General features: G+C 39.6%; 1 protein-coding gene and 1 pseudogene across 1 annotated transcript; one reads left to right on the top strand and one right to left on the bottom strand.

Moving 5' to 3' along the window:
- Positions 1-30,023: 30,023 nt before the first annotated feature.
- Positions 30,024-118,576, top strand: LRRC8C (leucine rich repeat containing 8 VRAC subunit C). The gene is made up of 3 exons (XM_003260030.3): positions 30,024-30,232; positions 85,367-85,508; positions 111,736-118,576. The coding sequence occupies exons 2-3, from the start codon at positions 85,371-85,373 to the stop codon at positions 114,007-114,009; spliced, it is 2,412 nt and encodes an 803-aa protein (XP_003260078.1). The 5' UTR covers positions 30,024-30,232; positions 85,367-85,370; the 3' UTR covers positions 114,010-118,576.
- Positions 61,235-61,483, bottom strand: LOC115837661 (annotated as a pseudogene).
- Positions 118,577-131,671: the final 13,095 nt, after the last annotated feature.

Here is a 131,671-nt window from a genome sequence, read left to right as displayed (position 1 = left end):
CTTGGATGCTCGCTAGCCGGCCTTCCAACTCCAATATTCTGATCTACATAAAATGCTGAGTGAGTGGGAAGTGTTGATCATGTTTAATACTGAGTAATTTTCTTAAGAACTTGAGTATGTCATACATTTCTTTTTTCAGCTTTGGAAATGATTCACTTTTATGACACATGAATAAGACTTTTATTCACTAAAGAACCTCAAGCATAATAGCAAGTAAAGGAGGTTGGAATTATCTTAAAGGGCTGTTCTGCAGCGCCTCCCCATCAGGAGAGCCAAGTAGACAGTGAAGAGAAGCTATTTAGGGCAGGACAGATAGAAACATTCCCAGCAGGGCCTTCACAATGCTCAGGTTACAATTCCCAGTTAAGAGAAATGTCCTGAGGTTGCACAGGTATAAAGGTGACCTGTGAGGTACTTGGCTATCTTGGGCTTTAATACCAAAATTTGAAAGCTGAGGCTGACCCTTTACCACTGGCTTTCCTCCCAGAGGCTGACCTGGGGCAAACAGATGCCTGACAGTTTTAAGTTCTCCAGTTTCTGTTCAACTGAGACCTGAGTGTCAGGTCAGCTAACAGGCTCCCCATTGGAGAAACATGGCTCAAGGTTTCAGTGCACTGAGAGATGTTAACTTCTGCCTGGTCTTAGGGTACAGCCCCACCTGGGTGCCAGCTCCAAGGGCAGACTATGTGCTCACCAGGCTCATCTGATATGCAGTGGGCAGACATAGCTATGTGCTGTTCACCTGCTCTGTGCCCTCATGCCCAGTCTAAGACTGTCCAAGGCCCGGCCTAGTCTCTGCTTTATCTGGAAGAAGACAAGACCATTGTCCTGGACTGACAGCCCAGAAGGTACTCATCTCCAGCCTGGGTCAGAGCCCTATTTTCACCAGTAACTCTTGAGTCATCTTGTATCTCTGAGCCTCAGCTTCCTCGTCTGTAAAATGTAAGCTTTATTCTATAAATATTGAGTGTCTGCTACTTACCCAGATGCTGCCTAAGGTATTGTGAATACAGTGGGGGACAGCAGGGACAAATAAGACCCACTCCTCATAGAAACAAACCTCATAAGATCTTAAGAGGATTCCATGAGATAATGTGTGTAAAATGTTAGCATCTCGTCTGACCCTAGTGGGTGCTTTCTATGTTAGCTTTAATGAGTTTTCCTCCAAAGATGATAGAAAATATTTCAAAGCATGGCCTTTCCTGCCTTGGTCTGTGCACATGCATTTCTGCCAAAAAGGCTCTTCCTTAATTCCTATGCCTAGCTAACTCCTGTTTATGCAGTTCTCAGTATAAATGGTCACTTCTTCAAGGTGGCACTTTTCTGACCAGTCCATCCTTAGATCTCCCTGTTGTTTGTTCCCAGGGCAACTGGTACTATACTTTGAGGTATGCATCCTCTTGATAACTGTGACTTGTTTAGTGTCTGTTTCCCTGACTAGACTGTAAAGCTAGTGTAAACAGCATCCATGTTCACCAGAAATCTTGATGCCGAGCTTTGAGATTCTGCATAAACATCTGACCATCTTGCTGATATTTGAAGGGAATGTTCCCCTTTGCATGAGAAAATTACATTGGACCAGAAAAGAAGAATCTGGCCCACCAGGAGCACATGGGTCCTTTCTTCCCTCTTTTCTCTCTCCTACCATGAAGAGGAGGGACGGCCAAGAAATGGCTGAAGAAAGGCCATTCCCAGGGCTTTACCCACATCTCCTAGAAGCAGCAGGTAGTCAGGGAACATAGGATGGAGAGTTGGGTTCTGCATTGTTCACAGGAACTTACCCAGCACCCATTCAAGGACCTACTGGGAATGGGGCAGTAAGGGTCTTCTTTGATACCATCTGCCACAGCCACACCCTTGTCCGTTCTCACCACAGCCAGGCAGCATGACTTAAAGGAGGTCTTGTTTCTTGTAACTATAGATCGTAGAAGCTTGATAAAATGAAATCTAAGGGCATAAGACTGGAATGGTGTCAGCCGCAGAAATGTCTCTGTCACCTTGTGTGAAAGATGCCCCCAGCCTCAGTACCTCTTGGAAGAGACCTTGGCAAAAATACAGCCATTTACATGTGACTCACCAGAAATGTGAATGTTCTTGCCCTTTTGTGCCCTGTGGGATTTAACAAAGCAGCAATGTGACCTGACCCCAGTGGTTTTCTTTTGACCAGAATCCAAGTCCTCCAGGCAGTGCTGGACTTCCCACATGCATTCCTGCCAGCCCACTATATGGAACTACAGGGCAGTCCTCTCTGCCAAGGCTTTCTAACCTCTATGCCTTTGTCCAGGCTGTTCCCTCAACCAGAAGTTCCTTTTTTCCATACATACACATATGAATAAATCTCAATTCATTCTTCAAGACTAAGATGATATCACTCTATAATTCCTATGACCACCCTCTTTCCCCAAATTGGAGTTAGTTATTCTGAACCCTTATACCAATGTAGTGAGGTTATTTATGGATTTCCCGCTCAGTCATCTGAAGGCAGAAACCATATCTTGTTCATATTTGTGTCCCCTTCCACTAATATAGTATCTGCACCTATAATTTGTTATAGTATTCTACACTGTAGGTGCATAATGAATAAATAGCTGAAAGCCGGGCATTTGCAAGGTGTGTGCTGGCCAGTGGGTCAGCCAGGATGCCTAAGGGCAAAGGCACGTGCCAGAAACCACTAGTGGAGACTTTTGTGGACAAATTGTTGAAACAGTGAGAAGTTGTTAAATCCTTGTGGGTAAGGAAATGGCATAAGGAAGTAGTACTTTGGATACACTCTTTGAGGGCATGGGTACAATGATGTTAAAGGAAGAAAACTTACATTTATTCTATAGATGGGGGAACTGAGGCTTGGGGAAGTTAAGTAATTTGCCAAAGGACACACAGCTACTAAGCAAAGGAAACTGGTTTAGAATCTAGATCTGGTTTCAAAGTTTGTGTTCTTAAACAGCATGCGAAAACTCAACCACATCTGCGTACACTACCTTGAACTAGTGTCCTTTAGGTCGTCAGGGTATTCCCCTCCCGACTGTGTTAAGTTTGATGCCAGCATATCATTAGCCCTCATGGGGCCTCAGTTTCCTCTTCAGTAAATGAATAGAGTTGGGCTAAGTGACTCTAAGGCCACTTTTAGGCTCTGAGATGCTATGATTCTCTGTAGAATACAAATGTACTTTCTAACCTGGAAGTCAGCTTGGCCAAAACATAAGCGTACTTGTGTATTGGGCCTGAAAATCCTTCTCAGGTGTTGCAGTCATGATTCCAATACACACAAAAAGCTGTGAACCATTATCTTAGAGGTCTAATCATTCGTCCCAAATGAGTATTCAAAATACACCCAGGCATCTAAGTTTTCTGAACTCATAGAAAGTTCCTGTTTATCCGAAGTGTACTTAAGTCACAGCAAAGTTTCCACTCATTCTCCTGGCTTTCCATGTTATTCCAAATCACACTGAAATAAAGTTCAGTATTGCATTACCCACACCTGTGGCACCCAACCACCAGGCCCTCGCCACCTCACTCAATCACACAAGTCTCAATCAAGCATACATGCACTTCTCTGACATTAGGCTAAATTTTAGGGTGGAACACATCTGAAAATGTCTGTGTGGTTCAGAATGAACTCTGAAAAAGTTTCCACCCATACCATTGAATAACATCCTGTTGTTTTGGCTTTTTTTTTTTCTATCAAATCTGTGCAATAATGCCTTTGATTTGGCTTTCATTTGAAATGATCTGCCTGATACCATTTTTCTGAAACATTCAGAACCAGATACAATCTTATTGTAGCCAGCTACATAAAGTGGACCTTTCAGAGCATAAAGAAACATCTGTCCTCCATCTGTCTTGCCTGAAAAATAGGACTTTCAATACAGCGCTTTGTAGGACACTAGGGCTTTTAATGGGCAAGAAATCCATTTCTGACTAAAATCTCAATAAATATATCTAAAAGAATATTTTCATCTTACAAACTGTCTTTTAAAGAGCACTTCAAAGGCCACTCTAGCAAAGTGGCGTATTAAGAACATCGCCTCTAGACTCAGCCAAACCTGGTTCAAATACTTGCTCTGTGGATATACTGGCTGTGTGATCTTGGAAAGTTATTTAACCCTGATAATTTTAAGTTTTCTCGGGGATGTAAAATAGAATGCTAGCATCTACCCTGAGAGATAATATTTTTAAAGAGACTGGCACATGGTACAGCACCAAATAAACATCAGCTGCTGTTCCTGTTTTGTTATTGCTGCTGTTAATACTAGGAGCGGAATGGCCTGATTCCTGATGCAGCTGAATGAACACGGGATTTGGAATCAGAAAACCTGATTTTGCACTCTACCATTGCCAATGACTAGTCAGATGACCCTGGGGAAATCACTGAATGCTTCTCAACTTAGCTTCCTCATCTGTAAAACAGGGAAAATAAAAATAGCTATCTCACAGATAACAACTGTGAGGTTCAAATAAGGTGATTTATGTGAATTTCCTTTGCCAACTTCTAAACTCTGTACATGTGAGTTCTTTGGTGATTGTTAGTGTTATGGGCTGAATGTTTGTGTCTTCCCCCAGAAGTTATACATTGAATCTCTAACCCACAATGTGATGGTATTAGCAGGTGGGGTTTTGAGGGGTAGTTAGGTTTAGATGAGGTCACGAGGGTGGAGCCCCATGTTAGAATTAGTATCCTTACAAGAAGTGACTAACAGCTCGCTCTTTGTCTGTGTGTGTCGTGTGAGGACACAGCAAAAAGTCAGCCGCCTACAAGCCAGGAAGAGGGCCCCCACCAAGAACTGAATCTGCCAACACCTTGATCTTGGACTTCCTAGCCTCTAGAACTGTGAGAAACAAAGTGTCTGTTGCTTAAGGCACCCAGTCTAGGATACTTGTTATCACAGCTCGAACTGACTAAGACCATTAGTAACAACACCAGAACTGAAGAATGTATCAGATTTTCTTATTCAGAAATTTTTATTTACAAAAACCTTAGTGACGAGCTCAAGTAATTGTAGCTGCTTTCCACTTAGTCACGTAAGTGAGGACTCTGCATGGACTAAGCATCAGGTGCAGAACGTCTGGCTTTCCCAACAAAACTTTGTCATCACTGTGTACTCACCTTAGACCTGGTCTCTGTGAATGTTTAAAATGTGTCCTTTCTGTTGGTGATGGGTCAGGAAAAAATAAGAAATTAAGAGAAAAATTTTAAAAACGTGTCCTGGTCAATTGCCAATGTATCTGAAGAGGTAGTGTTACGGAATCTTTGGGGTGTCACTTTTCTGGCCAGAAACCTCTGTGGCTGGTAGTGCCTTTGTCTGAGTTTTGCTCGGCCCGCTAGGCTTGTTCCACCCACTCAGCCTGGCAGGCTGCACTCAGCTCGCAATACCGGTCTGGATGCCATGCCTCTAAGGGAGACTGCGAGTCAGGCGTGGAGTGGCAAGGGGTGTGTAAGCGAGCGTGGGGTCTGGCCACTGCGCACGCAGTCAGACATGCCGGCTGCTACCACAGGGCGGGCAGCTCCACGTGCCAGCACAGGCACTGGTTCTCTGTGAGGTTGCAGCTGGACCAGGCGCACCACAAGCAGCTTTCTCGGCTGGCACCAGGGAATGTAGCGGCACCCAGAAACTTGGAAACATCATGAACCGCAGAGCCCCAAAGAGGGAGTGAAAGCCCTGGCTCTGGGAGCTCCCAGATCTGGGCTTCCCGAAGGGCCACAGCTCTTCTCTCCTTTTCACCCACAACGTGGCGAGCAAGGGGCATGTTTCAGCCCTCTTTGGGTTATAGATCTTTCAGCTTCGCCATTTGGCAGGCCCTGAGTTCTTGACCTGCGATCAGGAAGAATGAGGTGCACAGACAAGTGGAGGGTGAGCAAGACAAAGAGGAGCTTTTTTGAGCGATAGAACAGCTCAGAGGAGACCTGCAGTGGGCATCTCAGCCAGTGCTCAGCTCCCATCAGAGAGGGTAGCTCCTCTCTGCTAGGCAGGTCATCCTGATGAGTATCTAGCTGTCAGCAGAGAGGGTAGTTCCTCTCTGCAGGTGGCCATCCCATCCTCTTCTCAGCTCTCAGCAGATGAGAGACCCTGAGGTGGGCAGCTCCTCTCTGTAGCAGGTCATCCCACCATTTCCCTGTCCTCTCTCTATCCTCTCTCTGTCCTCTGCTGGAGTCTGGCTGAATCCAGGGTTTTTATGGGCCTCAGAGGGGAGGGAGTGTGTGCTGATTGGTCCATGGGTGGCCATGGGCGGGCCCAGGAAAAGCACTACGAGTCCTCCCTCTGGTCCTTGGGACTGGCAGCCCAGCCCTCAGGCTTCGAGTCCTCCCTGGTTTGAGGGTGGGGCTTCCCTAGGGACCAGTCCCCTTCCACCCAGGAGCCAGTCGGCCTCCTGCTACTGTTCATGACACCCAGGCTGTTCATGCCAAGGGACACCTGCAGGCCAGCACCGGGCTGTGCTCAGCACCCCCCTCGGCATCCCTCCCCACTGTGCTTGTCAGTGCCCAAAGTCCAGAGGGGGCTAAGGCGGCAGGGGCCTGGCACGTCAGCACTGCCCCGTGTGTGTACATCCAGCCGGGCTGTGACAGTGACCACACTTGGCCTCAACGCCACTCTGTGATTGGAGCCAACAGCAGGGAGAGGCCAGGCAGTGGGAGCAGACACCTTCAAGCCTACGGGGGCTAACAGTGGGGATTCCCAGGTCCCCTGAGAGTGCAGAGATGCCCAGGTCTGCAGCTGCAACCTGGGCTGCGGTAGAGGCGCCTGGGAGGGTGGGGCTCCTGCCTGCTCCTTGCTCCTGCCGGCTCCGTGGAACACTGCACCACTCCTGGCCCAGCTACACCTTGGGGCTCCTTTCTCCATGCCCTTCTGTGCCCAACCATGCTGCCCCCACACCAGGGGGCAATTCAGCCTGGCCCCATCGTGGAGGCTCCCAGGGCAGCAGGCTCCAGGGGGCTCCCAGGGGCAGGCTCCTCCGGGAACTATCCACCTCCTCCCCACACCTCCCCACAGCAGCGGTAGGCAAGAGCTATGACATGGGGCCAGGGTACAGAGTGGCAGAGGCTCTGGGCCTGGGAGTGGGTCCCGCCTGGCTGCAGCCAGTGCAATGGCAGCGGCTGCTCTGGATGGCCCACCACTGCCATCAGCGGTAAGATAGAAAAGGGCTGTCAGCTTGCCTACTGGGTGTTGTTTTGATGTGGTAAATGTGAGTTTTTCAGATTGTATCTCCCTTCCCTTCCTAGTGCATTCAAAACAACTAGCAATTCAGCTACTTTCTGCCCTTCTGGGTACCTGATCTCTTTTGTCCATTTTGTAGTATACAAGTCACTGGGCTGGAGTTTTTTTTTTTTTTTTTTTGAGACGGAGTCTCACTCTGTCGCCCAGGCTGGAGTGCAGTGGCGCAATCTCGGCTCACTGCAAGCTCCGCCTCCCGGGTTCAAGCCATTCTCCTGCCTCAGCCTCTCCGAGTAGCTGGGACTACAGGCGCCCGCCACCACACCCGGCTAATTTTTTGTATTTTTAGTAGAGACGGGGTTTCACTGTGTTAGCCAGGATGGTCTCGATCTCCTGACCTCGTCATCCACCCGCCTCGGCCTCCCAAAGTGCTGGGATTACAGGCGTGAGCCACCGTGCCCGGCCTGGGCTGGAGTTTTTGATACCAGTCAGACCTGCCTCCTCAACTTCCCAGCTGTGTTATCTTAGACAAGTCAGGCAACCTTTCTACAGCTCAGTTTTCTCATCTGCAAAATGGGGAAGAATAATAACCATGTTTCAAGGTGATTAAGAAAATTGAAACAACATATATAAAATTCTTAGTCATATCTGACACCCAATAGGTACCTATCACCTTATCTTCCTTCCCTTGAATCTTCTTACCCACTTCTCACTCCCTATGCCTAATTATTGAGCCCTCTCTGGGGCCCTTGGTGAGAGGATCACTAACAGAATCAATGGCTAATGGAGCCTGTAAGAAAGTGTCCCTGGGGAAACAATATTTCTAAACTAAAATTCTTGTTCCAGGTCTTATAAACACTTGGGGTTTTTGGGATATTTCAGTAAAAACAATAGACTCCTACTAGATATATTTGCTAATTTAATATCTTAAGGTGCGTGTATGTGAGCTTGGATAGTCACAGAAAGTCTCCAGTAGATGCACAAAAACAAACAAACAAACAAAAAAAACACCTGGTAACACCGTGTATATTTTCTCTGCATATCTTTTTGTATTTTTTCGAATTCTGTACCATGTGCATGTATTCCTATTCAAAATTCAATTACTTTAAAAATGCTAGTGATGTTGGAGTACGTTTTTGCTAGGCACTGTAGTGGGAGCTCCCTAATGACCTGGAACCTGTTGATATAGGCTCCAAAACTTTCTAGTATACAGAGAAGAAAAGTTGTAGTTCTTCAAGCTGAAAACCACTGTCTGAGCTAGGAGAGGAGATTCTTACTTCGTGGCTTCCTTGCCATAGAATGTTTGTAACCTCTTCCCTCAAGATTTGCTGAGTAAATCTTGTTATTTGTCATCAATAGCAGTAGTGATCTATACTGAGAGCTTACTGTGTGTCAAGCACTGTTCTGTGTAGCTTCACAATTACCTCAAGTTAATTATCACACCAGCCTTGTGAGGTGAGTTGTATTTTTATTCTATATTTTATATTTTTAAACGTTGAGTCTCAGAGAGTCTCCTAACTGGCAGGTGACAGAGCTGAGATTAAGAGCTGTTACTGTATAGGTTTGTTATAACAGACATGGGCTGTTATTAAAGCTAAATAAATTCGTATCTATGAAGTGCTTAGAAAAGCATTGGCTGTGGTGCCCTCCCTATTAAGGGCCAGCATTAACATTTCTGGAGTCAGGGAGGGACTTTGTAAATTAGAAACATAATTGAGTCAGTGAAAGTACCAAGAGGTAATTTTAATCAACTAAAATGTAAATTAAGGTTCCATGTATTCTGTGATAAAGGCTAGACATTTTTCAAGACAGTTTTCTCCTTGTTTGTATTTTCTATGTGTGCTATTTCCTAGAAGACATCCTGCCACCAATTCCAAGTTGTCTGTGTCCTACTCTCAGCTTTTTTATGCTTTTTCATCACAGAGAGATTTTTAACACAAAAATCAGAGAAAGATAACATTTTTGGCCAGGTGCGGTGGCTCACGGCCTGTAATCCTACCACTTTGGGAGGCCAAGACGGGTGGATCATGAGGTCAGGAGTTCAAAACCAGCCTGGCCAAGATGCTGAAACCCTGTCTCTACTAAAAATACAAAAATTAGCTGGGCGTGGTGGCACACCCCTGTAATCCCAGCTACTCAGGAGGCTGAGGCAGGAGAATCACTTGAACCCGGGCAGCAGAAGTTCCAGTGAGCCAAGATCACACCACTGCAAGCCAGCCTGAGCAACAGAGCAAGACTCCATCTCAGAAAAAAAAATAAAATAAAATGACATTTTTAAATGTAGCCATTAGAATGACTACCCATTCAAGCAAACGTTTGTAGGTACAATATTGTTGGTATTATTAAATCTTTCATTGGTGGTTTTTACTGAGCGATGTTTCTACCTGTGGGAGGTAAGAGCAAGTGAAGCTCGAAAAAAGTTTTTGATCCTCTGTCTCCAACATGCTCAGGACTAGTAGCCACAGAATGGCTCGCTATATACAGCAAAAGAACAAGTAATATCTGAACCTGATTGACAGAAAACACACCACGTGTCAGCAGTCAAATATCAGACTCAAAAATATAAAGCAAGAAAGAAAAATACCCCCCAGCTGCCTGTAGAACTGCCCTGTCCAATGTGATCACCGCTAGCCACATGTGGCTATTCAGGTCTTGGAATGTGGTTTGTTTGAATGAAGATGTTCTATAAGCAGAAAATACACACTAGACTTCAAAAACTGGTTAAAAACAAAATAAAATAGATCAATATTTTTATTTTGATTACATGTTAAAAGGATAGTTTGGCTATATTAGGTTAAATAATATATATTATTAAAATTAATTTCATTGATTTCTTTTTACTTTTTAAAACATGGATAGTAAAAAATTTTAAATTACCTCTGTGGCTTGCATCTTATTTCTACCAGGCAGTACTGCTCTAGAAGAAAGTCTAAACTTTACCTTGACCTGACCCTTAAGTCTTCAGTACCTTAGAAATATTAAGACATAAAGTCACTAAATTCAAGTCTGGAAATAGGGACATTTATTATGTACCTACTAAGAGTACAAAGATTAATAATGCAGAGTTCTTGTCTTTAAGAAAAAGAAAGTGAACTGCGATTCATTGAACTCTACTTTGAGCCAGGATCTGAGCATCGCTGCAGGTTAATATGATAATTTCCATACAACTCACCTCTAGCCTTCAATGCCTCCTCCATTCAGGACCCAGCAATCTTCCTGAAACTGATATGAGCATAAGCATTCTCTTCCCCATTACCCCTTTTCCAACTCCAGCCTGTAACTACCGTAAAAAAAAAAAAAAAAAAAAAAAAAAAAAAAGTGGGACAAGGGGTGAGGGATGTGTACTTTCTATATTATTCATTCCAGTGCCAGGACTTTTTTTTATCTTTAAATTTAAATTTGTGAACCTTTGAAATTCCATTAAATTGACTGCAAGGAAATAATAGTGTCCATGCTAGAAAAGCACAGAAACTGAGTTATTTACTTCTCAATCAGCTCAGCTTCTCACCATAAAGCATCAGGAGAGATTACTTTTATTTTTCTCGAAGACAAAAGCAGAGTCTCACTCCTGTCACCCAGGCTGTAGTGGCATGATCACAGCTCACTCCAGCCTCAGCTTCCCAGGCTCAGGTGATTCTCCCACCTCAGCCCCTGGGACTACAGGCATGTGCCACCACACCTGGCTAATTTTTCGTATATTTAGGAAAGGCAGGGTCTTGCCATGTTGCCCCGCTGCTCTCCAACTCCTGAGCTCAAGCATTCCGCCTGCCTCGGCCTCCCAAAGTGTTGGGATCACAGGCATGAGCCATTGCACCCAGTCTGGATTTCTAACTGGCACCTCAAACTTAACATGTTCAAAGCAGAATTCCAGATTTTCCATCCCTTCCACCTGTCCCTCTTAAACTATTTTGCATCTCAGAAAATTAACATTCCTTTCTTCCCAGTAACCAGGCTAAAAGCTTTGGAGTTATTTCTGACTCCTCTCCCTCTCTTAACCCACATTCAATCTGTCACATATTCTTAAAGCTCTACTTTCAAAAGAATATGTTGACCAGAATTCGGCCACTTCTCACCACCTGACATCAATTACCCTGGTGCAAACCATTATGGAGTCTCCCTTTGATGACTTATAACATCCTAACTTTATCCCATGCAGTCTGCTCTCACCACAGCAGCCAGAGTAACCCTGACACAACTTAGATCACGTCACCTCTGCTCAAAACTTTCCAGCATGAGAGTGACAGTGACTACAGCCAAATTCTCTTTGGTGTTGCCCAAAGCTCTGCACTCATTGACTCCAGCCATACCGGACTCCTTGCTGTTCCTCAAAAACAGGAGGGAGTCTCCCAACCTTAGGGCCTCTCCCAAAATGTTCTTTCTCCAGTAGCCACAGGCCCACCCTCACACCTCCTTCAGGTCTTTCTTCGACTGCCTCTTCACAGTGAGGACACTTCCCTGCTCAGCCTTTTAAAAATTTGTCATTGCCTTGTCCAAATACTCCCTTTCTCTGCATTATTATTCTTTATAGCACTTATCACGAGCTGACATATTATGTCTTCTACTCATTTTTTATTATTTGTGTCCTCTGAAATAGAATATAAACCCCACAAAGGTGAGGATTTTATTTATTTATTGCTGTCTTTCTGGTTCCTAAAATAGTACCTGGCCCAAAATATATGCTCAATAAATATTTGTTAAATGAATGAATGAAATTTTCAGATGAGGAAAAATGGGCAGGGCCTGGTGGCTTATGCCTGTAATCCCAGCACTTTGGGAGACCAAGGTGGGCAGATCACTTGAGATTAGGAGTTCGAGACCAGCCTGGCCAACACAGGAAAACCTTGTCTCTACTAAAAATACAAATATTAGCCAGGCATGATGGCATGCACCTGTAATCCCAGCTACTCAAGAGGCTGAGGCAGGAGAATCGTTTGAACCCGGGAGGCGGAGGTTGCAGTGAGCTGAGATCACGACACTGAACTCCAGCCTGGGTGACAGAGTGAGACCCTGTCTCAAAAAAAAAAAAAAAATGACATAGGGAAGTTCAGTTTTAGCCCAACACCAATGGACTAGTAAGGTCAGATTGACTCCTGAGGATTAGAACTCAGGTCTGACTGACTCCTGAGCCTGTGCTCATTCCAACTCTCTGTCTGGTTCAGGAGATAATGGGGGGCTCCAATATCCAACTACGAGAGCTGACAGGCTGTAAAGGGCCATGGGGGAAGCACACACCAAGCTTCAAGTGTAAATCCTGCTAGAAATACTGAGCTAAAACAGAACAACACTTTTGGCAGCGTTGTTGACAGTCCCTGAGATGAAGGAAAGTAATTTGAGGGCATCTGCTGAAACTTTCCAGTTTTAAGACTGGCTTTCACTATTTTTCTTTCAGCTGTAGCTTTCTCAGATAATGAATGTACCATATGTCTCTATCTCCAGGTTCCCATACAAATTAGGAAACTAAAAATGCCAGATGATTAAAACAGATTTCTGCTTGTTTCCATGGGAAATCAACTGCTGGGAGCCCTCAGGAAATGAGAGGAAGAGTGTGTTCAGCTGAAGGTGTTTGCTAGCGAGAACATGCACTCTGCTTGCAACCCAGGTACCAGTCCACAGACTGTTCAAAATTTTGGCCCAGGTGAGACACCATCCTGAGCTGCCCGCCCTGCTGGTGGCCAAGTGAGACTGTGGAGATCATTGTGCCCTGTCCTACTCCCTTGTGCCTCCACCACCAGGGGGCTGGGCACTATACGCCAGGTCCTTCATGTTAGGTCCCAGCCAGTGGTGCCAGGAAGATTTACTAATGACAAATAGACAGTAATGCAGGGGCCCCAGCCTCAACAACCCAGTGTGAGTTCAGCATATTTTGAGCCCTCTAGCAGGTCTTCTGGAAGACAGGGGGGATGTACTATCAAGGATTCTTGCTAGAAGGGTCACTTCTGGCCATCTACAACTACACAGAGTTAATTCAGGGGCGTGGGAACAGCGTTCTGTAAAACACAGCCAAGTGTGCCCCAGGCAACTGTGCCAAGGATATCTCTAGGAGGCTTTGATGATTACTTGTTCCTGCTTGCCCCAGGATTAGCTCCAGTTTGCCTGAAAACATTGAGGGAGGAGGTTGCAAAGAGATTTCATTATTGTCTTGACAGTGAAAATCTCTGATTTGTCTGGGGAAAATTGGTTCAGGAGCTGACTCTAGTCTAACTTGAGTGTCGATCAATCTCATCCCACCTCTTGCAAATTTAGGGGGAAAAGACAACCTTTCTTGGCTTTATTAAACCAGAGTGTGACTTGGGCATGCCATAAGGAGGCTCAAAGATGGAAACTAGGCAGTAAAGGAGAGCATAAAGTTTAAATTTGGATTCAGACAACCCTGAATGCTAATGCTTGTTCTTTAACTTACTATGAGATCTCAGGGAATTCTGGGCCACTATGAGTGCCTACAAAGTGAGGATATGAATACCTACTCCTCAGGGAGGCTATGTCTTCATAACTTGTGTTATATGTGTCTTCATAAGTTTATGTTAAATAAGCTAACATAAGTAAAAGCATTAGTTCTGAGCCTGCTAGGCAGTGGATACTCAATGCCTTGTGCCTTCTCTTTTCTTTCCCTCTGTTGCTATGTTTTACTGCCAAAATTGGAAACAGATAGCTTAGTGAGCAATAAATAGGCAGGGCCCTCCCTCTCCCATACACCACTATCACCAGTACCAGCAACTTGATTTTTCTCAGAATTACTATCTAGGATATAGACAGAGCAGAGAAATCCAAATCTTCACACATAACATACCCACTTACTTATAACTTATCATCTAGGCTTGGGTTTTTTTGGCTAGGTAGAATATTTTTCAGAGAAACTAAGTGATGAAGGACACTCATGTTGTCTTCTGCCTAAATAAACCATTAGCAGGACCCTGTGAAATTAAAAGCATGGTTCACAATTCAGTCCAAATGCCTTGCCCTAAGCTAGTCAAAAATACGTTGACTCTTCCTGTCTTCAGATGATTCATGGGCATGATTCCTTAGCATGAGGCTATCCTAACATGTTCTAGGTACGCCAGATTACAGGAAGCAGTTTAATCATTCTGTGGTCCTGGGCAGGCCATTAGTAAATCAGTTTTTCCATTGCAGCTATGCTATACAATCATGCTCCAGTGGCTTGATCTACTTCTATGGATTCCAGTAATAGCTATTTAATACTGTCTGTGTTCTGTTTCCACCTCAACTGAATTCTGACACTAACTACCAGAATTGGCACAGATTAAGGGGCAGTGTCCTTCATGAGACTGCCCTCACTTAGGATGCCAGTCATGAGTCTCAGGAGGTCCCAAAGCCACTCACACTTCTGCCCAACTGGATTCAAATTTAGTGACTCCTATGACCCTCTCAGCTTCAGTCACTCACTAGAACAACTCACAGAACTCAAGAAAGCACAGATTTGATTACAGACTTTTTATAAAGACTATATCTCAAGAGGAGCCAAATGAAGACATACATAGGCAAGGTCAGGGAGAGACCATACAGCTTCCACACTCTCACCCCATGGACTCAACACACACACTCTCTTGGTGTAACTATATGTTCACCAATCAGAAAGCTCCCCTGAGCCTTAGAGTCCACAGTTTTTATTGGGCTTTCATTATATATATATGACTGATTAAATTATTGGTCAAATGATTAAACTCAGTCTCCAGCCCCCTTCCCCTCCTGACTAGTTGAGTTTTTAACTCAGGTTAGGCTGGCCCAAAGTTTGAGCACGCTAATCCCGTGGTTTGTCTTTCTGGTAACCAGCCTCCGTCCTGAAACTACATAGGAGGCTATGGTCAGCCACTTCATTTGCATAACAAAGAGACCTCTATCACTTAGGGAATGCAGAGGGTTTTAAAAGCTCTGGAGCAGGAACCAGGGAAAAAGACCAGTATAATCTTTATTATACTACAGTCTCCTACTGAGATTTACAAGCCATGCAGGATTCGAATTTAAGTTTTTCCCTTTGGACAGTGGGGAGTTACTTAAAGCAAAGGGAAATTGTTACTGAGCTGCTACTCTGGGCCAGCCATTCATTATATATGTGTTGAAAGCAGCACTTTGGGAAGATAAATCAGATGATTTCATGGAGATTGAGCTGGATAAAACTAAAATGGGAAGACTGGGAAGGAGACAGTGCCCACTAGGTAGGCATAAAGTGATGAAAGCAAAACTAGAGGAGAGACGTGGAAATGCAAAGGGAGGAAAGGAAGGGTTTGAGAGGTATTTTGAAGTAAGATTTCATCTTATCTAAAGTTTTGTCACCATTACAAAATACTACACAATGGTTAGAGTAGTTAAAACTTCTTGAAGAGTTAAAACTACTTTCTAAAGATAGCCAAGTAATATAGATAAAATGGCTCCTCTGTGATTTACGAGACCTTAGTATTTTATCTCTTGAACAAACTTCAGGACCTGTGTCTTAATTTTTTGTGGCATACTCCCATTGGTTTCTGGACAGAAATATTGACACCTCTTGTTTTCAAATGGCTGAACTGTTTCTGTTTTAAAATTAATATTGCCCAATTTTACATTTCAAACAGCCTTTTGAAGTTTGTTTGCTTTAGAGTACGAGACCCTCCTCCCTACTCTGTAGATCACAAATTTATGAGGGATTTGAAGAGATCTTGAGATGTATCCCTGTATAGATCATGTGAAAAAGAACACATAACACTGGTGTGTTAAAACCAGCTATTTCTTCCTGCATGCGATTTCAGTAAACAATGAAAGTCTTTTTTCAAAATTATTGGTGTGTAGCCATTTTTCTATATCAGTAACTAGGACATTGACTCATTCATATCCACAGAAGTTCTACAATATGACAGATACTTTAGATAAGAATTTCTCAAAAACACAATTTCCTGTGTTTAAATTTGGGGTGGGGGAAAGAAATGATGATTTTAGTGGATCGTGGATGATATATTAAATTGAAATAAAAATGTAGAAACATTTTAAGTTATATTAGTTTTATATTTATATAAAATTTATCAATTTTAATAAATAAAAATAACTATTTACATAAATGAATACAAATTTAAATAATCAAATAAAATTTTTATATAATAAATATACAATTATATGTATATTATATATAATATTAGTTCAGGTAATAAGTATTCATTATGTTTACTTTTTAAACATTTTATTATAATTAAGCTGACTTACAAGAAAACTGTCAATTAGTAACTCTTTACAATATAATTAAAAATTTGAAGAAAGATTCCCTTTGGCATTATACTATACATAATTAAATCAAATCAACAAATTTTAACCTCTACCATGTGGAAAATAGAAAAAAATGGAAAACTTTAAAATAAGGATGCAATTAGCTGTTAAATATTAATAAAAATTAATGTTTGTCACATGCTTACAATGTGTCAGGCTCTGTTCTAATATTTTATATGTATTAAATAATCTAACCCTCACAACCAGACCATAAAGTAGACACTATAATTACCCCCATTTATTTCTCGGGAAACTAAGGCTCAGAGAAGTTAAGCAACTTATTTAAGTTCTCATAGGTATGGAAGGTAAGAGTGATGACTAATGACTATAGACTGTTTTAGTCCCTTTGGACTGCTGTGAAAAAATATCTTAGACTGAATAATTTATAAACATTTATTGCTCATAGTTTTGGAGGCTGAGAAGTTTGGGTCAAGTCGCCAGCAGATTTGGTGGCTGGTAAGGGCTTATTCTCTGCTTTATAGATGGTACCTTTTTGCTGTCTCTTTGCTGCATCTTCATATGGCAAAAGGGATAAGCTCCCTAAAGCCTCTATCACGAGGGCATTAATCCCATTCATGACGCTGGAAATCTCATAGCCTAATCACTTCCCAAAGGCCCCACTTCTTAATACTATCACACTGGGAATTAGGTTTCAACATATGAATTTTGAGGGGACACAAACATTCAAACCATAGGAAAGCATTTACAGAAAAGAAAGTGAGAGAAAAACTTTATGAAGATAGAATTTGAAGTGAACATTTAAAGACCGATGGAATTTGGAGAGAAAGAGAGTATAGTGATAAGGAGAAAAAGGAAGTAAGAAATTAGAAGGCGGTATAAAGACACATGCAAAATCAGGGAGGCAGTAAAGAACTATAAACCCACCAGAGCCATGTGCAAATTTGATTAAAGAACTGCAAAGTTCAGGAAGATGATTTTTCAAAAAGAAAAAAATAGGCTATTTCTTACTGGGTCTACAGAAATTCAGTCATCATATATGTTATAAAAAATGCCAATGCAGGTTTAAATCCAGGTAAATTTAAATACTTCCAGTTAAAAAATGTCAATACTTCCTTTTACCTACTTGAGATTTCACAAGATCAGGAGATTCATACTTGCTTCTCTTAAACTTCTTAATTTGCTCTAGATAACAGAAAGTAAGTTCCACTCAACTCTGTTCTTCAGGGTCTTAACAGAAAGACAGAAAAATATCCACCAATCTTCACAAAAGTTTTTCAGCAAAGACCATGACAACTCCTCATTTTCTTGTGAAAATGGTAGCATGGCATGCTAGAAGTGAAACTTGCTTTTGCATCTGAAATGTGTATCATACTATTTGTCTTCAGTAGCCAGGACACTGAGTAGATCTAATGGTGCAGAGAATTTTGCATGAAGCCTTTTTATTGCTATTTTTTAGAAATCATTTTGGAGTTTGAGAGGCTAGGCAGCAATCTATAAAGGTTGCATATTAAATCAGTTCCTCATCATCCTAAGAAATAATCATACAAGAGTTTAAAAATTCCTTTCAGCCAGGCACAGTGGCTCACGCCTGTAATCCCAGCACTTTGGGAGGCCAAGGAAGGCAGATCATGAGGTCAGGAGATCGAGACCATCCTGGCTAACACAGTGAAACCCCGTCTCTACTTAAAAAAAAAAAAAAAGAAAAAAATTAGCCAGGTGTGGTGGCGGGCACCTGTAGTCCCAGCTACTCAGGAGGCTGAGGCAGGAGAATGGTGTGAACCCAGGAGGCGGAGCTGAAAGTGAGCCGAGATCACGCCACTGCACTCCAGCCTGGGCAACAGAGCAAGACTCTGTCTCAAAAAAAAAAAAAAAAAAGCAAAACAAAAAAAATTCCTTTCCCCTTAAAGCACTCAGAAGTCTTGCACCACTCCCCACCTCACCCTTCTTGGGAAACTGGAGAGGCTGAGCTGCCAGTCTGATCTGAGGAAAAGTATTGTGATGTGACTTATAGCCTAGGCAGCATCACAATGTGCCCATCTGGGGAACCTGGAAATTGGGCAATTTGGGGCTGGCAGTAATAGCCTTTATAATCATGAAAAATGGAAACATCTCCAGGTAGAGAATTAGTAACTTGTAAAATATTGTTGCTCTTTCCTCCCTCTTTGGATATAGACTTAAAGACACTCAACATCTCTTGGTATTTGTTTTAGGTTACTAAATGATTTTTCAAATGCATCTACGTTAGGAGTCGGGGATACACCAAAACCTTATGTGAAACATTTCCAAGTGGCATAACTAGAATGTCTCCCTACTCAAAATGTGCTATACAGTATCTTTTTTTCTCAGTCAACATGGGCTGATGCATACCAATTCACCCTTAATTATCCTGAAATATATTCACTGTAGAGAAATGAAGATCAAAAACATTGTATATGTGAAGACAATTAGGTATGAAACTCCAGATAAGCAAGATTGTTTATTTTTGTTTAGCACTCTAGGGGGAAAAATGACATTTTCCAGCAGTTTAAAATACTGTGATGTTTTAAGATTAAGAGTGTGGGCTTTCAAGTCAAGCTGTTTGGATTATACTCCTGGCTGTGCCACTTACTAGCAGCAAGAGGCTGGGCAAGTGACATTACCTGTATGTGCCTCAGACTCCCTATCTGTGAAATGGGAATAGTAAGATTACCTCTGTTATCCTGTTGTTACATGGATGAAATGAAATCATACATGTAAAATCTTTTTTTTTCTTTTTTTTTTTTTTTGAGATGGAGTCTCGCTCTGTCGCCCAGGCTGGAGTGCAGTGGTGCTATCTCGGCTTGCTGCAAGCTCTGCCCCCTGGGTTCACGCCATTCTCCTGCCTCAGCCTCCCCAGTAGCTGGGACTACAGGCGTCCGCCACCACGCCCGGCTAATTTTTTGTATTTTTAGTAGAGACGGGGTTTCACCATGTTAGCCAGGATAGTCTTGATCTCCTGACCTTGCGATCCGCCAGCCTCGGCCTCCCAAAGTGCTGGGATTACAGGCGTGAGCCACCGTGCCTGGCCTACATGTAAAATCTTTAACATCATGCCTGACATAGAGTAAATCCTCAACAAATGTTAATCAGCTACCTTGTCTGTATCATTCAAATCACTGCAGCAAGTTGTCAGCCTACCTCTTACAAATGTGCAGACCTGGTTGCTCTCAAATCAATACTGTTATACTTTAAAGTCTCTGACAATTTTTCAATCAGAAAGTGTTTGTTTCAAAGCAAATGATCAGATATATTATAGAAGGTATAATTTTGAATTTTGGTTATGCCAATAAAATGAACAATTAATATAAAATGATATCAGATCAGATGTAAATAGCTATTATCTGGAGCATTTTACAAGCTAAAGAATATTTGAGACACTTAAGAGATCAGAGATGTTTTCAGTCTCCTAAATGAGACCATAAGCTGTTTTCACGTTGTGGTTAAATGCTCCTCCTTTTGGTCACTGGAAGCAGTTCATCTTATCTGAACCCTAGTGTTTTCGTCTATTTTTCTTTTGGAAGCTATCAATGCAACTAACTCAGACACACACACACACACACATGCACACACACACACACACATTCTTTAATGTAACATGGTAATTCCTTTTCACTGAGAAATTGATTTTTAAATAATTTTTCAAAATAAAATAGAATATAAAATATTGTCTCATCATTGTAATGAAATATTATCATGCTGGACTTTAAATTAATGGTGCCTTTTCTTTGAAATTCCTTAATCAGAGTATATCACTTCTAATAGCTCTCTATTGAATCTTCCTCAGAAACAAGGATGGAAGGCTATCACAAATGCCACAAGAGAGGCCGGGCACAGTGGCTCATGCCTGTAATCCCAGCACTTTGGGAGGCTGAAGCAGGCAGATCACAAGGTCAGGAGATCGAGACCATCCTGGCTAACACGGTGAAACCCCATCTCTACTAAAAATACAAAAAATTAGCCGGGCATGGTGGCATGTGCCTGTAGTCCCAGCTACCGGGAAGGCTGAGGCAAGAGAATTGCTTGAACCTAGGAGGCAGAGGTTACAGTGAGCCAAGATCGTGCCACTGCACTCCTGCCTGGGCAACAGAGCTAGACTCCATCTCGAAAAAAAAAAAAAAATGCCACAATAGGCCTAGAAAAGCATTCATAGGAGAGAATATTCATTAGGCCAGGAATGATTCAGAGAGGGAGGGCAGATAAGTAAATCAAGTTATCCCATCAATTTCCACCTGGTAGAGAGGAACAAGCTAGTTGTTGTAAAGAAATGTGGAGGGTCTGAAATTTTCTTATCCTTGGAAACTAAAATATTAGCCTGCTACACTGTCTTGGATGGTGGCATAAGACATGAAAAGTCCTGGGTCAGAGACAAAAGAAAGTTTACTACTCACTTCAATAGCAGTATCCAAAGTATCAGCATTTTTATATCAGTTCCCCTTCCCACAGGGAGATGCAAAAAGAGTGAGAAAGCACCTAACTCCACAGTGGATTGTGTTATAGAAGAGAAATCCTGAGCTTAGGGAATATCAACCTTTTATGAGCAGTAAGTATGCTTCCCATTTGCTTTGGAGAAAAACATTATCTTTATTATACTGGACAGTAAACATGTCTGGCTTTTGCTCCAGAGAAGGACATTATCTCTATCTTTCAAGGCTGTTCACTGTACAAATATCCTTGAACATTTATTTTGGAAGAAAGAGTACAAAAACACTACAGACCCATAGAGAACTGTCTTCCAACAGTCACCAATAATAGACTATTCTGTGTCATGTTTTTTGTGCTCAGAATATGTGCGTGTTCTATATCAGTTTCAGCTATCACTGAAAGGATGTCATGGAACCCAGAGGCTAACAAGAGTATGTAACAGCCAGAGAACTATTCCTCAGTGTAAAGGAACAAAGCTGCACTATTACCAATGAGAATGGATACTCTTTGTCCTATTAAAGATGACAGGCACTCTATTATGGCTGATGTTTGTAAGGAAAATAGCTGAAGAAAACATCTACCAAGAGGGCTTATCTTGACAGATATTCATTAAATGAGTTATAGAGCCCACAATTCTCTTCTCTTTCCAACAAGAAAAGTCTTATGAAGGCTCTGCAGTCTTTAACTCAAAAATAACAAAATATTCTATTCTAAGGAATTTTATTCTTTTGGAATGTTGATAGGTGTAATAAAGGAAATAGCTCCATGGCCAAGTGAAGTTAAAGAAATGCTAGGTTCAGCAAAGTTTAACAAGAATTTTTAATACAGGACTTCTCAGAGCCCTAAGCACATTAATATGCATTGTGAATCTTCAAGGAGGATATACTACTTTCCAAACAAATTTGACCGTAGATTCCTATTTCTCAGGATATCTCAAGGGGTAGAGTTCAATGGACAGCTGCTTAGAAATGCCTCACTAGAGGAACGGCTCTCTCAGTGGGAATGGATGGTGGAAGACCAAGGTACTTTAGGAAGATACTAACTGACTGGTCTGCCCTGCCTGTAGACAGAATTCCTGTAGATAGCAGCTAGCAGTGATGGATCACTTCCGGCTTCCTTGATTAAACGCTGGTGGTAATATCCATTACTGACTGAAATCTAAGGAGGATAAACATGTATAATTTTAATATCTATGTATAAAATTCTCACACCAAACAAGCCCTAAGAAGACATCTTTCCTAATCCTCTCATTTTCAGATGAGGACTGAGGATGCAAAGATATTAAGAGATTTGTCCCAAGTCACAAAGTTAGTCAATGACAGAAATATGACTGGAATCCAGGTCTCATCAATTCTAGCTTATGTTCTTTTCACTAACAGCAAAAGTGCCATTAATACTATCACTGACACTGAGAAGGGAAATCAGGCTTTGTTGTTGCTGATGTTGTTTCCTAAAGAGACAAAAATATGAGTGGATTCAGGAAACTAAGAAATAAGCTCCAAAAACGCTAAAAAAAAAAAATGCATCATACCTCAGGATGGGTGGTGGCTTTCACGGAGAGAGCATGTGGGCATGGCTACAGCATTTCCTAAACATACAAAGCACCGTCTACAATAATTTTCCAAAGAGAGAATCATGTTTATGTGAGTAACAAGAGCATCTTCAATTTCACTACCGTGATAATGTTTCCTCAGCCATGGATCTTCATGCCTCAAAGAGAGGACAGCTTCTCATTCAAAACAAAGCAACAATTGCCTAGGCTTAAAATTAGATGCTTTGTCAGGGCTGATGCCACTGAAATTTGAGGCAATTCAATGTTAAGTTGTGATCTGACAGGCTCTGTGGCATATTGTGTATGCATAATAAAATATGGTGTTATGAAAAGACTGAAAAATTAAGCCCTGGAAAAAAAATCAGTCACATTCTTTAGGAGATATTATTAATGTATTTTTAATCAAAAAATTTCTAAGCCATTTAAATGTTCCATTGTCTTTAGAATAACTCACTTCATGGGTACAGCCAGTCATTTGTAGATTTAATTAGTAGGTTAACACATGCAAACTTTTTAGAACAGTAGCTGCAGGTGCCGAATACATAAAAGCAAGCAACTATTCCTTAGTAACACATTTATAGCAGTGATATTTAGGTGCAAAGAAGTCACTCCTGACAATACAAAACTTTTTACTTTAAACTTACGCTACATACGTATATAGGAAAAAACTCCTATATGCTACTACTCACATCAATACTTTTAGCCACCAAATGTGTGGGGTTTTCCTCACAATAATTCAGTTCTCCAGTGGACACTGACTGACTGGTATCCTATAATTTTTTTTTTTTTTTTTTTTTTTTTGAGACGGAGTCTCGCTCTTTCACCCAGGCTGGAGTGCAGTGGCGCGATCTCGGCTCACTGCAAGCTCTCCGCCTCCCGGGTTCACGCCATTCTCCTGCCTCAGCCTCTCCGAGTAGCTCAGTTCTGATATTACCTGAAGATAGCATTAGACCCCACAGGCTAAGGGCTCAGTCCCACAAGACTGCTTCCCCATCCCCCAATTTCACACACCAATCATAAGTGGCAGGTTCCCATGTTATATTAGGATATATACCACTTCTGTCCAACTTGTCTACAAATCAAAGGTTCCCATAACTCCTCCTCAAGTTTAATCATTTACTAGAATGGCCTACAGAGCTCAGGAAAAGTTTACTTTCTAGATTACTAGTTTATTACAAAGGATATATTAAAAGATGCAAATAAATAGCCAGATGAAGAGATACATAGGGTAAGATCCAGAAGGGTCTTGAGTATAGAAGCTTCCGTATCAGTGGAGTTTTGGGGTACACCCACCCCTACAGCAGGTGAATGTGTTCTTGTTCATCAACCTGGAAGGTCTCTGAACTCCATCCTTTTGGGTTTCTATAAAGGCATCATTACATAGGCCTGATTGATTAAATCATCAGCATTGGTAATTAAGTCAGTTTCCAGTTCCTCTCCACTCCCAAAAGGTCAAAGGTTCAGGTGGGGCTGAAACTTCCAACCCTCTAGTCTAGACACACATACACATACACACACACACACACACACACACACACACACACACACGTTTAAGTTTCCATAGCAACCAGCTCCCATCCTGCAGTTATCTAGGGGCTTTCCAAAAATTGCTTCATTAACATAAACCCAGGTGTGGTTGAAGGAGACATCTTATGAGTAACAAAAGACACTTTTTTCACTTTTATCTGGAGCTATTTCAGGAACTAAGGACGAAACCCAAATATAATCAGAAATGATCCTATAGCTCTAATCACTGAGGAAATTACAAGAGTTTTAGAAGCTGTAAGCCAGGAACCATAATGACCAATATATATATTTCTTATTATATCACAATATAATAATATTTCTCATGTCAAAGTTACTTATCTATCCTTGACCCATCTGAACAATAATTCTAAGAATGAGACTCTCTGTCTGGTTATAATTCATGTTGCCTTAACTCGGAGCCACGGACACATTATGATCTTTCATTAAGAAGCTTGCTTTCAGTCATAAAGTGCTTTTCAATTAAAGAGTAAGCTGTAAAACCAGCTCATGAAGGCACATATGGGATATGAGTACACTAGTGGAAAAAGCACAAATGAATGCAATTTTGAAATACTGAAAAAGTACATTATTAACCTTACTGAAATAACTGATGGGTTCCATTTAAAAATAAATACTCCTTTCCTATAGGATTAAGTAGTGAGTAAGCATGACAACCCTGAAATAGACTTGCCTAGGCCCAAATCCCAACTCTTCTACTCACTGATTATGTGACCTTTGGCTAGCTACTGGATTACAATGGGCCTCTGTTTTCTCATCTGTCAATATGAGAAAATAATACTGCCTATGTAATGGATAGCTATGGTGAATAAATGAGACCATGCATATAAAGCTATTACATATTGAGTATCCCAAATCTGAGGTGCTCCAAATTTTCTGAACACTGACATGAGGCTTATAGGAAATTCTCATTGGAGCATTTTAGACTTTTGAATTTGGTATGCTCAACTGGTAAGTAAGTGTAGTGCAAATATTCAAAATCTGAAATCCAGAATACTTCTGGTCCCAAGCATTTTCGATAACCGATATTCAACCTGCATTTAGCACACAGTGTGTACCTCATAAGTGTTTATTCTTTACTATTTCCAAAGAAAATTTCACAAGTTAGTGGGAGCAAACAATTCTGTCTTGGGATGGTAAAATAAATAAGGTTGGTTTTAGAAGAATCTGATTCAAAGTTTTATAGAATCCTATTTTTAGGTCCTTGGTGCTGTAGGGAGCAAAAAGGGGTGATTCCTTTCCTTCCTATCATAAGAGTAACAGCTGACACCTCTCTAACAAAGGCAAATTAACAAGAGAAAAGCATAACAAATTTATTTGATCATAGTTTTATGTGACACAGGAGACTTCAGAATGAAGACCCCAAGACATAGGGGCAACTATTCCTTTATTATTATTTTTATTTTTGATTTAGGGTCTCACTCTGTAGCTCAGGCTGGAGTGCAATGTCCTGATCATAACTCACTGTAACCTGTAACTTCTGGGCTCAAGTGATGTTCCACCTTGGCCTCCCAAAATGCTGAGGTTATAGGTATGAGCCACCTGCTCTTGGCCCATTTTTATGCTTGGATTCAATGAAGTATGGAAAGCTGTATAGAAATATGATTGGACAAAAGGGGTATGATCCAGTGCTAATAGGCTGAATGGGGAAACCCAGCAAGGCCTGTCTGTTCACATTTCTTCTTGGCCTTTCGGGATGACATTCCTTCCTCCCAGGTATGGGGTAGGACCCCACTGGAATGAGAGTCTTAATTTCTTTATTGCCAGCAGTTAGCAAGAAAGAGAAAGGGAAGAGAAGGGGAAGATTAGAGTGAAATTTTTAGGCTTTAAGGCTGGTTTTGGGGAAAAGGTTCTGGTTTACATGACCCACCTCGAGGAAGAAGGATTCCAGTTTCTATGGCTTGCTTCAAGGGAGAATAAGAGAGTGAGAGACAAGAGGGCAGGAGAAAACTAGACAGAGACTTTGCTTCTGAGGTTGCTTTTTATTCCTTCACTTTGGGGTATCAGTTTTAGCCCCAATAGACCACCATTTCCTCTGGTACAAATTCAACTGCCATTTTGGGATCAAGTCCACATTTGACATTACCTCCAGGCAACTTTCTGGGCAAAAGAATTTTCTAGGGAAGGTTTTATTTTTCCCTGTCTTAGCATTTTTAATGGCATAGAGTCAAGGATTTCAAAGCTGTTGCTAAAGGTGGCATTTATCTTGCAGGTATTAATTCAGAAAGTGCTAATAGTTGCAACAGTGTAAACATGAAACTTAAAACAACAACGTTTTCTTTTAGCTCAGCCTCTTCCCACAAAGCTGAGAAATGGTCTGGGGAGCAGATGTGCACAGGGTGGATAGAGAATGCAGTGTAAAATCCTGCTGATGATTTTGGTTTAGAATGTAGATTTTACTTGCACTCTTACCAGGCAAGATCAACTGAAATCAAATGTAAAACAAAACAAGAATAGCAGGTTGGTCTGAAAGAACAATCCCAGCATTGACATCATCAAGGTTTAAGCAGATACATATACATAATACATAAATTTAGTAGGAATTATTTATGAGCTAAAGGGTTCAGGTTTTAGAGCCTGTAGTATAATGAGTTATACTGAAAGTCAGAACCAATACAAGAAATTGAAACATTTAAAAACTCATTATTTCAATATTTAGTATCAGGTCCTGTGCAGGGTGTTGATAATGGACATAAGAGTGAATCAAGATACAGCCCTGCCCTGGAGAGGCTCCCAGACTGTAGTGAAGAGGCATGTAAAGAGACAAATGAGAGCACACCATGGTAAGTGCTGTGGTCACACAAGGAAGGAAGAGTTACACTTGCCTAGAACCTATGGAGGCTTCATAGAGAAGGTGACTTTTAAATTATGCCTTCAGGCCAGGCATGGTGGCTCATGCCTATAATCCCAGCACCTTGGGAGGCCAAGGTGGGTGGATCACCTGAGGTCAGGAGTTTGACACCAGCCTGGCCAAAATGGTGAAAACCCATCTCTACTAAAAAAATAATACAAAAATTAGCTAGGCATAGTGGCGGGCGCCTATAATCCCAGCTAGTCAGGAGGATGAGGCAAGGAGAATTGCTTGAACCTGGAAGGCGGAGGTTATAGTCAGCGGAGATCACACAGAGTGAGACTCCGTCTCAGAAACAATTAATTAATTATGCCTTCAAGGAACAACTTAGCCCAGCCTGAGTTTTCTTACAGCTAACAACAAAACAACAATGTAACATAATTGCTGTTACCATACAACCCACTAGAGGGGTTACAGATATTCTAAGTCTCACCATAATCATAAAAGGTAGCTATATTCCAATAGACGGATGAGGAAACTGAAGTTCATAGCTAGAGATACAAGATTTAAGCCCAGACCTATTTCATTCCAAATCCCTTACCACAGCCCTGCACAGCCCAGAAATATCTACTTCTGCTTCTATCACCAACCTGTACATGGCTAACGTGTAATTACGTAGTCTTTAGTGTGGGAACTACTAACTCTGGAAGTCCAATTAGAATGTCAAAATTTAGCCTAAGGAATTGGGCATAAAGTGGAAGGTCAAGATGGAGACTGTGCACCCAGTTCATCTAGCTCACAGTACCGTCTCCTTTCTGGAGATGTGCTGAACCTCAAGCACATTTGCTTCACAATGGTTTATTCTGGTTTGTGTGTATGCATGATTCCCTCTCCCATGAACTATGAACACCCTGAAGTCGGAAAATAAGCCTTGTACTTCTCTAAGACCCTCATTCAAGTTGACTGATTGCTAATTCTACCAGTCCTTTACAGAGAGCTTGCTAAGTGTGGATGTTAATGTGAATTAGGTGGACTGAGGTGAGATCACTAGATTTAAGTTTTCCGTGCTACAAAATAAGAAAAGGTGAACTAAGCAGTGTAGCATAGTTTTTAGACTAGTGGCTTTCAAGCATTAATGTGCATGTGAGCCACCTGCCTACACGTGAAGAACTACCCAGTTGATCCAATTAGAAGGCAGACACAGAGTAGCCAAAAGTATTGCACTAAAGCAACTTGGGGTGGACTCAACTTGCAGGGGATTCAGATCCCAGGTTTCCAAACCTTTTTGCTATTCCTGGTTCTTTTGCTTTCAATGAAGAGTAGTTAAGTACAATAGTAGCTCTCATTTACTGACTACTTACAAAGTGATTGGCACTGTTCTTGGTGCTTTGAGCATATTAGCTAATTCTCACAGCACCCTGTAGTGCTATACCTATAGGGATGATAAGGGGATGTGGGTGGTGGGGGACGGGGCAGATTAAAAAGAACAGCAAATTTCCTAAGTTTACGCTGGAAGAGTAGGGATTTAATCCTGGTTCACCTGAGTACAAAGTCTAAGGTTCAATGGTTCCTTGACACTGGGTAGCAAGGGAGCATTTCAGGGATGCCTAAGCTTGTGGTCAGGTGCCAACGGTACAAAGATAGAAGAGTATCAGAGAGCCCGTGCAAAATAAGATCCTCCACAGGAGGGCTGTGACCTTGGTACTTGCCTCACTGTGTTTAAATTCAGGTAAGGTAAGAGAATTGAAGAGGTAAAAGCTACCTTAGAGAGTATTGCTGCATCTACCCTGTGGTGACTTACAAGGTACTTGAATTTTTTTTTTTTTTCTTTAGCAAACTGCTAAAGTTAGCCTTTACCTTTTTCCCAGAGACTCTCTAGGAATTTTTCCTATCTGCTGACTAGGAGGTAAGCCCCGACATAAATTTTTGTCTTCTTGCAGGTTAATTAAGACTGGTGTTAGATTCAGCTCCTAAGGCCTAAGAGAATTTAAGGTTGTCTTCTGGGAAGGACACCCAACAGCAGCACTGGAATTGGAAAAAAGTGTAGGATTTTGCTGAGTGAGCAGGGGGAAAGCAATGTAAAGCCCAAGAGAATATCTTTTGAACAAACGTCCTTTTCATTTTGGTTTAGAAATAGAAACGTGGTAAAAGGAGGCGACTGCTTTCTGAAGGCTTGTAGTATGAAAACAGGCCAACTGGCCAGCGACTAGTTGTCTATCAGTTTCTCTACTCACATATATCTGTCTTTTCCAGACTGCCAGCGCGGAGCACTAGTTTGACTTTGAGTGCTCTTCAAATAGCTGGCATTGATAAGGCATTCCCAGAAGACTGTGTTACTTAGTAATCTTGTCGGTACATTTTTTCACTGGGCAGAGATTTCCCATACAGAGAGCTGCCAGCTTTCAAGGCGTCAGAGTTTGCTTTTTCATCCTGAAATTGGGTGGGAAAACGGGGAGAAGAAACGCCCGGTTCAGATCAGTCAATGAGGGAGAACCCCTCCCCCCATACTCGTTAAACAACAGGTGGTTTTACTGTGCACCGTCAACTCCTTTATGCGGGAGCTGTAGGCGGGGCATTCCAACCGAGTCTCCCTGGAATCTGCCGCTTAGCCCGTCTTGCAGGGGCGGTGTGTAGTTGGGGATTCCGGCCCGAAAGGAGACTTGGTTGTCAAGGGGCTCAAGGGCTTCATGATCCAAGGATATTGGGTTTTGCTTTTCTCCTTCTCCATCTTCCTTATTGTATCCCGCCGTCCCCTCCCCACCCTTCTCTTAGGACGCCTTCGCTTCTCCTGTGGAGGGGTTATCTTCATCCTGACCCCGGCCTTCGGAGGAGTTCCCAGAAGGGCTATTTTTAGTGGTGGCTGCTCCCCTCTAACTTACCCAGGGGAGGAGCTGCGGTGGCTGAACCGACGCTGCGCGCACAGCTGCCTGTGGTTTTCCGCGCATTGTGAGGGATGAGGGGTGGAGGTGGTATTAGAAGCAGCCGAATCTCCCCCGCAGAGCCCGCCAGGTGGGCGTCTCAGGGGTGGGAGTGGCCGCGTCGTGAAGCGGAGAGAGGATTTCTCTCCTGGTCCTGGAGAAAGCCCCCGGCGGCCAGCGGCATCCCTCGCTGGCGAGTCTCGGGAGCGAGGTGGTCTCTGCAGGGGAGGAAGTTCCCGGGCAGCGCGGCCTGCGTCACAGCGGGGCTGGCATCGCGGAGCCGACTCGGCGGGCGGTGGCGACCCCGGGGCCGGGCGCTGGGCGGCGCTGGCTGCCGCTGGCCGGGCTGCGCGCGGGGCGGCGCTGGAGGCGGCTCCGTCCGCGGCCGGGGAGGCGGAGGGGAGGAGGGCTTGCGGGGCTGGGGCGTTAGCTGCGTCCCGGCTGGAAGCCCGCGAAGAGAACGAGGAGGAGGGCGCCGCCGTGGCCGCGGCCGCAGTGCTCGGGCGCGACAAGCCATGAGCAGCGACCTCGCGGGCGACCCCGCCGTCCCTGGCAGCCGCTGAGCCCGACCCCCAGGCAGCTCGCCGCTCCCTAGCACCTTCTCCAGTCGACACCCTCGCGCCCGGAGGTAAGGGCGGGGGATCCGCGGAGGGATGGAGAGGGGCAGCCCGAAAAGGGCCACCCGCTCGGTCCGCTGGGCGCGCCGGACCGGGACTCGCCCCGCCTCACTCGCGTCCCTGCCTCCCCCAGGCTCTCACACAGGCAGAATGTGGTTGCCCGCCCGGCGTGTGGTGCCGGGAACCTTCCGCTACTGCGGCTCAGGAGCCCGCCAACCCCTACCCCACCCAATCCACGCTAGCCCCGGCGGCCGCGCGAGGACCTCAGCCTGGCGCCCAACGCCGCGCGGCCGCGGCAGGTCCTGCGGACGGGGCGCGGGGGTGGGGGTGGGGGGCGGTCCGCGAGGGAAAATGCGTCCGTGGCTGGGGCGATCGTTGTTCTTTCCTACCTCGAAAATCCCTGAGACCCCGGGGCCTGTCCTTTCCGGTCTATCACCCCTCTGCCACCTCCGAACCCTTGAAGTTAGCACTTTTGGGGCGGGAGAGGAATTGGAAGGTTTCTCGAAGAAACGTGAGAGCACCGTGTGCTCACCTGCAGGACCGGAGGGGAGGGGGTTCAGCTTGATCGGGCGGGTCCCAGAAGCCAGGTGTCTAGGCCAGCGGTTGAGGCCAAAACCGCTGCCTTCATCCCACGCCGAGGCTCGCTGATCTTTCCATTTCCAGCTGGTTCCCAATAACGAGATGATTAGGGATGGAGTTAGCAACTCAGGAGCCTTAGGATGTGTTCTGTGGACACGAATGCCTTTCTTTTCTTCCTCAGCTGGTTCTTCCCTCCCCAACCCCCACGCCTGCCCGGTATACAGCAAAGTCCAAACAGTTTCTTCCAAACCTCGCATCCTCCGTAGTTTTGCAATAGCCGGACACCTAGCCCGCATCCTAATGCGGATATTTCAGTGTTACGGCCAAACTTCCCTTGGTTTCAAATTCCTTGAGCATGTTAAAGCTTCAGCAAACGTTAGGAAACATTTTCAGGTTCCCATCCTCCTTAAAGTAAAAAATAAGAACCAATCCATCTTTGTGGGAATGCCGGCGTTTGGCACGGGGAGGCTTGAATTACCTCCATTTAAAGCAGCCTTTGAGGGAAGGAATAGGTAAAGGAAATCGCAGCCCTATTTAAGTCACATACTTCTTTCGCGGTAGTGTGAGAAATGTAGCCTTAACCAACAGTCACATTTCCCGACAGGTATGTGATGGTTTCCCAAAGCATGGATCAGGCTTCAGCGTGGGCAGGTCATTAAGATGCCATTTAGACGAAAAAGGAGTAAAAGTGGAGTAGTCCTCTTGGTTAGCACAACGCTGCAAAATCGCCAGAGCCAATCATTTTTATACATTTATACATTCTGTTTATTTTTAAATAATTTGTTGAAAACCCAAAACGTAATCTGAGCTGCACTAAACTCGCTCAATTCATAAACAATGTGTCGAGTGTGTAAACAAACATTAAATGTATACAGCTCTAGTCTAGGATATTTGTATTTCTTGTGACTTGCTTTAATAGGGAAGGCCAAGGCTATAATTGGTTTGCTTTACTATGGAGTGATTAACTTAAAGTCTGTCTTGGGGTCAGTTTGTTTCCTTTGAGGGGGATGTAGGGCAGTTTTGCAAAGATGGGTATTTGCCGTGGTTCACGTAATAGACTGGCCACAGACGGGACCCATCAACCCAACAATTGTATCAGAGATACCAAGCATATTTAACAATTTTCTTATTAATAAAATCAAGACTTTATTAATAGTACTAATCTATTATTTCTCAGATTAAGCACTTTAATGAAATGTGTTTTTAAAAGGGAATGCTTTTAGTGAAAATAATGCATTAGGAGCTGTAAGATAAATGAATGAAAATGTTGCACTTTATTTCCTTGAAGTTTATCTTTTAAAAAATAATACAACCTTAGAAATATGTTTAATTCCCAAGTGTTCAATTTTTACCAAATTGTTATGATTTTTTAATACTCACTATAGTATTATTAAGTTATAGTCACCTATGACATTATAATAGAGCGAGCCTAAGTTTAAAATGAAATGAGGCGGAAACTATATTTATTTTGCCAAGAATTGTGTTAATGATCTAATATGGTACATTTCTATAACATAATCTAGCTGCATGCTAGATACCTAATACACATTATCTCAGGTTCTTACAATGAACCCCTAAGGTAGATGGTGCCATCCACATTTTACATAAGAAGGAAGATCAGAGTTGCTGACTTGGCCAAAGACTATACAGCTAAGTTAGTGCCTGAATGAAGCCAAGCCTCCTTAGTCTTAATGATATACTTTTTTTAATTATCCAAAGCTGCTTATTTATTTTTTCTATATAAATTTGTTGTTAACTCACCATAATGACTATATGAGGAAACAGAGATTATAAAGTTTTCTGCCCAGCGTTTTCCATATAACAGAATTCCAATTTTGAATCAAGGCCATCTGTTTCTAAAACCCATGTTCTTGCCACTGATTTCTCTTAAACGACTGATCCAGAGCTTAACCTTATGGACAATTTACTCCTGCCCATCAGTTATTATCACTGACATGACAATGATGGTCTCATGGGCTGTAACACACTCCCAAGATTTTATACTTCATTTCTGGAGTGTTGGCTGTATCTCCAGTTCCAGATCACTCATGAAAGCATATTACAACTGATGAGGGTTACATAACCATGGAGGTATCCTTGAATCTACTTGATTCCTTTTGAACTATAAATCATTCTGGTTTGGCATGGGGTAAAGAGAATGGCCTCCAGAAAAAGCTGCTGTCAAATTCGGACTCTACTGCACAGTAGGAGTGCAAATGAGCTCAGATTATTCAACTTCTTTGAACCCTGGTTTCCTCTTGTATAATGGGGTTAATAAAGCCTCCCTAGCTGTATCACTGTGCAGATTACTTGTAATAGTGCGTGTAAAGGACAGCTCTTGTCACCTAGTAGGTGCTCAGTAAGGATTAACACCAGTGTATCCTAGCACTGGTAGAAATTTCTGCTGTATTTCACTTTATGTATATTTTACATGCAAGTAGTGATTAGTCATTGCTATCAGTGATTCACTCTTTATGTAATTATACAAAGGTCTAATCTGATTCTTAGCATCTTTAACTTTTGAATCACATCCTTTTTTGTTGTCTTGAGTCAGAAACATGTACTCACATTCTATAGTTTTTCCTTTGCTCTTACTCTTTTATTTTATTTTATTTTTACTTTACTAACAATATGTCGATGGATCAGAATTTGTATTATTTGGCAAACATACTTTCCTGTTTTCTGCCTCTCCTGATCTCTTAGCCTTGTATATCACTCAGGGTACCATGACAATGCCAGTCTCTCCCCACCACACACCTCACCCTTGACCAAGCCTCCGCCAGCTGAAATTCTGCATCTCCTACAAGGCTCAGCATAAAAGCTACCTCCTTCATGAGCCTGCCTGTTTCCCTCCAGATCTTTGTCAGTTCACTTATAATTCAGACAACACGTACCCCTCCAAAAGTGCTGGGATTACAGGCGTGAGCCATAGCACCCGGCCCACTCCTAATGCTATTTTAAAATTTTTAAAAAAATTGTTATTTTTCCAGGTAATATATTTGAAAGACTATAAACTCTTTGATGTCAGGGATTTTTTAAAAATTTCTTTATATTTTTGCTTGGGATAATACACAGATGGTTTCTATTTCCTGAATGAGAGACAAATCGGATATTCTGAGATCCTTACAATAATTAGGAAAGACACCCAAATTGTTGGTGGCACCTTCTTTGTTATCTTGAGACTTGTTCAACCCAGGCTTCTCCACTAGTTTAACTGGTATTGCCTTTGCTGGAAAGCTATCATTCTTAAACAAAGCCTTGGACATTAGGTACCATGTAAGATAGCTATGTTTCATTAATAAATTGCTTCCATGGTGATATAATAACCTCATTAGGTTGCAAATATACCGAGCATGTCAACTGTATTTGAGTAGTTTGGTAGTTTAGATGGGTAATGGTCCAAATGTATTTCTTTAAGAATAGAATTTACTTGAGAGGAATGAACATCTACCTCAGAGAAGAGGTCGAGATAATGAGCAAGGAGGATTTCAGACCGCTTTCATTGAAAATGAAACTCATCATGGCACAGTGTGGAGGCTACAACCAGAAGTGGCCTTCAGAGACAGAATTAGCACAAGCAGAAGACCCACTATAAATATGACTCACTACAAATGTAAGGGGTAGAAAAATAAAGTGGAAGAGGTAAAATAAAGGAAGCATAACTATAATACTTTATGACTGAGGCCTGCTAGATATTGGTCATTCTTGGACTGTAAAAGTAGGAAAGAGACTCTGGGGTCAATATGGGCAAGAAAGAGAAACTAATGTCACCTTGGACATCTAGCACAGCAATAGACTCCCACTTGCTCCAGGGTCAGCACAGAGCGACAAGAGTGTAATCTCAGAACTTTGTTTGAAATACATAGTTCGGCAGGAATATATTGAAAATTTCTTAATGATTACAAGATAGAGAATGTCTAAGCTCTTTTCCAATATCAGGCATAAAACAAACAAAACCTTAGACTATCTACTTAGGAGTGTAACATACCATCACAAATTTGAGGAGTGAATTTAGGATCATTTTCTGGTATTGGATGGGTGTTCTTTTAAAATATGGTTCTAAGTCTAAGTCTAACATTCGGTGTATCTAACCGAATGTTAATTGATAGAGACAAGGTGATATGGGTTCAGAAAATAGAATTCAGAAAAGAAAACGAAGAATTGGCAAAATTCAAAAATCAATTTTAAGAAAAATATGTTAAAGCTTAGGGAAGTAACTGAAAATGTTCCAGATGACCAAAGTATTTTGAGTCAAAGAAATCCAGGAGAGCTATATGTTCTTTAAAGAACCTTTCCAAGGACTCAGAAGAATAAAAGCTCTTTCCACACCAGAAGAGGTTGTGAAGGTAAAACAAGAAGGAAATTAGTTTGTGTAAAACAAAAATCCATCCAAAGGCCGGAAACACTAGAGAGAACATAGTGGAGCTAATTTCATTTCTCAGCCTTTTTTTGATTATTAACGTCAGTCTGTGAACCTTTTTTCCATAAGTTGTAATAACACGGATACACTGTGTATCTGTTCGTGTACTGTGACTCTTCAGTGGATCACAAACCATTATTTAAGGTTTTGTTACCCTGCCTTCACCTCAATCAATTTTTCCTAGGGGCAAGATTGTCCCCTGCATTGAGAACACATGGTGTAGCATGATTCTATATCATGTTTAAAATCACAAAAGAGCCATATAAAACTTAAAGACATGAAAAATAGTCAACATATCTATATATTTTTGTATGAATATATACAATACCTTAATTTACACATCCTCTGGAATTAGATTACTTTTTTTGCAAATAAAGCATACTTTATTGACCCTTCAACTGCAATTTATATGTAAAAATGAAAGGTTTCTAGTCCCAATTTTACATTGACAAAATTATTAAATTCATAAAGTTGTCTCTCAAAGCCTCCCCTACCTGCATCCTTTTATTTCCTGGAAGGGAAGCCCTCCCCAGACTTCAGACATTCAACATCCTTTATATATTTCTGTTATGCTGGAATGCTGTGGTATTATTCATTCTTTTCACTAATCAATTGTATGAGTATAAATTGGTTTGTCTCTATTAGAGAATTTATGTTTTAAACTATAATTTTTTTATTTTACTTATTATTATTTTTATTTATTTATTTATTTATTTATTTATTTATTTATTTATTTATTTATTTATTTTTTGAGACAGAGTCTTACTCTGTCTCTGTCTCCAGGCTGGAGTCTAGTGACGCGATCTTGGCTCACTGCAACCTCTGCCTCCTGGGTCCAAGCGATTCTCCTGTCTCAGCCTCCAGAGTAGCTGGGACTACAGGCACGCGCCACCACGTGTGGTTAATTTTTTTGTCTTTTTAGTAGAGATAGGGTTTCACCATGTTGGCCAGGATGGTCTCGATCTCTTGACATCATGATCCGCCTGCCTCAGCCTCCCAAAGTGCTGGGATTACGGGCGTGAGCCACCGCGCCTGGCCTACTTATTTATAATTATGAAACACTGTGTTCCGTAACTAAGAGATTTCAGTTCACAACAAGTAGATCTCGGGGGAGGAGAGGGCCTCTGAAGAAATTCTTGGCTTTCTCATGTTTAGTGCCTTGCTCAGATTCTTTAGGTAGCATGAGCCTATCATCATGGCAGCTGTGAGGACTAGAGGAGCTTGTCTCCTTTATATATTGGCTGCTTTCAGCATCTGGAGCCTGGCATGCCCCCTTCCCCCAAAACAACTCATCCCTCATCTCCTCCAGCTTTTATTTAAACCATATTCTTTTCCTTTACCCTCAAACCTCCAGAAATATATATTTGTTTTTCCACATATTTTCTCTGTTTGATTTTTGGAGCTACACTGAAACTGCCACAAGGGCAGAGGCCATATCTGTCTTGTTCACTGCCGTATCTACAGCACTTGCAAAGTGTCTGGGGCATAGCTGCTCAATAAATAATCATGTTATAAATATTTAATGACATAATTTACAGTAACATCTCTTACCTATTTGGAGTATATCCATTGTCTTTTCTACTATTTTAGATTCTGATGATGAAATTTGAAAGTATACTTAGAAGTCATACTTCTTAATAGGAACATTAAGAGACATGTAAATATTTCTGTCTGTGATTGAAAAGCAGGAGAAAGTATATAAATAATTATAAATTAGGAGTAAGCATATAAAACATGAGTTAAGACATCAAAGTAAATCCTAGGTAACAGTCACTAAATAAACTAAAAATATGAAAACTCATGCATCTTTTCAGTTCTCCTTATGTTTTTGTTTTTTTTTTTTGAGATGGAATCTTGCTCTGTTTCCCAGGCTAAAGTGCAGTGGCGCAATCTTAGCTCACTGCAACCTCTGCCTCCTGGGTTCAAGTGATTCTCCTGCCTCAGCCTCCTGAGCAGCTGGGATTACAGGTGCCTGCCACCACACCCAGCCAATTTTTGTATTTTTAGTAGAGACACGGTTTCACCATCTTGGCCAGGCTGATCTTGAACTCCTGACCCCGTGATCCACCCACCTCAGCTTCCCAAAGTGCTGAGATTACAGGCATGAGCCACCGCACCCAGCCTCTCCTTATGTATTTTAAAAACTTATCAAAATCAACAAAAATTACTAACTAGTCTTTTTCAGATATCTTAGAAATTTATGAAAACTAGAAACTGGCTCAAATATCTTTTTAATATGAAGGATATACCCTATAAATCTAACTTCTGGGAAAATACTGTAGAGAAATTACTATGAGAATGGTTTCATTAGCAAAACATTGTCAGGCTAATTTATGTTATCTCTTGATATTAGCAAGGTTCAGTATAATATGCTTATCAGTAAAGTTAGGAGATACTGTCCAGCACACATGACTTCCTAGTTAGTGCACTGCTATGTGGATAGCTGTGACCAGAAAGTGATAATCAACTGAGGAAGTAGCAGCTGGAGGTATGTCCAGGGTTTGGATCTGAGTTGGGTGTTTTCGAATTTTATTTGAGGATCTGGATGGCATAATAGAAAACATGCAGGTGATATTTATATAAGTGACTTTGTGGTGTATAGAGTGCCTTGATTTTGAAGCAAGAATTTGAAATGAGTTTGGCAAAATAAAATATGTAAAATTAAAGTGAAAGGAAATAATCGAAGATAAGCAACTAAATTCATTTAAGGAAAGTACAGGGTGGTACACTGAATAAAACCAAGCAAATGACGTAAATATACTACATTTGTATTTGTTTTGTTAAATTTGTTACTGTAGTTTCCAGTATTTAGGATAGTGTATGACATGAAGCAAACGTTTTATAAATATTTGCTGAATAAATATATGAATAAAATATAAGATGGAGGAAGACAATGTGCGATTAGAGCAAAATTAAGATTATTCCTAAGGGGATGGAAATGCGTAACTACTAAACTGTTAGAAAAACTTTTTGGACAAATAATTTCTGAGCGTGTGTTAAAATTTTATTTGTCTTATATGTAAAATGTTTCTGGTAGATGGATTCAAAAATTCATTCTTAGGGACATTTGATAAGAAAAGTGAATGGTCAGATATAGCTAACCTAGATAAAAAAAATGTGGGTTCAAGGTCACTAGACTTTTCACTGACACCTAACAATTTAACTGGATGGCTAGGTAGCTGGTTTCTAAGAACAAGTGTTTCCCTATTAAACTTAATCAGAAAATTGCTTAATTATTAGGAATATGTGTTTTTTCATAGAAGGAGATTGTGAATTCTACTTCACAAATAGGTTCTGTTCCTGATCAAGTTAGAAACTTTTTTTTTCATAGTCTCTCAATTTAGACAGTCTTTGCAGGTCTGTCTTAGTCAAGGAAAAGTCTATCCATCTCATTGCATTTTTGCATTAGGGTCATTGAATTTGTTACCTACTCATTAACTTTTAGGTTTCTTTATTTACACTTTACATCCAGAGTCACAGTTACAAGCACTATTTATAGAAACACTGATAATACTTTGAACTGGTTTTCTATACCAGGGAAGATTTTCAAAGCATAATCTAAACTAACGTAGTTTCAGTGTTATCTACTTTATATAATTTATGGTCCTGGGCTTCTGTATTTCTGTGTTCTGTTCTACTTAGCATGCTTTGTTTTAAAAGGTACCACAAGAGGAGCTTATTAATCCGTTTAAACGATCTTTTTGTGTGATCAAGGCATTCGCTGCCATATGATATTACACAACCAGTAAGGCCAATGAGTTAACATCTTTGTGGAAGCTTTGTGAAATCCTTGAAGCTATTATTTTTATTGCTTCTTTCACACTAGAAGTAATTTTTATAGTACTTTCCTCTCAGCTTGTCTACTCCAAGGCCAGAACTCAGAGAGTATCTAATTTATCTCCATCAGATTTTGCCTCTAGTACTTGTAACTGTGGTAACCCTATTTTCTTGAGGACGCTTTTTTCCCTCCTCAGATTCTTATCCTGCTAGATAGTTATATTCCGTACTGCCTAAAAAGTTGAGATTCTTTTGACCATAGAGTAGATACCAGACTAGTATCCAGGGAGGATGTTCTGTGCATTGCTACAATTTATGTAGTGTAGCATTAGTACCTTAATAGGATTTTCATGTCAAACTAAATTTATCTCTAAATGTGACACTTTGGGCACAGCATGTTAGAAATTAGGTTTATTGATGGCTGGGTGCAGTGGCTTCTGCCTGTAATCCCAGCACTTTGGGAGGCCTAGGCAAGCAGATCACCTGAGGTCAGGAGTTCGAGACCAGCCTGGCCAACATGGTGAAATCCCACCTCTACTAAAAATACAAAAATTGGCCTGGCACAGTGGCTCACACCTGTAATCCCAGCACTTTGAGAGGCTGAGGTGGGTGGATCACGAGGTCAGGAGTTCAAGACCAGCCGGGCCAAGATAGTGAAACCCCATCTCTACTAAAAATACAAAAATTAGCCAGGCATAGTGGCACACACCTGTAACCCCAGCTACGCGGTAGGCTGAGGCAGAGAATTGCTTAAACCCGGGAGGTGGAGGTTGCAGTGAGCTGAGATCGCGCCACTGCACTCCAGCCTGGATGACAGAGCAAGACTCCATCTCAAAAAAAAAAAAAAAATTAACTGAGTGTGTTGGTGTGCGCCTGTAATCTCAGCTACTCAGGAGGCTGAGACATGAAAATCACTTGAACCCGGGAGGTGGAGGTTGCAGTGAGCCGAGATCACGCCACTGCACTCTAACCTGGGTAACAGAGTGAGACTCTGTCTCAAAAAAAAAAAAAAAAAAAAGGTTTATTCAATTATATGCCAGTAGGAAGGAGGATATATTCTATTCTTTTTTGTTGTTTGTTTGTTTTTGAGACAGGGCCTTGCTCTGTCATCCTGGCCAGAGTGCAATGGCACAATCTTGGCTCACTACAACCTCCACCTCTAAGACTCAAGCCATCCTTTTACCCCACCATCCAGAGTAGCTGGGAGCACAGGCACACACCACCACACCTAGCTATTTTTTGTGGAGACAGGGTTTCTTCATGTTGCCCAAGCTGTTCTCAAACTCCGGAGCTCAAGTGATCCACCTGCCCTGCCTCACAAAGTGCTGGAGTTACAGGCATAAGCCGCCATGTCCAGCTGGGAGGACATATTCTTAATGAACCTATACAAATAGCTACATTACCAGGAGCAGTAAAGTGTCCCAATGTGTATAGTAATGACTGCCATTCTGCATAGTTTTGTGGACTAGGCAAACCTATTTATGTCGCATTTTATAGAGAATTGTAGATTCCATGATAGTGGAGTTATATACAAAAATTGTGTTGCTTTTAAGTATGGTAAGAATAAGTAAAGTTTATGTAAATGATCATTAACAAAAATGAGTTGTGTTTTTATAAGTTTACCTCTTTAAAATTCAATTTTGAAAGGATTTTTAGGTTCTCCTGGGTATTCACTAGTTTATTGTCACAGCTTTTCCTGTTATTTCATACAGGATGTTTTCCTTCATAGTGACAGAATACTAGAAATTTTGTGAGTTCCGGAATTCTAAAGCATGTGCTCATGCTGCGTAGTATTCTGAGGAATATAGTCCCTCACCCTCTAAAACTGGGCTTCTGACATATATGGTACTATTTGATAACATACAAATCAAACATTTGAATTTTGATATAGCTGTAGACATAACCAATAATCAGAGATGTTTAAGTTACAATTTTTTTGTTGCAAGTTTTTAAAAAAGATAACCTACAAATGCACTGAAATAACCTACTAAATTAAGGGTTAGAGATAATAATCTAAGAAGAAAAACAGGGGCTTATCAAATACCTTTCAAAAAATAAAACATCAATGGTAGGATAGCTTTGTATCAATTAACTCTTGAGTTTATAACAATTATAAACTGACCAAAATATAAAACCCCACTATTTTTTTTTCTTTTATTTGTGAAGTATCCTAATTGTTCGAATCACTTTGATCTGGATAGACTATTAGTTTAACAGTTTTTTTTTCTTTTTTTTTTTATTATACTTTAGGTTTTAGGGTACATGTGCACAATGTGCAGGTTTGTTACATATGTATCCATGTGCCATGTTGATTTCCTGCACCCATTAACTCGTCATTTAGCATTAGGTATATCTCCTAATGCTGTCCCTCCCCCCTCCCCCCACCCCACAACAGTCCCCGGAGTGTGATGTTCCCCTTCCTGTGTCCACGAGTTCTCATTGTTCAGTTCCCACCTATGGGTGAGAACATGCGGTGTTTGAAAACCCCACTGTTTTTTATTTAGTTTATTTATTTAGTTGAGACAGGGTCTCGCTCTATTGCCCAGGCTGGAGTGCAGGAGCACCATCTCGGCCCACTGCAACCTTCACCTCCCAGGCTCAGGCAGTTCTCCCACCTCAGCTTCCTGAGCAGCTGGGACTACAGGCACGTGCCACCGCACCTGGCTAATGTTTGTATATTTAGTAGAGACAGGGTTTTACCATGTTGCCTACACCTGCTGCCTGCTATGGCCTCTCAAAGTGCTGAGATTACAGGCGTCAGCCACAGTGCCCAGACAAAACCCCACTATTTAAAGGCATGGGAATGCAACCAAATCAAGTAGAAATGGAGGGGAACTGATTCCTTGACAGAAAGAGACTCCAATGGGTGAGATTTGAATTCTGACTTTTCTCCTGAAATCAGTACCCAGTCCATTTGGTCTACAGCTACTAACTGTCATACCTGACACTGCAGTCATACTGACTTGAAAAGTCCGAAGGTGGAGTTTGAGCCTTGCTCTGTGGTTGGAAAGTGAAGGGGAAATCCTAGGGGGAAAAAAGTCACATAAAAGAGATTGCCCCCAAATCTGCATATAAACTCTTACCAAATCTTTACCTGACCCCAGAAGTGCTCGAGAGGAGTTAGGCTCCATGTAAGTCTAAACCCCTGAGCAGCAGGAAGCCTAAAATGCTTGAGCAGACATTTTAGCTGCTGACCACTTTAGAGAAGACAGTTTAGTTTCAGTATAACCGAGTCAATGGCCTGCTAAAGCTAAAAATCAGTACTTTTCAAAGGGAAATAATAGACTACAGAGCTTCCATACCATGTCATCCAGAATATCCAGGATAAAATCAGACTAGTAGGCATGAAAATGCACAGGAAATATAACTCATTATCAAGACAAAATACAGTCAATAGAAATTAACTCCAAGATGATCCAAATGTTAAAGTTAGCAAATAATAAATTTTAAAACTATTATAGTATTGTGAAAAGAAAATATAGTCATAACGAATTAACAGATGAGAACTCTCAGCAAAGAAATGGAAATTATAAAAAACAGTAAAATAGAAATTCCAGAATGAAAAATCCACTGGATGAGCTTAACAGCAATTGGAGGTAGCGAAGTAAGGAGTAGAGAATTTAAACATGTATCGATAGAAATAATATAATCTGAACAATAGAGAGAAAATGATTGAAAAAATTGCACAGAGCCATAATGGCATGTGGGGAAAATGTCAAGATAAGAATGTCCTGGAAAGAGAAGAGAAGAAAAAATGGAGGAAAAAAAGAGAGAAAAAAAGGGAAGAAAGAATGGCCGTACACTTTGCAATTGTGGTGAAAACACATCAACTTACCAATCTGAAAAGCACATTATACCACAAGCAGGTTAAGTACAACAATACCATTCCTGGGTATATTACCACAGTCTAACTACTGAAAACCAAAGATAAGGAGAAAACTATAGAAGCACCTAGAGAAAATTAAAATACATATCATACAGTATAACAATGTGGATGATGAGTGAGTTTTTTTCTCAAAAAAGGACAAAACATTATTATTGAAATGTGAGAGTGTTTTCTCTGAACCCAATAGAATTAAATTAGGAAATAGGAACAATAAGATGTTTAGAAGAGCCTCAAATATTTGTAAATAAAATAAGAAACTTCTACATATCTTATGGGCCAAAGAAAAATTCAAAAAGGTTAAAAATATTTCAAACTGAATGATAAAAATATAACATTGAAATTAATGGGAAAAAATAATGAGACATAGCTAAAGCAGGGCATAGGTAGTTTGGTAGGAAGATGATTAGATAGATAGATAGATAGATAGATAGATAGATAGATAGATAGTTAGATAGATAGATATGGTTACTTAGAACTTGATATTCTGTATTACGAAACATTTAATATCAATCATCTTAATTTCCACCACAAGAAGCTGGATTAAATTCCCAAAAACATAGAAAGAAATACTAGATTTAAGAACAGAATAAATGAAATCGAAATCAGATGAGTGACAGAAAAATATTAAATAAGACAAATGTTAGTACTTTGAAAAAGATTAATGAATCTAGCCAAACCATTAAAGAGGTGAGGGGGGAGTGGGAGATGGAGAACCCAGATTACCAATATCAGGAATGAAAGGGGGGTATCACTACAGACCCTACTGACATTAAAAGGATAGCAAGGAAATGTGAAAACTATATGCCAGTACATTTGTCAACTTAAATGGGAAAGTTTCTTGAAAAGTACAATTACAAAGCCTGACAGAAATTTTATTTATAACCAAAAACTTTCCCATAAGGAAAACTTCAAAGGGGATTTAATCCCAAGAATGCAAGGTTGGTTTAACATTCAAAAATCAATCACTATAATTCATCATATTAAATGATCATATGGTTTTTCTCCTTTATTATTTCAGTAGTTGCATTCAATATTTTCAGCATCTATTAATGATAAAGATTTTCAAAGATTTTCTATCAATCTCATACACATTTTATTTTAAAATAACCTATAGCTAGCATCGTACTTAATGGTGAAGTTTTGAATGCCTTCCCCTTGAGATCAGAACTAAGCAATTATATCTTCTCTCATCACTTCCATTCAGCATTATACAGGAGGCTGGCCAGTGCGATAAGGATGAAAAAAATTAAAGATTAAAAGAAAGAAGTAAAACTACCTTTCTTTATAAGCTTTGTGGTTAGAAATTGGGATTCCATATTCTAAGGAATCTACAAAGCAACAACTAAAAATAGTAAGTGCCACACTAACTTGTAATCGACATGCAGATATGTAAAATTTACCAAAAAATCTTACCAGTAAATCTGTTGACAATCACCATGTCAGTCAGCCCTTGTATGTGAACATGAATATGATTTTACTTACTCTGAAAGGGTATTTAATAACATGATAACATTAATAATATTTTACCTGTTAATTTATCTTTACCTGACAGCTTTCCCCATAATGTGAGTGCAATAAACAGAACTGCCTACTGTTGACCTAATTAAGGATTAAGGAACAAATCAATTAAAACTGATTATTTCTGGCCTCTCTTTCTTGTAAGTACCATATGCTGGATTATAGGAGACAAAGCAAATCTTTGGTGCTACCTAGATGCTATTATGTATCAAACATGGATTGGGGTATCAAAGCGTCTCCTCCTTTTTATATAGTTCCAAATTAGGAACATGATCTTAAAGGAAGGCAGCATTTTAAAACATTGTCAGATAAGAATGCAGATGCCCAGGGAATTGAGAAGGTCATGGTGTTGCCTAACTTATTTACTAATAACTATATCAGAAAGTACATAAGAAATGTTAGAATTTTAATTTCTCTAGAGGTCAGGAATCTTTATTATTCTTGTTTCATTTCGGTATTTTGAAATACTAAAAAGCAGCACAAAAGCATGAAATCGACTTGCCGCTTCTGAAAGAACACATTTGGGTTGGGTGAGAAAAAATATATAACTTTTACTCTCTGGGTACAATATACGGTAAGTAAATAACTTCACAGATTTATTTCTAGAAAAGGCCATCTCGAAAATAATTTTTCTTTTTGAGTTATCAGTTATCTATCCTACTTAGCTACTTCAAAAAAATTAATTTTATCTCAAGATGTGTTATTTTTCATACAAATCACACAGGCCAAACAATGGTGTGTGACAATTTTTAGTGTTAAATGTTAGTTTTTAAAATAAAATTACTAAAGTGGGAGGATCACTTGAGCCCAGGAGTTCAAAACCAGCCTGGGCAACATGGTGAGACCCATCTCTACAAAAAATAAAAATTAAAAAAATTAGCCGGGCATGGTGGCTCATGCCTGTGGTTCCAGCTACTCTGGAAGTTGAGGCAGGAGGATGGCTTGAGCCCAGGAGACTGAGGCTGCGGTGAACTGTTTGCAACACTGCACTCCAACCTGGGTGACAGAGCAAGACCCTGTCTCAAAAATAAAATTAATTTTATAAAGCATGTTATGAAATAAGATTACAGTCTTATTTGAATATTATGAACAAAATATGTTTGTAGATCTAATACATAGGTTAAAACTATTGTATAAGTATTTTGCCAAAGATTATTCATTGAATTCCTAATTTTAATATTAGCCCCTGTCTTAAAATTATCTTAAATTATAATTTAAATTACCATTTAAAATAATACAATTACTGTTCATATTCAAAGCCTGTAAGAGAAATACAACATCCCATGATTTAACATTACTGCCACATTGCCTAAAATTTACAACCATTAAAGAACAGACACTAGTTATAATTCATTGTTGTTGGGTACATCTACAGTCTTAAATTTTTAGTATAAATAATAACCAACCATCTGACCTATGAGACAAATATAAGGAAGTTAATGTCTTGTAGTTTAATACACATTGTATCAGAGAACAGACAGGGTGAACCAAAATACATGAATGAATTGCACAATCTAAAATACATTTTTAACAGCTTTATTGAGATATAATATACAAACCACGTATTTGTTTACAGTATGCAATTCAATAGCTTTTAGCATAATTATAGAATTGTGTAACTATCACCATAATCTAATTTTAAAACATTTTTATCACGCCAAAAAGTAACATCTATGCATTAGCTATTACCCCTGCTCCCCATCCTCTACATCTCCCAACCTCTAAACAGCCATTACTGTGTTTTTGTCACAATAGAATTTGCCTGTTCTGGACAGCTCACGTAAGTGATATCAAAAATACGTGTTTTTTGTGACTAGCTTCTTTCACTTAGCATATATTTAAGGTTCATTAATGTTGTGGCATATATCAATGCCCCACTGCTTTGTCAAATAATATTTCATAGTCTCAACATACCACATTTTGTTTATCCATCCATCAGTTAATGGGCATTTTGGTTGTTTTCACCTTTTAGCTTTTGTAAATCATTCTTTTATGAACGTTCATGTATATATATTTGAGTACCTGTTTTAAATTCCTGTGGATATTCCCCTAGGAATAGAATTTCTGGTAATATGATAAGTCTGTGTTTGACATTGTGATGTAAATGAGGTATAATTTTTGCCTCCTATCCCTAACTAAAATAAAATCGATGCTAAGGCATTTAACTGTCTTTTTAATGACGTTTAACAAACTAATTTGTCTAAGCATTAATCACTACTGGAATATCAATTGAACTTCAAATTTTATATAGTTCATAGTTGTTTGCAAAGTACTATTAAAGCACTAGTAAATCTCTTTACATTTTGGATTAAAAGTTCTAGTTAAATATAGAAAGAGCTGCTGAAAGCTGACAGGGTAGCTAGTTGCATTTTTGTTGTTCTTGTTCCTTATCCTTAGTGACCTGTACACCATCCATTAACTCCAAACATTCCTTCTGTGCATTTTTCCCCTCTTTTTGTTGTGTGTCCAGGAAAGTATTTTTTTAAGATTTTCTTATTCTAGATATAAATAACTGCTATTAGTTTCTGTCTAGAAAATGTGAACTCCATCTATTTGAAAAACTTGACACAGTCATGCTAATTTCTCTCTGAAAGGAAGTAAAGTTATTTTACCTCCTGGAGGTAAATAAAACACCTTTCCTTGAAACATTCTTTCAGGCACTACTCTTTTTTTTTATTATTATTATACTTTAAGTTTTAGGGTACATGTGCACAATGTGCTGGTTTGTTACATATGTATCCATGTGCCATGTTGGTGTGCTGCACCCATTAACTCGTCATTTAGCATTAGGTGTATCTCCTAATGCTGTCCCTCCCCCCTCCCCCAACCCCACAACAGTCCCCGGAGTGTGATGTTCCCCTTCCTGTGTCCATGTGTTCTCATTGTTCAATTCCTACCTATGAGTGAGAACATGCGGTGTTTGGTTTTTTGTCCTTGCGATAGTTTACTGAGAATGATGCTTTCCAGTTTCATCCATGTCCCTACAAAGGACATGAACTCATCATTTTTTTATGGCTGCATAGTATTCCATGGTGTATATGTGCCACATTTTCTTAATCCAGTCTATCGTTGTTGGACATTTGGATTGGTTCCAAGTCTTTGCTATTGTGAATAGTGCCGCAATAAACATACATGTGCATGTGTCTTTATAGCAACATGATTTATAGTCCTTTGGGTATATACCCAGTAATGGGATGGCTGGATCAAATGGTATTTCTAGTTCTAGATCCCTGAGGAATCGCCACACTGACTTCCACAATGGTTGAACTAGTTTACAGTCCCACCAACAGTGTAAAAGTGTTCCTATTTCTCCACATCCTCTCCAGCACCTGTTGTTTCCTGACTTTTTAATGATCACCATTCTAACTGGTGTGAGATGGTGTCTCATTGTGGTTTTGATTTGCATTTCTCTGATGGCCAGTGATGATGAGCATTTTTTCATGTGTTTTTTGGCTGCATAAATGTCTTCTTTTGAGAAGTGTCTGTTCATGTCCTTCACCCACTTTTTGATGGGGTTGTTTGTTTTTTTTCTTGTAAATTTGTTTGAGTTCATTGTAGATTCTGGATATTAGCCCTTTGTCAGATGAGTAGGTTGCGAAAATTTTCTCCCATTTTGTAGGTTGCCTGTTCGCTCCGATGGTAGTTTCTTTTGCTGTGCAGAAGCTCTTTAATTTAATTAGATTCCATTTGTCAATTTTGGCTTTTGTTGCCATTGCTTTTGGTGTTTTAGACATGAAGTCCTTGCCCATGCCTATGTCCTGAATGGTATTGCCTAGGTTTTCTTCTAGGGTTTTTATGGTTTTAGGTCTAACATGTAAGTCTTTAATCCATCTTGAATTAATTTTTGTATAAGGTGTAAGGAAGGGATCCAGTTTCAGCTTTCTACATATGGCTAGCCAGTTTTCCCAGCACCATTTATTAAATAGGGAATCCTTTTCCCATTTCTTGTTTTTGTCAGGTTTGTCAAAGATCAGATAGTTGTAGATATGCGGCATTATTTCTGAGGGCTCTGTTCTGATCCACTGATCTATGTCTCTGTTGTGGTACCAGTACCATGCTGTTTTGGTTACTGTAGCCTTGTAGTATAGTTTGAAGTCAGGTAGCGTGATGCCTCCAGCTTTGTTCTTTTGGCTTAGGATTGACTTGGCGATGCGGGCTCTTTTTTGGTTCCATATGAACTTTAAAGTAGTTTTTTCCAATTCTGTGAAGAAAGTCATTGGTAGCTTGATGGGGATGGCATTGAATCTATAAATTACCTTGGGCAGTATGGCCATTTTCATGATATTGATTCTTCCAACCCATGAGCATGGAATGTTCTTCCATTTGTTTGTATCCTCTTTTATTTCATTGAGCAGTGGTTTGTAGTTCTCCTTGAAGAGGTCCTTCACATCCCTTGTAAGTTGGATTCCTAGGTATTTTATTCTCTTTGAAGGAATTGTGAATGGGAGTTCACTCATGATTTGGCTCTCTGTTTGTCTGTGATTGGTGTACAAGAATGCTTGTGATTTTTGTACATTGATTTTGTATCCTGAGACTTTGCTGAAGTTGCTTCCCTGAATAGACCAATAACAGGCTCTGAAATTGTGGCAATAATCAATAGCTTACCAACCAAAAAGAGTCCAGGACCTGATGGATTCACAGCCGAATTCTACCAGAGGTACAAAGAGGAACTGGTACTGTTCCTTCTGAAACTATTCCAGTCGACAGAAAAGGAGGGAATCCTCCCTAACACATTTTATGAGGCCAGCATCATCCTGATACCAAAGCCTGGCAGAGACACAACCAAAAAAGAGAATTTCAGACCAATATCCTTGATGAACATTGATGCAAAAGTCCTCAATAAAATACTGGCAAACCGAATCCAGCAGCACATCAAAAAGCTTATCCACCATGATCAAGTGGGCTTCATCCCTGGGATGCAAGGCTGGTTCAACATACGCAAATCAATAAATGTAATCCAGCATATAAACAGAACCAAAGACAAAAACCACATGATTATGTCAATAGATGCAGAAAAGGCCTTTGACAAAATTCAACAACCCTTCATGCTAAAAACTCTCAATAAATTAGGTATTGATGGGATGTATCTCAAAATCATAAGAGCTATCTATGACAAGCCCACAGCCAGTATCATACTGAATGGGCAAAAACTGGAAGCATTCCCTTTGAAAACTGGCACAAGACAGGGATGCCCTCTCTCACCACTCCTATTCAACATAGTGTTGGAAGTTCTGGCCAGGGCAATCAGGCAGGAGAAGGAAATAAAGGGTATTCAATTAGGAAAAGAGGAAGTCAAATTGTCCCTGTTTGCAGATGACATGATTGTTTATCTAGAAAACTCCATTGTCTCAGCCCAGAATCTCCTTAAGCTGATAAGGGACTTCAGGCACTACTCTTTTGCCCAGGGTGGTGGAGGAACTATCTTGACAGGCTGTAGATTCTATCTGTTTTGGTCTATTTAGAGATGTTCTTTTAATTCACTGTCACCCAGACTTGGCAGAAATTTCCTTTAACTCTTTCTTGTCACACACCTGTGAAATCCCCCAGGCAGATTTCCCCTCCTCTCTTTGTTTCAAAGTGAATTCATTTGTTTAATGAGATGTTCTTCAAAACACAGGACAAACTTTTGTGACCCCTTTAACTTTCATTCTTAAAGGCATTCTAAGCAAATGAGAAGCTCGCATTCTAGTAGTTGAGTCCTAGGTACTCAAAGGACTCACTGACCAAAAATACAGAACACTATAAATAACTGTTTTCAGACACAGGGAATTGTGCAGGAAACCTCTGAACCCATTCCTGTAGGATATAATTTTAACTGTTTGACAAATGTAAATACTGATACAAATATATACAAAAACCCACTGCAGGCAAAACACAAAATAACTTAAGATTTCTGTGAATGTTGTCATAGGATAATTTTCAAAAAGTTAAACATGACTCTTAAATATAGAATGAACAGTCAAAGATTTATTTAACTCGTAAATGAGGGAGCCAGCAGGATGGCAAAACTGGTACAAAGAGTGTTCAAGGAATTATTTTTGAAAGGAATGTTAGAATAACATTGCTAGATATAAAACAAGTAATGTCCTTCAGGGAAATAAAACCCATAATGTTTGGAGTTTTCTTTTCTACCAGCCAAAAATCTATAAGACTGGAATTTAATCAGTAGAAATTAGCAAGTAAAAAAAAAAAAAAGGTATATTTCCCCAAGTAATCCATGGGTGGGCCAATTAAATAATTATTCAGTATTACATTGAAAGGATATATTGCTTTACCTTTCCCTCATTTCCAACTTTTGAATACTTTTTGAAACAATGTACACTTGCTCATCCTAAATGTTCTTTTTAAGGGCTTTGGTTGTTTCTTAGTAATATAATAAACATTAAGCCATGGAATGTGTCAAATAGAAAACACTGGTGGTGGAAATCTTCAAACTTAGAACATGGGTTCTAGGAACAGAAGTTTTGGGTTCTACACTTCCACACTTACATCCCTCCAATATCAAATACTGCTCTGATTTCACCCTGGGGAAGGAGTCCTGTTTTAACTCCAACCCCAAGTTCAACCACTTCTTAGACCTCAAACAGCTCTCCAAGCTCTCAACTTAGATGGCAAGTCATTTTAAGCCCAGTAGAATGGGAGTGCTTTCAGATGGCCATTAGACATTGACATTCAAGTGCTCAAATTGCCATATGAAAAAAAATCCAGCGATCAAGAAGCATAACACAATGGGTAACAATAGCATATATGCCATGAAGTACCTTGATCCAGAGGCTGACAATAACTCTGTTTCTCTTGAGGTGAACAGGTCTCCAAGGGAGTTCTGAGAACCATTGCAACAGGAATTGACAAGCTGTGGCCCATGCAGTTTGAGTTCGTGCAACCTGTTTTGATATGGCCCACTCGCTGAGATTGGCTTTTCTATTTTTAAAGGATTGTTTAAAATTTTTAAAAAGAATATGCAACATAGGCCAGGCCTAGTGGCTCATGCCTGTAATCCCAACACTTTGGGAGGCCGAGGTGGGCAGATCATGAGGTCAGGAGATCGAGACCATCCTGGCTAAAACGGTGAAACCCTGTCTCTGCTGAAAGTACAAAAAATTAGCCGAGCATGGTGGTGGGCGCCTCTAGTCCCAGCTACTAGGGAGGCTGAGGCAGGAGAATGGCATGAACCCGGGAGGTGGAGCTTGCAGTGAGCTGAGATCGCGCCACTGCACTCCAGTCTGGGTGACAGAGTGAGACTCTGTCTCAAAAAAAAAAAAAAAAAGCAACGTAGACCACATATGATTTATAAACCCTAAGTATTTGCTTTCCCTCCCTTTATAGGAAAAAGTTTATGGATCCTTGCATTTTAAAAAAAATTGACAATTTACTTGTTAGTGTGTGTTAAAGCTTTATAATAAACTTGCTGTAAGGGAGGAGTTTGTTAGTAGGCTAATTCAGAGATTTGCTCTTGATAGGGACATTTTGTAGCAAAAGAGGATGGTTAGAAAAATTACTAGATTTGACATCAAAATAAAACAATATTTTGTTAAAGGTCACTAAATTCTTGGTTGACAGCTGGTCAACTGCATGGGTCATATCTAATTTCCTAAAATAAGTCCTAGTGTCATTAAAGTTCATGAGAATCAATTACAGAAGCATTTTGTCAGGAACACTCATTTCTTTCTGAGAGGAGGTTGTAAGCAATATCACACAAACAGGTTTGGGACTATTTTTCTTTTTCAAGGCAATGTGGTATATTTTTAAAAGCATACACTGGAGTGCTGGGGTGCAGTAAAAGAAAAGTAAAACTGTAGGAATCTTTTGATGCCACACTAACTCATACCTTGTTGGAATTTAGATACACAATGAAATATGAAGATAAAACACTGGGAGAAGAATCAGAAGACCATCACAGAGTGGGTTATAGCATTGAAAACAGGATCTATGTGGGAAAGATGAAAGGAATTGAGATACTGCTGCTAAGATGGGGTCCAGGAAAAAGTTAGTAATTGTTTCCAGGGGTATGAAAAGGTCTCTGAATCTGAGGAGAAATTTTGCATCTCTTCTGAAAAGAGATAAGAGTTTAACCTGCTGCACAAAGATTTTGGTGGTTAAGAATAATAATTTTCAAGCTTCAAGTAATCAGCCTTTTCACAAATTTTCATAGTGGCTGGGTCTCTGGAATATCTTAAAAATAGAACAGAGTTGGGGCTCTCTGTCATGGGTTTAGTGTGGTCTTGCCTGAAGGTTTAGTCAGATAACCCCTTATGATCAGTCTTGCATTATCATTTAAGACCACACTAGGTACAAGGCTCTCAGCAGTGGATCAAAGGGAAAATAAAAGAGGACCACACTGGGTGCAGATCACCAGATCCACTGGCTTTCTAGGGGATTAAAAAGAAAGCCACCATCCCAGAGGACTTACTGTATGACAGAAGGATAGGGTAAACAAATATATAAGTGGCAAGTTATGGGGTCGCAGTATCACAGGAGAAGGGGGAAGTCGTTGCAATATATAAACATCTGAAAAGGGACACAATTAAAAATACAGCTCATAAGGCAAAGATCTGGAGGAGGTGGGGAGACACAGATATCTGCAGAGGAGAGGTCTGAGAAGAGGGGACAGCAAATATAAATATATTCTCCTGGCATGATGGAGGAACAGCAAGAAGGCCAGTGTGGGTGCACAGCTCTGAGCAATGGGGAGAGTGTTCGTTAAGAGAGGGTGCTGTAGGCTCATGAAGTGTCTTGTCCACCTCTACTCTGAATGAGATGAGGAACCATTAGAGAGTTCTTAATCTGACTTGAGTTTTCAAAGGATCACTCTGGCTGTGGTATAGAGCAATCATTAGCCAACCTTTTGGTCTCAGGGCATTTGTACTCAAATTATTGAAAATTCCAAAGAGCTCTAACCCCTCAGAGCTCAGAAATGTAAATCTGATTATTTATTTATTTATTTATTTTAAAATAACAATAATGCCACTGAATGTTAACACAAGTAACATATGTTTTGAAATTATATTTTCCAAAACAAAAGAACAAAAAGATGTCAGCGTTTAAGTTTTTGCAAATGCCTTTAATGTCTGGCATTCAGTCTGTTCACTGTCGTGTATCATGTAGCCTCTAGAAAGCTTCACTGTGCATTCACAAGACAATGAATTTAAAAGGCCAATAATGTTTAGTATTCTTGTGAAAATAGTTTTGACCTCACTGATTCCCCAAAAAGGCACACTGTGAGAAACAGTGGTAAAGAGTAGACTAACTGTAAGAGACAAGGATGGAACCTATTGTAATAAACCAAATGAGACATGCTGGTGCCTTGGATTATAGCAGGAGAGGTAGGGAGAACTGGTTAGATTCTAGATAGATTTTAAAGATTGAGCCTACAGGTTTTGCTAACAGAATAGACCTGAATGTAAGAGAAAAAAAATTAAAAATTGACTCCAAGGTTTTGACCCAGAGGAACTGCAAAGATGAATTTCCTATGTACTGAAATATGGATGGTTGTGGAAATAGCAGATTTGGGGTGAAATGAAGAATTATTTTGGGCTCGTTAATTTCAATCCAGCAGTAACACTACTAGGTATCTACCCAAAGGAAAATAAATCATTATATCAAAAAGCTACCTGCACTTGTATGTTTATCGCAGCATCATTCATAACAGCAAAGATATGGAATCAATCTAAGTGTCCATCAATGGATGACTGGATAAAGAAAATGTGGTATATATACACAATGGAATATTATTCAGCCATAGAAAAGGATGAAATCATGTCTTTTGATGGATAGACATGATAGAACATGGATAAAACTGGAGGCCATTTTCTTAAGTGAAACAACTCAGAAACAAATAGTGCATGTTTTCATTGAGAAGTAGGAGCTAAATAATGTGAACACATGGACATAGAGTGGAATAATAGACATCGGAGACTTGGAAGGATAGAAGTGAGGAGGCAGGTAAGGGATGAGAAATTACTTAATCAGCACAATGAACATTATTCAGGTGATGGTTATGCTAAAATCCCAGACTTCACCACTACCCAGTATAGCCATGTAGCAAAATTGCACTTGTACCTTTAAATTTATACAAAAAAAGAGAAATGTCTACTAAACATCCAGTTGGAAATGTCAAGTCAGCAGCTGGATATTTAAGTCTCAATTCAGGGGATGGATGTCTTACTCCCTTTATATTCCTCAATACTTTTTAAGGAGAGAATACATAAAAATAAATTTTCTGTGTCCTTCTATGTCTGAAATACACTATTTATTCTACTCTCAAATTTGAAAGTTAGTTTGGTTGGGTACTAAACTCTACATTGACAACCACTTTCACTAAGAATTTGAAGGCTTTTTACAACTATTTTCTGGCATACAATATTGTTGGTGAAAAGTGTAATACTGATCTGATTTTTGTTTCTTTGTATGCACGCTTTTACCCTCTCTATTTGCTGCCTCCTCCAAGCTTTTAGGATCTTCTCATTATCCCCAATGTTCATGACAGTATGGGTCTTTATTAATTCATTGTGTGCTAGCACTTTAGTAAGCCTTTTTTTTTTTTTTTTTTGAGACAAGGTCTTGCTATGTTGCCCAGACTGGATTTGAACTCCTAGGCCCAAGTGATCCTCCTTCCTCAGCCTTTCGAGTAGCTGCGATTACAGGCATGAGCCACCATGCCCAGCTAGTCAGCCTTTTTAATATGAAGTCTCATGTCCTACAGTTTGGGAAAATTTTCTTGCACTCTCTTCTTGATACCTCTGTGTCATTTTCTCCTTTCACTCTTTAGTTAATTTCCATTATTCAAACATTGAATCTGATGTGTGTATATTATTTTTCCCCATCTGTTTTTTCTACTTTAAGATGAATTTCATCAACATTATCTAACCTTATGCTGATTTTTTCATTATCTTATTTTTAATTTCGAAGTTTTTTCAGTGTGTTTATAAATACAATATCTCCTGCTAGCTCTCTGAGAATATTAATTATAGTTAGGAAGTTTTTAAATGTGAACTCCTGCTCTCTGCTTTACTTTTGGTTTTAATGTGTCTTTATTTGTTCCTTTGATTGTGTATTTGTCTTATTTATATCTGTCTTTCAGTTGGAGGCATTCCTCAAATGACTGATGATCTGTATCTGTATCTTCAAATGTCTTAGTTTGTTTTGTGCTGCTATAACAGAATACCAAGACTGGATAATTTATAATGAATATAAAATTTTGGGCTTACAGTTCTGAAGGCTGGGATCCCAATATCAAGGTGCAGGCATCTGGTGAGGGCCTTCTTGTAGCATTATCATATGGCAGAAGGCATCACATGGTGGAATGGCAAAGAGCTAAAGAGAGCAAGAGCCAGAGGGGGCAAATCCACTCCCAAGATAACACTAATGCATGCATGAGGGCAGAGCCCTCATGACCTAAACAACTCTTAAAGATCTCCTTACTACCCTTGCCAACATGTATCTCTTACTTGTCTGTTGAAGATGATTAGTACTAAGCCTGCATCCCATCTCAGAGGTGGGGAGGAAGGTATATGGAGGGCTCCTTTAAGGACACAACTCCAAGTTGAGTTCATCTTTTCTGTTTATATGCCATTGGCTAGGACTAAGTCCCACACCATACCTGCCTTCAAGGGGGCTGGAACATGTACTTTATTATTATGTAAAAAGGAGAGGCTAAATACTGGAAAACAAGCAGCTGTGTCTCTGACTGTGATGCTGCCATCTTACAGCTAGAGGTACAAAGAGCACAGGGACATTGTAGTAGCTCACAACAAAGATTCAACATGAGGGCTTTTGCAGTGACCTTTCCTGAATATTGTATGACTCACCTTCCAAGAACTCTCCCTTGAGGGGACATGTTGATCCCACAGATTGCAGCTAGTTTCCTCAGCCTCAGCTGCTAACCATCCTGTAGACCCTATAAAGGCAGCTGTGTTTCTGGATGGCAGTGGTCAGAGGAACAGCCCTTCCATAAGCCGGCGATCTCCACATCATCGGGTCTAACTGCCTGTCAGGTGTGGGGTGGGGATGGGCCCTTGCTCTTAAGCACCTGTTCATTAACTTTATCATTATTGGTCTTAGCTATCGAGGCTCTCTTAAAACTTTGGGTCATGCTCCAGAGATGCTAGATACTGAGTAAGCTCAAAGAGTCACATAGTCAGTGGGGAATCTAGTAGAAATGCACATTTGAGACCTCTGGGTTTCCAGGCATGTAATTCAAGAATTGGGGCAGGTTGGCATTTCACAGAGTTACCATGCAACAAGCATAGGTAACACATGGAGTTAGAGATAATTGATTGGGAGGAATTGGCCTGTCTTGAGGCAATGGAAAAAATAGCAAATGTTTTCAAGAGGACACCACAATTTGGGGGTCCTGTTCGGCACTTTCCGTGAACAGCAGATATAGTGGAACATACAGTAAATTGGATTTTTTAGAATCCAGAAGATTCCCAAGAGAGAAGCCTAGCTAATTTTTTATTCAAAGTTTATTAAACAATACAACATTGTTCTAAAAAGCAAGAAGTCAGGAAATATTTTCTTAATTAAATAATGTAGTTGACAGTTTTCACATTTACTGCCAGCTACTTATCCAAGTGTGCATGATTCAAAGGGGTTAAATAACCTGCTCAAAATCACTAACTAATAGCCATAGAGCTAGATTTCCAACCTAGGTCTTTCTGGCTATAAAACATACATTGTAACTATTTCATTATATTATACTAAATGGTGAGTAGAGATGGCTTCCTTTTATTTTTATTTTTTAGATTAATGTGGCCGCTTATGACTAAACTCAGAATTCTGAAAATGCAGATGTCCAATGAGGTAGTAGTATATACATCTAAGGCAATAACAGTAGTCTTTTTTGTTTGTTTTACTGTTGACATATATTGCCTTGGACTAAGGATCTCATATCCTAAGTGTACAAAACTGTAATCAGTTCACAGGAAAAGAATTTGTACAAAATTAAAATTTTGTATTAAAGTGCTATTACTATATTGTTGGTATCCTAAACAGGAACATATCCTGTCTTTATGAATGGTTTGCCTAACGTGGTAGTGAGCCCAGGAAGTAGTGACCATTGTGGTTTAGAAGATGCTTAGTATGGCTGGGCATGGTGTCTCACACCTGTATACCCAACACTTTGGGAGGCCGAGGCAGGCGGATCACGAGGTCAGGAGTTCGAGACCAGCCTGGCCAATATGGTGAAACCCCGTCTCTACTAAAAATACAAAAATTATCTGGGCATGGTAGTGCACGCCTGTAGTCCCAGCTACTTGGGAGACTGAGGCAAGGGGATCGCTTGAACCCGGGAGGCAGAGGTTGCAGTGAGCTCAGATCGCGCCACTTACTCCAGCCTGGGTGACAGAGTGAGACTTCGTGTCAAAAAAAAAAAAAAAAAGATGATGCTTAGTATAATGAAAAATTACTAAGAATTTCTGAAAAATTTTCAGGGGACCTATTCTTCAAAAGAAGGGAAAAAATTTTAAACCTGAACTGGAGTCGTGTACATATTAGAATATTTTGTAAACAAAAACATAGTTGATCAGATGTGTCATTAATGTTAAGCAGCAGATTGACTTCCAGAGGATCTCAGGAATGAAGTGTATGACTGTGTGTAACTTTGCATTTACTCAGCTGGACTAAGATTTTTTTTTAATTGAAATATACCATGCTTTCAAAAAGCCCCCTTGTGTCACATCCAAGAGCAGAATAGGTTCCTTATGTAAGGAAACCACAAATCTTGAAAACAGCAGTTTTCCTTGATGTTCTTTGGCCACACTACTGTTTGGTTTAACTAGCGTTTCTGGTATTGGAGTTGTTTGAGTCTCAGAATGACTTTGCTTAGAATTTTTATATTTCTGCCTGACCTCTTCCTGTTGACATATTTGAACTGAATCAAAATTATTTGAGTGATCATCATAAGCATTGTTAAATATAGCATTTGAAAACAGTCTAAGCATCTGAAATATTAACCTGTTCGGGTGTGTTTGCTTGGAAACCTGGAATGAAGACTGAAAATATATTTGTTTTTAGAATATAATCTGAAAAAGGCTTTAAAGATTCTGAGGCTCAGTAAAGTTTTAAAATAGTAATTATTCATATCTCAACATCTCAGATGCCAAGGCATTTTATGTAGTGGAAATGGGGAAGGTGGTAGAATCACTACATTTTAAAAATATGCAGCTATGTCCTCATTTTAAGGAAGATTATACCTAAATACTATTTCTATTTTTATATCAGGATCACCTATGAACAGGATTAAGGAAATCCTCATTATCTTTCCAAAACTATACAATTGATATAAAACTTAACATTTGTGTCATTATTTTTCATTCTGAGTGATAAATTATAAAATGTTTCTTGAAAATATGTATGTACCATATGCTGAAAACAGGCACATTTCTGACAGGGAATTGAACTACCTGTACTCTCATTTAGCTATTGGGTGAAGTGTAGATTCCACTGTTTAAATTCTTTAAAGTTTATAAGTGCCTGACCAAGAGGCTATAGAGCTAAAAGATTTATAGCCAAAGAATTAGGAGCCACTGCTAATGGAAAAGCAAATAAATTTAAAAGAAAACGTATCTGAGTATGTGTATATTACACTCTAAGTATGATAGATATTTAAAAGTGTCTCTGATATTATAATGAGAGTTAATAGGAAATTTTAGGTTGTGTCTTCTCCAGTTTCTGTGTGTGTGTGTGTGTGTGTGTGTGTGTGTGTGTGTGTGTGTCTCTGATGAAGTCTTACTATGTTGCCCAGGCTGGTCTCAAACTCTGGGGCTCAAGCAGTCCTCCCGCCTTAGCCTCCCAAGTAGCTAGACTGTGTCAGCCCAGCTATCCCAGTTTTTATGAAACACTTCTGTAAAGGAAAATACCCTTTCCTGTTAACTAATTTCTATATTCACTCAAGAAGGAATTCAACTCAGTTTTCAATTGTTTTGTTCTGTTGTCTGCAGAATCTTAGGTTTAGTGACTTAGATTAACCAACCCTAAAAACAGATTACCTGGGTTGTACGCAGGCCCCTCTGCTTACTGCTCTGTAACCCCAGGCAAGATATTGACCTTCCTAAGCCTCCATTTCTTGAGTAAGAGTAGGCTTATAGTACCTGGAGCCCAGAGATATTTGGGTGTTAAGTAATGTGATATGTATGATGCGCCTGACACTTCTAAGTACACAGTAAACCTTAGCTCGTGTTATGATGGAGGTGGGCTTTTCCTTTATACATAAAGAGAACTTCATTTTACAGTAACAGTAATTAACTTACTGTTAATAAAACTGTCAATAAAATGGTAATGAACTGTTACTCTAAAATAAAACACTTACAAACATGGACCCCATCAGAACTACAGTTTTAATGTTCAAAGCATCATCTACATTGAGAAACTGTTTTGAGAGGTAAATCATTGCTGTACATGTGGACTAGCTCTGTGTCATGCAAAAGTGTTACTGCTCAGACAACTAGGTCAGGGGCTGGGCATGCCAAAATGAGCAACCTGGTCTCTGCCCTTACAGAATTTACAGTGTGGGAGTGGAGATAGTTGAGAATATAAATAACCCAGGGGAGTGAAGGGGTGAACAGAGCAAGTAGGAAAGTGTTGATCTTGGACTGCTTATGAAAATACTCAGCCACGGGCTTCCAAAATAGGACACTGCAGCTGTGGTCTGAGACCCCTTCAAATATTATCCAAGCAGCGTGCTCTTCTTGAGAGAGGGTGGACTGTATGGGGAAGCCTGACAGTCCTGATCTGGGAATGGGTGGTGTCCAGGTAAGTATTAACCAAAGATGTGATATTAAAATATAAATTCATGGAGTACTGAAATCATTTTAAGTGAGTAAACCCTGCCTTTGGTAGGCCCAGATAAAGCTCTGGTTTTTCCCTAAGACCTCACTTAGTGCGTAGCTGTACTTTTTATCACAAACAGAAGAAACAGATGTTTTGGGGAGAATAGGTCTCAACCTCACCTACACGTTGGAATCACTTGAGGACCTTTAAAACAAAACAAAACAAAACAAAACAAAACAAAACAAAAACCTCATGCCTGGTCCCCACCCCAGGGATTCTGATTTAACTGCACCCAGGCATCAGTGTTTTTAAAACTCTCCAGATGATTCCAATGTGCAGCCAAGGTTGAGAGCCACTCTTCCTCCCTATCCTAGGTTTTATTTCCCCCCAGATGTTCCCTAATAAATTTCAGGAGACTAGCTCAGCCAAATTCTGTCAACAAGTTTTCCAATCAGAAGTTGTTAATTTAATCCCAGTCCATGTATTTTCCCTTTGAAAACGTGCACTTTCTGCATTTCAGTAAGTAATGTTGGCTCCTGGAGAAATACTCATCTTAAGCTCCTAGTGGAGCAAAAGAACCTTTCTCACCCAGCACCCTGCCTCCAGACAGCAAGCTCACCATCAAAACATGATTCACTGTCCTATTTTTCACATCTCCTTGGCATGACCAACCCTCAGATTTCGTCCTGTAACCGTTTATTTGGTCATTTAACAATGGGTTGTTTCTTCCTAAATCTCTCATGCAGCAGTTTAAAGCCTGTAATGTGCAACGTTGAAGCATTTTGTATTTGGCACTGAAGTCTATCCATGGACATCCAGGCTCTGGACTCCTCTGGTAGCCTTTTGTATTCCTATACTTGTCTCAATTTACGTAGTGTTTCTTTTTGTTTTGTTTTGTTTTGTTTTCCAAGTTTCAGTTATTTACTAATCAGCGTAATCGCCAATAGATTACATCAACATGATTTCATGCCTTTAGAGGAGAAGTATTTCCTGGTTAAGTGGAAAATTGTGTGGATGGCTTCTGGAAGACCTTCATTCTAAAGCAGCTTTATAGTGAAACATTTGTTAGAAATCTAGACCTTCTTTCTTCAGTTTGCTGTAATCCACCTTTACTGAGTAGAACTTGTATTGATCATTGGGAGCCAGTTTGTTCCAGAGCTCTGGATTATTCTTTCTGTCCCAACTAACATCTGGATTGAACAATGCCAGACACAAGAGATACAGTGCTGCTCCAGTACCTCCAGCTCCAATGAATACAAAGAGGGAGATCAAGCTTAGATGCTTCTTGGACTGAGTGATGATCTGGTGGAGCATGTTTGCTGAAGAGGCCTCCGATTGGAAAGGAGAGAACCAGCCTAGCCACCAGGCTCTGGGCTAAGTAGTATCTCCACAGTGTTTCTTTATAGGTTCTGTTTCTACCACTTCACTGTTTTAATTAACAGATATCTAGTGAATGACAAATATGGGCCAGACACTCTTCTGGGCGTTAGGGACAAAACATTTTGCAAATTGGGCAAAAATTTCTGCCCTCCTGGGACTTGCATTCAAGTGGGAGGAGAGAGAAAAGGAAATGCATAATTAGCTAAAATATATATAGTATGTTCAAAGGTGTTAAGTGCTATGGAGAAAAATAAGGCAGGGCAGGAGGAAAGGGAGTGTTATGGCTGAGGTATGGTGTGATATTAAATCGACTTTGCAGTATTATCTAAACAAGAGGAGGGTAAAGGCTTGGACCAGAGGAGTAGTGATAGAAATGGTGAAAAGCGGTTGCAATCTGGGTAAGTTTCAGCAAGACCTAAAGAAGGTGAAGGATTGAGCCCTGCAGATACCAGGAAGATGAGAATTCCAGACAGAGCTGTTGCAAATGCAAAAGCAGGCGTGAACCTGGGGTGCCAAGAAACCACTATAACAGGGGCATCCGATCTTTTGGCCTCCTTGGGACACATTGGAAGAAGAAGAATTGTCTTGGGCCACACATAAAATACACTAATGATAGCTGATGAGCTAAAAGAAAAAAAAAATCACAAAATCTCATAATGTTTTAGGAAAGCTTGCAAAGTTCTGTTGGGTCATATTCAAAGCCATCCTGGACCACAAGTGGTCTGCAGGCCACAGATTGCACAAGCTTGTGCTAGAAGGCCCAGTGTGGCCGGAGCAAAGCGAGTGTGCAGGAGAGGGCTATGAGACTGGTGTGGGGTGGGAGTGAGATTGCAGAGGGCCTTTTAAGACTTTTGTAAAGATTTTGGCTTTTTCACTGAGTGAGATGGAGAATTATTAGAGGATTTTGAATGGAGAAGAAACCCAGGATCATTCTGGCTGCTCACTTGAGACAACTCTCTAGGGGTCATTGGTAGAAGTGGAGAGACTAATCAGGAAGATATTGCAAGACTCTAATTGAGAGATAATGGTGGCTTGGATCGGAGTAGTAGCTAAGATGGGTCAGAAATCGTTGGAATCTGAATATATTTTTGTAGGTAAAATTTTTTGCCCTCATGTCTATGTAATATTTTTCGATATTCTTCTTAAAATAGAGCCCTAAACTCCAGTAAGGGACCTGAATAATGCTAGTTATAGTAAAAGGTTAACTGTCTGACTCTTGAATGCCACAAATTTAGTGTTGTGTTTTCTGCCCCTGTCATGGGGTAGATATTATTTTCCTATGTTTCTTTTTTTTATTATTATACTTTAAGTTCTGGGATACATGTGCAGAACCTGCAGGTTTGTTACATAGGTATACGTGTGCCATGGTGGTTTGCTGTGCCCATCAACCCGTCGTCTACATTAGGTATTTCTCCTAATGCTATCCCTCCCCCAGCCTCTCACCCCCCGACAGGCCCCAGTGTGTGATGTTCCCCTCCCTGTGTCCATGTGTTCTCATTGTTCAACTCCCACTTATGAGTGAGAACATGCAGTGTTTGGTTTTCTGTTCTTGTGTTAGTTTGCTGAGAATTATGGTTTCTAGCTTCATCCATGTCCCTGCAAAGGACATGAACTCATCCTTTTTTATGGCTACATAGTATTCCATGGTGTATATGTGCCACATTTTCTTTATCCAGTCTATCATTAATGGGCATTTGGGTTGGTTCTAAGTCTTCGCTATTGTGAAGAGTGCTGCAATAAACATACATGTGCATGTGTCTTTATAGGAGAATGATTTATAAGCCTTTGGGCATAGACCCAGTAATGGGATTGCTGGGTCTAATGGTGTTTCCGGTTCTAGATCCTTGAGGAATTGCCACACTGTCTTCCACAATGGTTGAACCAATTTACACTCCCACCAACAGTGTAAAAGCGTTCCTATTTCTCCACATCCTCTCCAGCATCTGTTGTTTCCTGACTTTTTAATGATTGCCATTCTAGCTGGTGTGAGATGGTATCTCATTGTGGTTTTTATTTGCATTTCTCTGATGACCAGTGATGATGAGCTTTTTTTCATGTTTGTTGGCTGCATAAATGTCTTCTTTTGAGAAGCGTCTGTTCATATCCTTTGCCCACTTTTTGATGGTGTTGATTTTTTTCTTGTAAACTTGTTTAAGTTCTTTGTGGATTCTGGATATTAGCCCTTTGTCAGATGAATAGATTGCAAAAAATTTCTCCCATTCTGTAGGTTGCCTGTTCACCCTGATAACGGTTTTTTGTTTGTTTGTTTGTTTGTTTGTTGCTGTGCAAAAGCTCTTTAGTTTAATTAGGTCCCATTTGTCAATTTTGGCTTTTGTTGCCATCACTTGTGGTGTTTTAATCATGAAGTCTTTGCCCATGCCTATGTCCTGAATGGTATTGTCTAGATTTTCTTCTAGGGTTTTTATAGTTTTAGGTCTCACATTTAAGTCTTTAATCCATCTTGAGTTAATTTTTGTATAAGGTTTAAGGAAGGGGTGCAGTTTCAGTTTTCTACATATGGCTAGCCAGTTTTCCCAACACCATCTACTAAATAGGGAACCCTTTCCCCATTTCTTGTTTTTGTCAGGTTTGTCAAAGATCAGATGGTTGTAGAGGTGTGGTGGTATTTCTGAGGCCTCTGTTCTGTTCCATTGGTCTATATATCTGTTTTGGTACCAGTACCATGCTGTTTTGATTACTGTAGCCTTGTATTATAGTTTGAAGTCAGGTAGCGTGATGCCTCCAGCTTTGTTCTTTTTGCTTAGGATTGTCTTGGCTATGTGAGCTCTTTTTTGGCTCCTTATGAAATTTAAAGTAGTTTTTTCTAATTCTGTGAAGAAAGTCAATGGTAGCTTGATGGTGATAGCATTGAATCTATAAATTACTTTGGGCAGTATGGCCATTTTCACGATATTGATTCTTTCTATTCATGAGCATGGAATGTTTTTCCATTTGTTTGTGTTCTCTCTTATTTCCTTGAGCAGTGGTTTGTAGTTCTCCTTGAAGAGGTCCTTCACATCCCTTGCAAGTTGTGTTCCTAGGTATTTTATTCTCTTTGTAGTAATTGTGAATGGGAGTTCACTCATGATTTGGCTGTTTGTCTATTATTGCTGTATAGGAATGCTTGTGATTTTTACACATTGATTTTGTATCCTGAGACTTTGCTGAAGTTGCTTATCAGCTTAAGGAGATGACGATGGGGTTTTCTAAATATGCAATCATGTCATCTGCAAACAGAGACAATTTGACTTCCTTTCTTCCTATTTGAATATCCTTTATTTCTTTCTCTTGCCTGATTGCCCTGGCCAGAACTTCCAATACCACGTTGAATAGGAGTGGTGAGAGAGGGCATCCTTGTCTTGTGCTGGTTTTCAAAGGGAATGCGTCCAGCTTTTGCCCATTCATTATGATATTGGCTGTGGGTTTGTCATAAATAGCTCTTATTATTTTGAGATACATTCCATTAATACCTCGTTTATTGAGAGTTTTTCGCATGAAAGGGTGTTGAATTTTGTTGAAGGCCTTTTCTGCATCTATTGAGATAATCGTGGTTTTTGTCATTGGTTCTGTTTATGTGATGGATTATGTTTATTGATTTGTGTATGTGTAGGCCTAGGTTAATATACCTGTTGGTGTCTTCGTTTTTAGTTAAAAAGTTTAAAAAGCAAAATATAATAATTTAATAGCAAAAAACTTATTGAATAAGGAATAAAATATATTTTTGCGCAGCTATAAAATGTGTTTGTGTTTTAAGCCAAATGTTATGAAAGTGTCAAAAAGTTAAAAAGAATATTTAAAGTTTAAAAAGTAAAAGAGTTGCAGTAACCTACAGCTTATTGTTGAAGAAAGAAAAATATTTTTTTATAAATTTAGTGTAGCCTAGGTTTACAGTGTTCATTATAAAGTCTACAGCAGTGCAAAGTAACATCCTAGACCCTCACATTCACTCACCACTCACTTGCTGACCCATCCAGAGCAACTTCCAGTCCTGCAAACTCCATTCACGGTAAGTACCCTATACAGGTGTACTATTTTTAATCTTTTATACATTTTTTATTGTACCTTTCCTATGTTTCGATACACAAATACTTACTATTGTGTTACAGTTACCTACAGGATTCAGTACAGGAAAATGCTGTACAGATTTATAGCCTAGGAGCAAGAGGCCAAACCCTATAGCCAAAGTGTGTAGTAGGCTACACCGTCTAGGATTGTATAAGTACACTCTATGACATCCACACAACACAATTGCCTAATGATGCGTTTCTCAGAACGTATCCCTGTTGTTAAGCAACATATGACTGCATTTTGACCCAAATGATCAATGATTGCTATTGCACTGCTGTTGCTTAATAAACATGTACATTCCCTTCTTGCAGTCTTTACCTTATTCCATGGTAGTTCCCTGGAAGTTGACAGAGGCCGGCAATGTGAGTAGAGGAAAAAACATGATACTGTTAATAATATAAAGGAGATGAGTTAACGGGTGCAGCACACCAACGTAGCACACGTATACATATGGAACAAACCTGCACGTTGTGCACATGGACCCTAGAACTTTCAGTATAACAAAAATATATATATATAAAGAAGCCCATGATTCAAAACAAATGAGGCCCAGGACAGTTCTTGTCCCACTCCTCTCCTTTGTTCCTTCTCCCAACTCTCTAACTAAGATAGAATTGTCCTTTTCCAGCTCCATGCAGATCTCTCAGGTGGCCTCTTAGGACTTCTTTGCTTCCTCTTTGCCCCTAAACAGGGTGCAGGTATCATGAGAAAATGCAGAGTAGTACAAAAGAAATCTGGTGTTCTCTTCCCCAAAACCAAGTGCACCTTACTCTAATTTCTGGTAGTCACATAAACATTTCTGTTATTCATTTTAATAACTGGAAGAATTTCAGATTAAGTAGATGCTCATTTCTCATTTCATTGGTTCAGCAATTACTTATTGAGTACTTTTTATGTGCCAGATACTGTTCTAGGCTCTGGGAGACAGGAGTGAACAAAACAAAGTCCCCATTTCTTAGGGAGCTTACCTTATGATGCAGCAGAGAGACAGAAGTACAACTAAATGAGTAATACCTGTATAGTACATCTGATAAAGATAATGCTATTGAGGAAAGCAACTTAGGGAATGAAAAAGGGAGTGCTGGGATGGCATGCTCTTGCTTTTGGTGAGTTGGTATTAATCTTTTCAATAGGGTAGCCCGAAAAGGTGTCTCCAATAATGATGTGTGTGCAGAGACCCTAAGGAAGTGAGAAAACAACATTCATGCCAATATCTGGTGGCAGAACGCTCCTTGCTGCAGGAAGTCCTTAGATAGTTTTCCCCTCTCCATATGCTCCTAGGTGGTTTCATCCTATCACTTTTTATAACCCTAATGACTCCCAAACTTCTGTCTCTATCCCAGATCTTTCCTATCTCTAGTCCAGTGTATCCAGCTGTTTGTGGAGCCCCTCCACTTGGGTGTCTAGTAGACATCTCAGATTTCAGATGTCTCTATCCAAACTCCTTATTCACCACTGCCTAAACCTACTTTCTGTAGCCTCTCACTCCCTTTATAAAATGGCAACTCCATTATTTCAGCTTCTCAACTTAAAAATATTGGACTCATAATGATTCTTCTCTCTCAGACCTCACGCCCAATCCATCAGCTAGAGCATGAGTTACTTATATTGGGAAAAACTAAAAAAGGAGTAAACCTGGGGCAGTGGGAGGAAGAAATTAAGGTAAAATACAAAGCAGAGCAGTAATAGAGCTACTTGCTGGGCAGTGTTTGATGGGATGAGGAAAATCTAAGCTGAGGGCATTTGAGCCTTGGAACTCAGGTTGCTGGGAAATCACATCCTAAGCCACATTCCCTTAAAAGAGCTAAAACTTTAAAGTGGTGTGCTATGTTTTGATATGTCTTAACATCAAGAGTGAGTTAGTTGGCAAAACTCAAGCTGTCAACCCATGGGTTAGAAAGAGACTTTAGGTACCCATGAGAATATTCTACATAAAGTTTACCTAAAGTGTTTTCCATTTCCTGCTTCTGGAAACATTGTGGGACCTGAATGGAGAAGCCAGAAGTGCAAAGTCATAATAATAATTTTAAAAAACAGTGAGCATTTGAACCAGTCGTAGAAAAATGAACGTTCTTTGTTGGCATATCTACAATAAAGCAAAACACTTAGCTGAAACATCAGGGAAGGGAAATGATAAATTTCATGGGGTAAAAGATGGTTAAATACTTAAGTATCTTGATTATATTAATTTGAACAATGAAAAGGAAGTAAGTAGTCACTGTCCTTCTGTTTTGATTTGGTATACATTTCCCAGTATTCAAATTCTCCGCACAGAAAGTTCTTGCTGTTTTGCTGCACGAAGTTCTTGGAAATCACATACAGATCCCCCTACAGGAGATTGGAACAATGCAATATTTGGGGACTGCATTCTCCACCCAAGGATTTAGCATCAAATGAAAAACAGGTATAACCAAGAGCATAACACAAAAGAGCTTCAGTGGCTCTGGTAAAATTTTATTTTTTTAGCTATGTATTATAGAAGGGTAAGTTTCACCCTAGTGACTCCTTCATGGACAGAAGCGGAATCCTTTATAACTTCTAAAAAGATCATTCCTCAGACTGGATTTCTCTCAGTGTCAGATTTTAGGTTACAGTGTTCAAGTCACAAATATGACTGCCCTGAATGCAATCCTAAAAGAGGTGAATTCCCAAATAGGTCCTTTTGCCAATGGATATCAAGTCTGAATTTCCCGTAAAGGAGATTGTTAGAGACTAAAATAATTTCCCTCTTTAAATGAAATGAGCTTGGACATTGGAATCTGAAAGCCCTGAGTTGGAATTTTTGCTATGCCCTTCACATGCTTTCCAATCTTGGAGAAATTATTTAATCTCTCTTTGTATGTTTCCTCTTCTGTACAGCAAAGATAATACCTACCTTGTGGATTTAATATGGAGGTTCAACAGATAACATTTTTAATGTCTGGCAATTAGTAAGCATGACAACATTATATGTCAATTATATACCTTTTGTTTCCTATTTAACCAACACAATTTTTTAAGTTTGTTTCTTCTGTTTTTATAAATAATTCTATTTTAGTGTGGTACCTCAAATTAGGACAGAAGTCTCCAAACACCGATAAATTCTTATTCTCAGAAGTAAACTTCATTATTCACAATAACCAAGATGTAAAAATAACCAAAATGTCCATTGGCAGATGAATAGAAAAAGAAAATGTAGTATATACCCACAATGGAATACTACTCAGCCTTTAAAAAACAGGAAATTCTGCAATATGTGACAACATGGATGAATGAGGACGTTCTGATAAGCGAAATAAGCCAGTCACAGAAAGATATATGATTCCATATATGAAGTATCTAAAATAGTCAAATTAATAAAATCAAAGAGAACACGGGTGGTTGCCAGGGGCTGGGGGGAGGGGGAAATGGGGAGCTATTAATACTAATCAATGGGCATAAAGTTTCTGTTTGCAACATGAGTAAGCTTTAAAGATCTGCTGTACAACATTGTACCTATAGTTACCCAAACTGTATGGTATGCTTAAAATTTTAAGCGGGTAGATCTTATGTTGTGCTTTTACCAAAATAACATGCTTAAAAATCATGAAGTCATTATCATAATTATCAAATTTGATTGTCATCTCTATTGCTAATATTAGTAGCTGTCATCCATTGAGTGCTAATTCCTGCCCAGTACCATGATTAGTGTTTGCCACTCTTACATGCTTCCCCAGCAATCCTGTGAAGCAAGATGCTATTCTTTTCCCCATTCTCAAGATGAGAAAACAGAGGGATTAAGTAAGTTTCTTGTGGTCACCCAGCTTACAAGTGACAGAGCCAGGATACAGACTCAGGCACCCTGACTTCAGTGCCATGCTCCCAACCGCTATGATTCTAAAGTATTATTTTTATATTCTAGTACTATATTAATATGATTGTCTGCCCTTGAGCGGAGTCGTTTATTGCCTTAATAACCAATGACAAATCTCTTCCAAAAAAGCAGAGATTGGACATGGAAAATGTAACCTAGGAGGATGTTTCTATTTCTTATGTTTGTTTCTTTTTTCTTTTCCCTTTTCCTATAATAAAACCAGATCTTTGAGTGGAGATTCTATGTCATTTGCAGAAAAGTGAGTGGGTGGAAATAATCCATAATGTTTAACTTTTTTAATTATTTAAGATTATATATCACTGAAGAAAATCTCATTTGATCCCTGCAAACTCTTTCCCATTCCCCTTATTTAATTCTGTGAGTCAAAGAAAAGAAAGGTCCAGAATAGTTATTAGATCAGCTTAGTTCTTATTATTAATACCATGCTTTCACTCCCTTGGATATTTTCTGTATTTAATCCGTTTGCATGTTTTTTGCATGTTGCCATGGTAAAGCTCATTCCATGATGTGAGGGACCCTAGTGCTGAAGAAGGTTTTCTTAGCGTTAAACCTCGCATTTTCATTTCTGCATTTTATCTTGGTGTTACCAGGGCAACCCAAATAATTTCATTTTCTCTTCGAAGTTGATGCCCTTAGCCTGTTATACCCTCATGCTGACTCATTCGTGTTCTTGCCGTTTTTTTTCTAGTGTAATTCTGGTAACTACTTTCTTTACAACATATGTTTTCTGCTTTTCTTTCTATAATCATAACAGCTAATGCATTGTTGGTGTAGTGGTTAAATATTTGGAGGGATTACAAATCCCACTGAAGATTGGAAAAGAGCTGTGGACTTTCTCTTCAGAAAAATGTCAGTTTAAAAAATAATGAATGAAAATATTGAATATATAGAAGTTTATTCAAGTGTCTCTTTACAAATCTATTTGGTTCTTAGCTTTTGAATAGCAAGTTGCAAGAGTTTATACAGCAAGGAATTTATCAAAAAATTCTATCTGAATCTATTCCATCTTTAAATTTAGATTGTGAAAGTAAAGGTACCTGTTTATTTCTGTTTTCATATCTTCATTCCAGGGCAGTCCCATACTTGGTTTTATACCCTGTTTGGCATGTATCTTGGCAAACCACCTGCAGGAGTTAAAAAGCTAGTTGGTATGCATCTTTTCCAGTGCTGGCCTGGCTTATGCAAGCCCCTTGGGTTTGAATCATTATAAAGAGCTGAGGAGCAAAGAAAGGGGATAATACATTTTTTGGTTTCCTTGTTTATAGATCTGTTACTCACATATGCTCTTTTTTTTCTTTCTTTTTATTTTTTTGAGATGGGATCTGGCTCTGTCACCCAGGCTGGAGTGCAGTGGCTATTCATGGGTACCATCATAGCTCACCGCATCCTTAAACTCCTGGTCTCAAATGATTCTCCTACCTCAGCCACCCCAGTAGTCACATATTCTACTACAGCTTTTTATTTACCTTCTATCCCCAGTGCTTGGCACTTAGTAGTTAGGTAAAATGTGTTGAAAAAGTTTAGGGAGGGAAGAAGGTTAGAGAGGAGGAAGGGAGAAAAGGAAAGAGGAAGGGTATACTCAAGGAAGGGAAGAAAAAGAGAAAAGTAAAAAACAGATCGAAGGAGACTATCCTCTGAGCAAAGACAATCTCTGTGTATAGCTCAGAAGTCAGCTCCTAAGGAGGAATTCTAGGTAGATTTCGAGTGAGGGGCCTTCATGGCAGGCTGGCACACATTTGGATAAATGCAGGAGAGTAAAGACATGGTTGACCCACCTGTTGCTGCGTGTGTTCAGTCTCAGGAGATTGTTGAGCAGCCCATAACTGGTGATGACCAGTCCACTGAGATTCTAACAGCCTTCAGTGCCTGACATGAGAATTTTGTGAACTTGGTACAAACATGGGCTACTGAGCCAGATTTTAACATGGAATTGATGTTTACACTGAATTAATGTTGACGCATTGTGTGGAGGATGACCAAGTACAGGTCAGAGTCAGTTTGCATGTTCTGGAAGGCAGTTTTCTCCATTTAACAGCCAGATGCAAGGTGAAGCTGTGAAGCTTTACATGAATCTACAGAAAGCATGGGTAGATTTTCACACATACCATACAAAACAACTTTTGGTAAATGAGTCTTGTGACTTTTTGCCAGTTCCATCTAAGAGCATGTCATGTGTTGCGCTTCTTGTCTCAGATCATCTGGACTGGCTCAGGCTACCCCTATCCTTATGTCTCTACAGATAGAAAATGACAGGGTCCAACCTTATTCAAAATAAACAGAAACAAAACATTTATGAGTAATGGATAGCAAAATGAAACATTTTAAGAGGGGAAAAACAAACAACAAAAAAAGCCATTACATTGCAGGCCCTTCACTCTGTCTGCAATGTTCTCCTGGCCCTGGCCTCCAATTTTACCTAGCTAACTGTTACTACTTATACTATACTTCATACTTCCATGCAAGCATCACTTCCTAAACCCCCAGTAGTTCAGGTCCTAATGTATACTGTCAGAGTGTCCTACACTTCTACTTCATCATGCTTGTCACAATTGTGATTAAATGGTTGTGTGTCATTGTTTACTGTCTGTCTTTCCACCATAATGCATGGTTCATGAAGACAGGGATTGTGTCTGCCTTACTCATCACTTTATTCACATTAATGAGCTCAATACCTTGCAGATAGAGCTATTCTAATACTTATAGAAAGAATAAATAAAGTTCCAGGCATTGTGGTAAGTGCTAGGAATACAAAGCTTTCAAAGACACTGCATCTGTCCTTTGGAAACTTTGTACTCCAGTAGCTATCTCCACTGATAATCTATTCAGCCTCTAGAAACAGAAAGACCAAGGATACATTAAGATCCTAGAACTTTCTCCACCCCCATTCCCCAACATCCCATGTCTTTCTCACAATAATCCCAAGACTGGCCGTGCTTGTATCCAAGGATGTTGAATAGAAATGAACCAACTTATCTTTCCACCAATTTCCATTTCTCTGTTGACTGGATATTTATTTATTTATTTATTTATTTTTGTAGAAACAATTTTAATTTATGTCTCTGTTACCTAATGTTTTAGGTTTCTAAAACATTAGGCTGTGTTAAGTTTTTAAGATGGGTCATTGGAAAAGAAGATCAAACATTGCAAGAGCAAGTAAACATCCCCACAGTTGTTTCATAAACCCTGTCCTTTCCCTTGGCCCTAAGCCTACTTTCCACTGCCCAAAACATCATCTACTTCATTCCTAAGTCCTTCTTCAGAACTTCCAAAGATCTCTCTTCTTTGAAGTGTTGAACTTTTAAAAGTAAGTTTTTTCTTCTTTCTTCCATACTTTTTTCTACTTGTCCTAAAGTTTTAATTGAATTCCTGTGACCTTTCTATGCTATTTTTTTATTTTTTAGCATTTGTGATTAATATATTTAAACCTCCCAACTTAACAACTTTTGAGCCAGTTTTGCTCTTTTCAAGCACCCGCAATCCGCCTTTTTAATCCTCCTAATGAAGTTGCTGAGCAAAATCAGTTCTGAAATCGGCTTTAGATGTCACCTTGCAAGTTGATATATTACTAGACTTCCATACCTTGTCTTCTAGGTTTTCAACCATTTAAAAAAAATTATTTGCAAGGTTCTAGATATGTTTGAGATGGTTTTCTCAGGAAGACCTCATCTGGCTCCAAGCCAGCTTTCTTACTAATAATAGCAACTCCAAGTGATTTCAAAATCCTGTACCATTTGTCAATGAAGATGGCACTGCTTTTGGTCTTGTTCCAAGTTAGCTGATGAGCTTTATATTTCTTCCTCTACTTTTTTTTCTGACATAGGATGCAAATTAATAAATCCAAGATATTACACTTAGACCATTCTTGTAACTTTCTTTTTAATTACTCATCTATTTACCCAATAAATATATATTGAGCGCCTACTATATGCCAAATACTGTGAAGTGTTGGGAAAACAGTGGTGGACAAAACAAATTACTTCTGCCTTCATGGACCTTATAGCCTAGGGAAGACCAATGTAAATCCAGGAGCACAAATGAATGGAAAGTACTCTCTGACAGGGGTCATCAGGGGGTATCCACAATGAGAGCCTGAAACTCTGGATGTGACGGAGTCAGAGAGATTGGGTACAGCTTCCCTGAGCAAGTGGTGCTAGAACCTGGGTCTGCAGTATGCGTAGGAGTTAACAAAGCAAGGTGGGTGGGTATTGAAAGAACATTCCAGTTGTAGGATTAGTACCGAAAGGCCCCTGCCACTATTATTTATGTCTTCTTTGTAATGACTTTTCAGGATCTACATAGACTGTTGGCCTTTGCTATCATGCAATGTGTGTTACCTAGTTTCACTATTTCTTTTTGAGGGAGGATAGGTTTTTTATATTTTTAAATTAAAGAACATATCTATCTTCAGAAACAATGTATTTTAATTAAATGATTCATGTTTTCTGAGAATATTTTTCATATAGATGTTTGGCACAATGTAGATTTGAGAGACCAGTAACATTTGGCTATATCCACCTAGAGCCTTCCTATAAAGAAACATTTCATGCCCTTTCTCAGCTTCTAGAATGTGTGACTCTATAAGCATCAAATGTGTTTGCATTAGATATTTAGCTCTGCTGTGAATAAAGAAAACTTAGAAGAGGGAACTCATAAAATGTCTAACTTGGAAAAGATGGCCATTAAATCAATATGTTAAATATAGAGCCAAACCCAACAATTATTTCTCCTTTAGATACAAAGCCTTGCATTAAATATTCATTAGCTGGACAGACAAAAACCTAACATTCTGATTTTTAGGTATATTCTTATCAGTTTTAATGCTCCTGAAGAGCCATTTTTCCTGCAGGCTGGAGGACCTGAACTTTTTCCTTCCATCACAAACTTCACTGAGCTCATCCAACAGGGAAGACCAATCAACAGCTGGCATGAGATGGAGGGCAGCCTTCTTGAAAAGCTCCAAGGATAATTAGTCAACCGTTAGTGTTTTTCTCCAATTATCAAACCTTTCATGGTCCCTGATTCTAGACGGTACATTTTAGAGGTAGATTCCTGTAAAGATTAGCTTAATTGAAAAGGAAGATAAAAATGATCATACTCTAAACCCATTAGTCTTTCAGTCTCTCACTTTAAACATCAGTCTCTTGGTTTCTGTGCAGTGTTACTTTGTTTCCTAGTTTTTTATATTTAACCTAGCTGGAAATTTTTAAATTTTACCCCTATTTAACAAAAACAACAAGTGGAAAAGTGTTTGACAAAAAGTTGCTTTAGCTTCCCTGTCACACTTTTTGGTTGACAGTTTGTGTAAGTACCAGTCTGCCATCTATTTTTATGGAAAGATATTTGAAAAACAAGCTACATTTCTTGTCAGAACAGAAAAGACAACTTTCTCCCTATGAAATCATTAAAAGTTCAACTCAAAAAAAAAAAAAAAAAAAAAAAAAAACACCTTTTTTTGAGTATTCTAGGCCCCAGAGCAAGGAATATAAAATAAAAGGTGACTCCTTGCCTTTTCGGAGAACAGTAAATTCCAGAAGTTACAAAATAAACAAGAAACTTTAGTTTTAATGCTCTTGAGGGCAGGAGTCTTCTTGCCTTCCGAACCCTCCTCTCCTTGCTGCCCTTCATCAGAAAGAAAGCAGCATTCCCCGCACGTGGCTTCGCCAGCACCTGTCATGCCTGGGTTTTCTGGGCTGCGCTGTGTGTTCGTGGTGTGCCTGCTGCTTAGAACCCTCTGCCCTCTTTGTTCAAGGGGTAAAACTGGATTGGAGGTAAACCTCAGTCTCTTTCTATACATTGAAGGAAGAGATCAATGATCTTCAAACCAATCATTACAGATTTCCCCAGTTGAATTTGACTTAGCTTTTGGATGTTGAGACTGATAAGGTGATTGAAAACCTGGCCTTAACCACAGCCAATGATATTGAGAGTTCAAGGAGAAACACACAGCCTTTTCAAGGGCTTAGAATCCGATTGGGATTGGGAAGGGGTGTGTATCCACGCTACCTCATGGAAGAGTGTTTCTAGTTTAAAGGAGACAGAAAAGAAAAAAAAGAAACTGGAATGAAGAGGTGACTAAGAAGGCCAGTAAGACGCAGAGAGCTGAGCCATTTCTGAGAGAGACTATAGGTATACTCAGAATAATAGAGATATGGAAAGAAATGACTGACATTTGAGGATAATCGTTTATGAACAGTTTTTGAAGGACTATTAGATCTCAGCTTAGCCTCATTTCAGAAAGGATTTCTGAATTTAAATGTACTTGAATTGTGCAGAATAGGCATTAAATAATTATTAGTATCATATACATATAGCTGAAACTATTTGACAAAAGTCCCAAAGAAATTAAAGCTTTCTTTTAAGATCTCAGTGAGATTTAGAAATGCAGTATTCCAAACCGTTATTTTGTTAATAATACTTTAATGTTTAGATTTGTTTTCTATCACCAGTTTCTTAATAGGTTCATGTTCTGGCAAGGGAGTCACATTTGGCCATTTTCTTGGGTACAAGCTAAGACCTCAGAAGACATTACTGATCAACACATCCTATTTAGCACTAGTGACAGAACATTGTGCATTAAAAATTCAATGATATTTAACTTTGAAATTATAAATTATTCCTGACTTCTTTCCTCATCTCAAACATTCTCTTCGGTAGTGGATGTTCTTTGAATAATTATTATGTACAGCATGGAGCTATTCGGTAACAGTCTCTCTCTTATTTATTGCAATGTCAGGGTCTGTCTAAGGGGATAATAACATAATGAAAGAGTTGATCCTTACTACAAAATGCTCGATTGGGTGTGTCTTTGTGTGGATGATAAGCATGGGTAAGTCGATTTCAGTATAACCAATTTGTATTGAGGGCTGCTTCTAAGAGACTGTGCTGCTTTCTTGAAGATACAGAGATGAGATATAAATTCTTGGTGAAATAAAAATACTGTAACAACCTCTCTAAATGCACCATTGGCACAGGAAACAATAATCAACCCCATTTACAAAGGAGTTTCAGTTCATGTTTTTATAGGAATTTCTTCAATGAGTATTCTCCCATGAGTGTATATGTGGGTGAGGGATTCTCTCAGCACCTAGCACAGAGCCTGACATATAATTCCCTCTCATAATTTATAGCAAGCACATGAGTGAATGAAAGTGAATTATGCTTGTGAGAGGGAAAAAGCAGCTGCTGATCATAGATTTTTAGTGGATTCAAAGGCCTATGACTACAATAATATAGGTAACTGGAAACTATCGTGTAAAGCAAAAGCCTTGAAATGTACAGCCTGAAGCATACACAATTAAAAGGATTTTTCTTTAAATATGTGAAGAGCATAATCAGAAAGGAATAATATCATCATTGTTTGAGAGAACTAAAATTGCTAGGTAGAAGTACTTTTGCCACCCCCACCAACACCTTTAGAAAAATAGGTTAAGCTCAACTTGAAGACTTTCCAAATAATGTAATTGGTCCATTAATTGAACATACAATATCATGGAGATATTTAAGGAAAAGATAGAAGTATTCATTGGATTGCAAGTTCCGCTTACCTCTTAAGATTCCTTTGAGTCAAAAGTTCTATCATTTTATGATGCTATGAGGACAGTATAGCTTAAGAATCATTTAAATGTGTTAATGTTCATTTACTTTTTCTTTTATATTGTCAAATAAGAAACATGAAAAGAGAAATTTGAGTACAGGAAAAATTCTATTTAAACTATTTGTTTCTTAGTACAGTTTAACTTCTTTCAGTTCCAGTCAGCATCATTTGGTGTTAGCAAAGAGCTCTAGATGGAAATAAAAAGATTTGGCTAAAAGTTACAGTTCACCATTAGCTGTGTTCCTTGGGCAAGTCACCTAATCTCTCTTGGCTTAGGATTTTCACCCATAAAGTAAGGGGTCTGGACTGGATGATCTCTTTGACCTTTTTCAGGTTCTAAAATTTTATAACCCATTTATGCTTTTCTCATTTAATTAAATACATTTTTCTACAGACCCATATAATTATGTTCTGCTTCAGTGGATTTTTCCAGAAATATTTTGTCATGAATGCCAAAACTGTACAATAAAACACAATCTACAATCATGCTCTCCCAAGGGAGAAAGGTATAATTTTTATGTAATTGGGAAATTTTGCCTTTTTTCTCCTACTTTTTATTTCCATCCTTGCACTGCCAAAAGAAAAGCAATTTGTTTTACAACTGATGTTTTCAGCATATTCTGATGACTTTATTTTGATTTGTGGAGCCTTTGGTTACAACAGAAAAGAACTCATGAATTTAAAATCATGGCATTTCTGTTCGTTACCTCTTTTGCCCTTGTTCACACTGGCTTTAGCTATGCTAATGTCCTGGCCCTGTGTGCGGGATCTTCCTACCGTGACAGTGTCAGACATATACTTTGCTTTTAGCTTCAGTAATAAAAATTGCAAAAGCAATTATATCCCACTTTCTTAACTAAAATTACTATGTATTCACCCATTTATTCATCAAACATTAGTTGAGTATCTGATACATGCCAGGCATTATTTTCTAGGTACTTGTAACACATTGATGAACACAATAGAACTGAAAAGTGAAGTTCTGCCATCATGAAACTTGCATTCTTGTGGAAGTAGAGATGCAATACATCACGAAACACAAGGCCGGGCATGGTGGCTCATGCCTGTAATCCCAGCACTTTGGGAGGCCAAGACCGGTGGATCACCTGAGGTCAGGAGTTCAAGACCAGCCTGACCATCATGGAGAAACCCCGTCTCTACTAAAAATACAAAATTAGCTGGGCGTGGTGGCGCATGCCTGTAATCCCAGCTACTTGGGAGACTGAGGCAGGAGAATCGTGTGAACCTGGGAGGCAGATGTTGCAGTGAGCCAAGATTGCGCCATTGCACTCCAGCCTGGGCAACAAGGGAGAAATTCTGTCAAAAAAAAAAAAAAGAAAGGAAGAAACACAATAAATGAGGGTTTTTTGACAGACTGCACGTGATTTTATGAGACAGGGAGGAGTCAAGGATGACTCCAAGATTTGTGGCCTAAGCAACTGGAAAGATAGGGTTGCTATTTACTGAATAGGAAAGCTGTAAGTGGAGAAGGGTTTGCTGTGGGGATGGGGAATAGGGGACTGGGACAGGGGTAGGTTTTGGACAGGCTGAGTTTGATGTGTCTAGTGGATATCCAAGAGGAGATGTCAAGTAGGTAGTGGGATCTGTGAGTCTGGATGGAGATACGAATTTGTGAAGTGTTAAGTATAGTTGGTATTGAAACATTGAGGCCAGATGCAATCACAAGGGGAGTGAATGCATTGTGGAAGACAAGAGGACCTAAGAGTAGCATTGGGATGCTCCAAACAAGGAGGTCAGGGAGAAGAGGAGGAAACAACAAAGGAATAGCCAGAGAAGTAGAAGGAAAACCAAAAGGCTGTGGTGTCCTTTAAAAGCCAAGGGAGAAATGGTCAAATTACATGAAATGCTGCTCATAAATAAGATGAGGAGTGAAAGGCCAGGCGCAGTGGCACATGCCTGTAATCCCAGCAGTTTGGGAGGCCAAGGTGGGTGGATCACTTGAGACTAGGAGTTTGAGACCAGCCTGGCCAACATGGTGAAACCCCATCTCTGCTTAAAATACAAAAATTAGCTGGGCGTGGTGGTACATACCTGTAGTCCCAGCTACCCAGGAGGCCGAGACATGAGAACCACTTGAACTTGGGAGGTGGAGATTACAGTGAGCCAAGATCATGCCACTGCACTCCAGCCTTGGTCACAGAGCCAGACCCTGTCTCCAAAAAAAACAACAAAAGAAAAGATAAGGAATGAGAACTGACCACTGGATTTAACAACATAGATGAGCAATACACATGGATTTCTTTTCTGTTGAATTCCTATTTCATGTGCTCAGGAACTATTAAATTGCTTTGTATGTATTTTGATCAGGGCCATTCACTGGGTTACTGACAGGCTACCTACCATCATTTGGAATTGGTTCTTGTTTCCTTGAATGATGTATGATTGTGCTAAAGGTGATACTATTTACCCACTGTCAGAAAAATGTGGAACAAAACAAATGTTAACTCTACCCACCTCATAGCCATAAAACAGTGTTAGCAATCGTGTTGGAATCACACTAGAATAAGTTTCATATTCTTTAGGTCATGGATTGATAAATAGAGCAGAATACATTCTGGGATATTAATTCTAGACAAGAAATACAAAAATTATCCTGGGGAGGAGGATGGGAACATATTATTTTAGGAAGAGCCATATAAATAAAATAAACTTTATGTTTGTACCTAACTTTATCAACATTCTTTTTTTTTTTTTTTTTTTGAGACGGAGTCTTGCTCTGTCACCCAGGCTGGATGGCGCAATCTCAGCTCACTGCAGGCTCCACCTCCCGGGTTCATGCCATTCTCCTGCCTCAGCCTCCCGAATAGCTGGGACTACAGGCACGCGCCACCACGCCCAGCTAATTTTTTGTATTTTTAGTAGAGACAGGGTTTCACCGTGTTAGCCAGGATGGTCTCCATCTCCTGACCTTGTGATCCGCCCACCTCGGCCTCCCAAAATGCTGGGATTACAGGCATGAGCCACTGCACCCAGCTTACAATAAGTATTTTAAATAAGGAAATGAATCTGAATGTCTGCAAAAGGTTACAGAAGCAGAGATGTAATATTTTTCATTTTTAAAATTAGGATACCAGAATCTCTTGATTTAATTAAAAATATTATACTTCCAAAGATATTACTAATAAGATAAATTAAAATCCTTTGTAGCAAGTTGAAAATCAAGGTTGGAGGAAATATAAAATAGAAAAATGTTTAATTAGAAATAAAATTATGCTGATCAATCTTTAGCTCCCTATTTAAACCCAGTAGTTTATTCAGAAGTGGCTCCCTTAGCTTGAAATGATAACTCTTGAAATTGTCCCAAATCACTTGGAAATGACAGCGGGAATGAAAGAGAAATTAATCAAGTGTGGCTGTCACTGGAATGCATGAATTTTCAGAGGAACTGAAAGTTGTGAAAGAGAAGTACAAAAAAAGGTTTCATTAGCAAGCAAAGGGTCTATCTACCCTCTCTTTAGATTTGTAGTTTTTTATTCAAGTCTTCCCTTACTCACCTTTTTGCATCAAAAACATTAAGGATTAATGCTGTGTTAGATATTGGTTTGGGGCCTTGTAATATGTTAATTCAATAAAATCTGATACATCTGTGTATTAGTCTGTCCTCACGCTGCTAATAAAGACATGCCTGAGACTGGATCATTTATAAAGAAAAAGAGGTTTAATGGACTCACAGTTCCACATGGCCTCACAGTCATGGTGGAAGGTGAAGGAGGGGCAAAGGCATGGCTTACGTGGTGGCAGGCAAGAGAGTGTGTGCAGGGGAACTGCCCTTTATAAAACCATCAGATCTCATGAGACATTCACTTTCATGAGAACAGCATGGGAAAAACCCGCCCCCATGATTTAATTACCTCGCACCAGGTCCCTCCGATGACACATGGGGATTATGGGAGCTACAGTTCAAATGAGATTTGTGTGGGGACACAGCCAAACCATATCAATCTGTATATATATTTATATGTAGGATACTTGTGCATATGTGGACATGTAGACATACATGCACATACACATTTACTCAGAAGAATTTAAATGCGGCTGGACACGCCTGTAATCCCAGCACTTTGGGAGGCCGAGGTAGGCAGATCACAAGGTCAGGAGATCGAGACCATCCTGGCTAACACGGTAAAACCCCATTTCTACTAAAAATACAAAAAATTAGCCGGGCGTGGTGGCGGGCGCCTGCAGTCCCAGCTACTCAGGAGGCTGAGGCAGGAGAATGGCATGAACCCAGGAGGCAGAGCTTGCAGTGAGCCAAGATTGTGCCACTACACTCCAGCCTGGGCAAGAGAGCGAGACTCCGTCTCAAAAAAAAAAAAAAGAGTTTAAATGCAATAATAGTTGTGTTGTAGCACTAAACTTTGCCATCTTGACCAGCTGATTCCCTATCCATCTTATCTACACTGTGCCAATATTAAGAAGCAGTAGATAATACTTACATTTCTTAGATGCCTTAGTTTGACTTTATTTCCCATATTAAAAGCATGAGGTCTATGAAGCAACTCAGACAAGGACTCAGAGAACCTCACCTGTTGTGAGTATTCAGGTCTTTGTTTTTTCAAAGCAAGACTTAGATGAAGGAACAGTGACCCTCTGCCTCAGTGGTTCTCAAAGTATGGTTCATGGAAGCCTGGCAACCTAGACCTTTTTAAGGGACCCCATGAAGTCAAAACTGTTTTGTAATGCTAAGATGTTTTTTGCCTATTTCACTGATGGTGCAAAAGCCATGGTTAGTAAGGCACCTTCACATTACTCAAGATAGAGGCACCAGACTGTGCTGAAGGGATTGTGTTCTTCACTGGTACACACTTGCAATTAAAAAACCAGGTTCACTTACTGTGCTTACTGAGGCAGTAAAAATTATTGTTTTAATAACTTTCAACCTTTGACTGCATGTTTCATTAATACACTATGTGATGAAACGGGAAGAATACACAAAGCACTTCTGCTGCATTCCAAAGTACAATGGTTGTCTCAAGAGAAAGTTCTTGTGTAATGGAGTTGAAAGTAGAATGAGCTACTTATCACATCATACTACTTTTACTTGAATAAAACAACTGATTATTGAGACTTGAGTATGTGGCATATATATCCTCAAAATGAATGAAGTGATTCTGACACTTCAAGGAGAACAACTAAAGTGTTTGTTGACAGCAATAAAATTCAAACTTTCAAGTGATAATTAGAATTTTGGAAAACTTGTGATCACCACCATGAGCTTGACAGCTTCCCAATTCTTAAACATTTTTCTGATGATAGCAGTGGTGATATTAATGAATGTGATTTTTAAATATTATTACTAAAATGTATCTTAATATTTTATTATGATGAAATGTGTCAACATTTGGAAGGTCTGGATAACTCAGTGATCCAATGTTTTCCAAATTATCAATGCATGATGTTACAGAATCATGCATGTGTTATAAAATCATGCATGTGTAAAAAGATCCATTCAAAGTACAAAATAGACTAATTAATTTTTTTTTTTTAAGATGGAGTCTCGCTCTCCATCAGGCTGGAGTGCAGTGGCGCGATCTCGGCTCACCGCAACCTCTGCCTCCCGAGTTCAAGCGATTCTCCTGCCTCAGCCTCCCAAGTAGCTGGGATTACAAGCGCATGCTACCACGCCCAGCTAATTTTTGTATTTTTAGTAGAGTTGGGGTTTCACCATGTTGGCCAGGATGGTCTTGATCTCCTGACCTCATGATCCACCAACCTTGGCCTCCCAAAGTGCTGGGATTACAGGTGAGCCACTGAGCCTGGCCACTAATTAATTTTAATATAATGAAGTTTAAAAAGTTGTTTGGTAGAGTTTCTAGTTTCCATATCGCAACCAAGTCAAGGTTTAGAATAGTATCAAAAATAAATATCTACAGTGATATAAAAAGGATACTCCTCCCTTTTCCAACCACATGTCTTTGTGAGGCCATGTTTGGTCCATACATTTCAGACAAAACAACATATCATATCACAATGGATTGAAATTTCAGGCAAAACAACATATTATATCACAATAGATTGCAGAAGCAGATATATCTTCTATTCAGCTGTCTTTTATATTAAGCCAGGCATTAAAGGGATTTGTAAAAATTTAGAACAATTTCATTGTTCTACTAATTTTGTTTTGGAAAATATGGTTATTTTTCATAATGATGTATGTTGATGGATGAGTTTACTTTTTAATAAATTATATGTATATTAAATTTATTGGTTTTTCACTTCTAGTGTAGTAAATATGTATAGGTGTAACCCATGTAAACACTTCAGGGTTCTCCTCATTGTTTTAGAGAATGAGGGGTTCCTGAGACCAAAAAGTTAGAGAGCCACTGCTCTATATTGGTGCATTTTATTTCTGAAATTGTTGCTCACTTTTATAAATAAGTCCAACTTCCTCTACGATGTAAAGAAACTTATGGAGGAGACAACAACCAAATCTATCAAGGAACAATAGACTATAACACAGGTGGTTTGCTAATTATCCCTGCCACTGCAGCTGATTAGGGTCACCCCAAATCTGAGTTGGATGAGCATGGCTTCACGAATAAGCATCAGAATTTACTCAACAGACAGTTGTTCAGAGCTTCTTGGTTTTCAGGCAGTATGGCAAGTAATGGGGATGCAAAATAGAGTAAGACAGTAGCTTCTGAAGTGGAACTTGGAAGTCAAGATGAATTTATGCCATCCGTTACTGCCACTGAGACCACTGTGACTATCAAACATTTGGGGCAGTGGGACTGTAATAATTTACTGAGAAAAAAAGAGGCCATAACGTGTCAGGAAAATCAAAGTTTGGACTAGTCTGAAATTTTAATCACACTAGAAATATACAAAGTAATGTATTGAGCTTTTGTGCAGTTTGCCTGCAACACCTGTTTTAAGGAGACACATAGGCAGAACATGTAGATTCTACCCTCAAGAAACTTGTAGCCTAGTGGTGGTAACAGAAAAGAGTTAAGAAAAGTTGTGTTTCAGTAAAATGAGGAAATTGTATTCTGCATAGACGTCAAGTAGGTAGGTCAGAGAGGAGAACATCGCCAGGCCGTTGAAATTTTCAACACTGTGTTAACAGATTCAAAAAGAAGACAAATTATTGTATAAGAAAGTCACAATGTAGCAAGACAGAATAGATAACATTGTAATTGTTGCCAACGCTGTAATCAAAGAAGAGGCTTTGCTTTTATCTGGGATGTTTATTGTCTATCTAGTTCTTAATTCAGTATTAGGGAAGGAAGGTGAAATGTTTTTGGCCCTCCTTGGCCACCCTTATTCCTTGCCATAAGATAAAGAAAGGATATTTCTTTTCACAGTAGGAGGATGATTGCCATAAGATACAGAAAGAATATTTCTCCTCACAGTAGCAGGATGTTTGCCATAAGATAAAGAAAGATTATTTCTCCTCACAGTAGCAGGATGATTAACCTCAAGTCCTGGGTCACACTAAAGGCAGTGAGTAAGAAAGGAGGAGGCAGATCAAGAAAATAATGTACCTCTTTTTCCCTTTTCCCAGAGCCGTGGGTGCACCCTATTCATTTATCTTCTGTCATTTGGTTAAGATAGGAGTTTCCAGAGTAAACTGTTGTCTCAGCGGAGAAAATTAGGATAAGTTTGGGGTTCACAGTGAAATGTGAGAAGTACAGGAAACAGAGAAAAAAATCAAGATACAAGCATGGAGACAAAAAGGAAACAAGGAAGAAAAATTGAGGCCTCCTCAATCCACCACCATCAATAAGACCTTTCTTCTTAAAAGACAAGGACCACGTGGAAACACGGTTTTCCTTTTCCATGGAACAAGCAAAATGCTTTATAAACAGGGCTCAGTAAAGAATTAACACAAAAGAATGCTAAAATTACACTTAAAAATAGTTTAAAGCAAAAAAAAATAGCTTAAAGCAATAACCCAAGATGGTAAGATAAACAGCAAAAACATTGCAAAGGATGAGCTCTAGTCTTTCTGGCATCTTCATGTTCTGTTTAAGAGAAATGAGCGTCCAGGAAATAACTGGGACGTGGCAAGTGTCTGGCCGTGTTCTTTCTGTCCCACCTGGAGCACAAAGGGAACCTTGTTATTGGACAAGAAAAGGCAAGTACTTGCCTTTTCCATGTGGGTCTCCTTATTTCCTCAACTGGTGTTTTTATTGAGTGGCTCATCAAAACATTGATGTGTCTTGACAGCTCTTGAACTAATTCAGACCTCTGCTGTGAGGAGTTGGAGCCACATTTGGTAACAATGCAGTATGTTGTACTGGAAGATAAATTGATTTACAAGTAATCTCTCCTTTCTCAGAAACATGATTCCCGTGACAGAATTCCGGCAGTTCTCTGAGCAGCAGCCTGCCTTCCGAGTGCTGAAGCCGTGGTGGGATGTGTTTACCGATTACCTCTCAGTAGCCATGCTCATGATCGGCGTGTTTGGATGTACTTTACAGGTAGGTGCCTAGATCCCTGGCAAAATGGGGGCCAGAGCAAAGCGCAAGTCAATGAAACCTCTTTAGGGAGCCGGCTGTGTGATTTTTAATGATGTAAGTATTAGTCACTGTTCTCTGTGGATTTATTTGTAATCATAGCAGAGAGCCTGAAACACCTATTTACTGGGATTTCCTAATAAGGTAAATATGGTACTTGAAAGATTTCAATGAGCCCAAAGAGCAATTGACTGTAGTCAAGTAATGTCTGATGTCACTAACATCAAAGGGGGCCTCTTATCTTTCCAAACTGGCTTCACAGTGAAATGTAGCATATATGCAGCACCATTGATACTGCCACAGTGGAACTTTTTGCTTTTCTTCATCCTTTACCCTTACCCCTAATAAGATCTTCTGGAAGAACTAACAGTTTGATGAGATATTATTTTACTGAATGTTTAGTTCTGAATTTGAAAAGAACCCAATAAAAATTTATATAGATGCCATGTATTTATGTATTGAATCCAGGTATTTTTTACATGGCTGCTATGTTCCAGGTACCATACTTTGAGGACATGGATACATATAAGTAGTTCATTTCTAGGGGAGAAATAAATAAACTAGCAATCAAAATAACTTGTGTTATACTTTGATAGAGGTGTCCATAAGGCACTAAGGGAATGCTGAAGAGAAACCCTCATTTTGGTTTGGGAATAAGAGAAAAGGTGATGGTTGAATTAAAACTTGGAGAACCAGCTGAAGTTAGTCAAGAACCTCTCCTTAGCTGAAAGTAAGAGGACACCAAGAGGAGAAAAGAAAGCTCTGAGTCATGGATGTGAGAGAGAACATGATATCTTTGGGAAACTGTCAGTAGGACTGGCACATATACGGTGTTGATATAAGAGCTGAAGCCATGCTTGCAAACGGACTCACTCAGGGAGAATGTGATGAGGAAGACAGTGTCAGTAATAACATTAAAGAGTAAATGGAGAAGGAAGTGGGGCCCTTGAAGAAGACTGAGAAGAGGCAGCCATAAGGACAGATGAAAACCAGGAGAGAGGCATAGGTTAGAAGCCAAAGGAAGCCATGGTCAATGATGGCAGCCAACACAACTAACGCATGGACTGAGAAGCGGAAAGTAGCAACTACGTCATTAGAAATCTTAGGTCAGTGGTTGGAAAAGTGAATGGAAATCAGCATATTATAGAAGCTATGGGGTAGATGTGATTTTTCGGGCAGATCAGCTGGAAAAGAAGGTATAGGGAGAGAGAGAAATCACTAGAAGTGGTACAGAGCGAAAATAAAGTACTTTAAAAGTTGGCCTTAAAAATAGTGAACACATACTGCTTCCTGTGTGTCAGGAACTCTTTTGAACACTTTACATGTATTTTAACAAATGTCATCCTCATGACAACTCTAATATATAGGTTCTATTACTAGCCTCACTTACAAATGAGACACCTGAGGCACAGAGAGGTTAAGGATCCTTCCAAGGTGAGTATTGAAGCCTTTATTCCATCCAGGTGATTTGGTTCCAAAGTCCCTGCTCTTAGTCCCTCACACCATGCTGTCTTTTATTTGGTCACTGAAAATATCTTGCCCCCTCCCCTCCAACAAAGGGTGCCAGTGAGAAGTTATTGTCTAAAAAAAAAGGGCATAAATTCATTCATAAATGAAATAGTTGTTGAAGAACCTACTGTGTATCAGGCACTGTTCTACTAAGAATTATCAATGAAGGAGAAAAAAGACAAAAATCCCAGCTTTATGGACTTTAAATTCTATGGGGAAAATAAGCAAAATAAGCAAAATCAATTAGTAAATATGTTAGAAGATAAAGGCAATGGGAAAAAATAAAGCATGCCAAGATGGTAGAAGGTTCCCGCAGGTAAGATAGAAGCTGCAATCTTCAAATAGGATGGCCTGGGAAGGCCTCATTGGAAAGGTGACTTTTGGCCAAGGAATTAAAAGAGGTCCAGGAGCAGGCCAGGCAGATGTCCTGGAAGGAGGCTTCCAGGCAGAGGGAACAGCAAGAGCAAGAGGCACATAGTGAAAGGAAGGCACAGGTCCCTTCCTTTAGTGCAGAAGAATTGGATTTTATGACTTTCTTAGTTTTCTAGTTCAGTTTCCCTGGAGACCCGATAATGGTCAAATGTTAACTGTGTTACTAGGCAACATTATGGCTTAAATGACTGCTGATTGGTCAACTGTTTCTGGGCTGGAAGAGTGATAAATGCCTGGTAGGAAGCTGTGTCATTGGACTTCTGTGACTGTAGTGAAACTTGTGATTCAGCATGTCCTTGACACATCAAAGATTGATCTATTGAGTTACAGGAGATATTGGTTCCTTTGAGGCACAAGGCTTTTAAGCCAGGGTAAGTGCTGAACCTACCTAAAGTGGATCTCCTTTCCTTGCACTGGAGATGATATGGGGAGAAGAGGCTCAGGAGGACAGCAGTGTGGACGGCTACATGGACAGTTGTGAAGATTTTCCTAAAGGGGGAAAGGCTGATGTTGCCTTGCTGGTGACTCTAATCTGTGTATTTCTAAAGTGATTCTGGTGCCAAATGAAGTTTATGATAATCTTATAAGTCTGAATGTTCAGGTTATAAGGTCCTAGAAAGTCCCCTGGACATGTTACAGGCCTGAAGCAGAATTACCTCTATAATGTTGAAGAAAAGCCATGAGGCCAGTGTGCCAGAGAAATGTGAGTGAGGGGAAGAGCAGTAAAAGGTGAGGCCCGAGACACAATGGGTGCCAGATCACGTAGGGCCTTCTAGGCCACTGGAGGGCTTGGGTTTGTTCTGAGTGAGTTAGAACATGTTTGAAGGATTTATGAACAGAAGATTAGCATAATTTATGTTTTAACAAGACCACTGCAGCTGTTGAGAATATACTGTAGGGGGTGAGGATGGAAGTGAGGGTGGTATTTGGAAGGCTAGTGCAATAATCCAGGCAAGAAGTGAATTAAATGGTTTGAGTAGGGCGAAAGCAGTTGTTCTGCATGTATTTTGAAGGAAAACCCACCAAGATTTGCTGAAAGATTAAATGTGAAATACAAGAGAAAAAGAGAAATCGGCTGGGCATGGTGGCTCACACCTATAATCCCAACACTTTGGGAGACCAAGGTGGGTGGATCACCTGGGGTCAGGAGTTCGAGACCAGCCTGGCCAACATGGTGAAACCCCATCTCTACTAACAATACAAAAATCAGCCGGTCATGTTGGCACACACCTGTAATCCCAGCTACTCAGGAGGCTGGGGCAGGAGAATCGCCTGAACCCGGGAGGCAGAAGTTGCAGTGAGCCAAGATCGCACCATTGCACTGCAGCCTGGGTGACAAAGCAAGACTCCATCTCAAAAAAAAAGAGAGAAATCAAGGATGACTAAGATTTTTAGACCTCAGCAACTAGAAAAGTTTGTTTTTAAACATGTTAGGTTTGTGATATATGTTAAACATCAACGTGGAGATATTAAGTAATCAGTTGGATGTAAAACCCAGGAGTTTGGGGTTAGTGATGGTCATTTGCAGGAGGAAGGAGGTGAAGATCCAGGATCTAGGTGGAAGGATTATCCCTGATTTTGGTGGAGGAGGTATCATCCACCAGAATGGGAATGATAGCTACAGATGCATTTTTATTTGGTAGGGAGACAGAAAGACAGGAGTCTGTGCCTTATGGCTTGTTGTTTCTCTGTGATGGAGAAAACAACATTTACTGAGAGATTGTGAGGGTGAGGAATGTAGCAGGAATTGGCAAGGAAGGTAGTAGAGCAGGGGTCTCAAGGAGAAGGTTAGATTTGGGGTGGCTAGCTTGGGAAATAGTAGAGGAGGGTGACATAGATTAGCAGGAGCACTATCAACCTGTCTTTATTACTGTGCCATGGCTCACAGTGCTGCTGCAGGATCTGCCTAACAAGCACAGGAAATTATTTCTCTTGTTTACATATTCCATGGCAGGATGAAGTGCAGAAAAGAGAAAGAACACAGAAAATCTTTTAGAATAAATAGTTAACTTGCAATGAAATGAATGAAAATAAGAGTGTACCTATGAAAATGTCTATAATGAGCATCATTTAGGAGATGTGCGTGCAGTAAGTTCAGGAGGGGATTCAAGCACAAGCTAAATCTCTTTTCGTGTGTGCTGGTCAGAATCGTCTTGCTGCAGCACAGCCCCACAGTGTCTCTCTACAGTCCAGAAGCCTTTTGGGCTCCCCACTGACCAGCCTTCTCAGCACCACCACTGTTACCTTGCACAATCAATGGCTCCTGCTCAGACATGTTAACTAACCTGGGCCTCTCCCACATAGGCCTCTTTCATCTCTTCAGCCGTTAAAAAGAAATCTGATGCCAGTTGACTGGGTACAAGAAGTGTTGTCTGAGATGACAAGGTTCTGAGGAAAAATGAGATGTCAAAAGAAATATTGCTTCAGAATATGAAGGCTGCAGGGCACAGAATTCATACGGGGTGGACTACTCAATTCAACAAACAATCCTGTGCATCAGCAATGTATCAGACACTGTGCGGGCTGTTAGATGCTAAAAGAAAAACAGCACAGCCCATGCCTTCAGATTGCTAATAGTCTGAAGACCGTAGAAACACATAAGCAATGTCTTCCAATGTGGAAATGCCTTAATGGTGCCTCAAGAGCATCAAATATGATGTTGTCATCTCAGTTACTGGAAGTTAGGGACTCAAGATTATTGAGTGAAGTCTCAAAGAATGAGTATACAAAACCAAAATATATATTTTAATAAGAGGAATGAAGGGGAAAACTCAGCATTAACAGAATATTTAGTGTGATCATTTTACAAAGCCCTCATGGATTGGCACAGTGACCGGAGGGCCCAGATGGCATTTTTCGGAGAGGGTGGGGTCAGGGATATTAAACATCCTGCAATCGGTGGGACATTCCCACACAACAGAATTATTTTATCCAGAATGCTAATAGCACATCCGTGGAGTAACACTGGCAAGAGAACCTGTGCTAGAATCTGTATGTACTTTATTTAGTTCCCAGAACAAACCTGTGAAAGTAGATTAGTCCCATTTTTCAGATGAGAATTCCAAAGTGTAGAAGGTTGGATAACTTGCCCCAAAGCCAAGAGGGATGCAGCTGAGATTCCAATCTTAGGCTGATTCTCCATGAGGCGTCTGTCAACCCTGTGCACACTGCTATCAAATATTATGGAACCATCACAATTGCACAGATTGTGAGGGCAAGGTTTGGCTTATAAAACAGGATTTTCAGTGTAAAAGCAAGTACAAAATGATAAAAAGAGAAAATAGTTACAAAAAGTATCAATTTTATGAATTATAAATTAAAATTTTAAGGGGCATTCACTATATACCTGCTATTTAAAAAGAAAAATTTGCACTCTATAGTAAGCATTAACAAAACAAGAAAGAATGCATGGTACAAATTATTAAAGTAAAACTACCTAGGATCCATATAACAAATTAATGTTCCATAGGGGAAGAATTTAAGCTCTTATTTTAGCTCTGCTATGATAATCCACTAAAAATGGCTTAATGACTGATAACTTTATAAACAAAGGATTCTCTGTGAAGCTCAAGTTCCTTTCTCATTCCCAAGGTGATGTTAAAATTGTTAAAATGTATTTTTATGTCTTGATTTTCCCCTTGTAAAATGAAAGTGTATCATTCTTTCTGATCTTATTTACAAAGCAAGTTAACTCCTAGACTGGAATATATGACAAGGCAAAATCTAAGGTGGAGTTAGAAGAACACTCTTTGATGATAAAATAGTAATCCAACAGCTTTTAGAGTAACTATTTTGTAAGTTGCTTTTTTCATGTCAACAGTTGATATCTGTTTACTCCTAAAAGGTTGTATTCATATAGGTTTAACACTATTCAGCTTGGAAAATACTGGGGGATTAAGGAGATTATTATCTATCAAGGGGATGTTGATTCTTTCTTGCACTTATGTAAAAGGATTAGAACCAGCACTTTTGCCTTACTTGTCTGACAAATATTTATTCATTTCTGAGCAAGTAGCTCTTTTCAAAGCTGCCATGAAATAAGAGCATGTATAAAGAGCATTCCTTAGATTACATCAATCCACATAAGAACAAATATAAACTCACTGTAAGCCAGGAGAGTGTAGGAGTATACGTGTCTGTCCTATTCCTGTACAGTCATACACCCTCAAGGACCAATAGTGTAAACACCCAACTTTGTGCTATAAACAACACTATTCAAAAACTCAACACATTCAACAAAATAGACCAAATCCTGAAAGGTCAACACGTTGCTTCCTGGAAAAATAAGATTGCTTTAGATCTCTGCTCAGTGACTCCAGGTTATCTTATTATGACCAAATCCAAAACAGCCCATGGGCAGACCGTTACCAAATATAGAATTAGCAGTTAGAAACCAGAAACAGGAACTGGAAGATGCAAGCCCCCGGGAAGCCCTAGGGGACCTGCCTTGCGATTGTTACATAGAAAAGACATTTCCTGCTTTCTGAATTTGGAGGGGAAAAAAAGAATTATTTCAATGACAAAGCCACCTACAAAAAAATCCTGGAAGATTTAACCCAATCACTAGGAGTGAAGTGGCCAGCAGGGTCATGCTATCAAAAAGGTTAGGACATGTGAGTTTGTTGGTTAGAGCTGATCCCCGCTTTGATTTTTAGGGCATACTGAAATTAATTTCTGCTTCTCTGATTTAGAGCCATCGATGTCAGCTCCATGACAAATGACCTTCAGGTGAAAATGCTCACAGGCAGTTCACTGGAAAGTACAGGCCATCAGAATTATAGATTCCAGAATGATTTCAGAAGACTTCATTTTGATAATGTGCCCTGAATTCTTGCTTCTGCTCCCCTCATGCAGTCATCTGCTGTATACTGTCTGAGATTTCTAGTAGATGTTTTTCTTTGGCCAAATTTGAATTTTATAGATAGAAGCCCAGAAATTCTTACTTAGAATCAGTGAAACTGATTACATCAGAATACTGATGAAATCACAGATAGACTTGAAGGCTTAAAATCAAGACCTCATCTCAGATATGTTCCTTTTCTTTTATCTTTTCTTCTTTTTTTTTTTTTTTTGAGACAGAGTCTTACTCTGTCACCCAGGCTGGAGTGCAGTAGCGTGGTCTCAGCTCACTGCAACCTCTGCCTCCCAGGTTTAAGCAATTCTTATACCTCAGCCACCTGAGTAGCTAGCTGGGTTTATAGGCATGCACCACCACACCCAGCTAATTTTTGTATTTTTAGTGGAGACAAGAGTTTCACCATGTTGGCCAGGCTGGTCTCGAACTCCTGGCCTAGAGTGATCCACTCACCTCAGCCTTCCAAAGTGCTGGGATTACAGGTGTGAGCTACTGCACTAGCCCAGTTGTATAAAGTTTCCATGTACCCACCTTACATCTCCGTTCTGCTAGGGTCTTTGGGGAATATAAAACAAAAATTATTTAGATGGTGAAAATAATTGTAAAGAGCAACCTTTGTCATCTCTGTGGGGATGGTGGTGAATGCTGTGAAAGAAACACTATTTCAAAACCTCTGTTATATCTAGTATCAAAAATATGCCTTAGTTGGGACCTTTTTATGGTGGTTTATTTGAACTGACACTTTTGATCTTCCCTAGAATTTTACTTCTTGCCATCTATCACCTTGACAATTTTATGTGGACTGAATTCCAATTTTATGTGGACTGTATACAGGGTGGTTATAGGAATTCAGGAATAAATTATATTCCAGGGGGAAAAAAGTGATATGGGATATTACAAAAGATAAGACTTGTGGGGCATGGTAACATTCTACAAATGTCCACTTGGGGGTTTCTAGCAAATAAGGACTTTCAGCTCTGCTTCGTTTTGTTTTGTTTGTTTTGTTATTTTGGAGACGAGTTCTCACTCTGTTGCACAGGCTGCTTTGAAACTCCTGGGCTCTAGTGATCTTCCGGCCTCAGCCTCCTGAGTAGCTGGGATTACAGGTGCGTGCCACCATGCCCAGCTTCTTTTTTTCTTTTTTTTTTTTTTTCTTTGAGATGGAGTCTCACTCTGTCACCCAGGCTGGAATGTGTGCATTGGCATGATCTCACTGCAACTCCACTTCCTGGGTTCAAGTGGTTCTCCTGCCTCAGCTTCCCTAGTAGTTGGGATTACATCCGTGCACCACCACACCCAGCTAATTTTTGTATTTTTAGTAAAGACGGGCTTTCACCATGTTGGCCAGAATGGTCTCGAACTTCTGACCTCAAGTTACCCACCCGCCTCAGCCTCCCAAAGTGCTGGGAGCCCGGCCCATGCCCAGCTTTTTTGTTATAATAGCACTTCCTGTTTCTAATAAAAGTATAAAGGCTTTTTTTTTTTTTTTTTTTGTATACAGAATCTGACTCTGTCACCCAGGCTGGAGTGCAGTGGCTCAATCTCAGCTCACTGCAACCTCCACCTCCCGGGTTCAAGCAATTCTCCTGCCTCAGCCTCCCGAGTAACTGGGACTACAGATGTGAGCCACCACACCCGGCTAATTTTTGTGTTTTTGGTAGAGACGGGGTTTCACCATGTTGGCCAGGCTGGTCTCAAACTCCTGACCTCAGATGATCTGCCCCCCTCGGGCTCCCAAAGTGCTGGGATTACAGGCATGAACCACCGCGCCCGGTCCTATATAAAGGCTTTTAAACATACATAGTGACATTTTTCATCACGTAATGACAAGTTCAAAATGTCAACTTTCCTAAGAAGTGTTTGAACTACTAGCAGTAATAGGGTCAGCTATCTTAAAATAGAATTGGCATCTCCCTACTCAAGTTATTTTAGTTCTTAAAAGCTGGTGAGATTCTTTGCACTGATATCCAAAGCTGGGGCTATGTGACCTCAAGTTCTATATGTTAACTTATTGTTTAGGATGTTGATGTTAAGTGTTATAGGTGATAGATATTGGACTCAGAAAATGCTTAATGCAAGCTGAGACAGTGTTATAGTGATATTCACTTGTAGAACACTTGTATGCATGATTATATCAGTTAGTCACTTAATTTTATATTTTTAGAATTCTGCAAAGATCTTTTGTCTAATAGGTCATCAACTATCTCATCATTTTACCTTGTAAGAAACCTTATATGCTCACTGGAAATAGAAAACCTGGATTTAAAAAAATAATAATTTCAGCTAGATCAAGTTAATTTAAAGAGAAAAAACTTAATCTTTCCCCAAAACTTCAAGTAGAAAACATGGGCTCTCTCATATGCTCTTAGTATGAGTTTAGGTGAAACACATGGCTTTTCTGAGGCCCAGTTTTATAAAATGAGCAGGATAGGCACCACTTCCATTTTACAGATGTATTGTGAAAAAAATGGTGATAAAATAGAAATGTATTTTTAGTCTCTTTAGAAACTATGACCTCAAAATGTCTCCTCTTGGGCAATTACTCTGATCCTCCCCAATTGAAAAACAAAACAAAAAACTGCCTTCTCTTCATTTGGGGCATCTTCATATAGTCGTAAGTGTGATTAGTTGAGCCTTGACAAACAGAGATTGAGAGAGGTCTAGAATCCAGGAGCAAATGCCCTACTTCTGATAGCTACCTATACCCATCTCCCAGAAGACTTTGCAGGAGCTATACAGACATAGAGGACAAGATCAGGCAGAAGAACATTTAATTAAAACTAAGGCTCTGGCCCTAAACCACATTATCAGTTTCCTGGTGAGCTAGGCCACACTTCAGATAAGTCTCAAGCACTTTCTTTGCCTAAGCTCTGAAAAATCTACGTACCTGGAAAAAAAGTGGGAGTGTGGCAGGGAGTTCTGAAAAAAACTCCTTAGCTTCTTTTTCTACACCTTAATCTCTGCTGTGCTCAGGTCAAAAAAAGGTATTCTGGGTAAAGAACAGACAGAGGGGAGAGGGGAAGGGGAAGAGAGAAGAGGGAGGAAGAGAGAGGGGAGAGAGATATAGATTTATTATTGATTCTTCCTAAAGCTCATCTGAACAATCCTCCTCAGGCCCTCCTAGGCTACCTTCAACTTCCCAGAGACAGGCAGCTGCAGACCTATTGTGTCACATCAGTTTTAAGGAAAAAGGGAGACTTCCAAATGATGACTCCCTTTAGAAGCTCTAAAGAGAGAGTCAAACCAGACTGGCTCCAAGGTAGAAACAACCCCTTGTGACACCAAGGTTTAGTACTTTTCCTTAAAGGTGACCATCTCTATCAAGCCCTCTTTCACCTAGAAAGAAGTAAGGAGAAACAAAGAAGAGTCTTTTTCTCCCCAGAGATCAGCCATTATCTGGATGATTCAGAAAAATGGAAAAGTGCATAGATGAAATTCTCCCTCTATAGGTAAAAGACCTATTTGTCTGAAATGTGTGGAGCCTGTCTTATCCAAATTAATATTTATGGAATCCAAATAATCTTAACTTCTAAAAATTATAATAATGATTGAAAAAAAATCACTTGCCATCCAGCACACATAAGTGACTAACAAGTGCCATGACTCTTGCCTTAACTGCGAGCCTTCTATGATGCCATAACAAATTATGGATATTATCTTTTAAGGATGACACTATCTATTCTTTCAGGTAGATTGGACCACAACCTGGCAGTTGATATCATCTCACTTGGGGAGATATTTTTATTGCTAAAACTAAATAGCAAATTATTTTTCAATTATTATAGTAAATTTTGAAAATAATCATTTAAAAATATCCTTTTAGAACAGTTTTATTTGCATGCTTTCCATATTTAGAATTCTGTATCTTTGTCCTGTTCATACATTGAAGATAATCTGGATGATTTATGTTTCTCTTTGAACTCTCCCAATTTCTTTTATTCTACTCCTGCTCACAGATTTATCAGCAAACTGCAGGGTTTCTAGAGCTAAGTCAGCTGAGTACAGAACTGAGGTTTCAGTCCCTGGGCATTGCTTCAAAAAGAGTTTTTCCTGTATTATTTTAAGAGCATAATTAGAGATAAATATTTCAAATTCTTCAAACAACTGAAACAAATAGTCTGTTATAAATCAAAACATGTTCTGTGTTTTTATGTATCTATTGAATTTTCTCACATGGTTGTTACTTTGAAATGGATGCTTTCAACATAGATCTTAAATTGCCATGGATCAAATAATTCACTGGTCTTTATGGCTTATGGAAAAATGCCATGAAGCAGAATGAGAAGAAGCTGCTTCAAATCTTTCCCACCCCCATCATTTCTGAAAATTTTTTTTTGTAATTCCTTGTTTGGCCTAGAGAAGCTTTCTTCAAAAGAAGAGGGGAAAAAAACAATGTGGATACAACCCAGATAGAGGTAATAAAAGCGTCCTTGATGGCTGGAAACCTTCAGTTTAATGAAGGGTTAAAAAAATGAACATTAACAGTATGTATTGTCATTCCCACCCTCAGAAAAGTTAGTATGTCTGTATTTACAGTGATAGGAGAATTGTATTTACTAAGCAAAATTTCAAAATGTAGACATGATTCTAGTGTGGATATGATGGTTTCTTTTTTACTTAGGAATAAACAGACCATGTGTCCCAAATCTGGTACTCTCTTTGTGTCTCTTAAATGAGTTAGCACTTAACTCTGGCTTTAGGAATCACTAGACTGATATCATTTGGCAGTTAGGAGAGTGTGCAAAATGAATTGTTTCATGTCAGAGGAAGGTAGCTAGAGGTCAAATATTTCCAGATGTTCTCTGGCATCTGAATATATGAATGCATATGCTTGCCTTAGCTGTGGTTTGTTCCTCCTTAGGGATATGGGGGACAGTGTTTATTTATTCACTTCATATTTATTGCATACCTATTTTGTGCCAGGCAATGAAAACTAAGCATGGTGTCTATCTTTAAAGAGCTTACTGGTCCTTATACTGTTATTTGTTCTGTATAATGATTTAAGATATGCTGTAGCTTTTTTAGTGCTTAATCTTTCTATCAGTGACATTTAATGTTCCTCAGGCATTTCTCATGGTGCATAACTCAAGGAGTTTCGCTTGATACTAGCTTTTAATTATGTATTAATAAAACCTGTATAAAAGTACCATTATACTTTACCACTGAGAAAATCCATAAGTTCAGAAATCTAAGTTTTAATGAACTTATCTCTTCAATCCCTTGGATTTTTTTCCCCAAGCACTCCATGCCTCAAATGTGCCAAGGTATGATTTTTTTTTATTTTCCTTTTCCTATTGCTATTGGAGAAATAGGCAACTAATAAAAACAGACCTTTTACTCTGCTCTTGTAAATACCTTAGACTTTGGCAGTTTGCCTTAGACTGGTTTTTCTCTCACTTTACTATATGGGTGTAAACTTCCTCCCTGTACAGTGTGTTATTTCCTGGCCATGATATAAATGTTAAGCATCATCATCATTAAAAATAAGGGAGATTCAGACAAGTCCTGAAGGTGGAAAAAAAAAGAAATTAACAAAAAAAGAGAGAGAGAGAGAGAGATGATCCAAACAATGGAATGCTATATAGTGCTAAAAAAAAAACAGTCAAGCCATGAAAAGACATGGAGGAACATTAAATGTACATTGCTAAGTGAAAGAAGCTAATCTTAAAAGGATACATGCTGTATGATTCCAACTGTATTATATTCTGGAAAAGGCAAAACTACAGACAGTAAAAATATCAGTTGTTCCTTAGAAAGGACAAAGGAGGGGAGGGATAAGTAGGTATAGCTCAGAAGACTTTTAGGGCAGTGAAAGGACTCTGTAGGATATTACAATGGATACATATTGTTATACATTTGTCCAAATCTTTATCCAACACCAAGAGGGAACCCCAAGGTAACTGTAGACTTTGGATGATAGTGATGTGTCAACGTAGGTTCATCGATTGTAACAAATGTACCACTGTGGTTGAGCTTGGTGATAATGGGGAGGGCTATACATGGGTGGAGGTAGGGAGCATATGGGAAATCTCTGTACCTTCCTTTCGATTTTGCTGTGAACCTAAAACTGCTCTAAGAAAATTTAAAAGTCTTTTTAAAAAGTAGAAGAAAAGAAGAGAGCATGTGTACAGCAAACAGGAAATGATGCCACATACTTGCAGTTTTGCTTTTCCATTTCTGTTGGAGACAAGGACGGTGTTTGTCCTGATGATAGTGATGCAGCATGTGTGGTTCTCACAGATGTCTATTTCTGTGCTCTTGTGGCGATTGCCTCCAAATATGCATATAGTCGACATAATGCACAGCAAGAGTTGTGAATGAGACATTTGCTAAGAATGAAAGCATTTAAATGTTCACTCTTCAGAGCCATCTACTCTGCCTTTTCAGTTCCTTTTCATTCTCATTCTCACCAACATTTTTTGTACTTAAAATATTTTCAATAGTTCAGCCTTGAAACACAGTCTACATTTTCAGAGTTAATTCTATCACTGATGAGGGGAATCAATCTCATGCCTTTGGACAATGAGTGCTTTCTTTGTCCTCTAGCATCTTGTATCTTGGGGAAAGTGCTTAATCAAGTTTGTACATTAACTGATAACTTAGTGACATGAAAGTTAATTCTTTTCCCTTCTATTTCTATCCCTTTGCCCAGGAGAAATAGGTCTACCTCAGAAAAGAAGAGTGACACTCCATCTTTTCAGTCTTTCTCCCTCTCTCTCCCCAAGTGCATCCTTTTTCTCCTGCCTCTGGAACCACAGGCTGTAACCTAGCAGCTTCAAGTCCCAAATGAAGTTACTTCTACTCCACCAAGTCTACCCTGCTTACTCGAAGCCTGAGCTCTTACTGTACATATTGCCATATTTGCGCTGTCGTTTGATTTTTCATGTGGCTGGTTATGTCCCTCTAGCAAGATTGCAAGTGCTTTTAGAACAGCAAATACTGGCTACGCCTCTTTGGTTTTCCTATGACGCTTAGCATGTATTACCTTGGCACAAAACTAATTGTGTTTTTTGCCATTACTTTCTTTTTTTATTATTATTATACTTTAAGTTTTAGGGTACATGTGCACAATGTGCAGGTTTGTTACATATATATCCATGTGCCATGTTGGTGTGCTGAACCCATTAACTCGTCATTTAGCATTAGGTATATCTCCTAATGCTGTCCCTCCCCCCTCCCCCCACCCCACAACAGTCCCCGGAGTGTGATGTTCCCCTTCCTGTGTCCAGGTGTTCCCATTGTTCAATTCCCACCTATGAGTGAGAACATGCGGTGTTTGGTTTTTTGTCCTTGCGATAGTTTACTGAGAATGATGCTTTCCAGTTTCATCCATGTCCCTACAAAGGACATGAACTCATCATTTTTTATGGCTGCATAGTATTCCATGGTGTATATGTGCCACATTTTCTTAATCCAGTCTATCGTTGTTGGACATTTGGGTTGGTTCCAAGTCTTTGCTATTGTGAATAGTGCCGCAATAAACATACATGTGCGTGTGTCTTTATAGCAGCATGATTTATAGTCCTTTGGGTATATACCCAGTAATGGGATGGCTGGATCAAATGGTATTTCTAGTTCGAGATCCCTGAGGAATCGCCACACTGACTTCCACAATGGTTGAACTAGTTTACGGTCCCACCAACAGTGTAAAAGTGTTCCTATTTCTCCACATCCTCTCCAGCACCTGTTGTTTCCTGACTTTTTAATGATCACCATTCTAACTGGTGTGAGATGGTATCTCATTGTGGTTTTGATTTGCATTTCTCTGATGGCCAGTGATGATGAGCATTTTTTCATGTGTTTTTTGGCTGCATAAATGTCTTCTTTTGAGAAGTGTCTGTTCATGTTCTTCACCCACTTTTTGATGGGGTTGTTTGTTTTTTTCTTGTAAATTTGCTTGAGTTCATTGTAGATTCTGGATATTAGCCCTTTGTCAGATGAGTAGGTTGCAAAAATTTTCTCCCATTTTGTAGGTTGCCTGTTCACTCTGATGGTAGTTTCTTTTGCTGTGCAGAAGCTCTTTAGTTTAATTAGATCCCATTTGTCAATTTTTTTTGCCGTTACTTTCAACGGCAAAAACCACAATTACTTTTACGCCAACCTAATAGTAGATAGTAGGTATTCAATATGTTTCTGTTGGTAAAGGATAGCCTGCTCTTATCTCTGAACAATCCCTGGAGAATAGATCTTTGGGATGTGATTTTGCTATATCCTTCTTAGGTCAACAGGGATAACTTGATTTGTTCCGTCAGACTGGGGGCAAGTCCAGATGATCAACTTCAGGGTAGAAATCTTTGGTACTACCTATATTTGAATCAATGAGGTGGAGGGAGGATGAAGCATAAACTTACTGTCTTATATTGTCCACTTGCCTTTTTGTGGCTCCACTCTACCTGTTTGGATCAAATCTGTCATAACCAAGTTAAAGTACTATCTTTTAAAGAATAAGACACAATCTAAAGACTACATCTGGATCACAAGTTAACATATTGGAATGGTACCACCTATTTTATCATACACTGCAAATTTTCTTACTTCCTCTTCCTATAACAATATAATCATAACTGTGTTTTAAAGTCCAAGCTGGTAGCTCATGCCTGTAATCCCAGCATTTTGGGGGTCCAAGGCGGGAGGATCACTTGAGCCCAGGAGTTCAAGGCTAGCCTAGGCAATACAGTGAGAACCCATCTCTATAAAAAATAAAAATAGAAAACTAGCTCAAGCTGGAGAAATAATTTGGGGATTATAGTTCATAGAAAAAGAACAATGGGGCCAGGCACGGTGGCTCATGCCTGTAATCCCAGCACTTTGGGAGGCTGAGGCGGGCGGATCACGAGGTCAGGAGATCGAGACCATCCTGGCTAATACAGTGAAACCCTGTCTCTACTAATACTACAAAAAATTAGCCAGGCATGGTGGCGGGCGCCTGTAGTCCCAGCTACTTGGAAGACTGAGGCAGGAGAATGGCGTGAACCTGGGAGGCGGAGCTTACGGTGAGCAGAGATCGCATCACTCCACTCCACTCCAGCCTGGGCGGCAGAGCGAGACTCCATCTCAAAAAAAAAAAAAGAAAAAGAACAATGGACTTTATTGTCGAGGATATAGGAAAGTAAGTATTTTCATATGCTGTTGGTGGAACATGTGTAAAGAAATTCGGCCTTTTTTGGGGGGGAGGGAATTTGACGTATAAGTTTACCTTGTGTAGCACTACCCAAGCAACACAATTTTTCATAATGTTAATTTGTCTCGACTAATTTTTGTATTAAGATATACACATCTGCAAAAGATGGTAAAACAGGTGTTACAATTCAAAACAGTCCTGTGTTCAATGTGTATAGTCATGATAGATATAAAAAGATAACAAACATGCATACACAGACCCCAAAGCAAGATGAGCATTTCTGTGGAGCACAAATGGAACGCTGAATGGGTCTGAATCAATTGCTGGGCTCTTATCCAAAACTAAGCAGTAGCAGCCAGGAGCTCAGCTCCTGCTAGTAAAGGGAACCATAAATGCACCAAGCAAGATAAGAGACTGAAGCCTGGTCACTGTTTCAAGCCAAAAGTCCTCACTCCCAAAAAGAAGCTGAAAAAATATAGTGATTAACTGGATGCTGGAGACGGTACTTCAGAGGAAAGTGTGCATCTGAGGTGCCTGCCAACCAGAAACTGAGTCAGCCTGTCCACTATCTCGCAGACTGACTCTGTGAGGTCCTGACATCACAGTGGAACATCAAAACACCATGATAAGACCTATTGGTGGACTCGGGGGGGCTAGGGGCTGGGTGCAGAAAACCACAAAAGTACACTCAAGGGAAGCAGTGGAAAACATACACCTACTCAGGATGCGTCTACCACCCAGAACACATGAAAAAAACTATGTTAAGAAAGACTATTAACAAAATTAACAATTGGAACACAGATTCATGCAAGATGAAATTAAGTTTTAACCAGATGACAAATAAATATACAGAGAGTGGTTAAAAAGATCAAGACATAACATTTAAAAAGTAGGGGCCGGGTACAGTGGTGAACGCCTGTAATCCCCGCACTTTGGGAGGCCGAGGCAGGCGGATCACTTGAGCCCAGGAGTTCAAAACCAGCCTGGGCAACATGGCAAGGACCCTATCTCTAAAACAAAAAAAAAATATTTTTTAATTAGCCAGGCATGGTGGCACACACCTGTAGTCCCAGCTACATGGCAGGCTGAGGTGGAAGGATCACTTCATCCCAGGATTTTTGAAGCTGCTGTGAGTCATGATCATGCTACTACACTCCAGCCTGGGCAACAGAGCAAGACCCTATCTCAATCAATCAATAAAGTAGGTAGATACGACTTAAGAGCTGATATAACAAATTTAGAAATCTTGGAAATAAAGTCAATGAATTATAAAATATCAACAGATAGAATAACTGGACTGTACTCAGTAGCATAAAGAAGTAATGAATTAAACAAGAGTTCTGAGTTTACCCAGAGCCCGGCACAGAGAGAGACAGGAATCAAAACACACATTCATGAAAGACAGACTGAGAGACACTGACATACATCTCAGGGGAATTGTAGAAGAAAATGGAAGAAAGGATGGAGCAATATTTGAAGAAATATTTGCTTTAATTTCCCAAAATTAAAGAAAGTCAAGTCCTTAGCTCCAGATATGGAGTAGGATTAACCCACATACATTCAAAATTAAAGTGAACCTGCAGAAAATCCTGAGACTAAAGGTAAAATCTCAAAAGCTACCTTAAAGATAGATTGCACACTAAAGAACACAAACTGACAGCAAACTTCTCATCAGAAAAAATATAGGCCAGGGAAAATCGAGTAATATTTTTAAATGCTGAGAGGAAATTACTATCAAAACAGAATTGTATAACTTACCAAATAATTACTGAAGAACGAAAGCAATATAGGAATTGTCAGTCTTACAGGATATATGAGTTTCCCATCCACAGACTTTTATTAAGAGTTATTAAGGTGTATACTTCAACCAAAGGGAAAATGAACCCAGGAAGAAGTTATAGGATCTAAGAAAACTAATGACTCATAATTTAATAAATATATAAACAAACACGATCAAGTACAGATTGTAAAAAAAAAAAGTATTTCAAAAGAAAGCAAAAGCAAACTCTGAGAACAACAAATCGGTATAGTACAGTGGGTAGTTACAACATGGAAGTGGTGTGGAGATACTAAAAATTTTAAATGTACATTTTAAGAAATTATAGATAACCTCTAGAAGAACAGAAATACAGTCGCTATCTTCCTAACCAGCTGAGAAGGGGTTGGGTGGGAAATAGGAGATAGAGAAAAAATGAGCAGTGCAGCAGAAGGCAGGAAGGAGAAGGGAAAAGTATAAATGAAAACTAAAAATCTAGAAATAAGTCCAACTATCCAAATATGAGTGAGGGAAATAATGGATTAAGTTCACTTATAAAAAGAAAGGGGTGATTAGTTTGGATTTTTAAAAATTCAAAAGGCAGAAACCTAAAAAAATTATCAGAGTAAAAATAGAGATTAAAAGATAACATAACACAAATACCCAAAAAAGCCGGTAATGTTAATATTAGATAGCATTTAGCCTTCCCATCTTCAAGAATACACCCTTTATCTAAACAAGGTATATATTTGAGTTTTCTAATATGCACAGGTTCTTGTAACCACCACCACAAACAGGATACAGAAGAATCTCAACACCCCAAAGAATTCCTGGTGCTGACCTTTGCAATGAACCCCCCAACCTCAGCCTTTAACCTCTGATCTGTTCTATGTCCTCATCCCTCTGTCCTATTTTTCAGAATGCCATGTAAAATCAGATAGTATGTAACTTTTTGAGACTAACACACTTTTTAGTAGCAAAACTCCCTACATGCGTGTCATCATGGGAATGAATGTCTTCAGTGAATTATAGCACATCCACAATATGTAATTCCATGGCACTTAGAATGAAGTAGATCTCCAGGTGTCAATCTATTAACATCTCCAAGACATACCATGAAAGAGAAAAACTCAAGGTGCAGGAACAATATATATAGTAAGATCTTATTTGTTTATATATTATATACATGTAAATGCACAGATATAGATCTGGAATGGTATACACCAAACTTACCAGGGCTCACGAAGGAATGGCAATGGGGATAGGAAAAGGGAAAGGGAGGACTCTACCTTCTGTGTTAAAAATAAATGTTTTGGCCGGGTGCAGTGGCTCATGCCTGTAGTCCCAGCACTTTGGGAGACTGAGGCGGGCGGATCGTTTTGAGCACAGGAGTTCGAGACCAGCCTGGGCAACATGGTAAAACCCCATCTCTACAAAACAATACAAAAATTAGCCAGGCATGGTGGTGCAGGCCCGTGGTCCTAGCCACTCAGGAGGCTGAGGCTGGAAAATTCTTCAACCCGGGAGGTGGAGGTTGCAGTGAGCCAAGATCACACCACTGCGCCCTAGCCTGGCAACAGAGCAAGACCCTGTCTCAAAAATAAATAAATAAATGTTTTTTTTTTAAAGACAGATTTATGGTAGCAAAAAAAAAAAAATACATAGACATAACTTAATAATGTACAAAATCTCTGTGAGAAAACTATAAAACACTCTTGAAAGGCACAAAATTAGATGCAAACAAGTGAAAACACACACCATAAGGAGGAAGAATCAACATCATGTCAGTTCTTCACTTATAAATGTAAAGTGATCCCAATAAAAATACTACTAGGGTTTTTTTTTTCCTGTATCTACATAATCCGATGATAAAGTTTATTGTGAAAGACAAGCACAAATTTGAGCACTTATCACACTAATTACTGATTTAGATGTCTCACTCCTGTGCTTGACTTTGAAGGGCTTTTTGTTCTTGTTGGTATCCCAAACATAACAACTGACATATAGTAGATACTACTCCAGAATGATTGACTTTTCCTGAGGCACACTCAGAATTCAGCATTTATGTTCTACATGTCCGGCATGTAATAGATAAGCTGCCTTTGTTTGTATGTTCTTTGTTATTTCAGGCAGTTTCTCTGAAGCTAAGTGGTTTTATTTTGTTTTAACCTCAGCCCCTTGGTGTCTCATTCATGCAAATGTGGTACCTTTTCAACTGGTTATCACAGATGGGTTCTCTTTTCACTTCCATACCTTTCTGGCAACTGCCTAAATAAGTGTCATCCTGATGTGTCTTAATGATTCTAACAAAGGACTAAGACTCAAATAATATACATCATACAAAAATGTAGCCATAAATATTATGACTTAAAATAGTGAAAATTTCTATTAAAAGGCCTGAATTTCACATTGACCATTCAAGGTATTTCAGTATGCAATAAAGCATGCACATACTCCACTTACAGTGCATCTCTAAATCTGATTGTTACAATTTAAAATATTTGATTTCTCTTCCTAGATTCAAACAACATTTTCAGGCAGGTTTGGATGGGTTGTTTCTTTTTTTAGGAAGCTTGAATTTTGGCCTATGCTTCCCTTGAAACCCTTCCCTTCCCCCATAGAAAGCAAAAGCAAGAAATTCAGCTTATTTCATTGACCTTAGAATTGAGGAAGGATCTTCAAGATCCTCTTTTATCTTTTCAAAAATAGCTGTTGTGTTTTCTCAACATGATGATTTGCAGATCAGAATTGAAGAATCCAAATTTTAGTGAATCCATTTAACCAATTATTGCAACCCTTGGGTTTCTTTTCCATAAGTAGTGCATAGATATTATCACAGTCATGGAACAAGTTTATGTGTACATTTTTTTCTCCAAGGACTTTAATTGGGAAGCCTTGAGGAGTATTTTATACTCCTGGATGTCAGTCGTTCCTAAAGATCCAGAGGATAGGCCAGGCGCCATGGCTCATGCCTGTAATCCCAGCACTTTGGGAGGCCAAGGCGGGCAGATCATGAGGTCAGGAGTTCGAGACCACCCTGGCCAATATAGTGAAACCCCATCTCTACTAAAAATACAAAAATTAGTTGGGTGTGGTGGCACGCACCTGTAGTCCCAGCTACTTGGGAGGCTGAGGCAGAAGAATCACTTGAACTCAGGAAGCGGAGGTTGCAGTGAGCTGAGATCGCGCCACTGCACTCCAGCCTAGGCGACAGAGCAAGACTCCATCTAAAAAAAAAAAAAAAAAAGATCCAGAGGATATTGGGTCAAACCCCAGTCTAATGCCCCCAGGCAGGTTCCTGGAAGGATTAGGTTCCCATGGTCCCAGTTTCTGCTTCCATGGAAATCTTTAGATTACAGATTTTTACCTATCCCAGGTAAACTCTGTACAACTTTGATCCCAGCGTGAAATTTGCTGTGATTTCTACAAAATGCATTCATAAAAGGTGTGGCTGGGGTGTGTGTGTGTGAGTGTGGGTGTGTGTGTGTGAGTGTGTGTGTGTGTGTGTGTAGCAGATTTTACTAAAGATTTGAGAAAGATTGAAAGGTATTTGTATCTCAAAATAGAAATAATGAGCACATACTCCAGCCACCTGCTGTGTGGCTTGACCTAATTTTCTTCTTCCCTTCTAACCTGTCCCTGCTCTCCTGATTCACCTCCTCCTACTTCCAAGCCTGTTCACTCCAATGTAAAGTAGGCAGTTTAGCTGTCTCTTTGTACCTTGGCTTAATCTGACCCCTTGCTCTCAGTGTCTCATTCTTCTGTTTCCCTCTCCTCCTCCTTCACTTAGACATTTTCCTTACCGTAAATAATTTCATTCTAAGAATTCTCAGAATTCTCATAGCAGCTTTTAGAATATTAACTTTTCTCACTTTTATGCATTTTGGATCAGGTTCTCTTGTTTATTTTGATATTTTTTCTTCACTTCCCCCCACCAGTTTCTTCCCCCTTTTTCTCTCCCTCTTCCTACATAAAGACACCACATAACTCCATTCTCAAGACTTTTTCCTCCAAAGGCAGCTGAGAGTTGTCCTTGAAAGAAAATGGTGGAATTTTTCCATGTGGTGATGTGTGTGGATGAGCTGCTGGTGATACACTGAGCCTCAGGGCTTTGTAGAAGGGGATGTGGTTGGGCACTTTCTCCCTGCCTCTACTCCAAGCACTCTTTCTTAGTCCTGTACCAACAGCCTGGAACTCTACAACTATTCTTTTGAGATTTGTTTTGCAGCCTTTCTTTAAGGCTTGTTTTGCACCCTGATCTTTAAATTACTGGGTAAAGAAAAAGAAACGTGAAGTATAGGTCTGATTAGGCAGACTTCTCAAAAGGATAGGAAAGATAAAACAAAAATTTCCTAATTCTCACAGGCTGCTCTTACAAAGATATGGCAAAAACACTATTTAACCTTTTGAAGAAGAAGAAGATGAAGAAGAAGAAGAAGACGATGAAGAAGAAGACAAGAAGAAGCTGCCTGCCTTATTTTTTTTTCTTATTTTTCTCTTTGAAAATACTGATCCTTTTCCCAGTTCTTCCCCACATTGCATTATTCAGAAATACAGTTTCTATTTAACATGGAGGGTAACTTCCTCTCTCTTATAGCTATTGCACTGTTTAAATCTTCATACTGTTTACTGTTGGACCTCCTAACCTGGCTATTTATTTTTGTAGTCCTGGATTTGACAGCCAGCCCTCACATTCTTTTGGAATTCTACTCAGAGCTGCCTCTCTGCATGAGTCTTCTTGTGATGTGTTCCCTCAGCAACATGAGATGCTACTGTTCTTAGTGACTAAATTCCAGGTTTTTTTTTTTCTACTCAGGACTCATTTCTGGGTGATTAACAGCTTTTGGAAAATAGATTACTGTCTTCATTCTCCTGATATTTGAGTAGGCACGCTTCAAAAAATATCTTCATGAAGGAATGAAAGGGAAATATGAAGTCAAAAGAGTGAACAGAACTTCTGGAGATTGCCTGTGGTATAAGCCTCCTACGCTGGGCTGTTCTCTACAAAGCCATCCTAGCAGAAGCTAGGTGAAATGAGAAGAATGTGGGGAGTGGTGGAAGAACACTAGGCTGGAAAGAAAAGACAGGTTTAAATTCCTGTTCTGCCATTTCCTAGCTGCGTGAATTTATGCAAGTCACTGAAGTTTTCTGAACCTTGGTCAGTTTCTTCTTCCGTAGAATGGAGAGAATGTGACCTACTTCTCTAGCATGGCAGATTCCAGCTAATTAGACATTTTTATGAAAAATATAAAAACGCAGTTGCACTGTGTGGACATAACCCCAAGTGCACACAGCTGAGTGAGAGGTACACAAGCTAGATTTCAGCCGACACTTGCCCTTCACCTGGGCACCCTGGTACAGTGCATAACCTAAAATCCTATACAGCAGCCAAGTTCCTTAAGTCCACCATCTTCTTTCATTAGGAGTAAGCCTGGGGGAGGGGTCAGGCAGAGGTACAGAAATGGGGCCCACTTGGTTGCTTAGCAGGGACTTAGCACCTTAAGAAGATGCCTCCCTTTTTACCTTCTATTTAATCTTGCTTTTACCTGATCCTTCTGTATTTTTTTTTTTTTTTGAGACAGTCTTGCTCTGTTGTGTTGCCCAGGCTGGAGTGCAGTGGCACGATCTCGGCTCACTGCAAGCTCCGCCTTCTGGGTTCACGCCATTCTCCTGCCTCAGCCTCCCCAGTAGCTGGGACTACAGGCGCCCACCACCGTGCCCAGCTAATTTTTTGTATTTTTAGTAGAGACGGGGTTTCACTGTGTTAGCCAAGATGGTCTTGATCTCCTGACCTCGTGATCCTCCCGCCTCAGCCTCCCAAAATGCTGGGATTACAGGCGTGAGTCACCGCGCCCGGCCTGGATTTTCATCATATCATTAACAATGTCATATTAACAATAGTTCAAGAATGTCACTCTTGAAGAATGTGCGCAAGGAAGCACATTCCTTTTCCCTGCTGATCTCTGGCCCCCTCCCTCTGCCTACTTCCCAAGTTGTTGGAGCATTAAATGAGACCATGAACAGGAAAGCATCTGGAACATGATCCCAAACCCTTCTCTTTTATGTTTCTTCAAGATAGTCTAGTATTTGTCTAGGCTTTCTCCTGGTTGTTTTGTTTGTTTGTTTTTTATTCCATGGGTTTCCAAAGTATGGTGCTTGAAACCCAAGAAATATGATGAATGCTCCATTGAGATGTGAAATAAAAGTGAAAACTTTTCTTTATATTTATTTTAAACTTGAAATAAGCTAGCTTTTTGATTATTTGACATATTGATTGATGTGAATATGCAGTACCTACAGGAAGACATAAATATAGTAGGTAGGTATACTCAACATTTTCTTCTAAGTAATAGAAATGTTTGAAGACCACTGCTGAATTCTCACATCTCAGTAGCCACCGAATCCTCTAAATGCAATCACATTTGTTGTTCTTACCTGCATTCTTTTGATTTAAATAGTAAATAGTTGCCCCCTGCTGTATCTTCCAAGACAGAACTTTATAAATCTTGTGGTGAAACCTCCTCTCTTCCTGCAGCCTCATTTCTTGTTATCTGCATAGGACATGGCAAGCAGTAAGCCTCTTCTGTAAAATGTGACTTGTTTGTGCAAAATAATTTGTTAAGATAAAGTCAAATTGGGATCCTTCTGGCTTAACCCTAGACATTCAGGAAAATACGAATATGGGCTCTGGGTCTAGGTGATTCTGAGCTAGATGACATTAAGCAAGTTACTTAACCTGAGTCCATGCCTCAGTCTCCTCATCTATAAAATGGAAATAATAAGAGTACTTGCTGTCATCCGATTAAGATAGCAATTAACAGAATTAATGCCCATGACTTTATGAAAAGACAGTCAGTTGCATATTAAGCACAACAGAGGTTTGCTGCTGTCATCACTATAATCACCATCTTCATCTTCATCCCTAGAAGAGGTGTCCTGCACACTCAGATACAACCCTGAACTGGAAGGACTATTGGCAATTTTGGATTCATTCCCTTTCTCATAAAATATACACTGGTGGTCTTCCATGTACCAGACATTTTACTAAGTGTTGGGTGCTTCACTCTGTCATCAGCCTCATGCTTCTATATGGTAGGCTGCTGGTTCCCTTGTCACCAGCTTGTGGTCACCTTACTATGCTCTAGCAGACCACTTTACAACGGGTTCAGTTTCTATGCCTATAATCAAGGTAAAGGACTTTGATGTTGCAAAATCACTAACCACTGCTGGTGCAGAATCATTAAACATTGTGGATTTCCAGCCATTTGACATTTTAAGGTACAAATAGACTTTCCCTGCGTTATTAATTCCACATGTCATTGCTGAATACTCTTTGGTTATTCTTCCTTTGAAATGTCAACTTTTTGTTCATAGGCCTCCTCCTGAAGATGATTCCTCTAGGTTGATTCAATGTGTATTCTGTCATATCCTACTTATCTTCAAAAAGGGTGCATTCATTCTCTCTTTCCCGAATTGCAATTTTTTGAGTCTGCTGGACATTCTTACAGCTTAATATTCTTTTCAACAAACTGAAACATTGGTAGAAGGATAGTGGTTCTCAATGTAATATTTTGTGTGTAACGCTAACAAATCTAAACAATTATTTTACTGTTGAACACTTCTGTGATTTTTTTATCTCTCTCTGAAGGAATAGTTTTTATAAAAGCTTAGCAAAATTTCCATTAAATTCATTCATATTAATCTATACATACAGTCTAGAATATGTGTAGAAAAAGAAGGGGAAAACAAGACAGGAATTCCTTTCATAGCTCCTCCTTCTTATGTTTCTGCTTCTTCTACACAGACTGATACAATCTTTGAGGACATGTAACTCAAGATTGAGTCTGAGAAGATGATATACTTCCCAGACCAGTGACTGATTCTCCCAGAATCCAGTGAGAGAATTGCTAATTTTTTTTTTTTTTTTTTTGAGACAAAGTTTTGCTCTTGTCGCCCATGTTGGAATGCAATGGCACGATCTCGGCTCAGTGCAACCTCCACCTCCTGGGTTCAAGCGATTCTCCTGCCTCAGCCTCCCAAGTACCTGGAATTACAGGCGCCTACCACCATGCCCAGCTAATTTTTGTATTTTTAGTAGAGACAGCGTTTTGCGATGTTGGCCAGGCTGGTTTCAAACTCCTGACCTCAGGTGATCCACCCGCCTCGGCCTCCCAAAGTGCTTGGATTACAGTTGTGAGCCACTGCGCCTGGCTGCTAATTTTTTAAAAATACATGAATGTTCCCTAAATATTTATTTTCTTGTGAGTTGTTCTATGACCTGAAAAACCTGAAAAACCACTGTTTTATGTCATAACTTAGACATGATGAACAAAGTCAAGTATTTCATTTTTCCAATGTATGAGCTAAGAATAAAATCTTGATGCTGGAATTGAACATTGTATTCTCCAGGCAGAGGAAATGGACATTTATTGGATGTTACTGCTGCTTTCTTTGCAGTAATAACATTATGAAAGCTCTTTGAGTAATATAATTTGAAAATATTATTTCTGTGTTTCAGGTCATGCAAGACAAGATAATCTGCCTTCCGAAAAGAGTGCAGCCTGCTCAGAACCACTCTTCCCTTTCAAATGTCTCTCAAGCAGTTGCCAGTACCACTCCACTGCCTCCACCTAAACCATCTCCTGCTAACCCCATCACTGTGGAAATGAAAGGCCTGAAGACAGATCTGGACCTTCAGCAGTACAGCTTTATAAACCAGATGTGTTATGAGCGAGCCCTCCACTGGTATGCCAAGTATTTCCCTTACCTTGTCCTCATCCATACCCTGGTCTTTATGCTCTGCAGTAACTTTTGGTTCAAATTCCCTGGCTCCAGCTCCAAAATAGAACATTTCATCTCCATTCTGGGGAAGTGTTTTGACTCTCCTTGGACCACACGGGCTTTATCTGAAGTGTCTGGGGAGGACTCGGAAGAAAAGGACAACAGGAAGAACAACATGAACAGGTCCAACACCATCCAATCTGGTCCAGAAGGCAGCCTGGTCAACTCTCAGTCTTTAAAGTCCATTCCTGAGAAGTTTGTAGTTGACAAATCCACTGCAGGGGCTCTAGATAAAAAGGAAGGTGAGCAGGCTAAGGCCTTATTTGAGAAGGTGAAGAAGTTCAGGCTGCATGTGGAAGAAGGTGATATTCTATATGCCATGTATGTTCGCCAGACTGTACTTAAAGTTATCAAATTCCTAATCATCATTGCATATAATAGTGCTCTGGTTTCCAAGGTCCAGTTTACAGTGGACTGTAATGTGGACATTCAGGACATGACTGGATATAAAAACTTTTCGTGCAATCATACCATGGCACACTTGTTCTCAAAACTGTCCTTTTGCTATCTGTGCTTTGTTAGTATCTATGGATTGACATGCCTTTATACCTTATACTGGCTGTTCTACCGTTCTCTACGGGAATATTCCTTTGAGTATGTCCGTCAGGAGACTGGAATTGATGATATTCCAGATGTGAAAAATGACTTTGCTTTTATGCTTCATATGATAGATCAGTATGACCCTCTCTATTCCAAGAGATTTGCAGTGTTCCTGTCTGAAGTCAGTGAAAACAAATTAAAGCAGCTGAACTTAAATAATGAATGGACTCCCGATAAACTGAGGCAGAAGCTACAGACAAATGCCCATAATCGACTGGAATTGCCTCTTATCATGCTTTCTGGCCTTCCAGACACTGTTTTTGAAATCACAGAGTTGCAATCTCTAAAACTTGAAATCATTAAGAACGTAATGATACCAGCCACCATTGCACAGTTAGACAATCTTCAGGAGCTCTCTCTGCACCAGTGTTCTGTCAAAATCCACAGTGCGGCGCTCTCTTTCCTGAAGGAGAACCTCAAGGTCTTGAGCGTCAAGTTTGATGACATGAGGGAACTCCCCCCCTGGATGTATGGGCTTCGAAATCTGGAAGAGCTGTACCTAGTTGGCTCTCTAAGTCATGATATTTCCAGAAATGTCACCCTTGAGTCTCTGCGGGATCTCAAAAGCCTTAAAATTCTCTCTATCAAAAGCAACGTTTCCAAAATCCCTCAGGCAGTGGTTGATGTTTCCAGCCATCTCCAGAAGATGTGCATACATAATGATGGCACCAAGCTGGTGATGCTCAACAACTTAAAGAAGATGACCAATCTGACAGAGCTGGAGCTGGTCCACTGTGACCTGGAACGTATTCCTCATGCTGTGTTCAGCCTACTCAGCCTCCAGGAATTGGACCTGAAGGAAAACAATCTGAAATCTATAGAAGAAATAGTCAGTTTTCAGCACTTAAGAAAGTTGACAGTGCTAAAACTGTGGCATAACAGCATCACCTACATCCCAGAGCATATAAAGAAACTCACCAGCCTGGAACGCCTGTCCTTTAGTCACAATAAAATAGAGGTGCTGCCTTCCCACCTCTTCCTATGCAACAAGATCCGATACTTGGACTTATCGTACAATGACATTCGATTTATCCCACCTGAAATCGGAGTTCTACAAAGTTTACAGTATTTTTCCATCACGTGTAACAAAGTGGAAAGCCTTCCAGATGAACTCTACTTCTGCAAGAAACTTAAAACTCTGAAGATTGGGAAAAACAGCCTATCTGTACTTTCACCGAAAATTGGAAATTTGCTATTTCTTTCCTACTTAGATGTAAAAGGTAATCACTTTGAAATCCTCCCTCCTGAACTGGGTGACTGTCGGGCTCTGAAGCGAGCTGGTTTAGTTGTAGAAGATGCTCTGTTTGAAACTCTGCCTTCTGACGTCCGGGAGCAAATGAAAACAGAATAACTTATTTTTCGTTAAAGTTTGACTGAAACACGCTTCTACCAAATACAGTATGAATAATTAGGTAGTCTTAATGCCTTTCCTATTTTTTTTCCTTTTCACACAAAACAAAATGTACACAAAGATTGCATAAGGAGTATGTATTTTTAATAAAAATTTAATTGTATTTTTTCAATATTAATATTTTAAAGTTTTATTTGTCTTCAAACACAGTATATCTATTATCTACTGACAGAAAGAGATAGTTCCATTTGGTTTTTTGTTTTTGTTTTTTAGTTCATTCTTGTGGAAAGGAGGGAATTATAAGTTGCATGCTTTTTGGCATTTTTTAAATAGAGGAAGATATTTTGCCAAGGCCATTTTTAACTTGTTTACACCTGTACAGGGTTCTTATTTTTGTTTTCATTGTGTGTGTATCAAGGAATCTGTGCTAGTTATTTTAATACCAGCTGCCTTCTCCATTGGCCAAGACCTTCATTCAGTGGAACTTCACATAAGTGCATTGTCATAGAGTATTTTAAATGTTCCCCTGCCTCCAACAAAACCCTAAATTGTATTATTTCATGTACCTGACAGTTATTGTTATCCTTAGGCAAGGTTTTTGTGAGTGAAGAAAATAATCTTTAGTGGCTGGTATGTTTGAATTAGGCCTTTATCATTTAACTTATTTGCATTTTACCAACATTTTAAAAATATTTAAAACCTAAATACAGAGGCTCCTCCCACCTTAATCTCAATACTGCTATGTAGTACTGGTGAACAACTTTGGAGAACCTAGATTTATTTTAATATTCTAATAGGTAATTAAATTTAGAAATCATAGAATTAGAAGCCTGGTTTTTGAGTAATTTAATCATCTTTCATATCTTGATATGTGGCTGCATCAGATGGAAAAAAATTTACTAAAGCACCCTGTTAAAGAGCTGGTGTGCTCCAGTGAGGCCCTATCCTTTTCTCAGCACAGTGTGGCAGTGGTAATCTATTCAAATTTTGCCTGTTGCACAAAATAATCCACTTATATATACAGTCAGCCTTCCATACTTGTGGGTTCTGCATCTGTGGATTCCGCCGACTGTAGATGGAAAATATTCAAAAAGAAAGTTTTGTCTGTACTGAATAAGTATAGACTTTTTCCTTGTCATTATTCCCTAAACAATACAGTGTAACAACTGTTTAAATAGGATTTACATTGTTTTAGGTATTATAAATTACCTAGAGATGATTTAAAGTATATGGGAGGATGTGCATAGGTTATATGCAATTTCTGCACCGTTTTATGTCAAGGATTTGAACATCCTCAGATTCTGGTGTTTGAGGGCATCCTGGAATCAATTCCCCATGATACCAAGGGATGACTAAAATATTAATCGATTTCCCTCAAGCCTGCCCTTGCTGTGAACTAGTGCTACAAGCCCGGGAACTCCATCTGCTCTCTGGCTTAAAATACGTATCTCATCTAAAATTGTTCATTAAAGTGTGAATAAATTGCTAAGTGGTTGTTGCTTAGCAATAATTTTTGCCTGACCATCAGCAGAGCTTTTATTTACCTTTGTACTTAAAATCCAGCATAGCATGGGCTCTTGGGCAAAATATTTCACTGACTATTAAGCATGTAGAACAGGAAAATGAAATACACTATTTGCGCCCTTGACCTAGAACCAGAACCACTGATTATGAGAACTTTGTTTTATGTACCAAATTCACTTTGACCATTTTCTGAGCTCTAGACTGATCTTAGTAAGTTTTGTGACTTAACAATGAAAGAAAGTAGAAAGATGCTTTGGGTTTTCAAAATGTTGTTTTTTAAAATTGCTCCTTGGGTGAATTTACTCAGCGCTGCTTTGAGTTGTATACAGAAACCAATGATGGGAATTCCTCCTCAGAAATGTTTGCCTAAATTGTGTTTTCCACTTTGCGATACATCATGGAGTGAAGCATTAGGGAAAGAGATTCTTTTGATTTGTTTAATAATCTAATTATACAGACCAAAGTGCTTTAAGTTTCTGCTCTATGTTAATGTTTTAGAATGGTGATTTTGCTGATTAATTTAGACCTGGAATTGAAATAATGTGCTGAGAATAATAACATGGTTATAGTTCTTGTATGATAAAGTATTCCATTTCAGAATGTTGTTGGAATTCTGAGTTTGAATAATGTGTTGTATCTAGAAACATAGCCCTATCTGTTTTAAACAAATAATTTGTTAGCCAGTTGTCCATGGTTGAGCATGACAAAAATACCTTGTCAAAAGGCAAGCTTAGGTAACTGCTGGCAAAACACTGGGTGCACTATTTTTCTGGATAAAATTTACAGTTCTTTTCTTTATTACCCTTCAAAAGGGATCTCTTCGGGTTAAAAATCATATTTATGCTGAAGTCTTTATCTGGTGTTAACTAAAAATCTCATATGGGTTCATAACTGAGGTCACTCATAATTCCTTTTTATCACTTGTAAAAATTTGCTCAAAATTCCCAAAAAATATTGTTTTTTAATGATTTTGCAGGCTGACCCCCCAACCTAAGTTTTGATAACATCTAGTAAGTCAATATAGCTCTGTGACTTCATGTTTTAACTAAGAAGGAAAATTCATAGATATTCCTGTTAGATTTTATAAACCTTCAAAAGTCTCAAACTTAATTTTGAGTCTAAATTTTCTGACACTGGCCCTTTTTAATATTGTAAGTTTTTGTTCACTTTCTTAAGTAAAAAAACATTTAATTACTATTTAGCCCTTAAATGGGAAACTCAGGTAATGAACTGCTGACTTTTCTAAAGTTCTTTAACTGATCAATTCAGTATAGAGGGATATTTATCTAATCACTTTCTGTATTTTACAAGTGCTCTTTCTAAAAAGGAATAACTATTATAGCTGTATTTCCCCAATCTCTATAGGACTCATGAGAAATTGCTTGTGTAAATATAAAAGCACCATATGTGTTCTTAATTCCTATGGCTGCTTGAAGCTCATGATGAAAAAGTCTTTTTGTCAGTTTTAATTGTTAAGTACAGAACAAACAATTGTTTGGTGATGGCCTGATTGAAAGAGAGCATATAAGTATATCCCAGTGGAACTCACCAAAGAAGACCACACCTCAGAAACTATTGCATTTTCTCGTTATGTGTTGGGTTTGATTTGCTTTTGTTTTTAATGCAGCTCTTTTAATATAAAGATTCTTGATACAGTGAAATCTCTTATTTCAAGTGTAAGATTTTCTTATTCTTCACCCACCCCTTCCCTGCCATTGTATTTCCCATCTATTTCAAGGAGTTTCAACAATTTACATTGCATCGTATGCAGTAGGTACTGCTTTTTCAGAAAGACCTGGAAAACATACCTGCTATGAGTATTTTGTTCAGATGTAGCCATTTACCTGGCTCTCATGTCATCTTTGTGGAGAGAGTCTTAGACAAAAATCTTCCTTGTATTTACTTGGGTTAAGTGAAGTCCAAATTCTTACAGTATGCTATTTCAGGATTTCTGATATTAAAAAAGAAAAAACAAAATCTTTATATCTCTTATTAACATTTCCCCCAAGAAGGGTTGTGCTGTTATTTTCTATTATAAGAAAAGTTCATTCTTTAAGTAGTCTCTTTTACCTCTAATCTAATTTCATACCAAATACCTGATCAATAGAAATGATATATTTAAGCAGCAAAGATTCCTAATCCATCATTATGAAAAGTGTCAGCAGTACTTAGTAGTGAACAGATAAGATCAATTTCAGTATAATTCCACTTTGTTTTTAGAGACTAAATTAAGATTCAATTAACATTCTCCTATGAATTCTGAATGTGATAATGTGATTCAGTCAAATTTTATTAAGCTCTTAGTAACTCAGGATAGCATTCCATACTATTTGCTAACTCAAGTTAGCAAAACAAATTAGTTAAACAGCTTAGTTCTTAGGAGACTGCCTAAAAGATCAAGACAATTTTCTCATCTTTGCTTTCTACTTAGAAACATTGCAAGAAACCTTGGATAGTCTTCACCAGACCTGCCATGATTTTATAAGATTTAGGCCTCAGTGACATGCTTCTGAACGTTTCCTGCCAGCCATCCAAACTAAGTATCCGCTCATTCCATCTTCCCAAAGTCACTCACCGATAAAGGTAGCATCCTTAAGTTCATTTTTGAAAGGTGGAGGAGGATCTCCCCCTGCCCAAAGGAATTTTTTTTATCAGAATACCTTGAAAGGGGGGGTATATAAATTTGGAAAACTTAATTTCTTGGCTGTGTTTAATAACAGTTCCTATGCATGGTTTTTAATGTGATGTAAATTTGTTTCTTTCTTCGGAATACCTCTCTCCACCCCCCATCTTATTCTTCCTCTTTAATGAATATTTTTATTGGAGCTCAAACTCCATGCCTTATGTGCTCACTAAGTTTTCTTTTTGCCCCTTGTTTACTCTGTCTGTATGTATGTCAAAAGCTGGCAAAACCTCTAAAACTGTCAAGAAAATGCTTGAAAGTTGATTTGTCATAGTGCAAATTCATGATAAAATGTCTTAATGTTATTTGGATATGTAGTACATAGAAACAGAAAAATAAAGTCATTTTTATAACTTAAAATAGATATTTGTCCCTCTCTTACTCATTTTTAGAAATCATGTTTATCATTTGCATTTCTTAAACTATTACTAAAGCTCCCTTTTCTCTGCAGGAAATAAGTTGCATGCATTCTTTCACTTTGTGTTGAGCTAGTTTCTGTAATTGTGACTAATTATTTCCTTCCTTAATTCACTCTACTGTATCTACCTAAGGTGCCCCTGGAGTTTCATTTGGGTAATTAGTGCCTTATATGTAATCTGGAGTGCAATTTCTGTACATTTGCCAGATCAGATTGTACAATGGCTGTCCAGCTCAGCTTTCAGTAAACGGTCTTATAGTAATGACTGTGGTTACTTAAAGGAATCAGCATGATCCTGCACAGCTAGGAGGCCTCCTCTAATTAACCACAGGCTTAGGGAAGCCCTCTACCAGGAAACTTTATGACCACTTATGCATAAGAAATGATGGGTAATTTTCAAAGTTAAATAGTCCCTTTACACATTTTTATTAATAATAGTGTTTATTTTACTGATCATCAGCCCTCTGGAGAAGGATTGTTGAGATAAGGAAGGGTGGTGAGCGTGATGGGAGAGGCTATGTAAGTGTGAGTAGCAGAAATTAGAAGGGATCATGTGAGAGGTCTGGAGAAATTCTGGAGACAAGAGCTAGGGAATGCAACAGATTAGAGACGTGGCGATTTCAGTGCAATCTGCACATACAGAAAAAACTGCCCACTGCCATTCTCCACTGTCCCATCTGCTAGTCCTTTCACTTACACAGAGTATTCAGATAAACTCTGAAAAATTTTAAATTGGTTTAGTTATTAGTTATTATTGGCTAGCAACATAAGCTTTTCATTTGGGTGAAGAAGTAAATGCATAAAAAGGAAGCTATTGAAGTTCATTTGAGACTCAGTGGAGTATTTACCCTGTCAGAGCACAAGGCCCACATACTTCTGAATGTAAGGTTGAATGTCATCCTAAATTTGCAAGTAGGAAAAAAGTGAAAGCTGTTCATTAGCTACATAATTTTGTGTGAGCATAGATATTTGAATGCAGACTATACTGCAGGTTTCACATTTAAACATATTTGAACACGTTTAGGGACAAATTATTAAAATAGTTATATGATCAGGCATATCATAAGTGATAGAATATTCCCAGAGTTTGAATATTTTGCATAAAAGATACAAGGTAGGCAATGATATCAAACATCTAAACCAAATTGGCCATTCTGATTATTTTAATCCAGGGATTTTTCTGTTATAAAGTTTGAGAAGTAGAAAATGGGCTTTCTCGTTATTTTTTAATCCTTTAAAGAATTAATTTTATTTCAACTCAAGTTACATCTAGACTTTTGCCATTAAAAAAATACTGTTTGCTTCAATCCTTGTTAGTCTCAGGTAAAAGACATCTCAGGAAAAGTGACATAAAAGAGGCAACCTCTAAGTGTTACATTTTTTATCTCCTCCACAGTTCTTCTAATTAAAAAAAAAAAAAAAATCAGCTCCCCAGAAGTGATGCTGATATGGCAAAAAATATATATAGCATTTCTTCACTTTGAATTGGGAAGGTTCTTGGGATTTCATTGTAATTTAACATAGACTGTGTGTGACAATTTTGTTAAAATCATACTCTAATATTCAGACAGCTTAAAAATCTTTCTTAGGATGATTTAGTCCAAGAATAATGAAAACCAATGCAAAAATGTAAAGATGTACCCCTTATGCATTTGAGCAATAAATGTCCACAAGCTTATGGAATGAGTTCTGTTCATGTCTATTGAGCTGTAATGGATAAATTGCATCTTAGTAATTTAAATTTCTTTATGAAAACTAGGTTGTCAAAGTTGCCACTCTTAACAATATTCTAAAAGGCCATGTACAACAATGATCTCAAAATGAAAACCAAGTTTTATTCAATGGGTGCAGGGCATTTCTGTGAGTCTTACCAACAGGAAGTCAATTTGTTCAAAATTAGAAGACTATTTTTTCTGAACTCTCCCCCAGGTTCTAGCCTCTGGTGGTGTGACTCATAGACTTTCCTGGTAATCACACTTTGAGCCTTAACAATATCAGCATGCCAACAGATTTAGTAGTTTTATGCATCTAGAAACAAAGACAGGATGTTGACAGCCTTAAGTGATGAAGTATTTAAAATAAATTCATACTCGTAAAACTAAAAACTAGAGATTCCAATCTAAACATTTAGCTACGTAAATATTTTCTTAAGTCCAGGTAACCTCTCAAAGATACTGATTTCATGTCAAATGGGAAATACAAAGAATGTCAGATTAAACACCTGGTTTATATTAAATAAGGCTGTCATTTGTTGGAGGCTAAGGGGAGAATGGAGCTTAGAAAGCAGACTCCCGATAAGGGGTGCTTAACACACTTTCTAAAATTCAGAATGATTTGTTGCCCTTCAAATTCTACCAACTTTAAAATAATCAAATCTCAAGTACAGCAAACCAGCTAGGTAATTATTTTCAGGTAACTTTCCCTAACTCAGAAACTGCCAGTGACTATTAAGTGCTTCAGTTATAAATCTGATCAAGAACTTGCATCAAAAATGCCAGAAAGTTAACTTCAAAATCTTATGGGAAAAACTGATAATGACATTCTCCATCCCCCTCCCCATCTCCCCACCTGCTGAACCATATCCTGCATGGATATTCTTAATGGCACTGCACTACACTGTGGTAAACAACTGTAAGACAAAAGTTGCATTCTGGGTTGTTTCAAATGTTTAGAATCATTTTTTTTTCTTATATATACAGAGAGGAAAAAAATTATACAAAAATTTATCCAGGATTCTACAAATGCTTTAAGTAGGCTCAATAATAAAGGAGTTATACTTACTCTATTTATGTACTTTGATCAGACAGGGGCACACAGAGTATTGGATATTCATAGAAATGCCCTTTCTATTGTCAGTCCGTCCATCCAAATCCAATCTAGGGCCCTGCATGTATTAAAATCCATGAGACTTTTTAAAGAGTTTCCAAGACTTATTTAGACTTTCTCTTAACACTTTCTACCTGCCTCATTATTTAGGACACTTACCACTTGGATTATGGTTGTTTTAGGACTTATCATATCTTTCTTTCCAAAGTTGGAGGCCCAGTGAGTGCAGAAACCAAGACTTCTTTATCTGTGTATTTCTCTGTGGTGCTTACCCTTGTAACTTGTACCTAGTTGGCTCTAAAAAAAAAAAAATACTGAATCAATCAGAAGGCCTAACTCTATTAACTGAGGGACTTAGAACACGAGGGACCATCATCTCTGTTCAAATTCACTCCTAGGTGCATGAGTTTCTTAGGACTACCATGACAAAGTACCACAAACTGGGTGGCTTAAACAGAAATTTATTGTCTCAGTTCTAAAGCACGATGTTTGCAGCAGGGTTGGTTCTTTCCAAGGACTGTAAGGGAGAGTTTGTTCCGTCCCTCTCTCCTCATTTTTGGTGGTTTGCTGGCAATCATCGATGATCCTTGACTTGTAGATGCATTATCTCCATCTCTGCCTTTATCTTCATGTGGCATTCTCCCCATATGTATCTATCTCTATGTCAAAATGTCCCTTTTTTATAAGAACATAGTCATACACCCTAATGACTTCATCTTAACTTGATAATCTGCAAAGACCATGTTTCCAAATAAGGTCATATTCACAGGTCCTGAGAAGTAGGGCTTCAACATCTTTTAGGGGGACAGAATTCAATCCATAACACTAGGTAAGATTCTTCTCTTTCTTGACGAAGCTCTTAAATTCTAGTTTTATTACAAACAGAGATTTTGGAGCCATTGAAGAGTAGTTAGTCCAGAGGTTTTCAAATAGTGTTCCAAGAATCTCTAACTCTCCAACAAAGTATCTTGGAAGGACTCAGGGAGTGAACAGGGCTCCTGATTTTATATCTGTTCCAATTAATATTTCCATGTAACAAACCAGCCCAAAACTTAGCGGTGTAAAGCAACTACATTATGACACTCAGATTCTGTAGGTAAGGAATCTGGCACAGCAAAGACCCCTTATTTACGCTCCATGATGTGTGGAACCTCAGTTGGCAAGACTTAATGGCTGGGAGCTACAGTCATCTGCAGGCATCTTCACTCCCATGTCTGGTGTTTGATTCTAGCTGTTGGCAGGAACCTCAGCTGGGGCTATCAGCCAGAGCAAACCTTTCCATGCAGCCTGGGCTTCCTCCCAGCATGGCACCTGCAGGGTAGTCAGGCATCTTACACGATAGCTTAGGGTCCAAAACAAGTATTCCAAAAGACAAAAAGGGTGCTGCATCATCTTTCATGGCCTGTCCTCGAAAGTCACATTCCTCACTTCTGCCATACTCTCATTAGTTAAAACAGTCATAAATCTTGCCCCATTTTGGAGCAGAGGCAGAGAAGACATAGAACCTACCTTTCAATGGGAGAAGTGCCAGTGTCACATCTTAAGAATATGTGGAACAGCAGACATCGTTGTAGCCATCTATGAAAAATACAATCTGTCACACAATCTCACACCAAATTCTTCAACCATGGAGCAGCACTTTTAAATATTTTACATGTAAGGACCTCTAAATCTTTAATGTTTGCTAACATTTATAGATAAGAAATATAGGATGCATAGAGGCCAAGAAACACTCATGAATTTCATACAATCTTTCAGCATGTCCAGTAATTATTGTAGAAAAGCAGAAAATTGACAAACCTAGTGTTTTCCTTTCTCCTTTTCTTTGGGCAAGCAGGGAAGCCTGGCAGAATGCATATTACGGAATAGCTGCAAGAAAGCCATCATTTCATTTTACTGCCTCTTTAAAATCATTATCTTTTTTACAGGATTTCAATGAGGCACTTTTACAAATTTTGGTTAACACTCTTTCTTCTCCTAGTGTAAGCCAAAATTTCCTAAATGCTCAGAGACGGGTGTGTACACACACCCCTTGTCTATGACTTACACAAATGAATAAGAGGAAATGTCTCATCATTCTCTGTGGTGAAAATGTGGAGAGACCAGGGATGGGGCCTTAGCCAAGCCCCTCAGCTTCCATTTTTATCCCAGCACAGAAGTGTGCTCAGGGCTCTAGCTTCCTGCCCTCCCCAGCCTGACCCTAGTGAAGGTTACAAACCCTCCCAGTGACTGCAGGACAGGCAGTGAGGGCAGGTCTCCAGGCTTCTGCCTCCTTGCTTTGTGGCAGCCTTCTCAGTTGGGTCACATCATTCTTCTAGATCAGGAGGAATATTTGGGGTTGGAAAAAGTTTTCTAGGAAATAATTACTCATGAGCAAAGGGACCAGAAAAGTCCCAGAGATGTTCTTCAGCAGGCAATTTAAACTAATGACTCGCAGCTGGGCAGCCTGCCCTATAATGGCTGATGTAAACTGTGTCTATGTAATGCTGTATTAAGATCTGCATTCTCCCTCCAGCCTACTAAATCTCCAGACCAAATAATTGAGGGCTTGCATCACTCATGTTTAATCTTGTAAAATCCACCAACACATTTTGCCTATTCAGAAAGAATATTCAATAGTTACGACCATCCATGATAAGGTTGTAGTGCAGATGTCGAACTGGAGTCTGTATGTCCCTTAAGATTTAGATGCAATTGGCTGTACCCCCAAGTCCACTGCCCTCCCTTAGGTTTCATAAGTTTCCAGTATGTTTACATTTTCAGGCCACTGACTCTGAGCCTCTGTCTCTATGGAACATCTTCCATTCATCAGCTCATCATGGCTTAGGTTAGATCTCCATTCTAGAGTTTGATCCCAGTTCTTGAGTAAACCACTGCCCTCTTCCTGGATTTCCCCCAGCACTCACACTAGGTTTTTGTGCATTTTAGAAACTTTACTGAAGGTTTGGAGAGACAGCAGAGCATTCATGAGAGCAGTGCAAGCTACTCTAAAACCCCGTGTTTGTGAAAGCCATCCCCATCTTCCCCCTCCCAGCCCTTCCGTCTTTTTCTCTGCTTCACAACACCCGTCTCAGGTTCCTCACTTCTGGCAGAGCTCCCTCTCACTTTCTCTCTTGTTTCCTGGTCTCCCACCCTCCACCTCCTCACTCTCACCCTTGGCCCTCCTAGCGGCTTACCCATGTGTTTCTCTACACACTTCCATACTGTAGGAGGGATTCTGGTGTCTGCTGTCCCGTTGTTTGATCAGCCTGATACAAGTCGCTGCTTGACCTCTACCTCTTTCCTGTCTTTCACAATCCTCCTCTTCTGCCCTCTGGATAAGCCAAATATTCAAGCTTATCCGTCAGCCTTTTGTACCCCTTTGTCCTTTACCCCAGCACTTGGTGGCCTCATTTACCTTCAGGGCTATGTCGGCAGCTTTTCTTTGGCAGCTCCCAGATTTCTAGCTCTGGTTGGCATCTCTTTTCCACCTCCCGCCTCCAACTGCCTTATGGACATTTCCTCCTGCCTGTCATCTCAAGCTTCATGTGTTTAGAAGCAAACCTCTTCTAGGCACAACTCTCGTATTTGCAACTGCCTCCTAAATAATCTTGTCATCAGCCGCTCCCGCTTCCACACTAGACTCTCTCCTCTTCTCCACCATTAGACTAGTGTTCCCAATTGTAACTCTGACCTTATTGCTCCTCTGCTCAAAAACCTTCCCAGTGTCTTCTTGATATTGTCTGTGGGCCTTACCCTGACTTTCGAGGTGGACCACAAGATAGGCTTGACCTGCATTTCCAGCACAAGCTCTGGAGCCCAAAAGGAGTTCCAATTCTTACTATCCATTTACATGATGCATGACTTTGAGCAAGTTCATTTAAACTCTCCAGCCTCTGTTTATATTAAAGATATCCGTATATTGACCCTTCCCAGAAAGTACTAAAATGTCTTGATGCTGGTCCCACCCTCAGCCAAGTGCCTAATTAGCTATATCACGGAGCAGTTAGGTGGGCTAGGAGAAGAAGTAAGTGGAGTTGGGGAAGATGGTTTGTTCCCCTTTCTCCGAAGTTCAGATGTTGACAGGTAGCTGGCATTATAGGCACTAAGGGCTACAGCCAAAACTTTGGCTGCATCAGATAATCTGAGCCTGGGAGGCCCTGATGTAATGCATGGCCATTACACATTCGGTCCAGAGTTTACATCCCATCTCTGCCACTTTCTGCATGTGTGTTTTGTAGCAAATCACTTAGCTCCTTGAGCTACATCCTCCTCATCTGTAAAATGGAAACCCACTTTAAAAGTGCCTGTGAGGATCAGTGGCCTGAGGTATGCGATGTGCCTAGCTCAATGTTTGTACTCAGAAAACTTGCTAGTCTCATGATGACTATAGACTGAACTCTGGCTCTGGATTATACAAAAATTATCTACAATACTGCACATTTTCCTAAAGTCAACATTTTTTAACACCCAGAATGTGCTAGACATTGTCATAAGGGCAGCAAGTTTGTATCTTTGTCCTCAAGGAGCTAGAGCATCATGGAGGAGTCACAGCTAAACAGCTACAACCAGGCAGCAGGATGAGCGATGCAACGAGTGTGGAAGTGAAGTCCTCTGGCAACACAACTGCTTTCTCAACCGAACAGCATTTTCTTGGCACCTTCCAGGTAGCAGATACTGTTCTAGATACTTAAGGACCAAAAATCAATACTATGATCCTTGTTCTCAAAAAGTCCATAATCTAACAGGAAAAGGTATCCATGCATTCAGATAGCTACAATGTGTTGTAAGAGTGAACCCAGAAGTCTGCTCACACTAGGAGCAGTGGGGAAAGTGGGCCAGAGTCACCTGGCCATGGGAAAGGTTTCAGGAGATGAACCTGAACTGAGTCTTGATACAGGTGATCCCCAGAAGAGAAATGAGAGGACATCAGGGAAAGCTTTTAGGGTGGGTACAGAGGCCTGAGAGATCATGTGGTGTCATTTGGAGGGCTTGATGCCAAGGAAGGGTCACGGCCATTGGAATGGATGGGAGGTAAAGATGGAAAGATGTGAGGATCAGCTTGAGGGTGCCCTGTGTATGCCACCAATGCCAGAGAGCTCTTTATTTTGTCCTCCAGCAGTGGGAAACTGGGGAAGGTATTTAAGCCCATCCTTAGTTAAATTCAAAGGCAGGATAATCTTACAGTCTGTCTGAGCCTCCTCCCTGTGTTCAAATTCTTGTAAAAAGAAAGAAACTACCATCTCGTTTTTTAGAAAACCAGAGGCTGCAGAGAGAAGCCAAGAGTCGGCAGATTAACAATGCCCCAGTCAAATTTCACGGTGCATGAGACTCAGAAACATTAATGTGTTACTTCAGCTTGTTCTTGGCATCACTAGACCTCAGGAAAACTACCCAGCAGACTCATTGTCCTTTGTCCCTGCCTCTTCCTCCTTATTTCACACCCCGGTTTCTTCCTTCGCTTTGCTGCTGTTTTCCAGCTGGTTACAGGGAATTTGCCCTGTTTCATGTCCAGAAAGTCAAAAGGAAACCACCCAGTTTACCCGAACTCTGAGCGCCATTCTCAGTGCAAAGCTCTCTTCCTCCCTCTGCCCCTTATTGTGCTGGTGTGCTCATTTGTGAGGTGCCATTCTCAGGGTATATGAGGATGTGCAAAGGTTTGTATCTGCCCATCATCCTTCAAGCCTGCTCCCTGGGTAAGTCCAGTCTGCCTGCTTGGAGCCCTGTGGGCTGGATAACCCAGGGTGAGAGACACAGTGGAAGACGTAGCTTGGTTAGCCAAGTGTCCCCATCAGACCTCTTGCTCTTTTTCTGTCCTCAGAGGAAAGGTGGAGCTTTCCTGCCCACAGAACTTAGTTTCATTTTCCCGTTCTTTCTAATGCTGTGTTCCTGCCCTACCCTCCTGGGTAGCACGGACCTTAGTGTTTCTTCTGGACAGCACTCTGCAGAATGCCTTGGTTCTCTCAACCGAGGGCTTTGATACTAATGGGAAGACCACAGTTTGAAACGCTAGAGAGCACACTTCTCCTCTGATGGTGCCATTGCTTAGTTATTTTGCAAACCCTGCCTCAGCCTCTGGCAGGATCCTCTCTGCCATAGCAGGGAGCCAGAGCATCTCTGGCACCCATGCTCCCCTGACCACACCCTGGGATACTCTGACTCTTCCTACCACTTTCCATTACAGAGGAAGCGCCGCAATTTGGAATATGAGACTGGCCCCTACAGTGGCTTTTCAGAGGGACCAGGTGACACAACCTGAAAGTGAGAGGCAGTTTATGCCCATAGGGTGAAATTTGACCAAATAGAGAAAAAAAAAACAAAACCCTGAGGGGGCTGCCAATAAATTCTACGCCCTCCCTTCCTCCTGTGGGTGATTCCTAGGCTCACTGGTTTGGTTTGTCCTGCCAGGGATGTCTCATACCACCAAGCAACTGGCTGTTTTGTCATGAAGCTGTGACCAGCTCATTAATGAATATTCACTTTCCTTCCTCCAAGCCTGGATTTTCCTTTTTTCTTATTTTTGCAACCCAGCCATGGCGCCTCCCAAAAAAGCATTAGCAGGTAAGCTTTTTTGGAGAATCCACTAACCCTTGCCCACTGAACTCAGAATAACACTCTGAGCCCATTAATTTGGCTGGTTTGTTCCTGGGTTGGTCTAAGCAGGCTTATAATCACTTTTCCCTGACACCCGCTAAGGCCCCAAAAGGAGGTCATTTCTTGTTTCTCCCTTGGAAGAGAATACGGTCAGATTGGCAGATCCCTGGAAAACACTTAGGCAGAGGGAGAACCATCACATCACCAAAACGATGGGGGCGAGAAATGAAAACAATCTAAGCTTCCAAAAATGAGAATGATACATTTTTACAATAAAGCACTAGGTAGACATTTAAAATAATATTACAAATATATTTATTGACATGTAATTCATTATGTGTTAATTGAAAAAAGTAAATTTTAAAAATTAAGCACAGTGTGATCTCACTTATGCAAGAAAGAATATATATATATATATATATATATATATATATATATTTTTTTTTTTTTTTTAAATTGGGGCCAGGAACTGTGGCTCACGCCTGTAATTCCAGCCCTCTGGGAGGCTGAGGCAGGCGGGTCACCTGAGGTCAAGAGATCGAGACCATCCTGGCCAACATGATGAAACCCCATCTCTACTAAAAATACAAAAAGTAGCTGGGCGTGATGGTGCACGCCTGTTCTCCCAGCTACTCAGGAGGCTGAGGCAGGAGAATCACGAACCCGGGAGGCAGAGATTGCAGTGGGCCAAGATCATGCCACTGCACTCCAGCCTGGGCAACAGAGTGAGACTCCATCTCAAAAAAAAAAAAAAAAATGGAAGAAGATACACATCCAAATGCAAACAGAGATTGTCATTCAGTGGTGGGATTATAAGTGGGCTCTCTATTATTCTTTATATGTATCAGTATTTTAGAATTTTTCCTCTAAGAATTATATATTAATTGTGATTTCTTTATTTAAGAGAGAAAAGTATCTAGGCTTGGCACTCACAAATGCACATTCTGCCAGCAATATGCTGCAACATTAGAAGGGAAATTAGATGAAGGCCCAGAAAGACTCTGGAGGACTAAAGATAAAAGATATGCTTTCACATAGGCTTTTATTTATGGTGAGAATAATTAGAATGATATTGTTTAGAATTGTTCCACTAATATATACTTGTTCAAGCATAAAGGTAATACATGTGTGTATATATGTATATAAACAAGAGCAATGTTACAGTATTGTTGTGATCACTGTACTTTGTGAGGCAGCTCATAAAATATACCTGTGTATTTCATTATTATTCTTAATAATTGAATTGTCCCTAATACAAATATGTTGCTCCTTGAATTTTTTTTGTTATATTTGTAGTTCTTGAGGATTTTTAAGGATAAACCATTGCCTCTGCACAGGGTGGGGCAAATGGTGAGCAGTCTATTCATTCAGCATACACCAAGTTCTGTCTATTTTTCAGAACTTAGCTGGGAACTAGAGAATCAGAATGTAAAGGCACATACAATTCCCTCAGTGAGCTGGTAGGGGACAAGAACCAGTGAACAAACATCCAAGATGGACTACAATGAGTACTCTATGCCCAGGCCTCTAATGGGCCCAAGGAGGGCATGCAATTCAGGTAGGGAAACATGCAGTCAGGAAAGGCTTCCCCAGAGTAGGTGATATATGAGCTGTATTTTGAAGGACAAGTGGTATAGGAAAACAGCCTATTGCACGGCAAGAGTGACGCCATCTTGAAGTGAAATCGCCGTGATGGCTAATATTTGACTCCTCCATAGCAAGGTTTTAGGCAGTAAGGTCTTTAAACAACGTTGTAGCGTAGATAGCCTGGAAAACATGCTTCCCTAACCTTCCCAATAGTCACAAGTTTCACAAGAAAATCTGAAACATGACCAACTGCACATGTTTTACTCTAAAATCTTGCTACAAGTGTAGGAATCCACTGTCTCGTGGCCACCAGAGACCTTGCTTCTGTTCCTAAGTCCCTAAAAAAATTTTTTTTTTTCCGAGAAACTGGATTTGTCAACCTCTTTCTTTGGCCTGTCAGCTTCCTTGGCCTTCGGAGTTAGGTTTGCATAGACCTGTTCACCACATTGAATAAGCGAGAATTAGCCAAAGAAAGGGAGAAGGGTATTCTAAGAAGAGGCGAGCAAATGTGGAAGGGAGCAGGTCCAGGGATGGGAACAGTTAAAAATGTTGATCAGTGCTGTCCAGAACTATCTATGAAAGTCCTACATCTGTGATGTCCAAATGGTAGCTACTAGTCACATGCGGCTGTTGAGCAAGTGAGGAAGTGAAATTGTAATTATTTTATTTTTAAAATTAAAATGGAAATAGCCACATGTAGCCAGTGGCTACTGTCTTGAACAGTGTGGCTCTACCTAGTTTTTTCAAAGTAGGTTTTGTTTTCATTTGAAAAGTGAAAAAGAGTCAGTACAAAATTTCAAAATGGAGTAATTACATGAGTAGATTAGGAAGAAAGATTACTTGCAAATTTGAAAGCAGAGTAATTTGGACAGTTTTTAAGATGCATTCACTTTCCATGACCTTCTTAGAGAAGATTTTTTAAAAAATAAAGCATATATAAAGCAAACATTGCCATAAAATTCATTTTTGGGGCAAAAGTGGACAAATAGGACCTAATTAAACTAAAGAGCTTCTGCACAGCAAGATAAACTATCAAGGAAGTAAAAAGACAACCTAAAGAACGGGAGAAAATATTCACAAACTATGCATCCAACAAAGGTCTAATATCCAGAATCAAGAATGAACTAAAACAAATCAACAAGCAAAACACAAATAACCCCATTAAAAAGGGTCAAGGGGTATGAACAGATACTTCTCAAAAGAAGACATAAAAGTAGCCAACAAACATGAACAAATGTTCATCATAACTAATCATCAGAGAAAAGCAAAGCAAAACCACCGTGAGATACCATCTCACAACAGTAGAATGGCTTTTGTTAAAAGTCAAAAGACAGATATTGGCAAGGCTGTGGAGAAAAGGGAACACTTACACACTGTTGGTGGGAATGTAAATTAGTTCAGCCACTGTGGAGAGCAGTTTGGAGATTTCCCAGAGAACTGAGAGTTGAATTACCATTTGACCCAGCAATCCATCTTCTGAGTATACACCCAAAGGAAGAGAAATCATTCTACCAAAAAGATACATGCACACATATGTTTATCGCAGTGCTTTTCACAATAGCAAAGATGTAGAATCAAACCAGATGCCCATCAACTCTGGACTGGATAAAGAAAATGGAGTACGTATACACCATAAATAAATGAAATCATGTCCTTTGCAGCAACATGGATGGAACTGGAAACCATTATCCTAAGCAAACTAACACAGAATCAGAAAACCAAATACTGCATGTTCTCACTTATAGGTGGTAGCTAAACACTGGAAACACATGGTCATAAAAATGGGAACAATAAACATTGGGAAATACAGGAAGTGGGTGGGGGTAAGTGTTGAAAAAAACACCTATTGGGTGCCATGCTCACTATCTGAGTGATGTATGTATTCGTATTCCAAACCTCAGCACATGCAGTATAGCTTTGTAACAAACCTGCACATGTACCCCGATTCTAAAATAAAGGTTGAAAAAAATTATTTTTAGAAATGATCTGACAGCGGAAACTACCAAACAATTAGCTCACCTGCAAACTGAAAGGTAATGGATAACCATCCC

This window comes from Nomascus leucogenys, chromosome 12 (genome assembly GCF_006542625.1).
Source record: "Nomascus leucogenys isolate Asia chromosome 12, Asia_NLE_v1, whole genome shotgun sequence".
Taxonomy (NCBI): domain Eukaryota; kingdom Metazoa; phylum Chordata; class Mammalia; order Primates; family Hylobatidae; genus Nomascus; species Nomascus leucogenys.
This window is presented reverse-complemented; position numbering and strand designations above follow the sequence as displayed.

Coding starts and splice junctions, on each gene's coding strand:
- LRRC8C (XM_003260030.3), top strand. CDS start 85,371: ATGATTCCCGTGACAGAATTCCGGCAGTTCTCTGAGCAGCAGCCTGCC. Junction 85,509..111,735: donor TGTTTGGATGTACTTTACAG/GTAGGTGCCTAG, acceptor TCTGTGTTTCAG/GTCATGCAAGACAAGATAAT.